The sequence below is a fragment of the Sinohyriopsis cumingii genome, chromosome 7, assembly GCF_028554795.1.
Source record: "Sinohyriopsis cumingii isolate HCF-2022 chromosome 7, ASM2855479v2, whole genome shotgun sequence".
Lineage (NCBI taxonomy): Eukaryota > Metazoa > Mollusca > Bivalvia > Unionida > Unionidae > Sinohyriopsis > Sinohyriopsis cumingii.
In genome coordinates, this window is record NC_142967.1 from 106,833,150 (window position 1) to 106,934,093 (window position 100,944).

Genomic DNA, 100,944 nt, shown 5'->3' on the forward strand with positions numbered 1-100,944 from the left:
AACGAATTAAATTTTAGAAGTCCTAATAATGAAACGTTCTAATGAATTCAAGTTCGAGTCCCAACAAAGAATCCAAGATGGAAGGCGATGACGTACACTGTATCCTTTGTAGTGTTGTAAGGTCTACAGTTCTGTGTTATACACAAGCAATAATCCAATGTTTGAATTAATGAAATATCTTTCTCCAAGAATTCTGTATGAGCACTCAGTTATTTCCAGGAAAAAGAATTATCCTTTAGAATCCAAATAATCTGAATAAAAATTGAAATATAACTCCAAAATGACACAACAAAAGAAATATCTTTACGTCCCAGTGTTTAGCAGCCCAACTGAGAAATATCTCTATAGACATCGGTATAAAACCTTACTACTGCGCAATTTCGAAAATCCCAGAATTGCGAAATAGAGGATGTTTACATAAAAAAATATCACGTACCCCTAATATTAGGTATTTATAAAAAGATTCAGGTCAATCTGAAATTTCTGGAAAATATCAAATTCCTAATAAGCAGAATTATATTACGTTGACATGCAATGAATTTAATTTTATTTTACAAACAGACAATTAAATTAAATCAAATATAAATGAACTCAAATATACGTAACACTTCCCACCATAAAGAAAAAGAAAGATTTATATAATAAAACTTTCTTTTTACCATAGATAATTACTCTATGGTATAAAGAAAGTTTTATTATATAAATCCATCTCTCTCTCTTTCTGAAACTGCATTCGTCTTACTTCTATCTCTCTTTCCATTTGTATCTGTTCTATCTGAAACTGAAACTGTCTCATCTCTAATTTTAACTTTTTTAGCTGTACTTCCACACATAATGGTCAACAGGTATTGGTTACCTGAATTGGTCTTAGGTAAGAGGTCAACACAATCTACTATAATTCTACTAAATGGTTCGTCAAAGGCAAGAATAGGGTTCATCCTGTACGGGTGTTGTTTCACAATTTACAATGTCAACGTCATGGAAAATGTTCGTTCTTGTAGGAACATCTGGAAATAAGTGCTCATATACAACTAATAACTGTTTAAGTTCATTTCGTTCTTGCTCTTGCAAATGTGAAAGTTTCTCGTCCAGATCTTTCATAATTTCTGAATTCCGAAGATTTGTCACTCCAATATCAGTAGAATCCGATGATATTCCTTCACTTAAATCTTCATTGAGTGGGATAGGTACAACTAAATTAATTGTATATTCAACCTGGCAATCTCTTTCAATATACTGGAACTCCTATCATTTATTCAGATCCCAGGTGCACTAATATTATAATTTAACTCGTTCATTTTCTTCTTAACTTTGTAAGGACCGTAACATACAATGTTTTTGAATTTTTGCCGATAAGCCTCAGGGACTAACTCATAACTCATCAAGATATAGTACTTAACTACATCATAGCCAGCACTCTGCTCAAGTGATTTTCAAAATAAGGAAAATATATGTCTGCTTCTTCCAGAAAAGGAGGTACTAACTTGATATTTCTTAAAACATCAAAAGTAGGGGAGTGTTTTCCATTTTCCAGCTCTAATTCTTTTAACATAATCTGAAATTCCCCTTCATCCCTCGCTTTTTGTATCTGACTCTGTCTCTGTCTCTGTCTCTCTCTCTTCCTTTTGTAACTGCATTTGTCTTTCTCTCTCCTCACTTTTTGCAACTCCGTGCATCTTACTTCCATCTCTTTCTGAAACTGCATTTGTCTTTCATCTCTCTCTTTCTGAAACTGCATTCGTCTTACTTCCATCTCTCTTGTCATTTGAATCTTTTCTATCTGAAACTGAACCTGTCTTATCTCTAATTGTAACTTTTTAGATGTACCTCCATTTTAAAAGATTTCAAGCACTCATTAGTAAAATTTTAAAAAATTGACTACTTTTGATGATATTTTAGAAAAAGCTTTCCGATTTCACTAAAGATTTCAAAAACATGGGGAATTCAAATTTCAAAAAACAAAGTTTTCTGAAATATCTTAGCCAAAATTCAAAATAATACCGACTTAGGTTTAGATCGGTCAGAATTTAAAGAAATCATTACAGAGTTTATATGATTAGCGATAGCAGTCCTTAGAATCAATTCTTTCCAGACTGTTCCATTTCCTCAATTAATGTTAACATATTTGTTACGTTGTAAGACCTTGATCATTGTTTTACATGAAAGTCACACTTTTGCTTTTCATTAGCTCATTTTATGACAGCTGACACTAGAGCAGATTCACAGACTGGTAACAAAATATTTTGTTTTTTTATGTCCCCTTAAGACATCTAAGCTAGAGACTTGCTTTCATCACAAAATTTCCGACGGAACTTCATATGTTCCCTGACTAACTATGGACGGTTGCTTACTAATCTGTTTTGGATCTCTGGAGAAGCGCAACTCTTTCATCTTCCGTTATGTTTAAATTTAAATCTATAATTTCATCTTACATTATTATACAATCTTAATGCCTAAAATTCAAAACTATATTTCCATTACATATTGACATGACATAAACTAATTAATTTGATCTGACCAATTTACGAATACTTCGATCTCGCTAGTCAGTGAAGATGAGATTTGTAAGGCGTGATTTGACAAGTAAGGATATGCGCGCTAAACTGAAGACAAATACAGATTGGTGAAGAAAAATACACAGAGGTATGTGTGTGATTTAGATTTTTAACGTCGCTTTTACAGTTTGGCAGTCATATCGCTACGATGTCTGCAGTGTGACAGTTTATAGTGATGTTTAGCACTGGGGCATCATGTCCAGTCACATTATCCTGACACCAGGCCGACCAGTCCTAACACTAACCTCTTAATGCTGAGCGCCAAGCGAGGCAGATATTACCATTTTTAAAGTCTTTGGTATGACTCGGCCAGAGTTCGAAACCGCGACCTCCCGCATCCGAGGCGGACGCCCTACCACTAGGCCACAGGAGCGGTCTACAGAGATGTAGTTTAAATGCATCATTTTGTACTGATATGGAAAGAATCAACATATTTTTTTTAATATTGTTGACTGCTTCCCTGTCCTTTTCTTGGCGTATCTGCTGATGTATATTGTCCGTAAAGTAAATGGCGGACTGCTAGATGTTAAGGATATGCAAACTTGTATCAATATGTTAATGTCATCTGTGTGCGACAAAATGAAAATACATCTGAAAAGTAGTATTTAATTTGGCAGGCGTATCCATTAATGAGTATGGAAAAAGGTTATTACGTTGATGTTTATTTTCCTGGAGAGACCAGGAAGATGACAAGCCAGGTAAAGGAGAATTAAATTAAGCAGATGACACGTAATACGCTGATCTGGTACTGGTGTACTAACGCGTTGAAGTTTCATTACTTTATGCATTGATTTAATAGATCAGTCGCGTTGATTTAATAATTGTTTTATTTCTTCTTTCGTGAGTTCTTCTGAGATTGATACATTCATGTTGCATCTTGTCAGAAACAAAAATCGGTAATCTTATTACAAAAGATACCCTTTTTCATTATTCTTGGTCTGTTGGTATTAAAATATGCGTTATATGGTCTATATCACCAACAAAACTAATAGGCAATATGTCTCTTTTTTATTCTCTTTTATTTAAGGTTACACGTTTGAATGAGTGCCTTCCGTTATACACTATTATTAAAGTCAAATTTGCATAAGTGGGAAATTAAATATTTAATTTACTAAAGCAGATCAGAATACTAATTATCTACGACATAAGTGTACTTTTTAGTTCCAAAGATACCACGCGAAATACATGATTTACGAATTTGAGCAAAAGAAAGTACCACCATGTCGGCTAATTCTGCGCTTGGGTAATTCTGCGCAACGATACGTCATTTCTGTAAACATTGAATCACGTGTTATTTTTGTTCAAAAATCCATTTTGTATCAAGAAAGAACGATCGTACTTTAATTAAGGAAAGTCATATTCATAAAGTGTACAAAAATATCCCGCATTTCTACTCGAAATGAATATGAAAATGTGATTTCTAAATGTCAACATGAAGACCCACTCCATGACCTTCTTGAACCTGTAACACGGAAAATCCGATTTACTATGTATCTTTTAAAATCATACAAATAAATACATTATATAAAAGAGGGAAATGTATACCATAAAACAATACTGCATTTTAATCAAAGTTCCCAATTTTGCAAGAAGTTGTCCCACACGTACAAAATCCCCGGCGTATAGTCTGTTTCCAAATTCATTAGTAATTTTTTCACCATCAATAAGACGTTGTAAACACATTACATCCTATTCATTGTTGTTTCTCTTCCACATAATAGTTATTTTTTTTATATAAAACATTGAACTTTACTAGCTTTTTTACAAGATCGGTTTAGTTTGCTTAATATCTCTTGCCATTTATTGGCATTTTTTACTTGAATTTTTTATCTAAAAAAATAGCTATAAACCTGACCTACTTACTCGACTGAACTGCTGACAGAAACAGTCGAAAGTAATGTATTTCATTTCTATAGCCCGATGGATAAACATTAAATCTTTTCAATGCTGTCCGCAGAATAGGCCAGCAAATCGCGAGTCAGGAAAGCACAGGGGTGGCATCCCCTGTGTCCAAAATTAATATTATTTTGAACAGAATATTCTGGTGACAATTGCCTCTTTTCAAATGGTAAGCATTGCTGTATTTTCTTTTCGTCGATCGGTCGAATTCGGATGCGTTTTGCTTCAATATTGGAGACGGAAACCTTAAGGGTGCATAAATGCCCGACAGCATTGTATTACAAAAGATGAAAAAGGAGATAGATGGGAAAGGAAAAAAATCACAGCAGAAAGTGACTTGGATACTACATAACCTGAAGAGATTGGTTTTTTTAGGTAATCTAATTCGTGTAAATTATTGCCTCGTAAAAAAAAGCAGAATGGTACTGTAGTACACACCAGCGACGCCCTTGAATACGGGAAATATCCTTTCGTAGTATCTAAATGACCCGGAAGTACTATTTTAGGGTCCAACACATGTACAAAATGGCTGCGCCCAAGTGCGTACTAGTTTCCTTCGCTCTCATTTTAATTTTTGAAACTTCGTCATCGGAAAGGAATACACATGATTTTTTAAAAAAGGAACACACATTAGTAAAACCTTATCAAGGTACACGTATCTAGTTTTATACAGAGTTTTATGTAAATATGCAGAAAGTCACGAATTGTGTCAGATACTGTGATGTCGGAGATAGGGTGTGACCTTTCTCATACGTAGTTTCATAGGGAAGCTAACATGTGAATTGATAGTTTCAAAGTATTCATGGCCAAATGGTTGTTTGCATTTGTGCCATACAGGCAACACCAAGCAAGCCTGTCGTTTCTGGTAGGTGACACTATTTGGTTTACTGGGGTCTCCACATACTTCCTGTGATATTGAAAGAGGGGTGGGGTAGTCCAGTCCTTCAGTGTAAGACGCCTCCCCTGATACATTTGTGTTTTTTTAGGTCGCAGTCTTACTGCCTGAATAACAGTGTTGTGTAGCTTGTTCCGAGGCCAACTAACATCGGAACTGGAAATAAAAATTTCAGGAATATCACAACTTGGCAGCAAATTAAAGTCATCACGCTTTGGTCAGACGTTACTTACACAGATGTCTTTATTCAAATAAATTTAAATCCTGACAGAAGCAAAAAAACATGTTTTCAAGTTTGGTTGAATTACAGTTTAGTTGCTGTAATATGATGGAGGCAGGGAATGCTGAAATCTTCTAAAAGGATGATAAATATCTTGAACGAAACAAAGCTGTCTTACGAGCGTTTTAGTTGAATAAATTAAGGTGAGGCACCTTTTAATTCTAAATTGAATATTTGAATGTTGTTTAAATCTACCGTTTTCATTGATGAGTGTTCTAAAGAGCTCTCCATTACAGATCACTGCCATCTCACCTCTGTCTACGTAGGTTCAAGTCTCGGATTCGGCCAATGTGTTTATGTGAGAAATCTTGCCAGTAGCTTCACTTGGGTCGGTGGTTCTTTCTGAGGTTTTGCCATGTTCTTCCTCCACCATTAATACTGGTAGCCATGTATAGCCTATTGTGTGCTGAAAATGGTGTTAAACCTTAAAACAACAACAACAAAGCTGTCTGAACACTTTATTCAATATATTTATATTTTTACACATTTCATTAAAGAACCATACTTGATTTTAATCGTTTAATCAGATTTTGTCATTCTGGGCTTCCACTGCATTCCAGCCAATTTTATTATTATTATTAATATAAAATTCAAAGAGTAATTGACTTGTAAAGTTAACAATAAATGTTATCCTATGTTTCATATGTATTTCAGCCAAAATGTTACATTAGTAACATCCTTCATATGGTCTTACTCTATATTGTTTTTCATCATTCAAAAGATATGTGGCAGTAGTGCTTTGAAATTAAAATAATTGCAGGGTTAGATACAAGCACAAATTTAGAAATTATGCAAGTGACTATTGGTGACATGAAATTTATTACTTTTACTAGGATTTATATTAATTATCCATTTTTTTTTAATGCACCCTTTAAATTCCTTGATTGAACAAACTGTACTGAAGAGCAGGATCACTGTGTTTACTTTTATTAGATGTACCCTTAAAATGACTGCTACAACCAGTCAGAAACATTTAATGTACCCATTAATTTCATAGTAAGAATGTGTCCTACTGTTAATCTAGCAATATAACATCAGTTATAAAGAATGTGGAAACTTAAACTCAATGGCAACTACTGGTTCTTCTAATCTGCAAAGTTCCACATTTTCTAGGCAGGAGACATCTGAAGACCACCTACTTGCTAGGTAGTCATAAAATCATTGAACTGCACACTAACAGAAGCCCGTACAACTCACTGCAATTGTGTTGGTGTTACCAGTAACATCCGTGGCATGCAAAAGAGGCTTCAGTGTGCAGAACACAATAATGATGAAGGGAAGGTCCAGAATAAAACAAGACCTTAACGCAATTGATGCAAGTCAAAGAAGGACATGGTATGAAGGAATATGATCCAAAGCCATGCCTCAGGAAAAAAATTGAAATGCAAAAATTTTGTGAAATGCAACATAGACAAAAGTGAACTATATTTTATAGTCAAAGAATATATTTGTATATATCAATTTTAATACATAATTTTCAAAGAATAATAAATAATTACAACTAATTCTAACTGACAACGTTTTGTCTGTTTATTCCTGGCATTTTAATGGACATTTAGCCACTTCAGCATGCTTCTGCAAGGGGTCTGCAACTTTTGCTGGTGGGACTCCTATTTTTACTAAGTTTGGAGTCCTGGACTGCTAGTTTTAACATTCTAGTAAGACCTCTGACAAAGTTTCCATGTTTGCATGGACAATGTCACAAGTTCATATTTTGGGCAACATAGTTTCACTATCTTCTATAAGCTCTGGGTCATTCTGGAAATTAGGAGTTACATCTCTTTGAACAATTGTTAATGAAAGAGTTCTTTTTATTATTCATTAAATATTTTTTCAATATTAAAATTGTACATTGTAATCTTGGGTTATCTTGGGTGCAGGTGACAGTTTTTACTGAAATGGACTGTTTTAGAAACCAGAGAAAAACAGTGAGCAGACAGTTTGAAACACCAATAAGTTGACCATGTTAGGGACCATCTGATGACAGTCGGGTTAGAAGTTACAAATTTATGAATGAAATGATCAAGGTTTTTGCATCTTTGATATAGGGAATACAAACAAACAGGATGGTAAGCGAATATTATAGGCTGCATAATTTTGTGACATGTTTTAGACCATGTGAAAAGCAGTGCAAGAATTGAAGTCATAATCAGTGGCTATGGTTCTTTCTAAATAGAGATGCACACAGTATCCAAGAAATTTTGGACATGTAAATTTGACTGATTCATTATTCTAATACCACAGAAAGACGGCTAATTTTTTATATAGAATTTTATAACAATCTAACCTAAATTTATCATATTGCTTCATTTTCTGAGACATGTTTACACTATGTCTGAATGAGTGACTTTTACGGAATTTATTTCAGAAAAATGTTGAAAAAATAGTGAATACTTATGTCCGAGCTGATAATTTCTGGATATGGTTGCTTGTGCTAGTAATTTCTGGATACGAATGACTGCTGTTAATTTCAGGTTTTTATACACGAGATGTGGTTCTAAAAGACTTTGTTTTCCTTGTGTTGATTTAATTCTGCTTTATTTCATTGCCCTTTTACAAGATGGCCTTAGACCGCTCCAGTGGCCTAATGGTTAGAGCATCTGCCCCAGATGCAGGAGGTCGCGGGTTCAAACCCCAGCCGAGTCATACCAAAGACTTATAAAAATGGTACTGACAGCTGCCTTGCTAGGCGTTCAGCATTAAGAAGTAGTGTTATGACTGGTTGGCATGTGTCAGGATAATGTGAATGGGTGGAACATTATGCTGCATGTCTGCGGCATGATGCCCCAGTGCTAGACATCCCGATAAACTGCCACTCTGCAGACATCATAGCAATATGACTGAATTTTTTTAAAACCTATGTTAAAAATCCAAATCACACACACACACACACAAGATGGCATGAAAAATACAAGCTATTTCCCTTTTATGTAAGTTTGCTCTTACTATTGTTGTAATCTAGATTTATCCTCATAGTGACTCATTTTTGTCATTTCACGAGTTCCTTCATTGTTTATATACAGTAATAATACATGCTTGTATGTCCAGTTTTCAATGTCTGCCATTCATTTTGCTGCTAAGTTAATTCCAAGTCTTTACTCTCTATCTTACAGTGCTCAACATGTAATTAACTAAACATTTGGAGACCACGTCTGATGTTGACTGGACATTGAAAAATGTGTCTGATCTCAGCTAGACACTGGAGACAATGTCTGGTGTCAGCATGGTATTGTAGACCGTGTCTGATGTAAACTAGATATTGGAGAATGTGTATGACGTCAACTACACATTGGAGAATGTGTCTTATGTCAACTAGACATTGGTGTCTGTGTCTGATGTCATTATTCGGTATCACACTTCCTAACAGCAGTCGGGAATACCAGACATCACAGACTGTGTCTAATGTCATTATTCAGTATCACACTTCCTAACACTAGTCTGGAATACCAGTTATCACAGACTATGTCTGATGTCATTACATGTATTCAGTATCACACTTCCTGACACCAGTCTGGAATACCAGACATCACAGACTGTGTCTGATGTCATTATTCAGTATCACACTTCCTAACACCAGTATGGAATACCAGACATCACAGACTGTGTCTGATGTCATTATTCAGTATCACACTTCCTAACACCAGTATGGAATACCAGACATCACAGACTGTGTCTAATGTCATTATCCAGTATCACACTTCCTAACACCAGTCTGGAATACCAGACATCACAGACTGTGTCTGATGTCATTATTCAGTGTCACACTTCCTAACACCAGTCTGGAATACCAGCTAAAATTAGAGCATATCCTGGACATGGGTTACTAAAATGTAGAACATGGGAAAGATCAAAAAGTAACAAGTGAAGTATGATTACACTTGCCATTTCTCATATGTGTGAGACATACAACACCTGGATTATTTGAAATTAATGTAAAATCACCCAACCCAAAGATCTTCACTCAATATTCCAAGTGATGGCACTATCTTGACCCGTAGAACTATTATGACCAAAGTTTCATGTATGTAGCTTCAGTGGTATAAGATGAGTTTAAGGACATTATACATGTATGTACCTGTACACCTGATCATATATATTCATTGATGGACTTAATCACAATATTTCTGCAGCTTTTGAATAATTTGGTGATAAATATAAATATATAAAGTTAGTCATTTTCACCTGCTACATTCAGAAACTGTACATTCATTTTAGGAAAATATGTGACTACCATATTTCATGAGGGTCCCTGGGTGGCCAAATGGTCTAAAGCGCCCACCTGTACCAGTCATTGCCATCTAACCTCTGTCCATGTGGGCTTGAGTCTCTGGCTTGGCCAGTGTGGGCATGTGGGTTTGAGTCTCTGGCTTGGCCAGTGTGGGCATGTGAGAAAGCTTGCTAGTAACTTCTTATGGGTTGGTGGTTCTTACCAGGCTTTTCCTGGGTTTGGTTTTTCTGCCACCAGTTATACTGGCCACCATGTATAGTCTACCATTCGCTGAAAAATGGCATTAAACCCCAAAACAACAACAGCTGTTTCATGCATATGAAAAGAGAAATGCATAGAAACACTAATAAAAACAAATTAGGAAAGCATGTTTAGGCAATGTATATTTCATGTACAGTATTGTTTGGTTGTGCACAAAGAACCATTACAGACAATTGTAGACTGTTTCATAGTACAAAGTACTTTTTTTAGAGTGTTACATTTTTTTTTGTAGCTACAGCTATGAATATTCCCACCTGGGATTTTATTGGGAGTACGATGTTAACAAACAACTACATACGGCTAACTTCAGATCACCAGAGTCGACAGGGAGCTATCTGGAATAGTGTGGTAAGTGGTAAAGTAGAATATTTTCAATGTACAGTTTTCATTTTATACAGAACTGTATGACTGGTTTACAATTGATCTTTATTCAGCTTGGGGCATATGATGTATTAATTTTGTTATTTTGCCACTCACTTTATATACTTGCTTATAAGTCAAGTCCAACTGCAAACTGCACATACCCAGATCTGTCATTGCATAATGCACTGCATATCCAGGTCTATGCAGTTTGTCAGGACTAATCAGCGAATCAAAGATCACAGACCCTGATTTGCTGGTACATTATGTTATGGCAGATCAGGGTCTGTATTGTTCAGAGTTGGACTTGACTTTTGAGTCTATAATATACATCTGCAGGGCTTTCCTTATCAGCTGGAGCGGAGTGATTTTCTTGATTACTTTTACATTACACCTGGCTACTTGAAAAAAAAACCTGTATATCTGTTTGGGGAGGTCCCCCCCAAAACCCCTGCCTACCTTGGCAACTCCCTCTTTAACTTTAAATCTGATAGAAGGCCCTGCATCTGTAATATAAATACACCACTCCGTCAATAACTCATGCCCTGATAACTTGCAAACCTGCCTATAATGCTGGGTCAGGCATGGATCCCATTTTTCTAAACCAGAAAATACAAAAAAAATTATCCCTATTTCTTAAAACTTAAAGAAAATCGTGATCAAAATCCATAACTGAAATGTTGATACATCGTTCATTTTGTAGTTGAAAATGGTAGATAGGAACTTGAAATTTTAATCAACATTTTAAAATTATCAACTTTTAATAAGAAGTTTGTTAAGTGAAATTTGTGTTTTGATTCTATCTTTTAGCTCCTCTTAAGTGTAATCTTATAAATGCAATGTATATTTAAACGTAAAATGTGTCAGTCTGCTGTAACAGCTATGTCCGCAAGCATTTCTCTGAGAACCTAATTAAGTGCTGACCGTGTTTTGATAACTGACTTGAAGAAGTATTTGTTGTAATGTTAGACTGAATTATAAGCAGGCCTCCTTTATATTATCATATTAATTTTGTCTTTAGAATCAAATAAAGGTGGTGGATTCAAAGAAAAGTTAAAAGGCATGCAAATACTACAAACTTAAAAGCTAATGTCCCCGGTTGTATGTCGGGTGAACTCACTTAATGGATCAATCAAACACTGTTAAAAATATGATTGTGTATGTAACATAAACTACCTTAAATTAACCAACTCATTCATAACTGTGATCGAAGATAGCAAGGCAGCCAAGCTAAAAGAATACTTCGTACAATAAAGAGCTTGGTTTCATAGATACAGACCATTGTGGGCAAGCGAGTTTCAGAGAACTTCTGAACTGGCACTAAGAGTTGTCCTCAAGGATGATAGGAAGTTTCGCTATCACTTACAGTGAAATCACAACATCAATAATGTACTAATTGAACAAATCACAAATTGAGTATCAATGTAGATGATTGTCTCACAAAATAAATGTTGCTTGTTTTTAAAAAAACAAGGAATCCTGTTTGGCGGTATATCAATCTTTAGTCTAGTTCCAGCTAACAGACTCCCAATTTGGCAGGATACTATTAAATACCACTCCGGGAACCAGACTAGTCAACAAAACAAAAAGCAGTGACATAATACACAGGTGTTTTCATGTACACATGATGGTTGCTGAAACCAGTTGGAACGATCTTTCACATTGGACATTAAATAAAATGAAAATAAATTTTATTAATACATAATAATGAACAGCTTCATTAGAAAAAGTGAGTTATTAACAATTATTATCGACGTGATTGTAAAACGAGGATTCAGTCATTAAACAGCCCAGTCCCCTACCCTGACTCGATGTTTAAGCAGATTTTTAAAAACAAAATTATGTTCCTCTGTAATTCGTGCCCTCGTTTATAGTGCAGTCAATATTTGTTCACCCCATTGTGCACGATTTATGAGGGAGAGGTGTACTTGAATGTATTGAACCCAATTTTAAACTAGATATCAAAGTCATCACAAATATCCAGAGTTACTCGTATACAATTTTAATTTATGATGAGTTACTCATGTGTACAATTTTAATTTATGATGAGTTACTCATGTGTACAATTTTAAACTATGATGAGTTACTCATGTGTACAATTTTAATGTATGATGTACTTTTTACCCCACTACCCTCTGTTGTCATCTACTCATCATGGCAAATATGTCATGTTATAAATAGCAATGGTTCATCGGTTTCCTGCATGTTTGAATGCCCATAATCTTGACTTCTGCAATAACCCTGCCTCAGTCCCTCCCAGCATGCACATGTCCATGATACATGTTTATATATTTGAGTGACATAAAAATATCCACCTACATTTGTTCCTTGTTATGTGTCTGATAACTGAATGTGTCAGTGTTGGTGTCTGATAATTGAATATGTCAGTGTTGGTGTCTGATAACTGAATATGTCAGTGTTGGTGTCCGATAACTGAATGTGTTGATGTTGGTGTTTAATAACTGAATATGTCAGTGTTGGTGTCTGATAACTGAATATGTCAGTGTTGGTGTCTGATAACTGAATATGTTAGTGTTGGTGTCTGATAACTGAATATGTCAGTGTTGGTGTCTGATAACTGAATATGTCAGTGTTGGTGTCTGATAGCTGAATATGTCAGTGTCGGTGTCCGATAACTGAATATATTTATGATGGTCCTTGCAATCATCAAAGTTATTCAAAGTGATCAAGATTTCAGGATAATGATTGGCAGTTGAAATATTAAATGTTACGATATTTTCCAAGTTTCTCTACAAAATCATGGATGACATGTGGTATTAAATATTTTTGAGATTGAATTATTTACAAAAAGGAATAAAATTCTGAATCAAGGAACTTGCAGAAATTGTAATTTATCATTTAATTAATGAATTACTATCAGACCATTTTAAAAAAAAGAAATGGGAAAATGAAAATTGTTTTGTAAAGCTCTTGTAGATAATTTGTGAATGTTTGATTAGAGAGATAGATCCAGAATGGAAGATTCCTAAGTACACGTATTGGTTTTTGCAGTTGAATATGTAAATTTTTTAAAACTTTGAAGGGTTACTTGATACAACTTTGCTTACAGTAAAATTAAACTCCGCAGAAAAGATGGACAACACATGGCAGAAGATGAATTAAGATAGTACAGCCATGGTAGCAACTATGATTATTTGTATTTTTTGTTAGGAATACTAAGGTCAAGGAGTTTGTATAATTTTCTTTGTCCCCTTTTGAATTTGTATGTATCCCCCAGATTTGGAGGACATTGGGACAAAAAATCCCATGCCTTTAGGATCCTAGGTCCAACACTGAAAGGGGAACATAAGGCAGATGCAGAGACATATGGACATATATGACTGTTTAGATTATATCTACAAAAATGCAGACATAAAAATAGAATTTCATCCTGTCTCTTGTTTTGTTGATATTTCTGAAATGTATTGGCATTACATTAGTTCACAACGAGAGTGCTTTAACAGGTATTTTTTTATGTATGATTGACAGCATTATGCATGATAAGGATTTAACACAAGATTCACTCGTTTTTTTTAGCATTTTACCCCGAAGTTGAGATTTTGCTATTTGTTGCTATTCAGCATGATAGTTCTGACAATACAGGCATTTCTGAATGGTAGATAAATTTACAAGGGGATGAAAAACATCACTTTAGTTTTAAAATTGTACACCTGGGTTTTGTTTTGTAAAAAAAAAGTCGAGAAATTTTCCCCGTTTTAACTTCCCCCAAAGCAGACCAATTTTAAGAAAGTGCAAATTATTATCACCACATTTAAATCCTTTGTGTGTCTGCTCTATATTCAGTGAAAAACTCACCTTTCATCACAATGGAATAATAAAATTATTGAAAAGTGTCAAATCGAGGAAGAAAATTTAAGTTTCAGGTTTACAATAATATGTACCATCCACTGCCAGTTTTACTTGATACAGTGGCTCTAGTCAAGTTATGTTAGCACCTTACTGGTTTTATAAATATAATCAATAAATAGTATGTGTTTTGCTGTGTATTTATCTAATTGCTTTCATGGTACATGTAGTTATGTCATTGATAAATTATGGGGTCAGGATTCTCTACATAAACCAGTCTGCAGCTTGATTATGAAACCATCACAAAACCTTCATTTTTGTTTTAATGAAGGTGAAGATGAACTGATACTTTGGTAGATGTATACATCGTAAAGTTTTATATACTCCAACATCAGGTGAGTAAGAAAATTAGGCCTCAACCATTATGCTTTTAGGGGTGTTTAACAAAATAAGGCCTCAGCCTTTATGCTTTATGGGGTGTTTAACAAAATAAGGCCTCAACCATTATGCTTTTAGAGGTGTTTAAGCTGGGATTTTCTTTAAAGCCAGATTATCGTTTCCACTGTGTATTAAGTATTCATATTTTTTTACCTGATGATACATATGGATTAGATAGCTGAAAAAAGAATTTTTCAAACAATAGAAGAAAACAAAAATGTAAACAAAAATTTCTCACCCACACCACCACAGCAATTAAATCCTCAGTGCTAGTATTTCTTACCAGCCAATTTAGACTTGTGCTGCACCATGGCACAATTTTATCTCTCCATTACTATTTAGGTGTCATGATCCTATTCCATATACTATAACCTAATTACCTTTGAAAAATACTATTCTAGACATTTTCTTTCTTTCTGTACAGTGTCTTTTTCTCGGTTCAGAATCTAATTATGACCTTGTTAATGGTATATAATGTGAGTGTATTCCCTTGGTATATTTGAGATAAAGAATCGGTCATATACGTCCATGAATGGATGTCATTATTTTCATCAGTTGTTGATTAACGACAATACCCAATTTGACACTTTTGGTCACCATTACAGCCAAGATGGATTTTGCCCGCTGAAGAGTTTCAGAGTTCATTGGTCATTCTTGATGCACTGATTCACAATTGGAATCAGTTTGGCAAATGCACATTGAAAGAGGGAATCAATTTTGGCAGAGTGAAAATGTTGTGTATATTTTTGTTTAAATGTTATGCTTACTGTCAAATGAGACTGAATCCTCCAAAATTTTGTGCACTGACACCTTTTTTATTCCTTCGAATAAACAGCCCTTATAGTAATAAATTTTTAACTGAATTACTTGTATATCTCTTCATAGACTGATCGATTATTCTGCCAGTTGACATTTTATATGCTTTCGTATGCTTGATCAAGAATTTACACTTGACAAAATGATCATTCTCCTGATGAGTAAAGATAAATCACTAATATTGTACTGCTGCCATGGTAATCGAAATAATGTCATTTGAAAGCTACTTAAGCCCCACCCACCCATTTACATCACTACAGGTTGACTCTCTGGATTTATCATTAGCTTTTTAAGGTCTGTAGGAAATACTATGAGCCTGATGGTAGAAACAGTAGAAAGAATATTTAAAATGTTGACATTTTTATTGTAAATTAGTTCTGGCTATAAAAAATATACATTGTTCTTTAGCACATGCTTTACATAACGATCGCTGTTGTCAGCGTATGTGTACATCCATCAGTACACCTGCCCATGCCCTATATTGACCTCAGTGTTAAATATTTACTTTTGCCAGAGAGTGTTCGTCCATCAGTACACATGTCCATACTCGACATTGACCTCAATGTTCAAGTTTTACTTATCTGTTGTCATTGTGTGTTCATCCATCATTACACATGTCCATACCCTGTTTCAACCTCAGTGTTAAAGTTTTACTGAGTTTCATAAAAGCTATCTTTTGGGTTTGATAAAAATGTTTGTAATCCAGCTTGTCAGATATGTACATCAGTATATATTTATCAAATACCTTAGAAGAAAATTTGTTTCAACATATGGAGTTGCTCAAGAAATTGCAAAAAAGGGCATCACACATTCTCTGGTAAACCTCCTGGTGTGCATATCACACTTTTACTTGAAAAATTGCAGCAGGCTAAAACAGTATAGACAGTTTTTGTATGCCAAAAGGCTATTTTATTCAGTGTGGTCTTTGTAGATTTTAGGGAATGAGTCCAGGAAAAATAATTCATTCACAACTGATTAACCTTCTATAAACAAATAACATTTAAATTTATTATTAATGTACTCATCATTTTTTTTTTCTAATGGTTTACAATATGATTTTTTTATAGCCTTGTCGAGTGCGAAACTGGGAGCTTCATGTACAATTTAATGTCCATGGATCAGGGAAAAACTTGTTTGGAGATGGATTTGCCATTTGGTATACAAAACACAGACTCCAGTTAGGTTTGTATAATGATTTTTATATTTTGACATTAATGCTAGTCCGCTTTCCCATAGTTAGCTGAATTTTCCCCAGTCAAAGAAAGAAAATAGACTTAATGAAATACATATAACAAATTTGTGTCTTGTATCACTGGATATAATCAAGTATATTCCTGTTTATCAGGACGTTTGTGATGTCTGTGCATTAAAATAACCAGTACTAGATTACATGATATCTGATTGGCTATCAAGTATTGCAAATGGCTGCCTTCATTGTGCTAAGTTCAGTTTTTTGTGACTGTAATGTCCAAGTATCTGAGGATATACACACCTTCATCGGTTATTACTGCCTGAAAGCTTGCTGTAATACTTTAATATACTTTAAAAGCTAGTGTTTCTTTCTGTAAATTCCTATATTCATTTTTATCCCAGAAGTACCATGGAATTGTCTTGTACTTGAAATTAAGCAGAGGCAGAATTAAATGGTAGTAAAAGTTTTGAAATGTTGGCTTAATGTTTAGATTGTGTTACGTGTTTAGGTTTTCATAAACAGTAACAAGAAAAAAATGAAGACAACAAGCTTTCTAAAATTTAACAAATAATTTATTTCCCTTGAAAAACGAGGTAAAAATGAGGAAAAGAACTTATGGTTTTAAGAATCAAATCCAAAAATAATCCAAGAATAATTCAGGAATTAAAAATTAGAAGCCCTAGTAATAAAATGTTCTAATGAATCTAAATTCGAGTCCTGACAAAATCCTAAATGGAAGGTGATGACGTATGCTATAGTCAGTGTAGTACTGATGTGTCTACTGTTCTTTGTTCAACCATGGAACATAATGTTCCAGTTTTGAATTCCAAATAAAAATTCAATAAATGTCTTTGTCCAAGAATTCTGTATGAGCATTTAAATATTCCCAGGGAAAAGAATTAATCTCTTAGAATCCAAATAATTTGAAGAAAAATTAAAACTAGCTCCAACTGGTCACAACAGAATTAACACCTTGACATCTACGTGTTTAAAAGCCAGATTGACTAAATTCTCTATAGAAAAAGATTATACACTAATTTAAGATGCAAAACAGATTCCTGTATGAGGGTTTCATGATCACTTTCCAGAACAAGATAGAAGCTTTACATCACATACTCCCATTACAGCCACGATTCACTAATAAACTCCACATTAAGAATGAATAAAAAAAATTTTAAAAGTTGTTTACTGATTCTGAATCAAGATCAGGAACTAGGTCAGCATTAAGATACAAAGTTCTAATATTAGGTGTTTACGAAAAAACAGGTCAAAATCATTTTTTAAAAAATGTCAAATTGCAGTAAATAAAATTACATTACAGTAGCATGTAATGGAATAAGAAAAATTAAAACTAACAAACAATTAAATTAAATCAAATATAAATTAAATCAAATATACATAACAGTTGATAAAACAATTATCAAAATATGTAATTCTTGAAGTAATCTGCAGTAAGTTGATCATGACTTTGAATGGGCTATTATAGCTTTCGTTAAATCTTGACAAAAATGATATATGAACATATTTTTTTCAAGAGTTTTGTACAGAGAGTAACTTATTCAAAATGAAAGGTGTCTAAAGTACAGCCGTTCAAGCAATAGGGTGACTTTAATGCCAAATATAGTTGACTTGTGTCACAAAGTTAAGTTCCTTGTTACTATAGCTCTCACTCATTATAACATGGTAGTCAGGGTCCATTACCACTAACCACATTATTACCTAACCTTGTTATACCGAGAGGTATGATAGATTGAAAGTAGCTTAATGTACAGAACTGTGGTCAAAATTTGTTAAATACAGTGGTCCCCCTCTTATACGGCCACCCCTTCTGAAAGTGGCCTTATAAAACAGGGGATGGCCTTTCCAGAGGGGGACTATATATGTGAGATGTTTGTGTATATGTGTATATAGCAGGAAAGCTACATATAACTTAAAGCAGTTAATACATCATTTAAAAATAGCATTAATTATTAAAATGTTCTTCTTGTCTTAAAAATAGAGTTATTTCAAGGTAACATAAATTAATAGTTCTTATTCTTAGGCGTGGAATATGAGTTCGATATTGTTGGCATGCGCATTGCAGAACCATTCAGAAATGTTATTTAAATTTTGGTACATACATTGTTTCATATTAAAATTAATTCTCTTTCCATTTACTCTATTTTCCCACTGCTACAGAATATTCTCCTTATCTTTTACGATCTTGTTTATTTGAATCTTGGCAACATAAAATCTTGAGGCAAGTGAACTCTCCCCATTGTTGTCAAGTTGAATAACTTTTACTTTTCCTTTTCCTTCTAAAGTACTATTTCTTCGTTTATGTGATGACATGTTAAAGTTTTTTAATGATTTATTCCTATGTTGCTAATTGTACAGTACTGCAATTTTATTTTGCAGACGAAATTTTCGTAAATGAAAAACCTTGTTATAAAGGAAGTGATACATGTACTGTCACATGATTTTTTGGTCTTTGTTTGGTACCCTGTTTTGTTCAAGGTTAATTGTTTCTCTGTGTGTGTGTATGTTAATGCACAAAATCTGTTTTTAGCCTGTCTAACCATGTTATGATCTTGACATTTACTTCGGTCGTAATCGTCAATTTTTTTAAAAAAGTCTGTGTGAAGCCCAAAGCTCTATCAAAACATTGTTGACCCCATTTCTTTCTGACCATGTTATGATCTTGACATTTACATCTGGTCGTAATCATGAGTTTAAAAAAAAAAAACACGAAGGCGAAAGCTGTATCAAAACATTGCTGGCCCCATTTCCTGCAAACATTGCCGTTACTGATATAATAACAACCTTAGTAGTACATGTACTTTAGCAAACATTTTTTTCAGTAATAAAAACATGACATCGAGAAAGAGAATCAGATTACTTACCTTACTGTATTTAAATATTGGTTCTAGACACATGTTAATTATAAAATGTGGCTGTTTGTGAGGGATAAATTTTACAATTGTGCACTAATATGTTGGCCGCTGGTCACGTTAGAGAGGTGGCCTTTTTTGAAGGGTACTTTTGAAAACAAAACTCATCTGTGCCAAGGGATTCTGTCTGTAAAGAGTGTGTGGTCACTGGTCAGTGGGGGGGCCATTCATGAGGGGGACCACTGTAATGAGTGTTTTGAAAAGGAAATGAAGGTACAAGATCAATTTTCGTTTTATTTTCTTTCATCCCTTATTGTTATACACTGGTATGATTTTGTTCATTCCATTTACTCATCTAATAACAACAACATTTGCACTAGTTGGAAAATTTATTTGAGAGGGAATGAAGAGAAGTAGGCATGCTTTTTTAAGCAGATTTCAGAAGAAAGAGCATGCATTGAATAAAAATAACACTGGGTGAGTATTGGTGATCAGCTGGGGTGCTGGAATAATTGTAAGGGCAACCTTGGGCAGAAGAAGAACTGAGCTGTTGGGTATTTCCTTCTTAATTAGTAAGCATACTTGCTAAAATAATGTGGCGTCTTCAGTTTACAACATTGACATCAAATCTTGTGTTCCAGCTTTTGACCAAATTGGCTGATCCGTGGATGTCACCAATCAACATCAGATAAATTCATATGCATATAAAAAATTACCAGGTTTCTTGGTTCGAGGGAGAAATTACTTGGCTCATAATGTGATGAAACATCAATATTTTATCTAGTTTTAATTACACCCAACAATATTTAGGACCATTATCTTTCAAGATTCTGCATTATTATGACAATTTTTTATATACAATTTTTCGAATGTAATGGCAGCATTGGGGCTTCAGCTAATTTTTGAACTTGCACAAGTCACAATATTGCTTCAGTTTGCACACAAACTGACACAAACATATACACTCTAAAACACAGAGATTTTATTTGATTATATTACTTTTTGAACCCTAGCTAATGTGGCAGTAATTATCATTGTGTACCTCAAGCACTGTACAAATTAGTTTCAGTTTATTCTTTATCGTGGAATATAAACTGAATGTTGGTATGTGTACACAAAATCACCAGCCTCTTAAGGAGTGTAAAGGTCATTAAGTGCTATAAGGTTTGCACAATTATACAGATTATATGATAGTACCAGTCTGCCTGATATCTTTTTAACGAACTTGTATACTGCAAATGACAGACAGCTCTGTCCAGTTTTTACATCATTTACGTCTCATATTTCCATAGACATACATCATTTGTCTCATATTTCCAAAGACATACCTCATTTACATCTCATATTTCCATAGACTTACATGATTTTTGCATCTCATATTTTCATAGACTATTGTGTTATACATTTGATTCTTTCTGCAATAAGATTCAAGGGAATTTGTTATTTTCTCTTCCTTACCAGGACCAGTATTTGGGAGCATGGACTATTTTGTTGGGTTAGCAATTTTCTTGGATACGTACAGCAATCATAATGGGCCACACAATGTAAGTAGGAACTAGAGGATGGGGTGGGGGTGGCACCTCATTCAAAATGACATTTATTTTAACAAAGCATTTTTTGATAGGCATTGCCTTAAGATTGTTGCATAATTTTGATAATTGTCTTCAGGCCTCATGTTCTCAAAGCCGTGTAAACATGAAACTGAGGTTGAAGTTCGGAACCCCAAAATCGTATATGACACTTCTGGTAAAGACATGGATTATGAAACGTTTTCAGATAAAACACTTACGGTAGACATATGCGTCATGGAAATGTATCCGATACGGATTATGAAACGTTTTCAGATAAAACACTTACGGTAGACATATGCATCATGGAAATGTATCAGATATGGATTATGAAACGTTTTCAGATAAAACACTTACGGTAGACATATGCATCATGGAAATGTGTCAGATATGAAACTTGTGGTACATATATACATCAGGGAATTTTTTTTAGATGTGACATTTAAGGTAAACACATACATCATAGAAATTTGTCAGATATGGAATTTTATGGTAACACATACATCATGGAAATTTGTCAGTGAAGTAAAATCTGAAAGTTATGTGATTCTGATTTTTTCCTATTGAAGTTTGCTTAAATAAATAGTTAATTAAACAGTTTATAAAATCTAAGTTTCGGTTGTTTTTTCTGAGAAAGTTTTGAGAATACTAGTCCTGATGTAAAAATCTATTTATCACATTTAAAAGTGCTGATTTACTTCAGTGATACAGTTGATAGTTTACTGAATGACCTTTCTTTAAAGTGAAAAACCATTTAGATGTTTTGTACATTATGCCTGTCTCTTATGTTATGCCATTATATTATAAATTATGTCACTGAGTTATTTCACATATATATATATATATTATTGAAAAATGTAAGTTTATTCACCTAAATAACATGGGAGTCATGTAATAAAGCATTTTCCTGCAGGTCTGTACTTGAAATTATGATCATAAAATCGTTGTGATCTTCATCTGTTTACCCAGAAATGAAAACTTTTTATTATTTTTTGTAAATTCTGGACTTCTGTCATCAATATTTTAATTAACAAGCATAATTATGAGCTAAAGTAAAAGGATTTGTAAGTATTAATTTTTTAACTTAATTCTGTTTTACAAAAGAAAATTTGAACAGCCTGGGTCAGCTACATTAGTGTGTCCCAGGGCACGACACTGCACTTATTGCCATAGCATTGAATAAATGTCATATGCTCCATTAGTGTCCCAGGGCACGACACTATGCACTTATTGCTGTGGCATTGAATAACTGTCATATGCTCCATTAGTGTGTCCCATGACATGGCACTTTGCACTTATTGCTATGACATTAAATAACTGTTATATGCTCCATTAGTATGTCCCATGACATGGCACTTTGCACTTATTGCCATGACATTAAATAACTGTCATAAGTGCCATTAGTGTGTCCCAGGACATAGCACTTTGTACTTATTGCCATGTTATTAAGTAACTGTTATATGCTCCATTATTATGTCCCAGGACATGGCATTTTGCACTTACTGCCATGACATTAAATAACTGTCATATGCTCCATTAGTGTGTCCCAGGGCACAACACTATGCACTTATTGTTATGGCATTGAATAACTGTCATATGCTCCATTAGTGTGTCCCATGACATGGCACTTTGCACTTATTGCCATGACATTAAATAACTGTCATATGCTCCATTAGTGTGTCCCAGGGCACGACACTATGCACTTATTGCTATGGCATTGTATAACTGTCATATGCTCCATTAGTGTGTCCCATGACATGGCACTTTGCACTTATTGCCATGACATTAAATAACTGTCATATGCTCCATTAGTGTGTCCCATGACATGGCACTTTGCACTTATTGCAATGTTATTAAATAACTTTTATATGCTCCATTAGTGTGTCCCAGGACATGACACTTTGCACTTATTGCCATGACATTAAATAACTGTCATATGCTCCATTAGTGTGTCCCAGGGCACGACACTATGCACTTATTGCTATGGCATTGTATAACTGTCATATGCTCCATTAGTGTGTCCCAGGACATGACACTTTGCACTTATTGCCATGTTATTAAATAACTGTTATATGCTCCATTAGTGTGTCCTTGAGCCTGACACTATGCACTTATATCGCCTTGACACTAAATTACCTAACATATGCTAGAGCATATAATAATAAACCACTTGGCATATTTTTATACCTTTAATTGGATATCTTTAAGTTAGATTTCAACCTAATTCACTGTCTTTCAGTTCTTGAGTCTATTCTGTTTCTTACAAGACAGCTTATTCCATAATGTTAAATGATAATAACTTTAATCTTATTTTATGATTCCACAGCATAAGTTTGGTATTTACTTACACAATTAAATGAAGATTATTGGTTATTTTCAGCATCAGCATCCATATGTGTCAGCTATGATAAACAATGGGTCACTACACTATGATCATGATCGTGATGGAACCCACACATCACTAGCAGGATGTGAGGCTCAGTTTCGAAACAAGCCCCATGATACATTTATTGCAATTAGGTACCATGGAACTACACTGAAGGTAGGTTGGATTACTATATTGCCATGTTAGATATCTTGCTACCATGGAACTACACTGAAGGTAGGTTGGATTACTATATTGCCATATTAGACATCTTGGTACCAGGACTACATTGAAGGTAGGTTGGATTACTATATTGCCATGTTAGATATCTTGTTACCATGGAACTACACTGAAAGTAGGTTGGATTACTATATTGCCATATTAGACATCTTGGTACCAGGACTACATTGAAGGTAGGTTGGATTACTATATTGCCATATTAGACATCTTGGTACCATGGAACTACATTGAAGGTAGGTTGGATTACTATATTGCCATATTAGACATCTTGGTACCAGGACTACACTGAAGTTATGATACTACCATATTAGACATCTTGGTACCAGGGAACTACACTGACGGTAGGTTGGATTACTATACTACGATATTAGACATATTGGTACCAGGGAACTACACTGACGGTAGGTTGGATTACTATACTACCACATTGGACATCTTGGTACCAGGACTACATTGAAGGTTGGACATCCATATTGTCATGTTAGACATCTTAAATTTGAATTACTTCACAGCATGCATAATGTGGATTGACCTTTTCTACTCCAGCGAATGATTTTCTCCCACTACTCTCTTTTATGCCCAGGTACGGTGGGTAAAATTTAATCCCATGCTACATTGTAGGTTTGGATGTTAAAATATGATTGATTTATGACATGTTAAGATAATTACTTTTAATTTTTTGGTGACAGTCAGACAATCCACAAAGTTTTGGTGACAAATCTGGCATCATTATCTTCAACAGTGGCATTTATGTGAAGCTACTGAATTACGGTTTTAAAGTCATAATTTCTATATTCATCTATGATGGGGGATAATATTACTAAATGTCTGAATTTTATTGGCTGATATGCTTATTGTTCCAATTTTGCCTCCATCTATAGAAAGCAAGATCTTCAGGCAAGACATCAAGTTCTCAGGACTGTTGTCTTATTTCCCTCCTGCTGACTGTTGTTTTCACATGACACCATAATTGAAATCATTTACAAATCATTATATAGATTTACAGTTTAATACATTTTCAAACATTTTTTGCAGTGAACAATTTTTTGCACATGACAAAACTAATAGTCAGATGTTTTTTATGTTGTGTCAGGGGAGTTAAAGTAGGTCAGTTGGTGGAGTGTCAGAATCATAATTCAGGTGTTACATGTTTGCTTCGATCTACTGCTTTATTGTGTACTTATTAAAGACATTTAGAACCTTTTCCACAGCATGTTAAAATAAATAAAGTGCTGAAAATGCCATTGAGCACCAATTAAAAGACACATGTTTAGTCTGGTACGTGGAAGAATCAATCTTCAATGACAGGTGACTGCTTAACATAACATTACACTAATGAAGATCCTATTGTAGTCTCATACAAAACTCGGGGGTGGGGCGGGGTGTCTCTCATTTGGCCTTGAGTTTTTCTGGCCAATGAAGAATGTTACTTGAATTCAGTAGAAAGCAGAATTAAAACTTGAACAGACAAAAAAATGTTTATTGAATTTAACCTCTGTAGATTTTTATGTAGGATGACAAAGGTTTAAATCAACCAGGTCACTTGTACCTAACATTTTGAAAATCATCATAACCATGCTCTTTTTTGATTGGTTAGTATTTAACATAAAAAAATCTTTTTTGGATTGGTTAGTATTTAACATAAAAAAATCTTTTTTGGATTGGTTAGTATTTAACATAAAAAAATCTTTGTGAATTTATATAATAAGAAGTTGATCAGTGTAACAGATATGCTGGCATGGTATGCACTTTTACAAATTTGCACACTTGAAGAGCAGTGATGCATGAAAACTCCCACAAATTTGTTCAAAAATGTGCATATAATAATGTACTATGTCATGTATGTTTTTCTTTAACGGTTAACCCTTAAAGTATTTGTTGCGACATAAGTTGTACCACAGGTAGAGGTTTTATAATGCTGTAATTTTTTCAGGTAGACAGTTTTTTAAACATTTTTAGGTACTTCAGCTTGATATAAATGGTTGTTCAACTAAATTTGATTGGCACAACAAGTATTCTGTCATAGTTTGAATCTTGTTTTCATCAAGAAAGTTTTACAAGTGCTTGTTCAAAATATGGGCTACCTAGAAAACCAAAAATGGCTGATGATGGCGATAATGACAGTGATTCCTAAAGTTTTAAAATATATCATATTAGTGAAGATTGGAAAGTGTTAAATTGAAATGTCAGTGTCTGATGTTGAACCTGAAAATTATGTTCAATACGAGGCTGATGTACATGGTCAATAGACAAAAACATATGGCATGCCGATCAATCCTCTTTTCAGTGGTATTTTTTTAAGTGAAATGTAGAAATGGCAGAATACCTACCCTAACTGAAGTATAGGCAATTTAAAGTAGAGTGCAAGTTTATTTATTTCTCAAACAATTTAGCACTGGGGGATCTTGGACTGCAAAACTGTTTAGCACTCTAAGGGTTAAAATAAATTGAATAAATAAGATTTAAAAAAGAAATTAAAAGGTAAGGATGTTTATTTCTTCAAAATATATCTCTCTTTACCCTTCTTCCCATACTTTTTTCCTACCCCCCCCCCCATTTTGGTGACAAGAAAGGAGCTTATCACTTTAAACTAATTCCTGGCAGCATCACTGAGTGGAGTGATACCTTAAATAAAGGTTCATTTTTCTGGCAGCATCACTGAGTGGAATGATACCTTAAATAAAGGTTCATTTCCATGATAATTTTAAAAACCGTGAAAAGGTGTCTGTTTAAGACAGGTGACTTGAAGATGTGATTCTGTAATACAGGTGATCTTTAAGGCAGGTTTAACTGTGTATACAGTGTAATAAATGTGAGGAAACAAAATACCATATATATATATATATATATATATATATATATATATATATATATATATATATATATATTAAGTAATTAGTACGGTCAAACTGCAAGTAACATAACTTGAATCTGCCATTACGTAATGTATGTGCTGGCAGATCAGGCTCTGTGTTATTTGGTCTGTTATTAATTACTGCTAACAAACTATTCCCAAATCGGCTAATGCATGATGCAACGACAAATTTTGATGTATACAGTTTGCAAATGGACCCAACTTGTAAGCAAGTATATACTGTATATACACTCAGTTGAAAAGAACTATATAATAGCTCTACTGTGCAAGAACCATATTGTTTCTATGGCAACATGTATCTTGTTTATTCAGGTTTCCATGGATATTGATGGCAAGAATAGCTGGAAAGAATGTTTTACTGCCCATGGAGTATATCTTCCTACTGGCTACTTCTTTGGAGCCTCTGCAGCCACTGGAGATTTAGCAGGTCAGTTTTGTTACCTAGTCCAGCATAGCTTCTTCTATAATGACTCGGAAGGTCCCCCACAACACTTATGGATGAAAGGGATGAAATTTTTTTTAAAAATAATTTGATATGCACATTTTTTTCAGGAACATGTTTTAATAGCTTGTTGATGTTTCCGATACTTTTGTTTTGTTTACTGGACCAAAATACAACAGCAGTTGAAAAAACCCAGGATTTTCCCACACTGTGAATATTGCAGAAAAGGGCAAGTACTGTTGCAATAGTTGTCAACTGTAACCCTGTGAAAACCTTGTCAATCAGATTTTCTTCAAATTTAATTATGATGCAAATGAAGTTTTCAGATGAGATTGATGTACTTTACATTTCATTATTTCATCAAACAATTGGAGCAAAAATGAATGATTGACAGAGTAATATAAAAATTTGCACAAGGCATTTATCTGTATCATACTTATGCACTCTCCATACAAACTATCTAACTTAATTTATTCAGTGGAAGATTTCTTAGTCAGTGTAATACTTTGTGACTTTTTTGGAAAAGTTATGTCAAATTCATATCCTATATACATTGTATATGCTGGGGAAAAAATTGTATGATTGATATATTTTTTGACACGAGACTGGTACTCTATTGCTGTTTTAGACATGTTGTTCTTCAGATACATTACTCAATCATAAATTACATTCAGAGTATCCATAACCTTGCAAATGCAGTTATGTCTCATCCCAAAGGTTAAAAAAAGAAAGATGTTGAACTGAGAAAGTGTTTCTGGAAATGTCAGTGAGTGATTTGTAGCTTCTTGTAGCAAAAAAAAAAGTGCTGAGAGTAACCTGCCCTTATAAATTGTGATTGATCCTATATCTAATAATTTACCAGTTACTTCCTCCTTTGTTTGCATGTTTTTTCTCAAGACCACATAAATCTGCATTAATTTGTGCTTTATCATCAGTGGAGTGATTCTTGTGTGTTTTTTTTACCATGGGAAGTATAATCCAACAGTTTTGTTCTACTTCTCATTCTGTCGTGATTGAAGATGAATATTTTGTCTGGTACGATATGCTTTTTTTGACCATCTTAATTGGCTGCGGTATGGTCAATAGTACCTTCATTTTGTCTCAGTACTCAACAAAATTTGTGAGATCAATTGAGTAATTGTTTTTTTATTTATTACATGTTATAATTCCTGTAATTTCCTTTGGTAATTTGCTCCATTCATAGGTTCACATTCATCTGAGTTTAGTGATAGGTATATTGATCTGTCTTCCCATATAACCAATCCTGTACTCATCGGAGATAACGACCCACATTTGGCCAGTCCATTCCTAGGTATCATGGACACCATGCACAACCAGCACTGGATTAAATGAACCATTCAGACACACTATCCAGTACTATACTCATGGACATATCATGGATCAGCACCAGACTGGCCCATCACTAGTCCAGGATTCATTGTTATCCATTGCTAGCTTCAGTGACTTCCAATTCAGGGACACCAGTCCTGTCTTCTTGTTATCCATTGCTGGTTTCAGTTACTTCCTATTCAAGGACACCAATGCTGTCTTCATTGTGTGGCCCACTACTGGCTTCAACAACATCCCATTCATGAACACCTGATTTGATGACTTGGACTATTGATGACTCCCAAAGCAATTTCCAGGAGGTCACCATGGTTGACCTTGCAGCCTTGCTCACCATCTCCAACACCCTACTTCACAAGCATAGCCACTGATACCTTTGCAGAAAGTTCCCTTCCACCCAAATCTTACCAATTTAAAGACACTTGCTCACAAGCCCCAGCCTTCCTTGCATTTATTGATGTAGTCTTCTGGTCTCTTTCTCCTCTTTCAGCAACCTCTCATGATAAATTCCCATCTTTGTTGAACTTTATTTTTTATTTGAAATGACCAGCCTTCAAAAACCTGTTGCAGCAATCTAGCTGAGTTGCTGACATCTTGTATTCCTTTGAAAGGCAATTTCACAACCCCTGTGTCAGGCCTCTTTTTGACAATTCCATCAGACTTTAACCTGGCTTGTTAAAAGGTATGCATGCTAGTCTCAGCACAGAAGTCCAAACTGTTAACCAAGACATCATAGGCCTAAGAATTGTCAAAAATTTGTGCATTGAGCAGAAACTCTTCTTTTTTTTAACATGCAGCAACCACCGATCCAGTGGCCTAATGGTTAGAGCGTCCGCCTCGGATGCAGGAGATGGTGGGTTCGATCCCCAGCCAAGTCATACCAAAAACTTACAAAAATGGTACTAACAGCTTCCTTGCTTGGCACTCAGCATTATGAAGTTAGTGTTAGTACTGGTCAGCCTGGTGTCAGGATAATGTGACAGGGTGGGAAATCATGCTACAAGTCTGCGACATGATGCCCCAGTGCTAGACATCACTAAAAATTGCCACACTGCAGACATTGTAGCGATATGACTGAACAATTGTTAATGCTACGTTAAAAATCCAAATCACACTCACACACACACACATACATACACACACATGCAGCAACCAGTTTGTAATGCTCTGGTAGCTGGGTTTCATGTTTTTCTTAGACTCAGTGGCTATATTTCAGAAATCTGAGTGTAGACTAGACCCCTCCATGAGATCACCACTAACAGACACATCTGTCTCATGTATCTAGGGCAGCGCAATACACATCGGTCCCACATATGGCTTATATACTCAGTAGGGCAGCTCAATGCATGGTCTTGCATATGGCTTATGTGCTCAGTAGGGCAGCTCAATGCATGGTCTTGCATATGGCTTGTACTCAGTAGGGCAGCTCAATGCATGGTCTTGCATATGGCTCATATACTCAGTAGGGCAGCTTAAAGCATGGTCTTACATATGGGTTATACTCAGTAGGGCAGCTCAATGCATGGTCTTGCATATGGCTTATATACTCAGCATGGCAGCTTAATGCATGGTCTTACATATGGCTTATACTCAGTAGGGCAGCTCAATGCATGGTCTTGCATATGGCTTATATACTCATCAGGGCAGCTTAATGCATGGTCTTACATATGGCTTATACTCAGTAGGGCAGCTCAATGCATGGTCTTGCATATGGCTTATATACTCAGTAGGGCAGCTCAATGCATGGTCTTGCATATGGCTTGTACTCATTAGGGCAGCTCCATACTGTCTAATAGCTGCATTTATCTCCATCTCACAGAAAAAGGTGCATTCCTATCCTTGTCTGTGCATCTTAAAGCATCAAATGACCACCATCAGGTTACTGCATGTATCTGACCAAGCATAAAAGGTGATAATGTGGGGAATGTCCAGTTACCACAAAAAAGGATATCATGTCCATGTTGTATGCTACCCTGGATTGGAGGAGGGTGGGAGGGTCTTAAGCACTTCACTACAGAATGGGAGAAACCCTGTCCCAATAATCCAATGCTCTAACATGAAAAGAGGGGTCATGTTTATGCACAGTACAACCCAACTCTGATTTTACTTCAAGATTTAAAGAAGGAAGATCTCGCTGTCACTCTCTCTCTAAACAAATACCTTCAGGCAGCTGAGTTTTGCATGGGTAGCCCAAGCATGGCCCAGAACCCTGTTTAGTTGGAGATTTTGCCTGGGGAAATAAAATAAGCTCACATTGTAGTAAGACTTGAAATCACTTGCTTGATGCTTGCTTCATCTCAAATTCCTTGTCAACTCGACAAGGACAAATCCTATTTCATTCTGCCCCTACCGCTCTGGTGGCCCAGTGTTTAGAGCATCCACCTTGGATGCGGGAGATGGTGGGTTCAATCCCTATGCTAGGGTCATACCAAAGACTTATAAAAATGGTACCAACAGCTTCCTTGCTTGGCGCTCAGCATTAAGAGGTGAGTTTAGGACTGGTCGGCCTGATGTCAGGATAATGTAACTGGGTAGGACATCATGCTACATGTCTGCGGCATGATGTCAAAGTGCTAGACATCGCTATAGACTGCCACACTGCAGACATCGCAGTGATATGAATGAAAAATCGTTAAAGCTAACATTAAAAATCCAAGTCACACACACACACACCCATTCTGCCCCAGCTATTCATTCCTCTGGGTATGGAGTTGAAACTCTGCTGTTCTGAGAATTTATCCTTTTAGAATGTCCCTTGAGGAACACTTCATTGGTGCATCTCCTTTGCTTTGAGAGTTGACTCCTGCACTGCATTTTACAATGCATCCTAATTAGTTGTACAAAACAAAGATAAGGCAGAAGGGTAAGATCATCAAAATACACATTTTTTTATATCAACCCAACTCTTTTAAAAAGTCCAAGACATTTTCAGTCTAACATCAACACAGGAAACATCCCTGGGCAACATGTTACCCTCCATAGCCTAAATTAAGACATACAGTAAGGCAGTAACTTTTCTACATACCCAAGCTTGCAGGGGGGATAAATTTTAGTGGCATGGCTCTTAAATATTAAAAAGTGCATATCTTATTTAATTTATTGACATAAATTTTACATCATCTCTTTCAGATAACCATGATATCATTTCCATGAAACTGTATGAAATCGATTCACCAACAGTAAGTGTAAAATATGCAGACATACGTTAATATGTAAGAATTAAAAGTATATGTCATTGTAATGATTACAACATTTATTATGACATATATTTACACAGTAGCTAAACAGAAAATGCAGTAGTATATAAGATTCACTTTATCCATACGCATGTCTGTCCATCTGTCAGTACTCCATTATAGTTACATGTCAGTTTTCCAAGGCTGTACCTTTTATTTAACAATGGATCTGTCTAGTGATGTGTAAGCACTCCAAGGCAGGAACACTTGTCCATGCATCAGTTAAGTCCACCATTAGGACTCCAAGGCATTAACTCTAATTTGTCCATGCATTGTCTGGCCACCAATCGGACTCCAAGACTACAACTCAGATGACTTACCTCTAAGCATTTAGTTATCAATTCGCTGTAAAAGCTGGCTTGTTTTTGTCATGCAGAGGTTTCAGTTTAGCCTATTGTCAGCCTTAATCTGTGTGGGTGTGCATGTCAAGTATTGTTTTAACCTTGTGCCCTTGGGATATTTTCCAGGTCTTTGTCTTGCAGATCAGCCCACTACAGTACTTTCTAACCCTAATTAATCTGTTCAGTCATGTGACAAGAATTTAACAGCTAAATATATATATTAAGTTTGAATTGAGTTTCAGTTTTATAAGGTTTTCTAAGGCAGAAAATTGAAATTTGGGATTGAAATTTATTTCAATATTTGGATTTCAGGTTGGTTTTTTTTACTAGAAAAAATGATACTAAAGAAGAAAATATTCAGGATGAAGAAATAAATTCGGTCTTGTGGGGATTGTGGTATGATGAAGTTTTGGTTTTGAGTAGTTTTACTATATTACAAAGGGTTTGTGATAAAAACATACTGAGATGTTGTATTGTACATTTTGCTAAAATTCACATAAACCCTGTATGCTCTAGCAACTGAGTCCATTTGATCATTGGTGATTGTGGCCAGAAATAAGTATTTACTTGAACGTCTTTGTCGTTGATTATTATCTCTGTACAACTCTCCCTCGATAACTCATGCACAACGGGGTCCACAAACATAGACTGCACTATAAGTGAGGTGCGACTTACCAAGGGACCTACACAATTTTTCAAAAATCGCTTTGACATCGAGAAAACTGTGGGGGGGGGACAGCCTTTGGGAACTGGGCTTTTTAATGACTGAAAACTCATTTTACAATCACGTTGATAATAATTTTTAATAACGCGCTTTTTCTAATGAAGTTGTTCGTTATTTTATTTAAATAACATTTATTTTTTCAAAATGTCCAACATATTAAAGATTGTTTCAACTGGTTTCAACAACCATCACATGTATGTGATAAATCTGTGTATTACGTCACTGCTTTTTGTTTTCTTGATGAGTCTAGTTCCTGTAATGGTGCTTAATAGTAACCTGCCAAATCGGGAGTCCACAGAGCATGGAACTAGACTAACTGTTGATACACCACCAAACAAGATTTATTTTTTACAAAAACACACAACATTTATTTCGTGAGACAGTCGTCTACATCAAAACTCAATTTTTATATTGTTCAATTAGTACAATATTGGTGTCGTGATTTCATTGGAAGTAATAATGAAACTTGTTATCATCCTTGAGGATATCACTAAGTGCCAGTTCAAGAATTCTCAGAAACTCGCATGCCCACAATGGTCTGTATCTGTGAAATCAAGCTCTTTATTTTATGAAGTATTCTTTTCACTTGGTGCCATGTTATCTTTGATCAGTTATGAAAGAGTCGGTTAATTTAAGGAAGTTTATGTTACATACACAATAACATTTATAAGTGTTCAATTGATCAAATAAAGTGAGTTCACCCAACATACGACCGGGGACACTAGTTTTTAAGTTTGTAGGATTTTTGTGCCTTTTAACTTTTCTTTTATTCCACCTCCTTTATTTGATTCAAAAGACATAATTAACGTGATAATACAAAGGAAGGCCAGCTTTTAATTCAGTACAACAATACAGCAAATACTTCCGGAAGTCAGTTATCAAAATACAGTCGGCACTTAATTAGGTTCTCAGAGAAATGCTCATGGACATAGCTGTTACGGTAGATTGACGCATTTTACGTTTAATTACAAGAGGACACATTGCATTTAATGACGATTACACTTAAAAGGAACTAAAAGATAACCCTGGTACACAAATTTCAATTGATAAAAAAAATTTTTTAATTGTATTTATTTATTAAAATACTGCCTGCACTCGGCATAAGTGACATTTTTATTGATCAAAATTTCCTTATATATCGTTAATTGTGGTGTACTAGGAATGTTGTTAGCAAAGAAAATGTAAAAGAATTGTATGACCTATATTTAAACTCGATATTTCATTGTGTTGATTAAAATATTCAAGTCCTATCTACTCTTTCCAACGATAAAACAAGCAGTACATCAGAGTTTCCATTACCAATTTTGATTGAGATTTTCTTCAAGTTCAACAAATAGGAATCAATTTTTGGGGTATTTTCTGGTTTAAAAAATGGGATCCATGCCTGACCCAGTGTTATAAGCAGGGCGAGTTATCAGGGCACAGTTATCGAGGGAGTGGTGTATTTTGGTAAATGACCATTCATCCTGATATTTTTGTCCCTCAGGTGGTAGGTTTACTTTGGCTCTTTCTCTAACTCGTGCATAAAAATGAGGTACATAACACACTGCACATTAATATAATGGCTCAAACCAAGATAATTCTCATTAGTATAAAAGTGATAAAGTTTAAGTAGGTATGACATGACATTTTCTTATTGACAAAAAAAAAAAAACGTGAATAGAAATGACTTATCTGTAGAAATAACAGAAAATGGTTCAGAATTATCCAGCTTACATTAAGTGTCAAGAGATGATAAAATGGGACAGTGGGTGCTTTTATTTGGACAAATAGAAATAATTCTCCTTACCATGGATATAACAAAGGACACACAAATATTAAATTACCAACCCATTAACACTGCAAAACAAAGATGCAGTTTTGTTTTTAAAATTTTTAAAGTTATGATTATTCTTTAGAACAGTAATCCAGTGTGTTTCATAATCCTTATTGGGAAGAAAAATGGCATCCTGTTATATCTCCAAGCAAGTAATGGTCCTTGTGTTGAAATACTAAACTTAATGTTGTCAGAGCATAATTAGATATATTGGTTTTTCTGTTATCACACAATCATAACATCAGCTGGATATTTTCTGTACTGATGTCAAAATTGTAGGACAAAGATCCCATTGGTGTCATACATTACATTACAAAATGATTCTTTTGTTTTCGTACATGATGGACATTTATTTAAAAAGCAACAGTATTGAGATATCTTACATTAGTAAAATTATGATACTGTGATTTCATTGCAAACCTCTTACTGTCTATTTAGGAAATGTAATTAAATTACATACTTTGGAATTCAATTCTCCATAATGAAAAATGTCTATGAAACTATGTTTTTTGATTACTTAGTATGCCATTTGATTGATTTGCTTGCTATCTTCATCATGTTTGCAATTTAATTGGATAAACCACTGCTTAATGTTAGATACTTAATAATGGTACTTACATAATAATATTTAAAATGGATTTCAATTACACAATTAAAATGATGTCTTAATACATGCTGGCAGAATTTGCATTTCCTTTTAACTTTTTTCATTACTTTTCTCCTATTATTTAATTTGATACAAAAGATATAATTAACATGATAATGTGAAAACAGATCTACTTTTTAATTGATTGTAACAATGCAGCAAGAACGTCCATAAGTTAGAGAACAAAATATAGTAGTCGCCTAATTAGATCCTTGCAGAAATGTTCACAGGCATACCAGTGACAGTTGTGTGATGCTTCTGCTGTTTGAACACAATAAGGCATAATTGTATTTATGATTACACTCAAACTGAATAAAAGATAGAACTAAAACACCAATTTTACTTGGTTTGGGTTTGATTGACATAACATTATTATTGTCTGGATTTTTTCATATTAGCAAAATTATCTGTATAACTAACTTTATTTTAGCATGAATCAGTTTTGTGCCAGTTTAGTCGTATTAATAAATCTGTGAAAATATTAAGCCCCTATAATTTTAAATACATTTTGCCAAGCAGAAATTTTCTTGTCAGTCATACTTGATGTATAGTTGTATCCAACAAAATGTCCCATTTACATTAAAATTTGTATTAAAGTTCTGATGACTTGAAAAACATTAATGTAAAAACTGGTATGTGAATAAGATTTAGAAATTGTTGTTAGTTCTTTTGGGGGAATTAGACAACTAATGCTGTCTTTTTTTGTTTTTGCTCCAGGATACAGCTCAGGACTATTTTGGTCTGCCAAAGGCTGAAAATGTAGAACCCCCAAGGGGTAAGTATCTCACTTCTACTGTTTACAAGTGAACAGTTGTATATGAGCCTTTTTTGACAAAACAGGCAAGTTTATGTTAATATGGATGGGAACATGGTATAGTTGAAGTTAACATTAAGGGTTCAGTCAGTGAGGTTCAAGTATTTACAAACACGAACAATTGCTTTGTACTGTGATCCTAGTTATACAACATTTCTGATGACTCAGTTCAGCCCACCCCACCACATCCCACCCACTGAGGAACCTTACACCACCTTCATTGAATGTAGGATATATTTTAGCCCACCTGAGACACATGTATCGCTGAAGTTAATATTATTATCTTGTATTTAAAGTTTCTTGAAAGTCATGTATCCCCTACATTGGTTGCTGTATTCAAATGGAAATATGGAATAATTTTATATGTTAATCAAAAGTTTGTATCCAGGTAGGTTTTCTATCTCACCTTTGACACAAGTAGTTGGTAACAAGATTAAGATTCTTTGTTAACGCGATTTGATGTAATTTAAGAAGTTGGTGTTAGGACTGGTCGGCCTGGTGTCAGGATAATGTGACTGGGTGGGACATCATGCTACATGTCTGCAGCATGATGCCACAGTGCTAGACATCACTATAAACTGCCACACTGCAGACATCATAGTGATATGACTGAAAAATTGTTAAAGCTACGTTAAAAATCCAAATCATACACACACACACACACACACAAAATCCCGTTCGCATATAAGCTGACCACCCAAACTGAATAGGTATAAACACTAAAAAGTGAATGACCCATGTATAAGCCAACCCAAAAGTCCAAGATGACATCACAAGATGCACGTGGTAAGTTCAAATGCATTTATTTAAGCAGACTTACATTAGCAAAAATTACCAGTATAATTTTCTCGGTGTTGGCATGTACAATTATTACATAGAAATGGTGTAAATTTGTTTGAAAAGTCAAGAAATTTATTTAATTTTTGTCTTCTTATTGTTTTGGCCCAATTCAGATTTGTGTATAACTTGATTGGATGATAAGAATGGTGCATTTGCGGGTTGCTGTAACACTACCTTGCCATTTTGACTAGATTATTGTTTGTTTATGCATTATTGCATTAGACTTTTGATATAAATGCACCAGTAATTAACGTTTTTTTTTGCCTTGAAATTGTAAATACTTAATTCATTAAAATGTTATTGCAGTATGACAGCAATAAACAATAATAGGGTTTGATTCAACACTCACAGTTAGGCTAGTGACAGTATTTACATAATGGCACCACCGCATATGCATTGTAGGTTAGAACACACACTGAATGAAGTACAGTCAAACCCACTTATCTCGACCTCGGTTATCTCGACAACCCGCTTATGTCGAGCGTTTTGGTCCGGTCCCGAAAAAATTCTTCTTTGTTATGCTATTTTTTACCCGCTTATCTCGACCTCTGTTAAGTCGATAACCCGGTTATGTCGGGCATAAGTTTCGGTCCGAAGTAACATGTGGACCCGCTTAATTCGACGAAATGCAACTTTTTAACGTCAATCTCACAGAAATTGTACAAGAAATAGTCAGCAAAAGCGATCGATTTTCAGGCACAATTTTGGTCCGTTACGGCAGTAGTCACATGTTTATTTCATATTCTTTCTATTTTTGGTTCGTAAGAGTAGCTTAATCGATTAGTTTATTAAGAATATATCATGTTCACTACATAAAATATTCAAGGATTCACAAAGACAAGAGTGTGTACAAATTACAATGTAACTTTATTTTACGAAAACGCAGAATCTTAGATGTCAGCTACATGTGTATTTTATCATTTCCCTTTTATTTCTTAAGGTACATTTCAGATATGAATTATGTTCCGAAGTACATGTATACATGAAACAACAATCAAGGAGATACAAGTAATGAAATATTATGTACATGTACACATTAATAATCAATGTGCAGACGGAAAAGTGCTGATCGGCTGAATATTCAGGTCATGAAATTGCTCCATATGCACGTAATATCATGACGATTTATTGTATAGCATTTTATGACAAAATAGCCAAACATGTCAGCAATATTTTCAAAATATCTAGGAATTATAAACTGAACATAATGTAGTGGAAATACAAAAATATACGGTAAAATTACCTACACGTACATGTACAATAAACGCATACTATATATGAATAAAAAAATGAATACTTTTTTCATTTTGAATATATACATCTATAAAACACACAGTTTCCAGGGTCGGTGTGCTTTGCAATAAAATAACCTTTGTATTTGATATCCTTCCGGTAAGTTCAAAGAATTAGTTTACTGCTCGCTACCGGATGTGTTTATTCACCACCCGCGCATCTATTTATTTGCCATCTGGAATCATAATTGATACAAACTCGCATTGATGCCTGCGGGGTAAGTAGTCTACTCAACATTAACTTGCTTTAATAAATACTCTTTGTAACCCATGCTAGCGAAAGGAGTGTCATTTGCACTCACAGTCAATGTACATGTACATGTACATGTATTTTCAAAAACATTTATTGATCGTTATCTGCGAGATACTGTCATATATTAACCTGGATATAATACAATCTTGGTTATTTTGCACCTAACACCGCGTTATGCATGAATGGCGGGTGCCTGAAAGCAATCGGTGGATGTTTCTCTCTCACTCTCTCGTTTGTGATTTTCTTTGATCCATTTTTCAATCTGATAACATATTCAAACCTCTGAGTACAACCAAACATGATTTGTTTTTCAATATTCACATCAATTATAAAAATGCGTCGTGTGTTATCTGACATAAGTGATGCACACTACAGTAATGGATGCATACGCTACATGTGATATAAGGAGTTCATAGATATATTTTTTCTTTAATAAATTACTTATGATGATAAAAAAGGAATAAATGATAACAACACCAGGTTAGTTCATTTCATTTTATTATCAATTAAGCGTTTTGTTTATTTTATTGTAACATGCAGTGGGAGGGGATTCCAGTAAACACCAGCATGAGACAGGAGTAATGCTCAAGGACATTTTTAAAATTACCGGTTTTTATGAACCCGGATATCTCGGGACCCGGTTATGTCGACGATTTTTTTACACCCCCGACGTAATCGAGATAACCGGGTTTGACTGTACATCTCTTGGATTTGAATCATTGGCACCACTGCAGTAAACTTTAATGATAAATCCAAAATACAATAATGAAGTTTCAGAAATAATGTTACATATGCTTTTATATATATATATATATATATATATATATATATATATATATATATATATATATGTTAAGATTAAAAATTAATTTCTAAAAATGTCAGTACAAATGAATTGCAAATAAACTTATGTAGATAAGCTCTTCCAGTATATGTAAATATGAAGTACTATGAATAAAATATGAACGGTAACAATGCTGTAATTCTGTACATTAGAGTTATTACATATAGTATCTGAAGACATTCGATTAGAGTTCATTTTGAATGACTGATGACCTGGTCCAGTACAAAGTCTGCTTGGAATTTAAGAACTTCTTTGATTGACAATGTATTTTAATTCAGGCAGTCATTAATTGATGGGTTGAAACATTAGGAAATCAACCTTTCATAATTTTATCTTGTAAAAGTTTATAATGGAGTGAAAATTTTAGTTCAAAAGGGTTACAGATATGGGTTTCGGGGCAAAACATACTGATATCATGTAATTGTACAAAACACAGTAAGTTCTGCACTTAAATTCAGACTTACCCCATTTATGAAGTTGAATTATATATATATATATATAAACACACTTTAAGATCTGATCCAAGTGCAAACTGGCTACACCCAGATCTACTGTTACATAATGCATGGGCAGATCTGTATCTGTACAGTTTGTTAATAGTGATCAACAAACCAAACAAGAAAGACCCTGATCTGCTGGCACATTCTGCAATCACAGATCAAGGTTTGTTGTTTGCATCAGATTATATGCAAATATGTATGTTATTTTGCTGTGGGTTTGTGGTCTTTGAACAAAAGTGCTCTTTTAAAAATTTTATATGAAGTATCAACATTTTTCTCATTCCAGATCATATAGACGATCATAGGAATACAGTGTCAGGATGGAAAATTTTCTTCATTATAATATTAGTCCTGATTGGTATTGCTGTTTGTGGAGTTGTTGGGTACGTCATTTTTATGAAAAACCAGGAGAACTCCAGAAAACGGTTATATTAGAAACAGCAGCAGGAAATTTTATTCCATAGTATTGGAAATTGAAATCATAATCTACAATTTGAAATCAATTGCTTGTTCATTACGCTTGTTTCCTAAGGGCCATTTCAGAAATAAATTTGTTATGTGTAAGAATAAATTTGCAACTTACTGAATGAAAAAGTCACATATTGGGGTTTGGTATTTGTGTTTTTTGTTATTTTTGTGAAAACTCAAGAAAATCCTTCTGAAAGCACTTGCATTGATTTAATTGCTAAGTATTGAAATCTTAACCTGTGGGGTTTTTTTTTGTTTTTTTAATGAAGTAACTGTTCATTCTGCTTATTTTCTGATGAGTCTTTTAGAAACAGAGGGTGGGAGGGGCTAAAATAAGATTGGAATTGGTTTGAATGAAAAATCAAGCATTCACATATCCTAAAGGTTTTTATTGGACCAAACAAAAGAAAGAAAAAGATTGTTAACAATTGTGTTTTGATATGATCAGTTCTAATCAAATTTAATTTTGATTGGGTCAACAGAAATTAATTTTCTTCTCAAAATTCATCTGGATTAGGGTTTTGTTTCCAAAGGAGATACAAAATTTGCACTAACTGAATTTCATTTTGTCAAGTTCTGAAATCCAAAGTAGTACTATAGAAATTATTGACATCTTGAATATGATCCAGTAGGTGACTTTAAAACAAAACACTGTAAATTAGAAAATGTAGTTTTTTTTTTTTTTCAATTTTAAAATATGGTGTAGCAAATTGCTTGAATTCTATTACTTCTGAAGATATTGGCAAATTGTGAATGGTCTGTTTCTCCCTTGCCATTGATTTTGTAATGTGATATTATACCTTACATAAATTTCCGAAAACTTGTTTATTTTTTACACTACAGATATCCAGAACCAAAATCGATTTTTAGCATACAGTAGTAAGTGAATTTTTCCAAGATCATTGCATCTGAATTATGTTTGTGAGTGCCTTAGTTTATCATTTTCACCCCAGTTGTACAGTGCTGTTGCCACTTGTACAGTGCTGTTGTTTCCTCTGATTGTAAATGTTTTCAGTATGAAATATTTTTATCATTACTGTGCATTTTTCTTTATAATTTCACATTTGTGCAATTCTGAGTTCATGTTTTTTAGTCGTAGCTGGAGAAAACCAAGTTTTAGGGTAGGAATTGTGAATAAAAATTACACAGTGCTTTTGTATGACTGCCACTACATCAGATCAACAAAAATACATCATTAACACAGTCCAAGGCTCGGCTAGCGTGGGTACGTGGGAAAGCCTGCCAGTAGCTTCTCGTGGGTCGGTGGTTCTTACCTGGGTTTTCCAGGGTTCTTCCTCCACCAGTAATACTGGCCGCCATGTATAGCCTATCTTGTGCTGAAAAATGGCGTTAAACCCTAGAACAACAACAACAACAACAACATCATTAACACCACAATGTAACAGTCTTCTACACAAACATGAAAGCATGTTTTATTTATTGATAAGTGAATGTGTCTGAGATAGAATGGATTGACTTATTCAGACATCATGAAAGGATCACTATGGCAAGAAAATTGTCCATGTTTTGCAATGATTGTTTCATCTGCTTTATGTGTATTTCATGTGAAATAATGAAATATTGGCAGTCACAAGTAAGAAAGGAGCATAATGGATTGTTGTCCATGGCTTGTGACAATGGTTATACTGGAAACCTTCCCTAAATTGGCCCTCTCTTTAACCCAGGCTTATCACCAGACAGATCAAACAGTTTTAGTCCCATATGTCAATCAGATATTATTTGAACGGCCATTTACTGGACACCTCATTAAAATGGTCACAAATTTAGGTCACAGTAGTGTCTGGTTTAGAGTAGTTTCACTGTTTTTACAAAGGTGGAAAAAATTTGTTTAAAACAATAGCTGGTTAGTGAGACTTCTAGAAATTTTAATGTAAAATGAGTAGAAACTTAATATTATAAAGTTTTAAGCAAAAATTTTCTTGTATGAGATCTCTGTACAACATTTTCATTGTAATAGCATGATGCATTGTTAAAATAATTCTGACATCGAATCGATCTTAATAAATGTCCATAATGAAGTTAATATATATAAAATCATATTATCATTTTGACATTGCTATTATTTGTCACATATTTTTAAAGCAGACAAACCTCTGTTCAGTAATATTGTTCGTTACTAGTCATCAACTTAGTAAAAAATGCTTTTGATGGTAATTATTGAGTTATCAATATCCACCTTCAAAACAGTTCTAGCACCAGTTTAGGAGCTATGCAGATATTTGTCAAGCACTTAAATTAGTAGATAATATAAGTGTAATACCCTATATACTCACATCCAAGTCGGGTTCAGGTGTAAACAACACAGACCCTGATCTGCCATCACAAGTGCTATGGCAGTAGATCAGGTCTGTATGGTTTCTTTTACTAATTACTCATAACAAACTGCATAGATCCAGATCTACTGGTGCATTTTGCAATGGTAGATCTAGGTCTCTGCAGTTTGTAATCAGATCTGAGCTAAACACGAGTATACATGGTAATCATGAATTATGCTTTTTTTTCTTTAAAATCAGGGTTATTAGTTTGGTGCTGTACATAGCCAGTGTAGCCCTGGCTTGGTGGACATGATTACTGTATATAGGGGAAATTTCCCCATAGTTTATTCTCTTATTGTGAAAAAATTGTTTAATTTTCGTGATATAGCATTTTTCCAGATTTTTCTTGTTTACATTTCAGCATGGTTAAATTTTCTTTAATATGTAGTGACCACATTTTAAAACTGAAAATGCATAGAGATTCCCTCTAACATACATTATTGAATGCCTTAAACAGTTCAGTATTTGCATATATATACATCAGCTCATCTTGCCACAAGAGCCTGATGTAAAATGTAATTTATTAGATGCATTTTGTGATATTCACAAGTTCTTCAGTGTTCTTTTTTCTTTCTATTGGATGTGTTTGGTACAAATTCTTACTACTGAAAAATATTAGATCATTTGGTTTTGTCACTTTTGTTCTTGCTATAAAATCACTGATACATGCACTATTCCAGAACTAAAAAAAAGTCGACATGGGGTTTTGTCCATTACAGCATGGCATTATTCTGAAAGAATATTTCATGTTTCTTCAGAGTCATTCAGCTTATGTAAATATATTAAGATGTGGAAAATATTTACGGGTTGCTCATGTTAATAGATATTTTTGTCACATCTTTGTAATCAAGGTGAAACTTGGGTATCACTTCTACATTAGCAATAGGGCCAATGGCACCAACATTACATTGCTCTTTTCAAGTTTTTACTAGCATGTTTGATTGGTTGCGTTATGTCAACAGTTAGGTTATTTGGTGCAGAGGCAATTTGAATAAAGTGCATTTCCAAAGGACATACCAGGGAATCTGACCCAGGCTAATCCAGCACTAGTAGTATTTGAACCTGCACCCTTTCAAAATTAGTCTGGCATGTCAACCACTGTGGCTTATATCTCCATCAGTTGCCTCATACAACGTGCAGGAAGGCATTTCAGTTCTGTTGTACATCCCCAAGCCTGCCAGGGGCAGAGGGCATGTAACCACTCTGATGCAGCTGAGACACAGTGTACATCCCCAAGCCTGCTAGGGGCAGAGTGCATGTAACCACTCTGATGTAGGTGAGATAATGGTTTTTCCAGAATTTATGTTAATGCAACGTAGAATGCATGTCTGTGAACGAAAAGCAATGAAGAAATTTTAAGTATATGGAATAAAATATGTGATCACATATATATTTATAAATTTTGTATGCAAGAAGTATGACGGTAAAGTTAAAAGATATTTTGTGTATACATTAGATTAGCTTTACTTAGATTATTTAAGGCCCTTAGTTCATAAATGTGTATATTAAGATACTCCTGCTTTTATTCAGAGTTCATTTGTTTAAATAGTTCGTTTTGATTGAAGATTTCGAAATTTGAGGATGTGTTACTTGCAAGCTGAGAAGGTACAGCCGAAAATTTATTGCAATTTATGTTTGCAACTTTGGCAATATGTTTGATTTTGAAATTTCAGTATAGTTGATTTTGAAATTTCAAGTTAATTTTTTTTGTCACAACCCTTGGCATTATGAATTCAAGGTCTGAAATTGTTAGTAAATGTTCATTGTAAAATGGATCATGAGGCAGTCAGAGATGATTGCCTTCAGTAAGTAATATGGTCATACAAGTACAATTATGCCAAAAACAGGACACATCAGTGGTTTAAATAATGAAACTATTAACATGAGATGTAAAACTAAGGCATAAAACTTGGCATCAAGTTTATTAATTTAAAAGTCTGTTTTAAATCAAATATTTGGAAAACTGTTGATTATAAATAGGTAAAATTTTCAAATTTAACATTTTTCTTTTGGTAAAGACAATACTTAAAGGATAAGCTCAGGGTGGTTTAAGCTCAACTGGCCTTTGGTCAGGCAAGTTTTTGTTACACTTGTGCATCCATTATATATTATGTATTATACATAAGCAATCACTATTTTAATATCTTAAACCACTGGACCAATTTTTACCCAATTTGGCACCGAGCATAGTGGTATGAAGGACTATCACATTTTTATAAATAATGCTGATTTACCTTCAGATATTGCCACCGTTACTAAAAGTAGTAAAAGCCCTTCTCAAAAACTTCAGAAGCAGAATTTTAAATATCAGAAAATGCATCTGGGCAGGAAGACCTTTCAAGTTTGTGCAAATGATGCAGATCAGCCTTCAAATTTTGCCACTGTGACATCTCCAACAACACTTAATAGAATTGGATTAGATTTACAGAAAGCATCCTGGCACAAGGCAGCTTTCAAATTTTTTTAAAATTATTTGATCTGACATATGGCTGCTGTTACTATGGATATAGAAACCTCTAAAATACTTGTCCAAACAACAACAAAAAACTAAACAGAATTTCACTGGACAGAAGGCATCCTTGCATGAAGACATTTCAGATATGTACCGTCTCTATCAAATATGGCCACTGACACTAAAAATAGAAAAATCTTTCAACTCCTTCTCATTGACTGCTGAATAAATAACTGGTTGCTATTGGAGTGGTCTTTGTGATGGGGTAGTTGCTATGGAAAGCTTTTAGTGCATTTGGCATTTTAAATCATCCCTTAGCAACTGTGAATACACATTATTAGACTGTTAGCTGAAATGAATATTAGCAAATCAGAAGATGACTGTTTATTAAAAGTAGCCCTGGCATTTTAAATCAAATAATTTTTTGGCTACAGCATTTTATTTAAGAGTTTAATGATTAACTTTTGTCTCGTCTCTTGTGAGGGTAAAACTTGTTTTGCAAATTTTTGAATACGGTTGTCAAAATATATAAATTCTTAGAAGAAAAAAAAGTACCAGTATTTTCAGATGTGAATAGAATTGGCTTTTACAATAAAGTTACTATTATGAAAATGTCTTCCTGTCTCAATCTTTTGTTCAATAAATCAAAAACAATTTTTGTTTGTGCCTGAAAGTATTCATTTTTTAATTAATTTAAAGCTGAAGAGGGGGGATAATATAGTCTTCCAAGTTCTAAGGTTGCATAATTCATACACCAAAGTACCCATTTTCAACGTTACTATTACTATTATAATTCTGCAGTTTTTGGGTTCCTCAAGAAAACAAAAGAATCAGAAAATCTAAGTGGAATTTGATGATTGAGTTAATTTGAATTACGAACTACAGTGTAGTATTTTGAAGGTGTAAATGCTACTCAGAATTTTCTTATAATAAACAAGTGGCAATATTTAAAAACTTTACATGGGGTGGGGGCAACAATCTTGAAGCTGGCAATAATTGAAAACTTTACTTCAGGGGGCCAACATACTCAAAGCTGGCAATATTTGAAAACTTTACTTCAGAAGGCCAACATGCTTGAAGCTAGCAATAGTTTTAGTGTAATCAACATGCTTGAAGCTGATAATATCGGCAATATTTGAAAACATCACTTCAAGGGGCCAACATGTTTGATGCTGCCACAGTTGCTAAAGCCAGGCCCACATGTACCTTATACTGGCTCCTTACTTCAAAGCTTGTTAATATTTTAAATGGTTGAGACTTCTTAGCATACAGAGAAATCACAACATAAAACAAAATTTTGTCATGACCTTGACACTGCCATTGGGGTGGTATGCATGGAACTGAGAGCAATGATCCAAGATTGTACTAGTTAACTATTATAGCAACTCCTCAGAGTTTTGGAAATTGTAATCATACAGAAAGACCATGCCATAAAATTTTCTAATATCGCTGGTGTTGCAACAGCACCATGAGCAGAGGTGTTTGGAATTAAAATGATACTGTTGATGGATTCTACATACTAAATATGATGGCTATTCATCCAAAGATTTTAGACTTGTGACCTTACAATAATTGTTTTAAATATTAATCAAGACTTAATTCTTTGCCTCAGGATTGGGATACCGAGTTCAAACAGCAAGGCTTACTAACAAATTCTACAGTACAAATGTGACCACCATCTTCCAAAGGTTTAGGACATGTTGCCAAAATCTTCACAAAAACAGAGTCCCTTTATGGTATTGATGCTCTACTGGGCAAATAGAATTAACAGGAATTCAAAACAAGACCATTTCTTCCATTTAACCGTAACATGGTTAAACCATTTTTGACATTCTTCACCTACAACCTTTTCAGATTAGTTGCTGTGGTATACATATACTAAATGTCAGCTTCACCCCATTTCCATTTAGGACAAAGTAGATATTGTCATTTGCTGAAAACCCCCATGTCATAATGATCATCCATTCAGAAGTGGTGACAAGAAGATTTTTAAGACAGCTGTCATGGTGGTCTTATTGTATGGATGATTGGCACCATTTTCATTTAGCATCAACTAGGCTTTAGAAGTTTCTAGGTGAAAACCCCCAAGCTGATATGGCCATCCATTTGGAGAGGAGTCAAGATAACATTTTCAAGGTACAATCAGGACTTGCCATTCTGCATGAGTAGCAACAACAAAATTTTCAAAATGGCTGTAGTATTGGCCATACTGGACATCATAGCAGCACTATTTTCATTTAATACCAACTCAATATGACAAGTCTTCTGGTGAAAACCCAATGTCATTATTACACTCCGTTCAAGTAAGAGTTGACAAGATTTTTAACATGGCTCCCATTGTGATCATACTGGATATTTTTTACTTTTTATATGGGACCTGCTAGATGCCACAATACGGCTGTTACTTTTTAATGAAAATCATGTTGAGAAAACAATCCATTCATAAGAAGTGGCGATAAGCTTTTCAAGATGGCTGCCATGGCCGCTACATTGAATTTCAGATCTGCACCATTTTTTGTTAGCACCAAGTAAGGCATCTAAAAGAAATCTTTAAGCGAAAGCCTCACGTTATGACCATCCATTTATCAGTAGCAATAACAAGATTTTCAAGATGGCCACAGTCGCATTCATATTGGATGCCCAAGCAGCAACATTTTCATTTAGGACCAACTAGACTAGGGTATGAATGTGTGTATAAAGTTTAGGAAGATCCTAGTTGTAGTTTATTAAAACTGATAACAAGCTTGTGCTGGCCATCGCAGAGTGGGTGGAGATAGGATTTTGTTTCCAGACGAAGATAAACAAATTGCTCAACTTGTATAATGGATATAACAAGTTTTTTTCTACAAATATGGGGAAAAAAGTATTTTTATTAGCTATTTGGAGGCTGGAAAATTTGTTAAAAATATTCCCCACTCCCAACTCTCAAATGGTTGGTCCCTATCAGTCTATACAAGTTTTCTAAAGTCTTTTCTACCACCAGTTTTGAAAGTTGCAAGGAAAAATAAATACAACTGGGAGGTAGTGTTTAAAGTTTTTTCAGTGCATTGGCAGTTCAGATAAGATGAACTTTTAAGCAAGTACAATACAAGGTGGATAAACTGACAGAAAACATTCTCCAATGACCCAAAGAATGACGGTGTAATTGTTTGTAACAGGAGTGACCAACCAGACCAATTTACAACACCCTCGTCTGATTATGCCATAAGCTTGTAAAGTCTGCTTACTTTTCACGAAACATCTGCATTGAAGCAGGGCTAAATACATGAACATGGCCCATGAAATACTTAAAAGGTAACCTTGATCAACTTTTGCTGCTGGTTTAGTGGTACTCTTAAAAGATGGATGTACTTGTGAAATTTTCTTGAATGTTCATGCCACAATTTTTTTGAAATATTGAGCTAAATGCAAAAACTGGCTTAATTCTGTTTTGTATGGTTAAATGACATTTTTCAGGGCATAATAGCTATACTTGGAAGTCAGTATATTTAGTGGAGGAGGACCCAAACAAGAACCCATTCACCAGAAGCTACTGGCTAGCTTTCTCACATAACCACATTGCCATGTACAGAAAATGAAGCCCTTGGGAGTAAAACAACAAAACAGCAGCTGGAAAGATTAATGTATGTGCTTGACTAGACAATACTTTGCAGGTGCCACAAAACCATAACCACTATATAGAAACTTTGTTCATTTTAAATTATTGTAGCAGAGGTGAATCATGTATGAAGTCACATGACTACCAATCTTGCAACTGTCTTTGAACTATTGTATACACCTGCCTATAAGTAGAGTCAAACTGCAAAGAACATAAACCCTGATTTGCTTTCACATCTTGCAGCTACAGATCAAGGTGTATGTTGTTTATTCAGATAATTTCTAACCAACTGCATAGACACAGTCCTGCCAATGTGTTGCACAACAAATCTGGGTCTACAGTGTGTACTGGGACTGAACTTGTGAGTATAGTACATTCAGAAACCTAATCTTCTTCACAACAATAATGCTGACAGAAAATATACTTGTTTCAGGTTCATCTTGTATGGAGACAAATATCAGTGTATAAAGAACTATAAATTTTTTTAAATCGATTCCATATATTGGGCTAAGTAGATCTCTTTTTAAGAAAGTGCTTATAGAAAACCTATCCTAAAAGTATTAATTCGTCAAGACCATTCCTTCATGTCAAACTTTTAATGATAAAAATGCATGCCAAATTTCACTAGATCGCAAATAGGAGACAATAATGTGGAGAGTGACAAATTGATGGCCATAGAAACTATAGGTATAACTTGTGAAATGCCAATCAGACACAGCCCATTCTTTTACAAGACACATTATCTGGTCATGATACAAGAATAGAAAGTTCCATGAAGATACCCTAAAACAGTTGAGGAAATGAAGCATCAACTCTATTCCAAAGCATGGGGAGATAACTCAAAAATAATCAGAAGGAGCTGAATCATTTATTGGGCATAACCAAGTTTTAATACAAATGAATATTTTAAAGTTTCAAGAAGATTCTTCAAAACGTTCACGAAATCTTAACCCGAGCAGTGTAACAGATGGGACACAATCTGTAATAAAAATGCCGATAAATTTTAAAATGCCAAGTAAACAGAATCCACATTGTACAGCAAATAGTCTGATCATAATGTGAAGTGTACAAATTTGCACAAGATCTCTCAAGTTTTGGAGATATTAAATAAGCGAAAGCGACAGGTTCCAGTATATCCCCCGCCAATACTTTGTTTGCAAGGGGTATAAATACTGACTTAGAAGTCAGTCAGTTACCAAAATATGCCCAATCAGACAAAATTCTAAATTAGCTTTTGTCAAATGGCACTTGAATTGATACTGTGTGATATTTCAGCAATATATCATGGCAAAATCTCCAACATATTCAAAGTTCTCATGTAAAACAAGATCATTTATAAGAAAAGAAATTTCTGCATAAAGAAGCACCCAAAATATTTTTATTTTTAGGGTGCAAAGTACACATTCTTGGTGAGAAAGTTACTAATTCATTAAAACCGGGCAGCAGTAACCCAATACTCTTTTTTTTATATATGAAACTTGCAAAGATAAATCCAGGTGTTAACTCTGACACCTGCCTAGGTACCATTTCCAAGGCAAAATTACCAGGTAGCAATTTGCATGGAAACAGGATATGCTTCAAAAATTCAAAGTTCAAGCATAATTAAAATAATAAGCACTGGATAGTTAATAAAGCAAGAAAAGTAGGTTACCAAGACCTTCATTGTAGGTCAATGAGGTTTTTAATATCTTCCATGTAAATACACCCATCAATTAAAATAACTGTACACAAAAAGTTTAAGGAACCAAACTAAATGTAAACACAGTGTGTAATCAATGGAATATGAACAGCACCTCAGCGTGGCTTACTTCTGCTAACAGTGTCTGGCACCATCAAGTTTTATGACTGTCTATACAACTATGAGAAATTTAACTAAATGTTTTTGTATACAGCAAAAATATAGTTAGAAAAGTGACACTCGACCGAATTTATCCTTCGCAGCCAAGACAAAAATTTAAAAATTGTTGTCATGGACTCGAAGTCATATATATATATATGAATACAAACATACCTTCTAAATACCCAAACAGTTCAAATAAATTTTACACAAGAAAAGGCGATTTTAATCACAATACTGCCTGCAATATTCTTGGTACTCAATTTTTTGGGAGTTGTGCTCCTAGTTTTGAACTGGAACTTGTAACTTCTCCCTGTTTTACATATTAGTGTTAACCCTGATGGCATCATGCTATGAAATGGAAAGATTGGCAGTCATGTCATTGGCTAAGACCAGCAGAGAATAGACAGACACAATAAATAGAAAAGTCCTGTATATAGAAGGTCATTTATTCACGTGATACAAAACATTTTTCTAGTTTAATCTATTTGTAAAACAATCAAGACTGCAAGAAAACCTGAAATATATACATAATGGATCTTATGAAAATGAAAAAGGAATTATGTTGTCTTTATGAACACTTCAATCCTGATTGCTTTTAAACTGGATATTGATTTTAACAAACTCAAAACAGACAGGAGGATGAAAAATACTCAAGTCCCATTTCTGTTACCTCAGAACTAAATAACTTAATCCTGTGTTAGTTGATAAAGGAAACCTATCTGTCCTCTTGCAAGTACTGATGCATGAAATACCATTTAAATCCTGAAATTGACCAAATGAGTTAGGATGATGTCTGCATATCCAGTTTACAGTATCGTTCACACATCCATGATCATTAACTTTGCTGACGGACTGTTCTGACAATAACAGTTCTTGGTACTGGAAACAAAACCACGATTTATCATTTGTAATTATAAGTTTCTATCCAGGTGCTGCACATGGAGGTGAACATCAACTCAATTCTCCATTTTTCTGTTTATCACACATTCTACACACATTATCCAAACACGCTAACCCCATTCATTCCAGGACACAGCTAGGATCATACTCTGTCGAGAGCTTCTAAAAGGATGATGCTGTTACCTCTTACAACCTGAAGAAGAAAAGAAGAAAAAAAAATCAAATGAGTACAGCCAATTAAATCAATTCTAAAGTGATGGAAAATCTAAAAAAATTTATGCTTGCATTAGGTTGAAAATTTAAAGAAATGCTAAAGAAAGCAAGAAATCCAATCACCCCAGGCAGAAACAAACACAATAACCAAGGCACTTAGGGCTATTGCATTTAAACATACCACTACCCCACGGACGGCAAAATAAAAAACTTCCATGCATGGTCATCAATAAACAATAATCACTTCTGTGCCATGTCATATCAAAGGAAAATATGCTTCTATCAGTGGTGCTTATTTTATTTTAACCCTTTACCTCATGTAAGCGCCTCTGGATGCCTCTACTCCATTCGCATGGAAATGCCTTTAGACGCCTGCTATAAACATCAGCCATTTTAAGCGGGTTTTCGTAGCACCACCTTTGGAGGAAACCCCCAATTAGATACATTTCTGCGAATGACCATTATGTCCGATCACGTGGTACCTATGCTCTGGTCAAAATCTGCTATTTAAAGCAACTGGGTCATATTCTCCACTCTCCAAAATGGAGGTTGCGGATTTCATTCAGTACTTACAAAAGTTTTCATGATTAGAATTACAACTATGAAAGCTTCAATAACTTAGATAAAGGCACTGATATTGATGTAGACGCGCACAAAAATCTTGTAAATTTCCAGTATGAGAAATGGCATCTACGGTTGGTCATGCAGCTTCAGTGACTTGATAGTGAACAAGTTATCTCAATATTTTAAAGCACATAAAAAATTCATCTGTGAAAAATAATTACACAGCTATAACGATTGGAAATTACTAATAAATTTTTCCATACATAATAGATGTGTATAAAAAATGTAAAATGGTCAAAATTGCTGTTAAACGTAATAAACACTACATTGCTTAACAGGCAGGCCTATGTGTTTGGAGTCAAACAGGTAACAGGTGTTCTATTTATAGTGCACTGCACTGGATAACTTTGCTACATGTGTACTGAAGGCCTAAAAAGCCATATACTCTATAAGGTAAAGGGTTGATAATATGTTTCTGTCATGCCACAGTTGTGTTTGTTTTCTCTTCTGTCTCCCCTCCTTTGAACAAAAAATAACATCATTCCAGATTACTCATTGTAATTCGTGGAATTTCAGGTAGAAAAAAACTAAATCGGCAATTTCTGATGAATCTTAACAGAAATACAAAAACAACTGGAACGTGGATCTTCGAAGTTTTCAGATGTAGCCATATATGGTACGGATGCTGCAGTCGAATATTTAGAACATGACAAAAAATGGCAACAGAAAGACAATACAACATGTGGTCCGTCGAAGATGTGGGGATATGGCTGACTTCGGTCAGCCTGCAGTCAGCTGTGGCTAATTTTAGAGGTGAGAACTTGACCATAGATACAAGGTTGAGACATTCTTCAGCCTCAGAATTAAGTCTGAAAATCGTTCATTTGAAACTGCAAACTTAAAAAGGTCACCCTCTCTTAGCTTCCATTTGATTGGTTAGAACTATTTTTATATTGCAATTCTGTCAGTGTTTTATAAAGATTTCTTATGGAATTAAAAGTAATAATTCTTAGTGGGAATTATATCCCAGTAGAAAATTTTTCAACTAGCCAGATTTTAGAAATATTGTCTTTGAGCTAAAAATCTATTTAAGTTAGTTTTCACCTATTCTTGGTGAAATGAAATGTAACAAAAGACTTGTCAATTTCAATACACATTAACACAATTATGTCAGAATGTACTCTAGTGTAGTGTTATGAGATCTGTAAATTTTTACCTTGAGTATGGCCATGCAGACTTAATCTCCAAGTTTATCCTCAAATTGATGGAAAGAAATGCAATATATCATTAAACAACATTGGTTTTTATATTATGGGATATATTCCCTGGGAGTTTACATTCTGGCAGAAAAAAAGATTATGCCTCAAGTCATTCCTACATGTAAACAGCACTTGGGAATTAAATCCAATAATTTAAAACGAATATTGATTAAAGTCTGTATATTTTGAAACCTGTGTCCAGAAAATACTGACTTTTGAAATTGTATTTGTAAATCCAGATTTCAGAATTGGTGCTGGACACTCCTCCAACTCCACCCACCTGATATTTTGTATGTATATGTATATATATTCAAACATATTTTTTAAAAAAAAAGAAAATTGAGATACTGATATATGTATATGCAAGGTAGTTTTCCTCTCATGCATTATTGGTGTACTTGTCTTAATTGTTCAACTATTAGGCCTGTCAGATTTCAACAATTTTCAGCTATACTGGGCTTGTTTGATCCACAGATACATTTAGTGTAAGAAATCAAAAACAATTCCATGAAACAGTTTTCATGTGGCAAAAAGAAATATCTTGAAAGTATTCTTTTTTCATTGTTTTTCAAAAGGTCAACATATTTTATAGAAAAGAAGAAGTAAAAACACTAGTTTCACAGTGACTAGTAAATAATTGCCAAATTTACAATAACTAATAATTTGACATCTAAACTTTAACTGAAAAGGAACATTTAATTTAGACGCCATTTACTGTCAAAAATTCAAGATATTGTCATTTTAGAGGAACTATTTCAAAACTCGCACTTTTCTATGTAAGCCGGAAATGGACTGGTTCCCAGCATGTTGTTCTTATCTTATTACTCAATGTGGATTTGCCATTGGCTGGCCAAATACAGTTTGGTACTCTCCATAAATATTTCACTGTTACTTGAATCTGCTGTTAGTTGTACGATAAAAGACCAATTCTGGCCAGTTAATGTAAACATTCATAGAAAAGTCACGAGTTTTGAAATATTTCCTCTAAAACAATGATACCTCAGTATTCTCACTGATTTGAAGACAGCAAGTGGCATCTAAATGTTTCACACAAGTCAAAGTTTAGATTTGAAATGATAAATTATTGAAAATTGGACAAATTATTCATAAATCACAGTGAAAATGATGTTTTACTTATGATTTTTATGTCAACCTCATGAAAAACTACCATATTTCAAAATGTTACTCTTTGTCATGGGAAAACTGTTTCGTGGAATTGTTTTTGGTTACTAAACTACATGCATCTGCAGATCCAATGAATTATGTGTGGTTGAAAATTGCAGAAATTTTACAGGTGTAATAGTTGACAAATTAAGACAAGATACAACAATAATTCCTGGAAAAGACAACCTTATATATATATATATATATATATATATATATATATATACATATACACACATATACAGGGCTCGAAATTAGCGGTAGTCCGCTAGCCCGAGGCTAGTAGATTTCTGCTCAGACTAGTAACTTTCATAATGTTAATAGTCCGATGGGCTAGTAAGTTACAGTTATCAACAGTCAGCGCTTGGTTTTTTCCATTCCATAATAAAGATTTGACTTCAGCAGATGTTCTATAGAATCAAAGCAATGACCAATGTAAACACAGTCATAAAATATTAGCATGAAAAGATGAAGTCAATTTATGCCTCAAAAATGTGCGTTAGAAGCCATCCGATTTTGTGTATTTTGCTTAACAGTGCCAATTATGGTCCCGTCATTAACAACGGGACTTGGGTAATTGATCCTAATTAGTCTGATAATGAACTAAATGAAAAATGATGTGGTATCACACTTTATTCAATCGACCACAGTGACAAACTACAAATGGGTAAACCACACAAACGAACACTGCAAAAACTATTCAAAGAAATTAGTTTGCATGTTTGTGTAATTTTTTTTTTTTTGGCTCACTTGCCAAACACTCAAACAGTCACAATCGGAAAACTGCATATTTTACATTTGCATCAAAATAATTATAAGAATTAGATCGATTTATTACGATTACTTTATTGACACATCCTTTCCATACAACTACTTTTTCTATGATGATAAGAATAGGTTTTATATTTTTTTCCCCTTACAAGAATGAACAAATAATTGGATACAAGTGAAGATATCCAAGCAGAATGTCGTATATTTGTTGGGAATTAAAATCTCTGAGCATGGGCATCTTAAGATTTGAAAATTTTCCGCCTTATTAATTTCAGTAATACATTGAGGTCCGATTAATCAGGAAAAATTACCAAACTTACGCTATTAATGATGAGACCGTAACTGGAGCTGTTAAATACATCGCGACGAGTCAGATGGATTTGTTTAATGGGAACACAACTTTTCCAAGCTGAAACTAACATTATCTTCTGATGCTAATGTTTTAGAACAGTGTTTACAATAGCCACTACTTTGATCCTGCAGAACATCTGCTGAAGTCAAGTCTTTATTAGGGAGAGGCCATTTAATTTTAGGGGAAGTTGGGGGCAAAGGCACATGTTTTGAAACGTGTTTCTTGCTCTGACTTTGTGATATAAAGGATACTGTACCATTCCTTTTCTCTCTTTAACTAATTCACATCAGCTATACTGTAACATCTCGTATTTCAACACAAGGCACAATTCCCTCCTTATAAAACAGGCAAAATGTGACGTTTTACAGAAAGTGTTTAGCCACTGGAAAAAAGCAAAAGTTGAATGAAAAAGACATGAAAGACAGGAATAAGTCTTATGATAGGGAAAAACATAATCAAACGTTTCAGAAGACATGGACAAAAGAGAGGGAATGGTTGAATTATGATGAGGAAAAGAACGTTATGCGGTCTAACTGGTGTACGGAATTTGCAAAAACAAACACAGAGAAAACATCCAGTTTTGTTGCCGGTTGTTCGAACTCTAAAATTGAAACGGTAAACGTACATGAAAGCTGTGGGCAACACAAAGAGAATTAGAATTCGCAAAGGAGGAGAGATTAAATAATCGTTCCTGGCAATTGATAATGTAGAAAAGGCATAATGGGATCCCAAAGGTGATCACCACTGCATTGCAATCTTTTACGGAGACAGGTAAGGAGACCAGAACAAACCCCATATGGACCCCGAGTGCAGGTAGAGGACGAGAAAGGAATCTGGATCCCTTTCTGGAATTGGATCAGGGTATCTTGAGAAACAAGAAATGTGAATTGACTGATTGATGATTTGAAGTGGGATTTATACTTCTGTACTTCTGCATTTCATATGATAATGCTATTTATGAAATAAAATTGTTGTTAATCTCAATACAAGTGCGTGACATTGTTTAGTGGACACGACTAGTAAAGATTTGGCAGGACTAGTAAATTTCTCAGTATACTAGTCCTTCTGGCTACAAAGAAATTTGTGTTAAATTCGAGCCCTGTATATAGCATGATAATATTTTTGTTTCGTAATGTTTGTTTAAACTTATATGTAAAAACTTCAAATGGGTTGGCAGAATATCCAATGATACTGTGTGTAAAAGGTTGTTGTTGTTGTGGGGTTTAATGCCATTTTTCAGCACACGATAGGCTATGCATGGCGGCCAGTAATAATGGTGGATGAAGAACCCGGGAAAACCCAGGGAAGAACCATCGACCCATGAGAAGCTACTGGCAAGCTTTCTCACATGCCCACATTGGCTGAATCCTAGACTCGAACCCACAAAGACAGAAGCAAGATGGCAATGATCCGTAACGGAGAATGCTTTAGACCACTCATCCACTCTGTGCCCCTGTGTGTAAAAGGTGTGATATGAGACGGGTCATCTTTATATAAGACAATTAAAGCTGCATGTTTGCAGTCTGTTGGGGAACATTTTCCATGTTTTCTGAAAATAAAAGTAATTCAGGCATCTTGTGGTTTTAATAATTCTTTAATCCCTTCATATAAAATACATATTACCTTGTCTAACTTGAAAATAATTTTTGAAACTTACATGCTATCAAATTTCATATATAATTTATGGGTACTATTATTTAGGTGCTTACAAACAGACTGATCTTAAACCATGTAAATACTGGGGTTTTAATCCAGTCAAGACAATGTTTAATCCTTAAACCTGAAAACCACAAATACCCGGTTAATCAAAAATGAACAACTCATTTTATTATTACTTTCACAAAATGTTTTTTATTTATCATATTATCTTTAATTATAAATATTAATTAGATCCGTTATATTTTTTTTCTGACTACTAAGTTGATTACTTCTATTCAAATTACCAATAATAAAAATTAATATATACTTCACTTCTATAAAAATAAATTGTATGCACGGTCATGAATTTCCAAAATTTGCTTCTATGCATGGGCACGGGTGTCCAAAATTCACTTCTATGACTGGTAGTGGTAGAAAGAAATCACTTCTATAGGTGTCACCCATTTTTGAATGTGCCTTCCCCCACCCCTCAGGGGTATGTTTAAATGGAATATCCCTTAGATATAAATGGTTTGTCTAACATTTAAGATACCTAAAAGAATAATCATTTTCATTCAATTTGTAGCTTTTGTTGTTATTGTTGTTATAGGGTTTAACACCATTTTTCAGCACAGGATAGGCTATACATGGTGGCCAGTATTAATGGTGGAGGAAGAACCCGGGAAAACCCCGGAAAGAACCAACGACCCACGAGAAGCTACCGGCAAGCTTTCTCACATATCCACACTGGCCGAGCCCAAGACTCGAACCCACGCAGACAGAGGTGAGATGGCAGTGATCCGTGACGGAGAGCGCTTTAGACCACTCGGCCACTCGGGGCCCCCAATTTGTAGCAACATTCAATTTGTTCCATAAAATTTAGATTTGGGGTACAATCTACTGAAGATCCCAAAGAAAAATGCAGTAGTAAGAACACGGTATTTTTCCTGCTCTTCTTATGCTTACATTATACACGTATTTCCCTCTTTCACAGGTATATTTCTTATTTTGTGTCTGATCACACAGAAAAATACACTCAGTAATAATCATTTCTATAGTCTTTTCAGGTCTGTATTTTCAACTAGTGCCACACAGAAGGCCATCTGTGCATACTATAATGAATACAAACACTTACCACCATGCCAATGGCATGTTTTTCTCCTGTTTTGGTTTCTTCCACTGTCTCATCAATGACCAGATTCATGAACGGGTCAAAGCCACGAAGAATTCCATTGATTTTTCGCCCTCCGTTAAGCTTCACTGCAAAAGAGGAGAAAAAAGTCATGCATTCAATTTGCTCAGCATTTAAATGTTAATGTAAATGATTCCAAATACACAATGTATTAAAGTTTAATGACACATCAGCAGGATACTAGTTATATGAAGCCAATTAAAAGCCAACATTCTAAAATGTAAATCGTGAAAATAATCACCAGGAAGATAAAGCCTTCAAAAAAAAGGGTAAACTTCAAATAGAAACCAATACAGTAAATGGGAATGTTAATGTCATGTATATTTTACCCAAAATTGGTATATAAAAAATACATTCCATTTGTGCCTCATGGCACTTCCCATATTTGATTTTTTTTCCCCTCACAAACATATATCGGAAATCATGCAGAAATTTAATTTTCTAAGTTTTACAACAAGATGTCTTCTTACTAGTCCCAATCAAAATGCTTTCATAAGAAGTTTGAACAGTGAATGTAACTGCAATAAATGACACCTAACACACATCTGTAATTAAAAAACATAAAACAAAACGAAAAAACAATAGAACATAGTTGACTAAACTACTGACGTAGTAACAATCACACCATTTGTAACATCATAACATTAATAAGGAATGCCAGTACAGTATAAACTTATGAGAGACTGCCCCTTCTGCCAACAAAAAATGGTCTCTCATAGCAGGTTTGTACAAAAAGACCAGTTTCCAAGGTCATGTTTCAGAACGATTCAAAGAAAAATAACCATAATCACTGTTCCTATATTCTATTCTATATTAATAGTTCTTGCTAAAGTATTGTATGCATCCGTCTAAAAACAAAATTATATAGCAACAAAGATACAATTCTATCATCAAACATGAAATCACATTTACATTTGAAGATCACATATATCAGCATATGAAATAGTTTCTGATTGACTTCTTTTCCTTTATAATAATCTAAATTTGTTTTACCTATGTTTAAGCCACTTTTTTGTGAGAAGTCTGCTATTTTTCCACTTCTTTCAATTACAATAATTTTCTACAGCCTTAAAATTTGTCCCCTGATAGTTGGAGATTCTTCCATTATTATTATGGTTCTAGGTATTAACATTAATAGTGCTCAGTTGTAATATCAAACATAAAGATGGTTTCTACAGGGCTTTGGGAAAATATGACAAATCTATACATGTGCATCACATATCTAACAATTAATAAAATAAAAAGAAGTAATTATCTAAAAGTCAATGGCTTCATTCAAAGAAGATATTACAGGGATTAACTCTAAAAATAAAGTGTACAATCCGGTCACACCAAATTGAATAGATGATAGTTTTGTGATTGAGATGTAATCACTTAACATCTGGGGGAAGGAAAGAAAAAAATATCACAAGTCTTGAACACTATCAATCAAATCCTGCAAATGATTCTCTCTTGCTGGTTTAATAGACATGACCTTATTCACCCCCAGGCTATATGGATTAACTCTAAAGACAATATCTGTGACCACTATGTCAATTACAGTACTACAGTGACAATTTGTGACATATTAGCCTGGTTTACAGACTAAAGCATCTATTACCGGTATTCATACATATGATTTATGATAAGTCCTGGAAGCAGGCCAAGATAAGATAATTAGTCTGGTTCCAGGCTTCATATGCACCCTGCATTGCCCTCCCCTATACGAAAAGCGGAGAACAATGCAGGTAATATACCAAGCTAAGAAACGGACTAGGAAATAATCCACATGGACTATAGTCTGGTTTACAACAGAAACTATAGAACACTTCAGCATACCTACAATATTTCAAATATCAGTATCCAGCCCTTTTTTTAAAAATAGCAGTGTCAAAATGCATATTCTGCCAAGACAAAGCGGTCAGTGGTCGCATTCAACAGGTGGTTGCTGACAGAGCATTAAATAATAAAATCGATCCGTGCATTAAGATTGTGGTCGGAAATGACAGGTGGTCGCTCATAGCATAGGTCACTCGTAGCAATTTTTACCGTAATATCATTCATGACAATGGAGATGACTTTACTTGTGGGCCTGAAAACAACTTGATAAAGACATGACCATCTTTAATATGCAAGTGTATTTGGCAACAATATCACTTCCTCTACAGTGATCTATAATTTGTCCCTCCTTAAATTCTGGAAGAGAATCAGTTTGGAATCTTCTAACTTCCAAATCATAAGCTCCTCATTTAACACGTCGGCTGCAAGAGTTGGCAATAGTAGTTCAAATCTTTTATGATAAAGATTGCGAGAAAAACGTGTCCTCTAGCATTCAGTTTTCTTAAAATTTACCTACTACATTTCCGTCAACTTTGCATTGAAGCAGAGGTCTTGCTAGTATTTTAAAACTAGGAGTCCAGGGCTCCAATTCTGGCAAAAATGGGAGTCCCACCATAAAAAGTTGCAGTCCCTTCTTTCCTAGAGAATCAACGCAGACGTAAGTGCATCTATTTTTAGATGGAGAGGTTTGCATGGTGTAATCACTCACTTTAATATAGTTTCATTACAACAGTCCATTGACAGGATTGCAAATTTATGATTTATTTGTCTACATACTTGTAGTAATTTTAGGCAATGGTTAAATAGTATCTTATTTGCTGTTTTTCCCCTGTATTTTCGCAAATACGTGTTAAGTCAGAAAATAGCTTAGACCTAAAAGTGCATCTCGCGAATTCCACAACATAGCATTGTCCAATACATTTCTGACCTACATAATTTGCATTTTAGAGTTAAATCTTCAATAAAATAATACCTAGGCTTTGCTTTCAATGATTTGTATATTTTTCTGAATATATTTGCCCGATGATTTACAAAAACAGACAATCTAATGAACTGGTACATCCCAGATTTAGCAAGTCTGCCATTATTTTCCGTTAGGCCTACTGGTTCACTTAGTTTCAAAATAACTGTATTACGAAATAGTGTACAAGAGGCAGTTAATATATATCCAGATCACCGAGTCTGATCTTAAAACAGATGTTTGTATGTTTTATCATCAAAGGATATCATGCAGGAAATTGATAGTTGCTATTTTACTCAGAAAAGGGTTAATGGTCATTCAGCTATCAAAACATATGCTTGTGAATGGGCAAGAGTTTGTTTGTCAACGTAACTGGTATAAAAACTAGGCCTATCTATTGATGTCTTGATGAATACATTTCGCTACAACACTAGAACTAACCAGGCAAAGGCGAGGAGCATTTTAAAAAAAGTATGGTCAATCAATGTACATTTAAATAGCACTTGTTCGTCCATCAGAGTGAGACTGAATTTTGTCAATCCAAGTAAGGACTTATTCCAAACACTAAGCTAGGCATCACACTTTCTTACACTTAGCTACTGTCCCATCCGAACTATGAATTCTAGCAGCTTTAGTACTCTTCCGACTCTCATTACAATCTTCGTAAGTTTGCCGTTTTAACCCCAAGATACTTATCCAAATTTACGTATGGCTTTTTGTCTAAGTCTCAACATGTCTTGATTCTGATGTCATGTGTACTACTTATTCCAATACATTCAGAAATGAACACAATAACGAAAGCTAAAGTTGTTTATTTGATATACTTTTATAAATGACCACATGTACATCTCTGGGCCTTTCTGCCTCTGAATTCAATCACTGTAAACAACAGTACATTTTCCCACCCTGCCGCCAGTCAAAGCCTTTGAACTTGCCGCCCAGCTATTGCATCATGTTCTTTTTAATGTACTCTTACAATAGCAACATGTATGTACATCACTGGGTCTTGCAGTCGCTGAATTCTGTCATTGTAAATATCAGCACAGCTAACTGATCAACACATTTTCCCACAAAGCAGGTGGCTGAAACAGGACAGGCAAGTCTTTGAATTTTGCCGCACACATATTAGACATGTACGGAGGACTCCCGCCTCAGTGATTTTCTGCGTCCCAGATAAAAAATTGGCATCCAAATATGCGTAATTAAGCATTTCCGAGACCTATGAATTCAATTTATTTTCAGTCCCCCCCCCCCTTAATTATATAAACATTCACTTATGTCAACAATATTACCTTGGTCCTAAGGATGTTGAGATGAATGGATAGTAATGTATTATGAAAATGGTGACATTTTTTTAAAATTGGCGACACAATACTGAGGTTCGCGATTTCTTTGGCAACAACTTTTTTTAAAGCCAGCGCCATCCCTGCACTATAAAGAGATTACAGAACCATCACTCTCTTCACTAACAGACTTAAATTTCACAGATAATGGCCTTAAACACTTTTTTCTTCTGATTATTTATATTAATAAAGCCTACATTTATGATAGCGCAACTGACAATACAGTAAATGTGGTATACGCTTGCAACTTAGAAGTGTTATCATTTTCTAGTTCCTGCACTTAAAATTCACCAGTGGAAGATCATTTGACAAGTTTCACTCATTTCTAAACTTGAAGTTGCAAATAAGACCATTTTTAATCACAGCTTGAACTACTGATACTGATATTTTCCCCCCACAACCTAAAAGTAGCCGGAAGTGCATTAAATCTTTTCTCCTAACATTAATACTCACATCCAAGTCTCTTTTCCATGTACCTGAAAATAAAGAAAGTATACAGTTACTTGCATCTATTCTGTTCACTTTTAATGCATATAAAAATTATCAGATGAGTATATCCTGTATCTATCTATTCATGTACATACAACTGGTACATTAAAATATTATTACATTAACAGAAAACATTTGGACTATAAAATAATAGTAAATAGTACATAAGGTATATATATACAAGTGTACAACACTGCTGGATTTTTCAAGATACTCAAAGAGACTTTATTTTTCATTAAAATTTGAAGTCTATATGATTGAAAATGGTCATCAGAAATGCCACCATCACTTCCAAAATGCAGAAAAAAAGATTTCATGCAAGAACGGTTTTGACGTTTTCGTCTTAGCCTGGACAGTGCAGGGGTGGACAAATCTTAAGTCTAATGTGGCTACCAAATCTTCTTTTTGGACTACTTAACTGTAAGACCAAACCAAACATGCATGTCTGGTTAGCCAACTATCACCATTTTTCGTTGCTGACCCTAGCACTCTCCCAAGCCATAACATTTTTTACTACCATTTACAGTAATACCTCGTGCATTCGCATTTCTGGATTCGCGAAATTTTCATTGGTACCCTCTACGTACGTTTTCTTTATTTTATTGAACTGTACCTTCGTTATATGACTTCTGTGACATATGAAGTTTACCTAGTTTACCTTCCTGATAATGACAAAGAAAACGTCAGTCATTAAGTTTACAGTCCAATTCGTTACTTGGTTTTACCTTACTGTGAGTGCAAAAGAAAACGGCAGCCAATGAATTAGTATAGGGGTAATATTAGTATACATGTACCGTACTGTAAATGCACTAGTGTGGCAAATACCCATTAGGCGATACTGTACTCTTTTTATGTCAACCATTCATTTATCTTTTTAAGGGTAATGTATTAAGCTAACTTTTAAATGAAATTAAAGTGCTTTGGGAGCATGATTTGGGTCATATTTAGGGTTTAAACCCTAGAAATAAGCATTTATTAGCATTTTTAGTGACTCGTACCAAACATTCGCGATTCCTCCTGATCCGCGACTGGTTCTGGAACCTAACCTCGCGAATGTTCAAGGTATTACTGTAATACACACCTTAATGTGAAGATTCTGTTGCTTATCATCTTGAATTGGAAGGGTGCACTTGCGGTGTGACATGCAGTGAAATATATTATATTCAGTTCAGACTGGTGGTCATTGTTTGTTCAAGTCCAAGTTAAAACAATAACCACCAACAGAACTGTAGCTTATTTACTGTGTAGCACACTGGAAGTATCATTTTCAAAACCTGATCCATATTCATACAAAACAAGAATGAAATACTGTGAAAAAGTGGCTATTAAATGATCTGAAAAGTACTTTAAGAGTACATGGGGAGCAAATATGGAATGTCTTCTCATATGCTGATATATGCATTCAGCTACACCACTCCCTCAATAACTTGCGAACCCGCTTATAACGCAGTGTCAGGCATGGATCCCATTTTTTAAACCCGAAAATACCCCAAAAATGTATCCCTATTTGTTGAACTTGAAGAATATCGCGATCAAAATTGGTAACTGAAACTCTGATGTATCGCTCATTTTATCGTTGAAAATGGTAGATAGGACGTGGAAATTTTAATCAACACTATGAAATATCAAATTTAAAAATAACTCATACAATTTTTTACATTTTCTTTTCAAACGACATTCCAAGTACGCCGCAATTAACGATATGTAAGGAAATTTCTATCAATGAAAATGTCACTTACGCCAAGTGGAGGCAGTACTTTAATAAATACAAATTAAATAATTTTTTTATCAACTGACATTTGTGTTCTAGTTCCATCTTTTAGTTCCCTTTAAGTGTAATCGTCACAAGTGCAATGTGTCCTCTTGTAATTAAACATATAATGTGTCAATCTACCTTAACAGCTATGTCCACGAGCATTTCCCTAAGAACCTAATTAAGTGCCGACCGTGTTATGATAACTGACTTGCGAAAGTATTTGTTGTATTGTTGCACTGAATTAAAAGCTAGCATCCTTTATATTATCACATTAATTATGTCTTTCGAACAATAAAAAAAGGAGGTGGAATAAAAGAAAAGTTAAAAGGCACAAAACTCGGACTAACTTAAAATCTAGGAAACTCGGTCATACATCAGGTGAACTCACTTCGTTTGATCAATCAAAAACTGTAATAAATGTTAATGTGTATGTAACAGAAACTACCTTAAATTAACCGACTCTTTCATAACTGTGATCAAAGATAACAAGGCAGCAAAGCGAAAAGAATAATTTATAAAATAAAGAGCTTGATTTCAAAGATATGGATCATTGTGGGCAAGCGAGTTTCAAAGAATTCTTGAACTGGCATTTAGAGATATCCTCAGGGATGAAAAGAAATTTCATTATTACTTCCAGTGAAATCACGACATTAACAGTCTACTAACTGAACAATAAAAAATCGAGTTTCAATGTAGATGTGTCACGAAATAAATGTCGCGCATTTTTGAAAAAAAAAGAAATCTTGCTTCGTGGTGTATCAACAGTTAGTCTAGTTCCCAAATTGTGGACTACTGATTTGGCAAGATACTATTAAATACCACTATGGGAACCAGACTCATCAAGAAAACAAAAAGCAGTGATGTAATACACAGATTTTTTGCACACACGTGATGGTTGTTCAAATCAGTTGGAACAATCTTTCTTATGTTGGATATTTTGAGAAAACAAAAATATTATTTAAACAGAATAATGAACAACTTCATTAGAAAAAGTGCATTATTAAAAATTATTATTGATATGATTGTAAAATGAAGATTCAGTCATTAAACAGCCCAGTTCCCTAACATGCACCCCCCCCCATGGTTTTCTTGATGTTAAAGCAATTTTTTCAATTTCTGGAGGTTCCTCGGTAACTCGCGCCTCATTTATAGTGCAGTCTATGTTTGTGGACCACGTTGTGCGCGAATTATCGAGGGAAAGGTGTACTTAGCATGCTTATGGGAAATGTAAAAAAAGTATCACTGACTCAGCAAAGGGTAAAGATTCCAAAATGCAAAAGTTATTATAACCTCGTCAAAATTTGTACAGGGGGAATGGGTGTTGCCAATAATTTCCTTTTTCACTGACAGAAATGTATGCATGTGGCTATGGCAGTCTGCAGACAGTAAACCATGATGGATTTGGCTGTTGATCGTCTCTGCTCCTTCTCTCAAACTTGTTATAGATAAGATTTTCCTTGCATGAGGATCTTGCATGATTTCTTGTTTTACACATAATTTACCATGTCTTCCTAACTAAAGACATGAAATTGTCAAGATATTTTTTAAAGCATTGATGCATTGCACAACAAAAGGGGCATGATGACCAAGACGAGTCCTGCATATGATCAAATGGAGCAGCCTGAAATACGCAAGGGATAATCTAGATTTTCAAGCAACAGATGTCATGAAGTTCACAATCGAGGTTAGTACAAATTTGTTTAACTTTAAATGTAGCTTTCATTTCGAGATCGCAGACATGATTTTGGTCTTCCATAAAAAAAAAAGCTGAAATTTTTTTAGGGGGTGGTTTGGGAATCCTCCTCCAATAGGGTTTCAAGGGGCAACACCCCCGATTAGGAGGTCCTGGGGGCCAAAAACGCATTTTACACTCACAGAAAACTGCTCCTGGTGCAACTTATGATCATAAAATAAACAAAGTAATCATCTGAAAAACTAAATAATTTCATAATATTTAGTCACATGAATTTATTCTCCAATAATATTTATGCTGAAGTTATTTCATGTGCATGTCAGTGTTCACATCGTAATTAAGTCACAATAATTTCTCAGTTTTTGCAGCAAATATATTATACTTCTCTTTTCATAACAAATCTGTAAAATAAACACCCAAGTATATCAACTATATACAAATAATCCCATACATTCACTTGTCTTTTTCACCAATGAACACAACCCTTTGATATGCCAGTCGAGCTCCTTTATGGGTTTGGCAAAGATTTCTTTAGCCTTCCTTTTTGTCACCACAGACTTTTTTGGCTCATTGTGCAATCATTTCTTTTCCTTCTCAATGAGAGCCTTTTTCATATCAAGCTGGTGCTTGGCAACATGCAGTGTGCGTATTCTTAGACGGTTACATCTGTTCTCTCATGCAAAAAATCTTTCTTCTTATAGCAATTAATTGCACTTTTCCCAGATGCCTTTTGAGCTTCAATTTTTCTGTATGCAGCTTCTTTTGTGGGTGTTGTTCCAAAACTGTTCCAATTGCGATTACCATAGAGGTCACAAAATGCCAGTCCTCTAGCGTTCAGTTTTCTTATAAACTGACCAACTAAATTTCCATCAACTTCTCGCTCCAGTCATTTCATACGTTTTTTAAACCTTTATTTAAACTTTCCGTTTAAAACTTTGACCAATCAGAATACTCTTGCCAAAAGTCATGTGCTAACTAATACAGAACGAATAATTTACAAGGGTTGCCGTGGAATGGGAGTGGACAGACCATTTTTTAAAAAACATCGAAGATGGTATATAAAATGGACTATATAAAAAAAATCTGATTCAAGTCAGGAGAAAAGCAGAATTCCGCTTTAAATCGGAGAAGGATCATGTCTGCATCACAGCGCACAGCATTCAATCTGGATTGTACTGTATCACGCCTTTAGGCTCATTTCGTACATAAATGTCTATATACTTTGACACTGATTTTGCCATATGCACCAATCGGGGCATCTAAATATAGACCTTCCAAAGGAATATGGATGTATTCGATTCCAAATGAAGTGAATACTTGCCAATTAAAGCTATGTAGAATCAAATTCTAAAAGATTACACCCATTACTGAAATAGTCATTGTTCAATTCCTACAAGACCCATGTGACTTGTACGCAATCGCTGTAATTGACAGCACTTTAAATCCTATTTGTCAAAAAATCTGTTACCGAGAATCCTCGTTCAATTTTATCACACAAGTGACCACAACCATCCATTTGATTCAACTTTTCTCACGTGTCTTTTGTCGTTTCAGAATTGCAAGAAGACTGAAAAATTACACATAAATTCTGCACTGTGTTCCGTACGATTATTAGACCCTAATGCATATGTACTGCAGGAGAGAAACTGGTAGAATGTGCTACTTCCGTCAGGTGGATTCTAACAGAAAGGGTTTGTGACCGTAATGGTGAAAATAAAGGTTAATTCGCCAGACTGGATTCATGCAATGTTCGTCAAAGAGTTGTGCATTGGTACGTCACTGTCTTTTGAATGTACATGTGTAGTTTTTCATTCTTCTTGTGATTATGAAGAGATAAAGGACGCGTGAGAAAAGTCGAATCGAGCGGAGGGTTGTGGTCACCGTTGCACTTCTTGTGTTCATTTATATTACCGATCAGGTGATTTCATGTCAGATTTCGCCGTACTTTATTAATAAAACGTCAGACTCCTTTGATTTTTACGTGACAAGCCCATTGTATGACTGTACGTGGATGCATCATTTTGTCTGGATCAACTGTAAAACATATACCAATCTGCGATCTTCTGACATTCTAAAATGTTGTTCTTTTCTTTTTTTGAGACCTAGATATACGTCATAACAACGTGCAATTGTGTACCAGGACTGTTTTCGTAGAAAGTGGAAGCTTTGGTAGCTAAATACCATCAACAATAATTCCGCGTTTCACATTCTAATAAAATTTGGAGTAGTGTTTAACTGTAGCGAGATACGCATATTTACTTTTTCAATTCTGGCGGATGTGCTTTACTCATTTTGATCTTCGAAGATTGAACTCAGCTTGTCAGCACCCGCTTTACCGGTGTAAACAAATATGGCGATTAACACGGCCTATTTGTTGCTTCAAACTTTAAATATTTTACAGCATTAAAGTAAACTGCACATTACTTTTCATTTATCAATTAAATTAAGAAAATTACATGATAATATAATATACCATATGTTTATTATTAAATGTTTATAATTATTTTGGTTTTAAAACACGTTTTCAAAGCTATCCCCACAAGTGTCTCATTTCGTATACCAGTCAAAGCGATCATGTAGGCGATAGTCTGGTTCCCTGATTCGTGTGCCTCACATGGAACATAAAAAGCAGGGAACCAGACAATCTAGGCCGCAATGGGAACATCACTAACCCTATCCCCTCTTTTATATGTTCATTATTTTATTTTTTATTTTTACAGCAGAGCTATTTTTAATATTTTCATGTGACAAGACAGCTAAAAGAATCAGTATGTGCCTTATGCATGAATAAAGTTCACTAGTACTATAACAAATTAGCATACTTATCACACCCCTCAACCACCTCGATTTTTAGACTTCCTCTCTAGCAGACATATAAGTCTCTAAGAGAATGAATAATCATCGCTTTCATATAAAAAATTATAGAGATCCTCAGTTTTCCTCTAATGTTTCAACACACTTTAACACCAATAATCACTCTCTACTTGATTTTTCTTTCATGCCAATAGATATTGTGCATGGTGACATGAATAGACTCATAAAAGAAACTTATTGGATTCATAAGTTAGATACTCTGTATCCTAATGGACTTAATGCTAATGCACTATATAAAATTGTGTAATTTACACTGATATATTGTATATCCTTTATAACAATATAATTATATGTATGACTGTTTGTCTCTAGTTTATTTTATTATTTTACTAATAGCAGACATATATCAATACGTGTGTCAAGTTGGCTGTTCATTTGCAGCCCAAGTTACGCATTTGATCTCCACTGCTAGTCTGTGACAGGCAGTCACTAAATAAGCCAACCCATTTTCAAGCCTAACTCAAAGTAAATCTAAGTCACATCACAGATTTATCTTCTGTGTGAATTTATAAATGCTAGGCTTATGATAATTAGGTTCATGCCTTCTACCTTAAAATTAGGTCAAAATACGAAACTATCCAGTGAGACCTTATGAACTTCTGAGAATGTGGTGGGTGTGAAGTGAAGTTGTTTACATTTCCAACATGCACAGTCGAGAAAATGTTGGTATACATATATGTTATCTTCATGTACTGTGGCTAAAATTTCATTGGATATTGTACTTGTGAGAATTGTAAATGATCTAAGCACACAGCTACCTGACTGCTCCCTTGTGTTAAAAAAATCAGCCTGAATTAGTCTAAAGTACACTATCTTTAGCAGTTATTAAAATAGGGGACAGGAATTTCGCCAGTCTAGAGAATAACAGCATCTGAAAGTGCAATCAATGAATTATCAAACATATAAAATGTATTTTAAAAAATGTTATCGGCTCATTTTTTTTTTTTTACAATTTACCTCTGAGTCCGAGAAGTGAAAGTAACCAAGCGAAGCTAGCAGCTTTATGAAAGATGCACATTTGAAGTAAGGCCAAGCTGTAGATTCTATAACCCATATTACACCCATCAATCATATACCAAACTAAAGTGAATTAAAGGTTCTTTGAATAAAACTGAAGATATACAGTGTCCTTTTTAAATAGCCAGTATAACCAGTAAGGTCGCCCGGGACAATTCTTTTTCTTTCAAATTCTAACCCAATATGCAAATACGAAACTGGTGAGCACCACCTATTTCCGTCAATTTGTGAAATAAACCTCGGATGTCGGCCGAAGTAATAAGGTCATAATGAAAACAATCTCAGCCTTTGTTGTCGTAACGTATGTGGTGCAATGTATATAGTGCTCACCGCCATAGGGGAATCACCAAACAGATTAAATTCGTCTACAACAATATCCAAGGTTATTCCACCACCTGACGGAAATGACCGGGCGATGTTCGGATTGGAACTCGGTCGTCTCCGTCAGATGGTGAAGAACTAAGTCCAGTTTCCAAGCTCAAATCCATACTGATCAGCGAACCAGACTACAACCGATGTTTCATCCGATGTTTCTTTTTTCGATTTGAATGCTAGGGTAGAGATTTTGTGATCGCTGTGAACTTTCCAATTAAGGTATTCTTTGCCCCTATCAATAATACTGAAAATATATGTTTGGAATTATTAATGTCAATTTCTAGTCCTTTCTAAGAAAAAAAAACACAAGAGAAGAATTACAGGAAGAAGTAAATTTATATGACGGGAATTATAATATTTATGTTATACATTCAATTCAATCGAATGGTCTAAAACTGACATACGAGAAAGACTTCCAGCGACTTCTCGTGGATAGGTGGTTCATCCGCCACCAGATATACTTACTGCCTTGCATAGCCTACCATGTGCTGAAAAATGGCGTTAAACCTAAAACAGCAAAAGCATTTATATCACTGTTAAAATATGCGTTCTATTATTCTTGGCAACGGCACAAGTCCTGAAAGATATTGGCCAAAGCTAAAAATAATCCTTATATATGCATGATAATTCACACATTAAAGCTTACACATGATTCATTTAAAAAATGACAAGTCAAGTATACGTAACAAGCTTCCCTTCTATCGTTGAATTTCTGCCAATCGCAACTATTGTAACTTGTATATATTTCTAACTTGTACAGACCAAATATTCGTTTCTTAAATGCTTTTTTTAAGTTTAGTAATTTATTGTGAATATGCAATTTATATATTTAGTTCTTTCCTAAATGTAAATTCAAATTAAAATTTCATCTAAATTATTTTATTTATTTGTTCCTAATATCGTATCTACTGCAATGAAGTTAAAATATACAAGGTGTTTGCATATATTTTTTCAGCCATCTGAACAATTGTATTTTTTTTAATGTAACTATGGCACAATCATACAATAAATGAAAACATGATTCATCTATTTCTAAAAAAAATATCATACTTGTTCTTCTCTGACTCTCCATTTCTGTAAAAGAACATCTGTAGGTAGATTTCTATGGGTAATTTTAAAATGAAAATTTAAGATAAGCATGTTTTGTAAACTTATATACCAATAATAATTATATTTCCTCGCGTAGATTAAGATCACATTTCTATTTATATTGTTCCTTTGGATACACATTATTATTGTTCTTTTACAATGACAATCACTAAGACAACCGTGAGTAGTCGTAGCAGAAATGAAATATGTTCCCAATTTAGTGTGTGAGTGTGATTTAGATTTTTAAAGTAGTTTAAACAATTTTTCAGTCATATCGCTACGATGCCTGCAGTATGGCAGTTTTTAGTGATGTCCAGCACTGGGGCATCATGTTGCAGACATGTAGCATCATGTCCCACCCAGTCACGTTATCCTTAAACCAGGCAGACCAATCCAAATATTAGCATCTTAATGCTGAGCACCAAGCAAGGCAGCTGTTTCCAAAAACAAACGACTCTGAAATAATACGTTCCGTTTCATTATATGTTTTCCTTTCGTCGAATGAAAATCCGAATTACGAATCATTTAATCGGCATGCATAGAAAACCTACATTTCCATGACGATCAGATCGAAAGCGTAGGTGGATAATTAATAAATATGACTGGACAAATATTTGATGATAGTATTAAGCACGTTAACGATGCCTTAATGACAGAGACTCCAGTCAAAATATCTATGTATCAAATACATCGAGACTCCAGTCAAAATATCTATGTATCAAATACATCGAGACTCCAGTCAAAATATCTATGTATAAATACATCGAGACTCCAGTCAAAGTATCTATGTATCAAATACATCGAGACTCCAGTCAAAATATCTATGTATCAAATACATCGAGACTCCAGTCAAAATATCTATGTATCAAATACATCGAGACTCCAGTCAAAATATCTATGTATCAAATACATCGAGACTCCAGTCAAAGTATATGTCTCAAATACATAGAGACTCCATTCAATATATCTATGTATCAAATACATGTGTACACATAGACTCTAGTCAAAATATATATGTATCAAATTCATCGTGACACCAGTCAAAATAACTATGCCTAAAATACATCGAGCCTAGCTCTGCCTAAAATACATCGAGACTCCAGTCAAAATATCTATATATCAAATAAAACGAGGCTCCAATCAAAATATCTGTGTATTAATGCATCAAGTCTATTCCAAATATCTATGTATCAAATACATCAAGACTCCAGTCAAAATATCTCTCACAAATACACATGCACATAAAAAATATAGTTATAATCAAATACCCCGAAAAAAACAGTCAAGACAGCTATTATCAAATAAATCGAGAACTTACATAATTAAAAAATACGGAAGATTTTCTCGATTGCACAACTACATTAATGATTGAAAAATATATATTTCCTTAAAACACACACTGTATGATAGGACTAACATAGATAATGCATCACACATATCAGTAAATTATCTAATTAACCATATTAATTACAAGTTCATTATTGCCATCACACATTGTTTACTGCTGTCAGTTTAAATTCACTCAGCGCAGCGCACTAAGACGTTTAACGCAGCGAAACTGCACCACTTGCAAACACAAAATAATAATTTTACATTTTCTTCCAGATCTTGACTGACACATCGTTGTACAGGCGTTGCCGAAATAGTGTTACACTTATGTTGCGTGTTTAGGTTCTAATAAACAGAAAAAAGAAAGAGTGAAAACAACAAGCTTTAAAAAATTTAACAAATAGTTTATTTCCCTGGAAAACACCGTAAGAATAAAACAATAAGAACTTACGTTTTAAGAAATCAAATCCAGAATGAATCCAAGAATAATCCAAGAATTATCAAATTAGAAGTCCTAATAATGAAATGTTCTAATGAATTCAAGTTTGAGTTTCGATGAAAATCCCAAATGGAAGGCGATGACGTATAATGTTGCCTTTATAAGATTGTTTTGTCTACAGTTCTTTGTTATTCCACAGAAGATAATATTCCGATGCTTGAATTCCGAATACAATTTAAAGAATGTCTTTGTCCAAAAATTCTGTATGAGCAATCAAATATTTCCTGGAAAAATAATTACTCTTTTATAATCCAAATAATCTGAACAAGAATTAACATGTAATTCCAAATTGGTCAGTCGCTCTCAAGTGTCATAGATCATCATCCAGTGTCTCACCAATTGTACGCTGATGACACCCAAATATACAAATCTAGCCACCCAACTGATGTTGATGCTACCATCCAAGGTGTATAGAGGTGCATTTCTGATGTGAAATCATGGATGACATGTAACAAGCTACAGATAAATGATGATAAAACTGAGGCCATTCTGATCACAACACAAAGACTTTTTCTCATTCACATCCTTTACCTCAAACAATAAATATCAGCAACACCGACATTAAATTAACACAATCAGTACGAAACCTAGATGTTACTCCGGACAGTACTCTCACATTGCACCAACATGTCATGAACATATGCAAGGCTGCATATCTTGAGCTGAGACGCATCAGTTCAATTCGCAAATATCTTTCAGTTGATGCCACTAAAACACTTGTGTGTTCATTCGTACTTTCAAGACTGGACTATTGCAACTCGGTTATGTCTGGTTCATCTCAATATCTGCTCCAGAAACTTCAAAAAGTTCAAAACACAGCTGCTCGGATCATACTTAGAGTACCACGATCAGAGCACACCTCCCCGCTGATCCGTACCCTACACTGGCTATCCATTCGATCCAGAATCAAACACATAATTTGTTCTCTGTGCTACGTTTCACTGTCGGACTCTAGTCCAACATACCTATCCGACCTCACCCATTTGTACACACCAGCAAGATAAATACGCTCCTCTTCTGACAATCGTATACTCATTATTCCCACTATGAAAACGAAGTCATATGGACAGTGTTCTTTTGCATACCAGGGCCCAGCAACGTGGAATGAATTGCCCACTGAACTTAGACACAAAGACACACTGATCCCATTCAAGAGGGCTCTCAAAACTCACTTATTTTGACTGCAAGAACAAACTTAAAGACCTAATAATGTTTCCTGCCTTAAATATTCTCAGCATGTTTTTTTTTTAATGTTTTCTAATTTCATGGTGTTTGTTTTGTAATCATATCATTATATTTTTTTTATCTTATAGGTGTTGTCTAATGTTGTAAAGCGCTTAGAGCTTCTAAAGATTAGGCGCTATACAAAGTCCTCATTATTATTATTATAACAAAGGGAACATCTTGACATCAAGTGTTTTTAAGCCCAAACAGTAGTGAAAGGGGTGAGATTAGCGTCAATGGGAATTAGCATTACAAACACCCCCTGGGCGAGATTAGCGTCAATGGAAATTTAACATTAACCACCCTGGGCGAGATTAGCATCAATGGAAATTTAACATGGGCAAAAACCCCTGGGTAAGATTAGCGTCAATGGAATTTAACATTGGAGAAAGGAAAAAAAAAAGGAAATATTGAGATTAGCGTCAAAGGCATTCGAACAATGGAAAAAAAAATATCGATTCTAGGGACAAAGGCAATTGAACATGGGGAATAGAGTTTGGGTCTGTCTAGGGACAAGGGGAATTGAACATGGGAATAGAGTTTGGGTTTGTCTAGGGACAAAGAGGAATTGAACATGTTAGAAGAAAAAAACTACTTTAGGGACAAGGGGAATTGAACATGGGATTTTTTTTAAATTTTTTTTTTAAATTTAAATTTAAATTTAAAAAAGGGGTAGGCAATTGAAAAGTCATTCTCTTTTCGAGAAATATGGGTAGCCCTGAAAAGGGCCTTTGGTTTATCTTCTTCTTCTTCTGCTTCTAATTTCTTCTTTTTCTCCACCAACTTCTTATTTTCTCTCCTACACTCTTTTTCTTCTTTTTTTTTCTCCTCCTCTTCTTTCTTCTTCTCTTCCTCATCTTCTTTCTTCCTCTTCTCATTTTCTTCTTCTTTTTCAATTTTTTCATTCCATTTTCGTATTCTTACCCTTTCCTCTTCATCCTCCTTCTCCTCCTTTATCTCTTTCATGACACCACTTATTATGTCCTTTACTTTTCTTAAGTTATTAATTTCCATCTTTAGTCGATGGGGACTATAGGAATAGTGGTCTTCATTGAGTCTCACTAACATCTGCTCCATTATTCCTAAATTGTCTAAAACGTCTTGTAATTTTTGCATTTTGTCAAGGTGGTTCGAAGCCATCTTCTTTGTAGAATGGTTTGAACGACGAATACTGTGGGTTCTTATACGAAAAGCGCGGACGTGAAGGAAAACATCCCCCTAAGACATAAAATTGATCTTACCTAGATCATGACCAAACAACGCGCGAACGTGAAGGAAAACATCCCCTACTTTTCTCATTTCATATAATATGCTATCCACATAAGTGAAGCAACAATAAACAAACCCCAAATCTACTATTTACACGCGCAAATCATTAAAACAAAATCCATAATCTACTACCCACACAATCGTACGTGAGCGGTTACAAAACCCAAACTATACTCTCCACATACGCTAAGAAACAAAAAACAAAATCCATGATCTACTATCCACACAATCGTACGTGAGCTTTTACAAAACCCAAACTATGCTCTCCACATACGCTAAGAAACAATAAACAAAATCCATAATCTACTATCCACACAATCGTACGTGAGCGGTTACAAAACCCAAACTATACTCTCCACATACGCTAAGAAACAATAAACAAAATCCATAATCTACTATCCACACAATCGTACGTGAGCGGTTACAAAACCCAAACTATACTCTCCACATACGCTAAGAAACAATAAACAAAATCCATAATCTACTATCCACACAATCGTACGTGAGCGGTTACAAAACCCAAACTATACTCTTCACATACGCTAAGAAACAATAAAGAAACCCATAATCTACCATTCACACAAACTTACGTGAGCAGTTACAAACACAAACACACAAACACATACACTCGCACTATGAAAAAAGAGTTAGTGTTTATATTCACACTACTCTACCTACACACACACACACACACACACACACACATTGGCAAATTGATGGTTATTTCTCTTCTAGAGTATTGGGTAGCCCTGAAAAGGGCTGTTTTTTTTGGAACTTCATGGACACCTGGTTAATGGTGGCACCTTCCAGGCCTGGCGCCACATACACATCTTGCTCCCCAGTTGCTTTTTACTTTTTTGGGGGAGAGAGCAGAGGCAGGATATGTGGCTTCAGAATCCCAATTTTCGGTTTCTGGGATTCTGAAATTTCTTCTTCTTTTCTCCTTTTCCTCCTCCTCTTCTTTGTATCTTCTCTCCTCCTCTTCTTTCTATCTTCTCTCCTCTTCTTTGTATCTTCTTTCCTCCTCTTCTTTGTATCTTCTCTCCTCCTCTTCTTTATTTCTTCTTTCCTCCTCCTCTCTCATCCTTCCTTCTTCCACAATGGCCTCCGCGGCCAGTTCGTTCAACAGGCGGCTGGCATATTCCAGATGCACATGAAGTTCCAACAGTTTCGCCAGTCTCGTGTTCATTCTGGTGTTGATCAATCAACAAGGGTAGCTGGACTGCCGAACGAGTTTCAATTTATACTAAAACTGCGGACGTGAAGAAAAACATCCCCCCTAAAAAACATAAAATTGATCTTACCTAGATCATGACCAAAAAACAACGAGCGGACCTAAAAGAAACACTCACTCACTTTTTTATACTACCCATTCCTATTCTAAAATTTTTTTTCATTAATCACTCCAATATGCTATTCACATACGCAAAGCAATTCAATCAAACCCCCCAAATCTACTCTCCCCACACCTCAAACAGCCAAAAAAAAACATGATCTTAATCTACTATCTACACCAACGTACGTGAGATGTTACAAACACAAACACACAAACACATACCCTCACACTATAAAAAAGAGTTAGTGTTTATATTCACACTACTCTACCTACACACATTGGCAAATGGATTGTTATTTCTTTTCTAGAGTATTGGAGTGGCCCTGAAAAGGGCTGTTTTTTTTTTTTTGTTTGTTTGCTATGGCAATCTTTTAGTTTCTAAGAATGCGATGTCCTCTGAGGATAGACTTTCTGGCGATAGGTCTGCTTCTTCGGAAAGAGAAGAACTCTTTGGTGTCGATACGACAATCGACAAAGCCTCTCTCAGGTTCAGGTTCCTGCTGATGTTGCTGCTGCTGTTGTTGTTGTTGCTGCTGTCTCTGAAGTCTGTACTTCTCTGTCCATTCTTCTTTCTCCTGTTCACTTCTTCTCTGAAGAGTTCTTCTATCAAGTCTTCAGTGACTTTTAGCATTCTCACATTCTCAATCTCTTCTGGCTTCGGTATCAGACTGTGTCTGACCCTATGCAAATTCACGTAGGCTTCGTTTAGCTTAGCTAGTTTGGAGCACATCTTCGTAGGAGGATGAGTCGACAATGAATGGTTAGACTGGAAACAATCCGGTTCTTAAAGTCAAAGCGCGGACGTGAAGGAAAACATCCCTCCACGGTTTTCGAGCCGCAATGTTCAATGAGTGTCATGAGCGGGATAGTAAGAAGTCAAAGAGCATGAATCAAACATTCTTATAGCCAAACAAATCACAAAGGCATTTTTTTCAAAATACATCATTTTTTATTCAAAAATCACTTAACACTAACCAACAACTCTAACATTTTTTAACAATAATCCAACAATATAACATCAAACATTTTTTTCAATTTACACTCTACTTTAAACAGGGTTGGCAAAGTTGTGAATGAAATTGTGATTTCCACTGTTGCAAGTCATTGAGTCATGGATGGACACTACGTTTCCTAGTTTAAGACAACAAAATAAGCATACCAGTAAAAAAATCAACGATTTACTTTCTCATCGTTTCTAGAAAAATCACGATCAAAATAAGTCACTAAATGTTCTTTTGCTGATAATAAGTGATCAATTTCGATCTCGACTTTCTCTTTGAATTTGTCAAAGAGGGTTTTGATGTAATGGATGTCTCGAGTCGTTAATGGAGGACAGAAATGTTCACGCAAGTCTTTATACCACCAACGTAACACGTCTTTTTTAAACAGACTCCAAGCTTCGTCCAGATATTCGTTGAATTTTTCTTCTTGACTGATGTTTTGACATCCATAGTAATCATGCTTCATCCATGTCGTAATTGTGTCTGCCAGGTATGTAGCACAGTAGGAGACCAATTGCTGTTCTTGTTCTAGCCATCTCGACTTGATCACGATGTCCTTTTCGTCTTTGTGTTGGGATTCTCCTTCCACGGTCTCCTCACATTCCATCTTCAAAGCTTCTCCACTAGGTAAAGAGGGATAACAGTCTTCCATGGCTTCTAGTAATCTAGAATGACTTCTCTCAAACTGTTGATTTCTATGGTATTATCGAATTCTGCATACAGGATGACGTTCAACGTTACATCATCATCACCGATTCTGTTTCCGAACTGAATTTCCACACGAATCTGGCCGGATTTTATAGGGTGGAAATGTCCCTCGTCGCTGCCTTGGTCTGAAGTGAAATCAAAAGCCCACAAAGCATAGCCTCCGTCATAATCGTCGCACGTAATGCCGTGACTGGTGTTGGTTCCTAACTGTCCCGTGGCTTCGTACAAGGACAAGTACGATCTCAAGTAATTCTTCTTCTCAAAGTCAGGTTCGAAAGGTCGGGTACACAAGGTCTTGCCATCGCGACTGACTTCAATCTTGGACACGCTGAAGTGATGAAAGTTGAAAGGATTTTTAGTGATAGCTCCGTTGAAGGCTTCATTCGAGACCATACCAAGGATCAAACGTTTGGGTAGCTGTCCTTGGAACAGATGATCTTCGATCATGGATCGCTGTCCCCTAGGAATGGTGAAAGTTTTCACTTCTACGCGTCGGATCGGATACTTGGCGGTCGTTCTGCTCAACGTCTGACTGATGTCGTTACCTACTTTAGGTAACACTTCCACACGACGTACGTAGAGTCTGGCTTCTTGGATTTTGGTTTTGTACTCGCCAGCATCAGCCAATAAATGGAAAGCGGTACTGCTCCGATTCAGTCTCAGGCGGACATCCACCCCGTTCAGCAAATATTTTTCTTGCAACCACATGTCCAAATGCAAACGATCCATCAGTTCTAAACTTTGGTTGGGTCCTATGATTCTCTTTCTTCGTTCTACAAATCCCTCATTGGTGGTTGTTTTTGATTTGGGGTCAGCTTCAAGACCTGTTTTATCAAATTCGCCCGCTTCGTGAGGTTCCCATAGCACGCAGGCATTGAGATGAGTGTTCTTGGCGTCTATTCCGTACGTCAAGAGATTTTCCAGGTAGGCACGGTAAGGGTAAGTATCCATGCTGCTGCTAACCAGTTTGTTGTTCAAGTACAAGTCCACTGAGCTGAACAAGGAATGCATGAAATTGTTGACGGGAGCTACTGGCTCAGTGTCTATAGCATTTCCATCCTTATCTAGAACTTTGACTTTCAGGTACAAGTAACTGCTATTCAGATCGATGTAATCTTCGGGCTGTCCCTTGATTTCAAACTCGATGGGAGCGGAATCGGTCAATGAGGAGACGGGATGAAATTCCACCCATTGGGATTCTTGCATGGTCATCATGGTGGAGGGCATGGCAAACAGATCCAGTTCCGTCTTGGAACAGGCGCAAGACTCTCGGTGCATCATTGTTTTGTTGCAGTGTCTCAATAATCGAAAACGTCTAAGTCTCGAACGGTTCTTCTTTTCTTGGCCTTTCTAGCTTGAAGTCTGGTGAAAGGGTATTTTCTTCGTCGTCTCTTTCTGCCTTGTCCTTGCTGAATGCTTGACTCGGTAGCGTGCAGGGCATTTATAGGTGTGTCTCGGCGGCCCAAAAGGTCTTTACCCGTTTGCAGCAAGACATTTTTGCCTGCCCTCATGAAGGCTTCTTTAGGGTTTTGTTTGTCGATGATGACATTTTGGAGAAATTCTTTGCCTTGTGTCAGTGCCGCATCTTTCAAGGCGTGCAATCCGCGTGTCACCATCGGTTTCAACACCGGGGCCACCGAACGAAAGGCCGATTTTAACATATCTCCTAAACCGTGTCCTCGCTGTCGTGCAACCCCTCGATACACTGAATACATGACTTACGAGTCGTGAGAGAACCGTTTTCGAAAATGGAGTTTCACCGTGACTTTTCCTTTGGTGAATGGAATATTTTGTCCCAAATCTCCTTTTATAGCAATGTTGACCGTGTCCAAATACGACTTGCTGACAGGCAAATAATGAGGATGCACAAATTCCCGGTGGACGTGATAGGTGTTTCCACCTTCCTGGTCACTGGTCGTGGTACTATCCACTTTGAAAGGAATGACACGCAGTAACGGTACAGAGGTGTGTCCCACCACGTTATACTCCACCACATCGGAGTACACGAACATCAAATTCAGTCCTTGGTTCAGTTCTACAGGGAATCGAAAAAACTTGTAAAATTCCATATTGCTGTTGATCTTCGGTTTAAAATTTGGAGCCATTTTTGTGTCTCCACCTAAAATATCAAACAAGTCACGATTAAAACTGATGGACAACGTTTGGGTATCCTGAAATTTCATCAGTAAGCGGCAAGCCACTTTATGGTACTCCAGGGTGACACTTTTTTTGACTCTGTTCAGGGCTTTGCCAAAGGCTAACTCGAACCTGGAAGTAATGGTGTCCACCAAATGTTGGCCACTAAAATAAAACCTTGCCGGAATTTTCAAGGTGTAGATATTGAAGGGTGAATTGTTGGATGGTCTTGTGTCCCCTGAAAACCCGATGTCATTCATGGCTTCTTGTAATTGTTGGTTCAGGATTTCGACCTCAAAAGTGTTTTGCTTTTCGGTGATGTTTTGGATTTGTGTAGGGTGAATCATTTCTACTAAAGCCACTTCCCAATGGGCTTCGTGATCTAACTGGATGGCTTGAGGTAATTTAGCCGTGTAACAGCACAACGTGTTCTTGGGAAACACCTCCATGGAACTGTCACTGGGTAAGGTTAATTAAAATTGATTTTGGTGACTCATAATTCCAGAGTTCTGTGGCTGTCCGAGGGGTTAGTGGACGCCAGAGGCGTGTCTCCGCCCAAAATGGGGTTCTGGTTGTGGTTGTTGTTGGAGTGGTGACTGGCACTGGCACTGGACACAAGGTTCCCGTGGTTCCCGTTCGAGGAGAATTTCAGGGAGGGATTGGGAAGCAGGTAACCGATGCAACTGCTCAATAAAATGGTCCACAATTGTTTGTCTCCTTGTTGCAAACTCAAATTGGCAATGGCTGTCTCGATGACACAATACACCACGAAGATTTGGCAGAAAAAGACGATTTGCGTTTTAGGCACACGTTCTCCACACCACACCCACAAGGGCTGTTTTTGTAAATCTTGCAGAGAAGAACTAGGTGAAGGAGGAGTGGTCGACGTAGCTGCGTCTGTGTGAAAGGGCATGATGGTCACTTCTTTTTATAGTCGATGACTTGCGAAGCGTCGATCCAAGAATCAAAACTGGGTGGATATCCTTTCCAACGTACTTTGACTTCTTTGACACGTCGTTTGCCCACTTTACGGGTTCTGCGTTCGAGAATGCTTTCGATGTCGTACACGTCGTCTTCTTTTTTGGTCACACGTTGTAACTCGGGCAAATAAAACGTTCCTTTGAGCACTTCTCCGTTCATGTCTTCCAATTTATAGACGGTAGGATGACGGCCATGCACTCGTCCAGTGACGAGAAACAATTCGGTCGTCCAGTTAGGTAAGTAACCTTTGTCGCAAGTGCGTTTGGTTTTAGCAATGCGCACCCATTCTCCTACGGCCAACTCTCCACTTTTCTTGGGGACAGCCCTCGTCGGGGAGGTACCTAACAGGCGCTCAAACACCAACACTTCGTTGTCGGGAGTCACGTCTTGCGGGGCAGTCCGATGCTTCGATGGTAAGATTGGTTGTACGCTTGCACCAGGTGCGGTAAGATGTCGATGTACTTCAGAGTGTGGTGATGCGTAAAATATTTCCACATGCGTTCTTTCAATGTGCGTTGAAAACGTTCCACGATGCTGGCTTTGGTTTCGGGATTCTCGGTGGTAAAAAAAATGAATGTCACGTTTCTTTAATTCTTTTTGGAAAGCTTGGTTCAGAAATTCAGTGCCTTTGTCCGTTTGCCATCGAAAAGGGTGACGACCGCTTTTTTTCAACACCCGTTGCAGGGCTCGCACTAACTCGCTGCTCGATTTGGAAGTCAAGGGCACGACCCAGGCAAATTTGGAAAAGACGTCGATGACACAAAACAAATATTTGTAGCCACGATTGTAGCTGGCCAAATGAGAGACATCGGCTAAATCGGCTTGCCATTGATGATCGATGCCTTCCACTCGGGTGCGACTTCTGGCAAACTTGCGTCGAATGGGTTTGTGTAAAGTGTAGGTAGCTTGTTCTTGTAACCATCGTTGCACTTGAGGTAAAGGGAGACTTTTCAGTCGAGTTTTGGCAGCACGATACAATTTTTGAACTCCTGCGTAACCTGCAGGATGCGAAGGATCGTAGTAAATGCTGGCTAAGACTTTTTCCATTTTTTTGTGTTGTTGGTGTGTTAATAAGGCACCCACTCTTGGAGGATGCTACTCTTTTTCTCTTGGGGTATTTTCTTGGATTGCAATGCTTTTCGTGTGCGACCGGCAATAGGTGTTGAAGAGGAGGATGTCTGAGCGGGGGATATCGGTTCTTGTTTCACTTCTGTCTTCACTTCTGTCTTCACTTTCTTTTTCTCTTGTGATGAAGAAGGGGTGGCCATCATCTTTTTAATCCATCCAATTCTGGAGGTAGGTGGTGTTGTTAACTTGCGTACTTTTTCTGGTGGAGTTTGAAACCCTTCTTCTTCTTCTAATTCTCCTTTGTCTGTCTTGGTCACTGATAGTGATGGTACTGGTACTGGTACTGGTACTGGTGATGGTGCTGAACTTTTCATCAAGGTCTTAAAATCTTTCAGAGTGGGAAGAGCTGTTTCGTCTAAAGCTTTTTGGTGAAAGAGTTGCAGTCGTTGCAAGAGTTGACCGTACTTTTGCGATTTTTCTGTTTCGGACAAATCTTGGCGATCCATTAAGGACTGCAATTCGTGTTGTAACTGGGACATCTCGCTCAAATGGGGATTGGGAGGTAAATGCGGGGTGCGTTGTTCTTGCCACCGATGGTATTCCATCCATCGTTTGTAAGGCACTAAAGCTAGTTTTCGTCCTTCCATAGGGTTAAGGGGTCGATTCTGAGATCTTGGGACTTCCGAGGGCCTTTTTATCTTGCTCCCACCAGTCCTCCCAACATGGTTCCCAAGACTCCTTTCAGTATGGGGCCTAACAAGAGAGGTAAAATACCTCCACGTTGGACCAACATCTTCTTCTTTTGACGAATGGGAATTTTCTTTTGAACCATTTGGCGAAGAACGTGACGATGTTTGCTTAAGCATTGTTTCTGGTGTTTGGACAAAGGGATCGTGCCTTTCAAAACGTTCAAACAACATTCGCACACGGTATCGATGACCTCTTTGGAGGCCGATTGAATGAGTTTTTTTCGTAGAGGTGGAGAAGCTTTGGACAGGACAGATAACATGTCTCCATGTTTGACTAAACGTGGTGGTAGTCCTTTTCTTTTCTTTCCTTGGGGTTTTCTGGAGGGTGACATCTTTGAGTCTTCTGGAGCACCAAAAAAAACCACTGATACCCCCTACTTGGTCACAGGTCTTTTTTATACTGGAACGCGTCGCCACTGATTGTCTTTACGGCGTATCAGTTTGAGGACAGGCATGACACGTCGTGGAGGGGTACGCAACGGACTAAATCGAGCCAGTTCTTGCTTGGACAAATCCAGTAAACTTTGTAACATACCCGATCTTTCATGGACTTTGGTTTTAGGAGAAGGTACTTTGTGAGCAGCAGCCACTGCCGCTAAATTGGAGGGTCCTGCCACTGGGGAAGTTCTTCTTGGCGTCATCAACGGAGAAGTTCTTGGTGTGATCAACGTCTCCAAGTACTCTTCAGTTCTTGGTGTCATCAACGGAGAAGTGGATGAACGTGAGGCTGCCGGAGATGCGGTCACCACCGTGGCAGGTCGTGGTTTGCGAGTGTAAGGTTGTGTCCTGGCCGAAGTGCCTCTCTTGCGACTAGTTTTCTTCTGTGGACTTTTCTTTTTCTGGGGGCTTCTTTTCTTTTCCCGGGGTGGTGTCTGGTAAGAGGAGGGTCCCGCCACTGGAGAAGTTCTTCTTGGGGACCTGGTCTTTTTCTTTTTCTTCTTGGGGCTTCGTTGGGCTTTTTTCTTGGGGATAACTTTGGGGGCATTAGGATCCCATCTTAAGAGTGAGCGAATGATGACCCCTCCTAGAGTACCACTCCCTCCAGGTTTCAAAATGATTTGTTTTTTGGTTTGAGTGTCGATGCCGGGATCGGCCAGTTGGACCAAAGCGACTTTGTTTCGATCGAAAAAGCGTTTGGTTTCATGAGGAATCTGAATGATTCCTTGGAGTATTTGACGTGCCGTCACCGTGAACCATCGTAAGACTTCTTTGAGACTAGCTTCTAAGACACGAGCTCGTATTTGTGGATTTTTTTCTCGACTGATGCCATACAAGGCACGAATCAATTTGACGGGAAGATGCGACTGAAGGGACGTCATGTTCGCACTGTGAGTGAGACAGACGAAAAAGGGTCTGAGGTTTTTATAGATTTTTTTTATGTGGAGTGAAATGAAGTCGAGGACGGAGACGTGTACAGGACAGGCCCTCCGTCTTGGCACCAGTGGTGGAACAAGTGGGTACGAAATCGCAAATAATCGGGGGTCGTAGGTTTCAAATCGACGAGTAAATAGGCGTGTGGAGTTTGAGTGGCATCGTCGTACGCCTGAGTCAGCCAAGGCGTTCCTAACTGTTTGGCTAAGACTTGCACTTGCGATTTATCTCGAGGGCTTTTAAACAAGACCACGTAATGCGCATTGAGACTGATGGTGCGATGGGCTTTACTTTGTTGAAACAAATTTTGGGTGATGTAAACGACACTGGCATTACGGTGATGCCCTTTGCGCGTGAACCACAGTTTAATTTCTTCTTCGTCTTCTCCTAACATGTCGTCGAAAATGACCAAATGGGTTTGACGGGAGTCAGAGACGATGCCGTCGTCTTCTTTAGGAATGGCTTCCACAAACACGATGGAATCGCCTTGACTTTCTCGCAAGAGGCTGTACGCCGATTATCACTCTTTGTAACACCACACGATCCGCTGAGGGGGTCGATCGATCAAATGATGTTTATGTTCGATCAAACGTTTGACGAATTCGGTTTTGCCTGAACCGCTAGGTCCAGCAATGAGCATGTTAAAGGGATGGCGAAGATACAAAGCCTCCCAACTGGCACGATCTAAGTGTTCGTCGATGACTTTGACAGTAGAGGAAGAGGGAGCAGAGGCAGCAGAGGTAGCCATAGTGTGAGAAATGTCACTTGTGACACGAAAACAAACAAGACAAGAGTTTATATACTTTTTTTCAGAACACGTTTATTGAATGTTTCAAACATGAATACGAAAGACAAAAATACATAAAAGCCAAAGGCTTAAGTATAAGGATAAAAAGCACATGATAACCATCAACGTGGAATAAACACAAGTGGCTGTACAACATGTTTTGGGTAATGTTCTAACCAGTTCTATAGTAGGGGGTAAGGTCACACAAGTGTCCTCCCGAAAGGGTCTTTCAGGCCTGTCCACGACAGTCCCGTCCTGGGTGACGGGTTCTTCTGGCATCGTCACTAACACAGGTTGAAAAGTCGCAAGGCTCACAATCGCATTCCAGTTCAGAAGCCCCACACTTGAATTGTGCCTGTCTAAACTTGTTTTGTGTTTGTCTGAAAGTATTCATCTTGTTCGCTCGGTCTTGGTAGTCATAATGAACTATCGATCTTGCCTAGGGTTCCTTTTTATATACAGTCCAATACCGACGTGTCCATACGGTAAGGTGAAATGATTAGGAAGTCGCACTCGCTTCTGGTACACGATTTGATAGACTTTTTCCAAGGGTCGACTGACGATGTGGTGAGTGGGTAAACGTACAATTTTGTTCGGTTGATAGGTGGTCACTTTAAAGTTTCCATCCTCTCCCGATTGCAAGGCTTCTTTCAATACCCCAAAGTTCACCACACGACTGGTACGATAATTCAGAGTCAATCCTTTCACTTTACACGTCGTGTGCAATTCTCCTTGTGGGTCCCGGTATTCGTAGCCGTAATGTTTTGGACCGCCACTGACGAAACTTAGAATCTTGTCGTCGGGATGTTCGTCTGTCCAGGCTCCTAAACGGTCTCCTTCGATGTCAGGGTGCTGTTGACTCGGGTGATGGATGTAAATGGAACTGTCCGTGTCAAAGTACAGGACACGTTCCCCTAACAGTTCTAAAACTTCGTACAATTTTAAGCGAGCATGAGCTGTCACGTAAGCCGCAATGATGACATTTCCAAAGGGGTCGTCTTGTACAAAGTCCAGATCTTCTTCGTAATTGACCAAGATCAAATCCTCGCGAACGACGTCCACGTGTTTCATGTATTTGGTTTTGTCGTGAATCATCTGAAAATAGCGGGAAGGTTCTGTCAAATATACCGTCTTGGGTAAACACGGTCGTTGTGCCATTTTACCCCACAAGCAATTTAACATCACTTTCTCAAACGACCGCCTGCCCTCGTTTTTCTCGATGTGGTCTAAAGAGATGCCTTCTTGTGCGTAGTATTTCTCTTTGAATGTCTTTTCGTCTTCGGAAGTGTGACACCAGGAAGGATATCCACTGGCTTCTTGTTTCAGTTTCAAAAAGGCATCCACGTAGTCGGCGAAAATGCCTTTCTGAGTGGGGTCACCCTTGCGGTATTGTTGTGTCTTGGGAAAGTGGCAAATTTCGTACACTTCTAACAGTTGGTATCCCATGTCCAGAGCTTTGAACAATTCTACGCTGACCCAGGTTCCCGTCAAGGCCCGTTCTTCCTGGGTGTGCTGACAAGGTTGGTCTTGGTTGCACGTTTCGGCACAAGTACGACACAATGGAAACATCAGTTTGCCTTGACAATGGTGAGGTAAGACGGGATGGTACAAGTCCGTGGGAGGCAAAACTTTACACTTGATCAAGCCTTCGTATTGTCGAATGTTTTTCAGGTCGATGTGTTCCGTGAACAATTGTGGGTGCCCTGCAGGAAAGGGACAATATTTGCACACGTAAGGATACAGCGAACGCACGTCCAAGTATTTGATTTCTTCTCCTTTCTCTTCGTCGGCTTGGTACAGCAAACAGGTGGCATTGGTCCTTCCTCCGTACAAACTATCCCTCGGGTTCAAGGGGTCCATCAGCTTGTAGCTTTCCACGGCACGTTTAAACTCGGGATCGGTTTTCATACTGTGATCGTACTCGTGTTCCCACATTTCCACCACTTGGTATCCTTGCTGTTCTAACTTTAGGCGTCGCTGACAAGTGTCCTGGTACAAGTCTTCCATGGTTCGTTGTAAAAACTGATTTTTAGTGCTACGATCAGGGTAACAGACGGGACATCCGTGAAATAAGCAACCGTTAAACTCGTACACGATCTTGGGGTTTTCTAAGTCCCAGCCATCGACCGAATACGTTCCGATGATCTTTTCGCCTCCTCCGTTGCGGGCATGCTGAATCCATTTGTCTTCCTTGTCGCACAAGTAATGTAACCAACGTAGGGCTTTGACCGAGTATTGACGTTTGACATAGTGGGTCGTTTGAGGACTGATGACAGCCACGGTGTTTTCAGGCATGAATCGTTGTCGATACACTAAGGAACACGCTTTGGCAATGGTGCAAGCTTCTTTCAAAGGATCGACCCCTCCGTGTTCCATGAACAGTTCTCGAAATTTTCCACAGCAACGCCGTAAAATGTCCACGTCGGAACGACAATACTTTAGCATTTCTTCCTGAAAGTCGAAAGGGTCGGAGGCGTGAGTCTGGTACCAAGCGTAGAAAGCTTCTCGTTGTTCGGTACGCATGTTGTCGGGGTCGTAATAGTGAGCCTCTGGCAAATGGGGTAGAACGGCGTGTTGATTGGCTTCCGTATTGAAAAAGTGTGGAAAGTACCCTTTAGCCATTTCTGTCATTCCAAACGTTTTAGGCATTCGACTCAAAGGCATGGCCAAATAGCTCATCGAATCTTTAAACTGCACTTGTCCCACTTGCATGAAAATGATTTTGGCTCCGTTCAAAGTGACTTTAGGACGTTCGGTGCCTTGTTCCGTATAGTATCTGAGAAGAAACTGTCCATCGTATCCGGAGAAATTGTGAGCCATCACCGTGGCATGACGATGACAATCTCCGTAACGTTCGATGTCCTCTTGGCTCCACGTCTTGTCGATGGGATCTAAAACCCATTGGGCAAAATCGGCTAACGTGTTCGGTCCTCGAAAGATTTTTTCACGCCCTCCGGGATCTGGCTGCAGTGAGGGCAATGACTGAAGATAGGTTCTTGAATGCACTTCTCGCACGCTCGATGAGCCACGCAGAAATTAGGAATGTGAATGCCAGTCTCTTGCATGCATTCGAAATCGAAAAAGATGAAATTGCCTTTCTTCTTGTGACCGTCCTCTTTCTCTGGTGGGGGTTGGTATTTTTGCACGTAGCATTCGTGTTTCAAGTCCACGATGTGGTGACAAATGTGACATTTTTTCTTTCCTGAACATACGTGTGCCTTGGCATTATTGGTACGTAGGCCTTGTCGACACGTAGGGCACAATCGCAGCAGTTGACAAGCACATTTCTGCTGTGAACCTTGCGTCTTCAGATGTTGTTGGTAACAGGCAGGGCTGACAAACGTGCGCAGACAAGCAGGACAATGTACTCTTTCTTGTCCTTCGCTCAGACAGGGTGGAGAGGCCAAACATCCTGGGCATTTCCATCCGCAATGTTTGTGTTGCTCTCGATTGTTATAGCCATAGTCACATTTCTCACAGTAATAACTGTATCCCAGGAATCCAGTGATAGTGGTAATGGTATCGAAATGGTCATCGTGATAATAGACATGAATGTATTTTCCGTCCTTAAAGTCTTTCCCTCGAAACAACAGAGGCCCACGCACTTCTTGAGGGTGCACTTTCAAGGTGAAGCGTGAGTAGTAAAGGGGGATACATTAGCGACAATGGGAATTAGCATTACAGACCCCCCTGGGACAGATTAGCGACAAGGGAAATTTAACATGGAGAAAAATCGTGGGTCAGATTAGCGACAAGGGAAATTAACATGGGAATAAATCGTGGGTCACTCTAGCGACAAGGGGAATTTAACATGGAACTATAGTGTGGGTCTGTCTAGCGACAAGGGGAAATTAACATGGGAATAGGGGACTGTATAGCGTCAAAGGAATTTAAACAGGGTGGGTCTGTCTAGCGACAAGGGGAAATTAACATGGGGAATAGAGTTTGGGCTTTTGGGATTATTTTTTTTAAATTTAAATTTAAATTTAAAAAAAGGGGTAGGCAATGGAAAGGCTATCTCTTTTCGAGAAATATGGGGGCCCTGAAAAGGGCCTTTGGATTTATGTTAATATGTCCTTAACATAAAGGGCATCTGTGGCATCTTCTTGTCCTCAAGCTGCGTCTTACAGCAGGGCCATACATCAGAGTCCTCTTGAGGCAACCTTGTCTCTCTATGTAGACTCTTCGTATCCACAAACTGCTGGTGGTCCTGTGGACAACGGTCCACTTGGATCGGACATACATGAGCATGTCCGTCCTGAACATCATTGAAGACACGAAGGTGGAAGATTCAACGTCAGTCCACATCTTGCGGCTACGAGAATAGCTGAGTGAGTGATTGCACTGAACTGCGCTTATTTATAGGTACAGGTAGGATTGAAACGGATTGAGTTCATTCACCAATCCGAACACGCGTTACAAAATTCAGTCAGCCCGCATCCAATCCGAAGAGAGCAGTCTGTGACGTCACGTAGTCTATATAGATTTGCTAGCGCTTGTGTGCAGTCAATCTATGCGACAGTGATTCAACATGACGGAAACTCAGAAAACGATCCATTGGGGTGCACCAGCAGGGGAGACTGCCCAAGGGAACCCGGACTTACTTTCAGAAGAGGTACATTGGGATTTTGTGGATTTTCTTACCTCGCAAGAATTTGTTCCGGAACCTTCGTTACCATCTTCATTACCGCAAGTGGAGAATTTTAGACAGAGACAGAAAGAAGAATTGGAGAAATTTATGCAACGACAAAAGGAAGCGGAACAAGCTTTTCTCCTACAGCAACAGCAACAGCAACAAGAAGAGGTAAGAAAAAAACAACAGCAACAACAGCAAGAAGAAGTAGCAGCAAAGAAACAAGAGGGTGAAAATCAAACGGCTACGGTACTGTTGGACATTTTAGCGGAGTTAAGAAGTCTGAAACAAATGTATCAGACTTCTTTATCACGACCGAAGAGAATACGACCTTCCCGAGCTAAACACGCCAACCCTGTGACTAAGCCTATCGTACCACCCTTAGTGATTTCAACCCAATCATCAGAAGTAGGCCTTGGCCGTGGCAAAGGCTTAAGGCAGTTAAAGTTGATTGGTTAAACTCACCCCTACACCAAAATAAAAAGGCCCTTTTCAGGGCCACCCAGATTTCTCGAAAAGAAATACAATTTCAATTTGCCAATCACTCAAAAATAAACCCCACCCATTTTACCTTATAGTACGTGTCTGTGTATGAGTGCGTGAGTGTAGCTTCTTATTTTAAAATCAAAACTCAAAGACACTTACCTTATATCATTCATGTATTCTTTTATCCATTTTTTTACAATCCAATTCACAATTCACCACAGAACACTTTAATTAAAAGTTCATTGACTTCTTCTTTCTCCTTGTTTAGTCTCTCTGTTTTTTGAATTTCTTCACCGTTTTTTCCTCATTTTCTTCCCTTCTTCTTTTCTTCTCCTGTTTCTTTGCTTCTTTTAAATAGAATTGTCTTCTTTCTTCCTCTTCTTCCTCTGAAGAATCCCTCTCTTCTTTCGAAGAATCCCTCTCTTCTTCTGAAGAATCCTTCTTTTCTTCTGACTCCTCTTGTTTCTTTTTTGGGCAATCTGGAGACCAATGTCCTTTTTCTTGACAATAATAACAGGTATCTTGACTTTTGTCTTTTTTAGCCCCTGTTTTTTTTCTTTTTTGACGGTCTGGACACTCTGAAGACCAATGCCCTTTCTTCTGACAGATATAGCAAGTATCTTGACTTTTATCTCGAAAGGAAGGAGAGTAGTCCGTCGGCTGGTCTGAAGAGAATTTTCTAATGACCCCTCGCAAAGCTCTGACGAAACGTTCCATCTGGGTAGTCTCTTCCATCGTTGTACTCGGCTTGAGAGTGAAATGAATAGTGAAAGGACAAGACACACACCCTTTTTATATACGCTGGTTTGCCAAGACTATAAATTAGTCTATGGTGTTTAAACTTGAGTCATTTGACGTTTTGCACTCAAGATGAAACGATCCCATTCATTCGAGAAGAAAGAAGAAGAAGAAGAAAGTAAGAGGCAGAAACGTGATCTATCTCCTCGTACCAGGGCTGAAATCTTGGCACAAATTCATGCCAGTGATTTTGAAGAGGACATGAGTGAACCAGAATCCGAACCCTCTAAACCAAGTTCACCACCCTTATTCAACCCTGAAAAGTACTATTCCATTCGAGAGACGGAAAAGCGCTCCTCTAGAAAATTTAGAACCACGGCTTACACCTACACGGTGAAGTTTAAAGATTTCAAGGCCGACGTACCCTTGGAGAAAGCAGAAGGGTTTATCACCGAGATGTGGGATTCTTTGCTCACCGCACTCAAGCGACAATGTCAAGCCAAAGAAGACGATCGCTTGACACTATCGATAGATCACGACGGTTTGAAATCCCCTGTTTGGATCGAGTTTAGCAGACCCGCAGAACTGACCCCTTCCAAAGTCATGGACAAGATTCAACACGCACAACAATCTAATGACCAGTTTGACATCACCGATGGTAAAGCCACACTGAAAATGGCCCACGTCTCTCCTCCTCAAGGAACTGGATGCAAAAAGATGTTATTGGTGGACGACCTTCGCAACACCAAAAAGAGTCTCGTCCGAATTAAAAACCCTCAAGACCAGATGTGTTTAGCCCGTGACATCGTGGTGGGACGAACCTATGCCAACAAGAACGACACGGTAGAATGGAAAAGAACCTGGAAAACTATTCAACGATGCGATCGAGCCAAACAACGAAATGAAGCAGAACTCCTGTTACAACAAGCCGGACTGTCCAAAGACACACCCTGTGGCATTCCTGAGATGCAAAAATTGCAAGATGCCCTAGCTCCACGCTACACCTTGAAAGTGCACCCTCAAGAAATGCGCGGGTCTCTGTTGTTTCGAGGCCAAGACTTTAAGGACGGAAAATACATTCATGTCTATCATCACGATGACCATTTCGATACCATTACCAGTATCACTGGATTCCTGGGATACGGTTATTACTGTGAGAAATGTGACCATGGTTATAACAATCGAGAGCAACACAAGCATTGTGGATTGAAATGTTCAGGATGTTTGGCCTCTTCACCCTGTCTGAGCGAAGAACCAGTGCCTTGTTCAACTTGTCTGCGCACATTTGTCAGCCCTACCTGTTACCAACAACATCTGAAAACGCAAGGTTCACAGAAGAAATGTGCTTGTCAACTCCTGAGATTGTGCTCTACGTGTGAACAAGTCATACGTACCAATAATACCAAGGCACACGTATGTTCAGGAAAGAAAAAATGTCACATTTGTCACCACATCGTGGACTTGGAACACCAATGCTACGTGCAAAAATACCAACCCCCACCAGAGAAAGAGGACGGTCACAAGAAGAAAGGCAATTTCATCTTTTTCGATTTCGAATGCATGCAAGAGACTGGCATTCACATTCCTAATTTCTGCGTGGCTCATCGAGCGTGCGAGAAGTGTATTCAAGAACCTATCTTCAGTCATTGCCCTCACTGCAGCAAGATTCCTGGAGGACGTGAAAAAATCTTTCGGGGACCAAACACGTTAGCCGATTTTGCCCAATGGGTCTTAGACCCCATCGACAAGACGTGGAGCCAAGAGGACATCGAATGTTACGGAGATTGTCATCGTCATGCCACGGTGATGGCTCACAATTTCTCCGGATACGATGGACAGTTTCTTCTCAGATACTATACGGAACAAGGCACCGAACGTCCTAAAGTCACTTTGAACGGAGCCAAAATCATTTTCATGCAAGTGGGACAAGTACAGTTTAAAGATTCGATGAGTTACTTGGCCATGCCTTTGAGCCGAATGCCTAAAACGTTTGGAATGACAGAAATGGCTAAAGGGTACTTTCCACACTTTTTCAATACGGAAGCCAATCAACACGCCGTTCTACCCCATTTGCCTGAGGCTCACTATTACGACCCCGACAACATGCGTACCGAACAACGAGAAGCTTTCTACGCTTGGTACCAGGCTCACGCCTCCGACCCTTTCGACTTTCAGGAAGAAATGTTAAAGTATTGTCGTTCCGACGTGGACATTTTACGGCGTTGCTGTGGAAAATTTCGAGAACTGTTCATGGAACACGGAGGGGTCGATCCTTTGAAAGAAGCTTGCACCATTGCCAAAGCGTGTTCCTTAGTGTACCGCCAACGATTCATGCCTGAAAACACCGTGGCTGTCATCAGTCCTCAAACGACCCACTATGTCAAGCGTCAATACTCGGTCAAAGCCCTACGTTGGTTACATTACTTGTGCGACAAGGAAGACAAATGGATTCAGCATGCCCGCAACGGAGGAGGCGAAAAGATCATCGGAACGTATTCGGTCGATGGCTGGGACTTAGAAAACCCCAAGATCGTGTACGAGTTTAACGGTTGCTTATTTCACGGATGTCCCGTCTGCTACCCTGACCGTGACATTAAAAATCAGTTTTTGCAACGAACCATGGAAGACTTGTACCAGGACACTTGTCAGCGACGCCTAAAGTTAGAACAGCAAGGATACCAAGTGGTGGAAATGTGGGAACAGGAGTACGATCACCGTTTGAAAACCGATCCCGAGTTTAAACGCCTCGTGGAAAGTTACCAGTTCATGGACCCGCTGAACCCGAGGGATAGTTTGTACGGAGGAAGGACCAATGCCACCTGTTTGCTGTACCAAGCCAACGAAGAGAAAGGAGAAGAAATCAAATACTTGGACGTGTGTTCGCTGTATCCCTACGTGTGCAAATATTGTCGCTTTCCTGTAGGGCACCCGCAATTGTTGACGGAACACATCGACCTGAAAAACATTCGACAATACGAAGGCTTGATCAAGTGCAAAGTTTTGCCTCCCACGAACCTATACCATCCCGTCTTACCTCACCATTGTCAAGGCAAACTGATGTTTCCCTTGTGCCGTACTTGTACCGAAACGTGCAACCAGGACCAACCTTGCCATCACAGCCAGGAAGAACGTGCCTTGACGGGAACCTGGGTCAGCGTGGAATTATTCAAAGCTCTGGACATGGGATACCAACTGTTAGAAGTGTACGAAATTTGCCACTTTCCCAAGACACAACAGTACCACAAGGGTGACCCTACTCAGAAAGGCATTTTCGCCGACTACGTGGATGCCTTTTTGAAACTGAAGCAAGAAGCCAGCGGCTATCCTTCCTGGTGTCACACTCCCGAAGACCAAATACAATTCAAAGAGAAATACTATGCACAAGAAGGCATCTCTTTAGACCACATCGAAAAAAACGAAGGCAGGCGATCGTTTGCCAAAGTGATGTTAAATTGCTTGTGGGGTAAAATGGCACAACGACCGTGTTTACCCAAGACGGAATATTTGACAGAACCTTCCCGCTACTTCCAGATGATTCACGACAAAACCAAATACATGAAACACGTGGACGTCGTTCGAGAGGATTTGATCTTGGTCAATTACGAAGAAGATCTGGACTTTGTACAAGACGACCCTTTTGGAAATGTCATCATTGCGGCTTACGTGACAGCTCATGCTCGCTTAAAATTGTACGAAGCTTTAGAACTGTTAGAACAACGCGTCCTGTACTTTGACACGGACAGTTGCATTTACATCCATCACCCGATTCAACAGCACCCTGACATCGAAGGAGACCGTTTAGGAGCCTGGACAGACGAGCATCCCGACGACAAGATTCTAAGTTTCGTCAGTGGCGGTCCCAAAAATTACGGCTACGAATACCGGGACAAACAAGGAGAAGTGCACACGACGTGCAAAGTGAAAGGACTGACTCTGAATCATCGTACCAGTCGAGTGGTCAGCTTTGGGGTATTGAAAGAAGCCTTGCAATCGGGAGAGGATGGAAACTTTAAAGTGACCACCTATCAACCGAACAAGATTGTACGTTTACCCACTCACCACATCGTCAGTCGACCCTTGGAAAAAGTCTATCAAATTGTATACCAGAAGCGAGTGCGACTTCCCAATCACTTCACCTTACCGTACGGTCACGTCGGTATTGGTCTGTATATGAAAAGGAACCCTAGGCAAGATCGATAGTTCATTGTTCATTGAAGTAACTTACCATGTCGTTGACGAAGAAGAAACCAGATTGGTTAGGAGTCAAATGTTGGACATCACCGAGACCAGGGTTTTGAGGCTTGGACACAAGAGGTGGCTCAGTATGCACGAGAGTTATTCAAGGAAAAAAGTTACTTTTCAACCTGTGTTAGTGACGGTGCCAGAAGAACCCGTCACCCAGGACGGGACTGTCGTGGACAGGCCTGAAAGACCCTTTCGGGAGGACACTTGTGTGACCTTACCCCTACTGTAGAACTGGTTAGAACTTTACCCAAAACATGTTGTACAGACACTTGTGTTTATTCCACGTTCATGGTTATCATGTGCCTTTTATTCTTGTACTTAAGCCTTTGGCTTTTATGCATTTTTGTCTTTCGTATTCATGTTTGAAAAAAAAATTCAATAAACGTATTCTGAAAAAGTATATAAACTCTTGTCTTGTTTGTTTTTTTCGTGTCACAAGTGACATTTCTCACACCATGGCTACCTCTGCTGTCTCTGCTCCCTCTTCCTCTACTGTCAAAGTCATCGACGAACACTTAGATCGTGCCAGTTGGGAGGCTTTGTATCTTCGCCATCCCTTTAACATGCTCATTGCTGGACCTAGCGGTTCAGGCAAAACCGAATTCGTCAAACGTTTGATCGAACATAAACATCATTTGATCGATCGACCCCCTCAACGAATCGTGTGGTGTTACAAAGAGTGGCAATCGGCGTACAGCCTCTTGCGAGAAAGTCAAGGCGATTCCATCGTGTTTGTGGAAGGCATTCCTAAAGAAGACGACGGCATCGTCTCTGACTCCCGTCTAACCCATTTGGTCATTTTCGACGACATGTTAGGAGAAGACGAAGAAGAAATTAAACTGTGGTTCACGCGCAAAGGGCATCACCGTAATGCCAGTGTCGTTTACATCACCCAAAATTTGTTTCAACAAAGTAAAGCCCATCGCACCATCAGTCTCAATGCGCATTACGTGGTCTTGTTTAAAAGCCCTCGAGATAAATCGCAAGTGCAAGTCTTAGCCAAACAGTTAGGAACGCCTTGGCTGACTCAGGCGTACGACGATGCCACTCAAACACCACACGCCTATTTACTCGTCGATTTGAAACCTACGACTCCCGAGGATTTGCGATTTCGTACCCACTTGTTTCACCACTGGTGCCAAGACGGAGGGCCTGTCCTGTACACGTCTCCGTCCTCGACTTCATTTCACTCCCCATAAAAAAATCTATAAAAATCTCAGACTCTTTTTCGTCTGTCTCACTCTCAGTGCGAACATGACGTCCCTTCAGTCGCATCTTCCCGTCAAATTGATTCGTGCCTTGCATGGCATCAGTCGAGAAAAAGATCCACAAACACGAGCTCGTGTCTTAGAAGCTAGTCTCAAAGAAGTCTTACGATGGTTCACGGTGACGGCACGTCAATTACTCCAAGGAATCATTCAGATTCCTCATCAAACCCAACGCTTTTTCGATCGAAACAAAGTCGCTTTGGTCCAACTGGCCGATCCCCGCATCGACACTCAAACCAAAAAACAAATCATTTTGAAACCTGGAGGGAGCGGTATTCTAGGAGGGGTCATCATTCGCTCACTTTTAAGATGGGATCCTAATGCCCCCAAAGTTATCCCCAAGACAAAAGTCCAAGGAAGCCCCAAGAAGAAAAAGAAAAAGACCAGGTCCCCAAGAAGAATAACTTCTCCAGTGGCAGGACCCTCCTCTGACCAGACACCACCACCCCGGAAAAAGAAAAGAAGCCCCCAGAAAAAGAAACAGAGAAAAAGTCCCCAGAAAAAGAAAAGTCCACAGAAGAAAACTAGTCGCAAGAGAGGCACCTCGGCCAGGACGCAACCTTACACTCGCAAACCACGACCTGCCACAGCGGTGACTGCGTCTCCGGCATCCTCACGTTCATCCACTTCTCCGTTAATGACACCAGGAACTGAAGAGTACTTGGAGACGTTGATCACACCAAGAACTTCTCCGTTGATGACCCCCAAAAGAACTTCCCCAGTGGCAGGACCCTCCAATTTAGCGGCAGTGGCTGCTGCTCACAAAGTACCTTCTCCCAAAATCAAAGTCCATGAAAGATCGGGCATGTTACAAAGTTTACTGGATTTGTCCAAACAAGAACTGGCTCGATTTAGTCCGTTGCGTACCCCTGCACGACGTGTCATGCCTGTCCTCAAACTAATACGACGTCAAGACAATCAGTGGCGACGCGTTCCAGTATAAAAAAGACCTGTGACCAAGTCGGATATCAGTGTTTTTTGGTGCTCCTGAAGACTCAAAGATGTCACCCTCCAGAAAACCCCAAGGAAAGAAAAGGAAAGGATTGCCACCACGTTTAGCCAAACATGGGGGCATGTTATCTGTCCTGTCCAAAGCTTCTCCACCCCTACGAAAAAAACTCATTCAAACGGCCTCCAAAGAGGTCATCGATACCGTGTGCGAATGTTGTTTGAACGTTTTGAAAGGCACGATCCCTTTGTCCAAACACCAGAAACAATGCTTAAGCAAGCATCGTCACGTTCTTCGCCAAATGGTTCGAAAGAAAATTCCCATTCGTCAAAAAAAGAAGATGTTAGTGCAACGTGGAGGTATTTTACCTCTCTTGTTAGGCCCCATACTGAAAGGAGTCTTGGGAACCATGTTGGGAGGACTGGTGGGAGCAAGATAAAAAGGCCTCGGAAGTTCCAAGATCTCAGAATCGACCCCTGACAACCCCATGGAAGGACGAAAACTAGCTTTAGTACCTTACAAACGATGGATGGAATACCATCGGTGGCAAGAACAACACACCCCGCATTTACCTCCCAATCCCCATTTGAGCGAGATGTCCCAGTTACAACACGAATTGCAGTCCTTGATGGATCGCCAAGATTTGTCCGAAACAGAAAAATCGCAAAAGTACGGTCAACTCTTGCAACGACTGCAACTCTTTCACCAGAAAGCTTTAGACGAAACAGCTCTACCCACTCTGAAAGATTTTAAGACCTTGATGAAAAGTCCAGCACCATCACCAGTACCAGTACCACCAGTACCCGTGACCAAGACAGAAATAGGAGAAGAAGAGGAAGGGTTTCAAACTCCACCAGAAAAAGTACGCAAGTTAACAACACCACCTACCTCCAGAATTGGATGGATTAAAAAGATGATGGCCACCCCTTCTTCATCACAAGAGAAAAAGAAAGTGAAGACAGAAGTGAAGACAGAAGTGAAACAAGAACCGATATCCCCCGCTCAGACATCCTTCTCCTCTTCGACACCTATTGCTGGCCGCACACGCAAAGCATTACAATCCAAGAAAATACCCCAAGAGAAAAAGAGCAGCATCCTCCAAGAGTGGGTGTCTTATTAACACACCAACCAACACAAAAAAATGGAAAAAGTCTTAGCCAGCATTTACTACGATCCCTCCCATCCTGCAGGTTACGCAGGAGTTCAAAAATTGTATCGTGCTGCCAAAACGCGACTGAAAAGTCTCCGTTTACCTCAAGTGCAACGATGGTTACAAGAACAAGCTACCTACACTTTACACAAACCCATTCGACGCAAGTTTGCCAGAAGTCGCACCCGAGTGGAAGGCATCGATCATCAATGGCAAGCCGATTTAGCCGACGTCTCTCATTTGGCCAGCTACAATCGTGGCTACAAATATTTGTTTTGTGTCATCGACGTCTTCTCCAAATTTGCCTGGGTCGTGCCCTTGACTTCCAAATCGAGCAGCGAGTTAGTGCGAGCCCTGCAACGGGTGTTGAAACAAAGCGGTCGTCACCCTCTTCGATGGCAAACGGACAAAGGCACCGAATTTCTGAACCAAGCTTTCCAAAAAGAATTAAAGAAACGTGACATTCATTTTTTTACCACCGAGAATCCCGAAACCAAAGCCAGCATCGTGGAACGTTTTCAACGCACATTGAAAGAACGCATGTGGAAATATTTTACGCATCACCACACTCTGAAGTACATCGACATCTTACCGCACCTGGTGCAAGCGTACAACCAATCTTACCATCGAAGCATCGGACGTGCCCCGCAAGACGTGACTCCCGACAACGAAGTGCTGGTGTTTGAGCGCCTGTTTGGTACGTCCCCGACGAGGGCTGTCCCCAAGAAAAGTGGAGAGTTGGCCGTAGGAGATTGGGTGCGCATTGGCAAAACCAAACGCACTTTCGACAAAGGTTACTTACCTAACTGGACGACCGAATTGTTTCGCGTCACTGGACGAGTGCATGGCCGTCATCCTGCCGTCTATAAATTGGAAGACATGAACAGAGAAGTGCTCAAAGGAACGTTCTATTTGCCCGAGTTACAACGTGTCACCAAAAAAGAAGACGACGTGTACGACATCGAAAGCATTCTCGAACGCAGAACCCGTAAAGTGGGCAAACGACGTGTCAAAGAAGTCAAAGTACGTTGGAAAGGATATCCACCCAGTTTCGATTCTTGGATCGACGCTTCGCAAGTCATCGACTATAAAAAGAAGTGACCATCATGCC

The 100,944-nt window shown here is 37.1% G+C and overlaps 2 protein-coding genes across 2 annotated transcripts; one reads left to right on the plus strand and one right to left on the minus strand.

The window, feature by feature from the left end:
* Positions 1–4,973: 4,973 nt before the first annotated feature.
* Positions 4,974–45,616, plus strand: LOC149795896 (vesicular integral-membrane protein VIP36-like). The gene is made up of 9 exons (XM_089965814.1): positions 4,974–5,103; positions 10,351–10,466; positions 16,607–16,721; positions 21,063–21,145; positions 23,550–23,711; positions 26,962–27,076; positions 31,568–31,617; positions 35,919–35,976; positions 40,031–45,616. The coding sequence occupies exons 1-9, from the start codon at positions 4,980–4,982 to the stop codon at positions 40,177–40,179; spliced, it is 972 nt and encodes a 323-aa protein (XP_089821940.1). The 5' UTR covers positions 4,974–4,979; the 3' UTR covers positions 40,180–45,616.
* Positions 45,617–50,870: 5,254 nt separating this feature from the next.
* On the minus strand, positions 50,871–68,953 carry LOC149795897 (putative small nuclear ribonucleoprotein G). Its single transcript, XM_089965815.1, has 4 exons — positions 68,811–68,953; positions 63,067–63,089; positions 58,435–58,559; positions 50,871–51,531 (listed from the first exon to the last, which is right to left on the minus strand). The coding sequence occupies exons 1-4, from the start codon at positions 68,840–68,842 to the stop codon at positions 51,481–51,483; spliced, it is 231 nt and encodes a 76-aa protein (XP_089821941.1). The 5' UTR covers positions 68,843–68,953; the 3' UTR covers positions 50,871–51,480.
* Positions 68,954–100,944: the final 31,991 nt, after the last annotated feature.

Bases quoted from the DNA above. Each gene is read 5' to 3' on its own strand.
- LOC149795896 (XM_089965814.1), top strand. From the start codon at position 4,980: ATGGCTGCGCCCAAGTGCGTACTAGTTTCCTTCGCTCTCATTTTAATT. The intron at 5,104-10,350 runs GTACACGTATCT...TTTTTTTTGTAG, and splicing joins ATTAGTAAAACCTTATCAAG to CTACAGCTATGAATATTCCC. The intron at 27,077-31,567 runs GTCAGTTTTGTT...CATCTCTTTCAG, and splicing joins AGCCACTGGAGATTTAGCAG to ATAACCATGATATCATTTCC.
- LOC149795897 (XM_089965815.1), bottom strand. From the start codon at position 68,842: ATGAGTAAAGCACATCCGCCAGAATTGAAAAA. The intron at 63,090-68,810 runs GTAAATATGCGT...CTTTATTTTCAG, and splicing joins CATCCGCCAGAATTGAAAAA to GTACATGGAAAAGAGACTTG. The intron at 51,532-58,434 runs GTAAGTGTTTGT...TTTCTTCTTCAG, and splicing joins AACATGCCATTGGCATGGTG to GTTGTAAGAGGTAACAGCAT.